The following is a 144179-nucleotide window of genomic DNA, read 5'->3' on the forward strand; positions in this document are numbered from 1 at the left end:
ATATAGTTGTATAACATAGTTAATATCTTCAACAAACCTTTTTTTTTTTTAAAACGTGCGCGTACGGTAAGCTTACCGTAAGCGCACGCTTCGCTTTATGTACGGTGAGCGTACGTAATATTTCTACTCTGTTTGCGCATGCTTACGCAATTTGCGTAGGCGTCCGTACTTCCTATGCGACGCATAAGCGCATGCTTTACACGCTCGCACGTGCGCGCGCACATTACGCGGAAGTGTACGAGCGTGCCTGTAATGCGCATACGGTTGGTCATGTGATCAAGAAAAAACACTTTTGATTGGTTTAAACTACTTTCAGTTCTAGAATCTTCCTACACCACACCCATTCCCCTCATTACTGCTTGTGATTTCTTAGGAGAAGGAGCTGAATTGTCTTTGGGATACAATGGCAGAGCAGCAGACCTCTTCTGAGAGTGAGCAGTGCAGCAGCATCATCAGGCAGAGAAGGAGGAAACAAAATAATTCTTTTGTTTGAGAGTATTTTACTTTTCCAGAGGGGCAGAAAAAGGTAAATGCTCCATTAGTCACCTGCTCACTTTGTGAGCGTGTCTTATCTAGAGGTAACCCAAGGAAGAAGTATTCCTTTGGTAATCACACTATGCTGAGACACATTAGGGATGTACATCCCAGGACTTTTGTTCGACATTCTGAAGCAAACCCTTCAGAAAGTCACCCGAGCACACCCGCAGAAGCTCAGCCGAGTACATCTTCGGCAGCTCAGCCGAGCCCTTCCTCTGCGGTGAGAGCATCACCCTCTTCTGCTCCTCTGGAAACGAACCCTCGATTTCAGAGGGTACAAATGAGGTGCACCAGATGTTATGGTCTAATTGTTCATGGGGAGAGCAGTGTTTCCCTAATAAACAATAAGATAGACCAGCACATCTGTGGTCCTTGTTAATATTCCCATTATTTCTTTCCTCTGTCCCTATATTAACACTATGGCTCTTTTAAGAGCCAACCTTACCTCACAACTTTTTAAAAATTTTTGTAATTAATTTTTGTAATTTTTTTTTTACCGCGCGCATTTTTTTATTTTTTTTTAAAAAGAACACATAGGGTCCTTGAGGGAGTACAACGGAAATGAGAAAAGCACTGTAAATCGAGAAAGCAATTGCATTCATCACTTAACAGCGGGCAAAAAAAAATAACAATCTGAAAGATTGTTTAAAAAAAGCCCAGAATCTCTTCTCACTAAAACATACCTTTATAGAAATGTAACATATTTTTTAAAAATATCATCTAAGAACAATAACTATTTCCACTAAATATCGTCTTAAAATTTTTGTTGCATAAGCATAATCACCAAAATAATACAATACAAATTGTTACCTTTCCTTTAGGCCAAAATCTTTTTTGATGAAATTTCCAATGGTAATCCAATAAAATTGCACAAATGATTTGCACAGATGTTGCAAATTCTATCTAAAATTTTGGTTTCAGAAAAATTAAATAGGAATTTGCTAAATCAAAAGGCAAACGTTGCTTAAAAACCAATTGAGAATCATTACTTAGTGTCCAGCCTTTTTCACATAAACTGTGTAATGACCAGAAGTTACAGTAGGTCCATCATGGAAAATTATTGCAACTGTAACAAAAGTTTTTCCTCAAATTGATAATTGCTGTCCTATAAACTTCTTTATTAAAGTGTCCAATTTTGAACCATCAGCTCTACAACGTTGCATCATTAAAATTACATACTGTCCATATTTCTATACAAATAACGTTGAAAACATGTCAGATTTACATTCACAGCATTCCATGCTATGATTGGCATCTTTAACTAATTTACTAAAATTCACTGATTTACTTTCTGGCAATGTTAAATAGATAAACCTTTCTAAATCAACATTAGAGCTGCATGTGTAGAAACAGTTTTCACAAGTATGTTTTCATTTATAAGAGAGACCGAACATATTCTCAATATCTATGCCTTCATCTTCCAGTACCATAAGGACATACATCAAGAATTCCTGTGCATCTTGTTGGACATTTTGAGTAAACTGTGTACGTCCTGAACATACATCGAAAAGATTTCTAATTTCAGTAGCACTTTCTATTTTAGTTTTATCGATACTCAGCTTCTCATAAAGGAGACTTAGCACTGAACAGAATCTTTTATCATGATTTACTATTATCTGCTCTTGCAAACGTTCAAGATAAAATACAACATTTAGCACTACATTAGCGTAGCAGTTGACACCAGAGCTATTTTCAAAATGACAACCAACAACCTCTTCAACATTATCCTTTTTCTTTTTGCTTGCAATCACATGAGTCTCTTTTTGTTGTCTCTTCTCTACATCCTCATTACAGATATTCTCAAATCTCCTTTTACGAGAAAAAAACACGTTTTTCCAACACTGGATACTGACCTAAATGAGGAGCAAAGCTTCTTCTTAATCTATTATACTCCTTTACACAATTTGCATCTGCACTAACTTTTGAGTCATCAAACTCTATCATGAATAAACCAGATAATGTTTTCACTCGTGACAAAGCAACATATGCCATACCTTCTTTGAACACAGTAGAACCAATGTTTACAAAAGCACTATCTACAATTAATCCTTGAGACTTGTGAATATTTACAGCATATGCTAGAGAAAATGGAAACTGCTTCCTACGTACAAGTCTTTTACAAGCAAAAAACGGACTGAACAACGACTAATCTCTTTAACCTCTGCAATCTGATCAAATTTTATTTTTAAAAATTCAATTCCATCTTTTTTCTGGTATTTCACAAATCCCACAACTTTATCCATAGCTCCATTCACTAAACATTTTTCAACATCCAAATTTCTCCTTAAAAATACTCGACAGTTCATGCAAAGATATAGATTTTTTTCTAATCCAGCTGTTTTCGAAATGTTCTTTTCTAGAGAATCCAATTTATTTTTCAGTTTGCCTGTTAATGTAATAGTAATTCCTTCATGCTGAATTTTATCAACTGCTTCCATTTTCTTAATCTCTTCCTTTTCCAATTTCAAAAGTTCCTCATTGAATATCGAGCATTCACGTAGTGTTGGCATTAAGCAGATTACAGTATTATTTTCTGCAATGTTCTGGTATATTTTCTCTGCAACTATTTCTTCCTTTGGAAATAAATTATGTAGCAACCGACTCTGTAATGCTTTTCTGCCAACTTCTGTGAGTAGTCCAATTCTGATATCTTTCAGAATACTTGCATAATCTTCATCGTTTGTTGCCTCATATTGGTAGTAAGTTCTTTGTACTCAAAGAACGACCAAATATTCGCATTACCAATACTTCCTAATGACTTCTTCGTGTCTTCATGTGTCACAGTATTAAACACTGGTTGTCCTTTAACTGGAGTAAGCTGTAGAAGATCCCCAAAAACTATAACATGTTTTCCTCCAAATAACACGTCATAGTCTCTCTTTAGAATTTGCTGCATTCTTAAATGCACAACGGCAAGCATTAAGTTTGCTACCATGCTTACCTCATCAATAATGAGAACTTGCATCTTCTTCAACACTCTTGAAACTTCGAAGCATGCTTCTCCTGTAAGCTTGTGATATTCTATTTTGTTCTCATGCTCCACTGGTAACATTAGCAAGCCATGTAAGGTAATTCCTTTTATATTATATGCTGCTAACCCAGTTGGAGCAGTAACAACACAAGACAAAGTTGAATCTTTTTGTTGCTGTAGGTAGCTTCTGATGACTTTAATTAAGAAACTTTTTCCAGTTCCAGCTTGTCCACTCACAAACATCCTGATTGGTTCAAATGATGTGCATGTGCACTCTTTATTTTCATGTAGTTATCCGTGCTCAATTTTTTTTCTGACTTCTTCATAAATTTGTTGTTGTTCTTCATTCAGTTGTTGTTCCAAATTTGGTAAGTCTATTAAATCTTCTTGAGCTTGATTCATAGCTGTTTCAACTTCATTCATGGCTATTGCAGCTTCATTTTCTACGATTGGTTGTCCTAGGGGATCTTGACTGAGCGTTTCAGAACTTTGGCTGTCTTGAGAACTGTCTCTAGCTACTTCGCTGCAATTGTTGCTTCCTGTTCAATTTCTTCATTTAACATTTGCACATAATTTATGAAAGTACTGCATTCAATCGTATCTTTACATGCATTGAATGAATCCTCATAGCTTTGAAATTCTCCAAGTAGCTCGTCCTCTGTACGCCATGGTTTAAACAGCTGTAAAAGTGCCAAGTAGTAAAATTCCTTTTTGTCAGTAGTGTCGCAACTCAGCATCCTATGATTAATCAAATTTCCTTTTGTTTGCTTCACCAAACATCCTTCCTCACCAATGACTTTATATTTTCCATTGTTGATGTCTTCTGTGGCTTTCCGTGAAAAAATGTAGTTTTGCAGCACTTCATAGAGACACATGTTCTCAAGATGACAACTTCTTTTTGGGTAATACGTGTCCAACATGTTTGTTTTCAAAATATCTGTACTTTCCGGGTCGTTCTCGGCCAAATATTCAATTTCTGCAACAGATTTCAGTACCCGATTTCGCATTGCTGCAAGGCCTAAACTTACCCAAATTATTCTTCTGGATTTCGAGTACAGACTTGCAGAAGATAACCTATTTGAGCATTCGTAGGATCCAATTTCTCGATAAGATAACATCTTTAAACTGAAACTGTATAGCTTCTTACTGACACTTTTCTCGTGAGAAATCTCTTCCCACATTTCCTTCAATTCTGTTTTCTCAGATCTAGTAATATACGATGTGACATACTGAGCAACAGCAATAGAATTGTCTGCCACATACTGAATATCCATGTTAGCATTCCACATGGATAAAATGACTGGGTTGTAGTCATTTATATATTTTGACTCTTCTTTTCTTCTTAGGTTGTACGTATTTTTTGGAGATTTTCTTGTAAAAGTATGTCGCACAGCTGACATAAAATGGTTTACTCTTCCTTCTGAAAGAACATGTCTGGGAAATCCAAATCGACATTTTGTGTAGAATTTATCTTTGCTCTTGTACTTCCGTCTACAGTATTTTCCACACCGATGACTTGGTCTTTTAACTTTTTCTCTTCTGTGCTTTTAGGTATAGCACATGTTGCATATTCTTCGATGAAAGATAAAACTGCTTCATCAGCATCTGTTCCAAAATTTGGGGCATGCTTGATCCCCAACAGCATATGAATATGAGGAGCACTTCTTGCTTGGTACTCTTTTCTCCAAAAGAAATCCACAACTTCTCCAAGAGGTGGATTTTTTTTATTGCAGATGAAGGACATCATAGCCTCAAATCTATGATTGAAATATCTGCAAACATTAACCGGATCCAATGAGCACAGTTCTCCTGCTGTCTTGTATTCGATGTTTTTAATGTTTGAATTTGCCTCTCGAAGAAAATCCAGAAGATCATCCCAAGCGTACTCTGCACAGCTTAGGGTAAGGAACCATGTAGGAGTTCCTAAATTCCGTAACATACATTTCAATTCTCCATGGCGTCGGTACCAATATTCATTTGTCCCACGCTGACAAGCCATCAGATTGATCAATTGTGATTCCAAATGATCATCTCACTGCTGCACTTTGTTCATAAAATCCTTAGCAGACACATTATGTAGATGTACTCCACTTTTTAAAATGTGATTTACTGCATAAGATAGTGCAGACAAGTCACTTTCAAATAACAGATGGAACAAATAAGGAATACTTTGACGAAATCTGGGATCTTCTGCATATAATCTTGTAGTCCGATACTCAGAAGCAGGAATCTGGACTGGACATTCATCGTATAGTCCACCTTCTCCTGTAGGAAACAGCTGGGGAAAACAACAAGCTTCCAAACTCTCCTCCCATACACTTACGGGAGTTCCTTTGGCTTTTTTCATCTGAAACAGATCAATGGTGTTTGCCATAACTTCTTTTGAATGAAGAGGATGTATGCTGAAATGTTCATAAATTTCTTCTTCTTTTGACTTGTCCACTTTTTCAATTTGCCCATTTGGTGTGTCTGTGTCTCGTAGTAAATCTTCTTCATCTTCATCTACATAAATTGATTCATACCATTTATTATTCCTTTTCAAATATAAATTTGCTCTTTGTACTTTCTGTACATCTACCAGCTCCTGCCAAATTTTCTTACTCTTTGTAGGTACACCATTAACCAGAATAACTAATGGTTCCGTTTCCAAAGTATCTGTATCAATAGTTTCCATATTTTTTTTCAAATCCAACGGCAAATAGACAACTCTTCCTTTTAAACCTCTCTGTAAATCTGAAGGAGGTAATTTACCAGTTTTGGGCTCCATACGTACTATGGTCTGGAACGGATGAACACATTGAATGAGTATAGACTCATACGTATTTAAATCAGAAAGTTCTGCAGGAATTTCAACCAATTCTAAATTATTATGTACAGCTCTAGCTGGCATTTTATTTTCTTCTAACTTGTTGTAACAGTATTTACAAATACAATGATCTTCACCCAAATCAAAACAATTTTCAAGAAATATATATGTTGCAAAATCCTTCCACTTATAATTATCTTCTTCTTCACTTTTTTTGTAGAGATCAACATTCCTTGTTTGGATTTTATAATGGCTTCTCCGGCAACAAATACAAGTAATATTTGGTCTTTCATTAGAGATGATAGCAAATTTTGTTATTTTTTTTTTTTTTTGAAAAACCTTTATTGACATTTCAATCAATTACACGTATGGGCCTACAACCCCCGGGGCCGGCCGCTAAACAGTCATAATCACAGAAAGCAATTTTATCACAGTCAGCACCTCGGGGAGCAGAATCTCCACGCTAGCCTACTCTCAGTCTCTGAAGAGCCCAAGTAGGAGAACAGGATAATAAAGGTTTACATTTTATAGTAGAGAAGGATGGAAGGATCAGGTGCCAAACAGTTTCCCAGCAGCGAAAAATGGCAGGCAGAATGATGAACGTAAACAATAAACAGCAGTCTATCTAAGCAATGGCGCTGAAACAGGAAGTTCAGGATGTGGAGGAATATCACGGCCATTTGCGCCTGCAACCCCCTGCCCTAAGACTCAGGAAACACCACGGAAATTATGGCACACAGGAAACAGCAGTGATTAACAACAAAGGAGTTCCAACATGCTGATCCCAGAAAAAGACAAAGAAGAATAAGAGAAAAAAAAGAGGCCATGGAAAAAAAGGGGTTAAAGACTAAAGAATCCCCTCCCCCAACCCCCCACCCTGCACCTCTGCAGATGAGTACGGCCCCACCCCCAGCAGTGTGCCTGTCGCCCCGGAACCAGACCCGAAATATAGAAGAAACAGAGAAAAAGGAAGTAGGAAAAAAAGCCCCCACCGGACGGGGGGGTAGAGGGAGTATTAATAAACTGGAGGAGGGCCTACAAAACATGCCCCCGGCTTCTCCCTCCCGCACCATATGTTTTCCCGCAAAGCATACAATGAACAACACAAAATCGACCCTGTCGAAGAGAAGTAAGGAGCATTACGCACTTAGTACACTAACAGTTATGCCGTGAGAGCACGCAACCCCCGAGCCCGCCCGCCTTTTAGATAACCACCTCTGAAGGATCAGCCTTATCCTTGGCCACTCTTTGCAAATCTACCCATGCATACCCATCGACCCAGTGCCATGTCCAATGTTACAAGGAAGAGGAGCGTCCAATAAAGATCAGGAAGCGACACACACAGGCAGGGTAGAAAGCTCTGAAAATCGACACAGTCAGGTCTATGGAGGGTCGTCTTTCCCAGTGCTGCCCCAGGATTTACACTGCACACCAGGTCCAGGAAGGCGGAATCAGCCCGAGCAGGCGCCCGTTGCTTGGATATTACCTGAGTCGCCAGAGGCCGCGCACGGGACAAGGCCACCACCCCACACTCAGGTCCAAAACCTCCGGGACAGACCAGACCCACAGCCAGCTGGTCGCGCGTTAGTATACCGTCCGGAGTGTCCAGTTGTGCACTATTCACAGGGGCGGCCACGACACTGTCCTCCCGCGTGCAGTGCAGGAAGTCCCAGCGTACCTGGGGACAGGCAGGCCGCATCTGTTCCGACGCTGATGTCACTCCTTCGAGCTTACTCCCCAACACCCAGGCGCCGTGAACCAAGGCGGAATGGAGGGCACCGAGAGCTTCGAGAAGATCACCGTACCCCAGTACAGCTCCCGGCGCTCGCTCCGCTACGCTCCTCAGAGTCGCACCCTCCCAATCCTGCTGCAACCCAGTGTACAGGATGGTGGACTCTGTCGTACCAAAATGGCCGCTGGGTAGGTCCATCCCAGATTGGGACCGGGACTCAGGCACAAGCGCCTCGGGTTCCATGGCACTGGAAACAGGGTTCCGGGGGCAGGCAAATAATGTGTCCGGTGTGTGGTCACGGGCCACAGTCATCCCCACCACGGACCAGCGCCCGCGAAAATCCGGGAGCAGCTCGCAAGAACCGGGGCGAGTTACGGGCGGCGTCTGGGCAGCTCACCGGCGAAGGCTGAGGCAGCTACCGGAGAGTCTTGGAGTTGCCATCTCGGGCATGCACTCGTTCCGCTACGCTTAGCTGTAGAAACAACCACGGCGAAACGGAGGCCGATATTCGCACCACTCCGGTAGTCCGACTCTACCCAGTCACCAAAGGCCGCTGTTGTTGAACTGCCGCCCGGCCATGGTGTCCACTCGAGGTCCCGGTTCCAGGGTTGCACAGGCCGCAAACTTCAGGCGGACATTTCTCCGGCGGTACTGCTGCCAGAAACTTCGGGGTCACACGATCGGGTGCCACTCTCGTTCACCAACACGGGCAGATAGCGCAGGCTAAGGATCTCATGCAGGATATCCGGGCGGGGTGCGGAGGTTCGCGGAGCCGGGAGCCTACGCTGCCGTCCCGGTCGCCATCTTGGCTCCTCGCAAATTTTGTTATTTGATCTTCAAATTTCTTATTTAAGGAGGGTTCTACATTCTCTTCCACATTTTCCTCAATAACTGTGTCATTCCCTGCACTTTCTTGTTCCGGACCAAAGTAACTTAACTGAATTTCATCAGTAACCTTCTCAACATCTGATACAGTTCCACGGAACAGAGCCCTATTCAACTCCTTTAACTTTAGTGCTGGACTTTTAGCAAAATACAATCTTCTCACAAATTTTCTAATTTCAGTATGATGAACTGCCAGCATCCTAAAATGGTGAAAAACACTTTGACAAACTTTCCTAGAAAGACAAGCCAGAGAATGTCCTTGCAAACCAGTATTCTCTCTCACTCTGCATGGATCTAGTCTTTGAAGCACCTTAATCTTCTGTTTAACAATTTTTTTACTATATTCTCTTAGAAAGTCACGTAATTTATCAATAGATTCCTGTCGTACAGTACAAATACTACTACAATTCCAAGTGTGCACTGGGGCTTTAGGACGTCTCCCCATAACCTCATCAGCTAACACTTCTTCCTCATTTCTTGGAACCATTTTCTCCTTTTCCATTATACAACCATATTTCACTTCATAAGCTCGTCCAGTGGTGTCAACTGCATGCAGCAAACTATTACTTTGAAGATAACTCTCTTCATTAAAAAATGGTTCAGTACTTGAACTATGCATCCATTCTCCTAAAAACACTGTACAAAAGTTATTTCTTTTCACTACTCTTTTCATTTTGCTTTGTGACTTCATTACATTGACTATTTTTTCTAATGTACACATCCTGTTCAAAATTAAAATGTATAGTTTTCTTTTTAATTCTAAAGCCTTAGCTACAATGGCTTCAATATCTTTTTTTCTCTTGTAAAATTTAGCTTTTTTCTTATATTTTTTCACATCCTTTAGCAAATTGGACATCACTCTTCTCTGAAACATTCTTCTACGGATCTCTTTAAATGCTGTTTTTCTTTTTAAGTCAATCTTTATTGCTTCTGCTTGTACATTAGCATTTAGTAAATTATCACTTTTGTCCTGTTGTTTTCTACTTGAAACAGTTTTTCCAATGGGGAAATTTTTTAAATTTTTCCTTTTTTTGAATATATTTTTAGAGAATTCCTTTGTCTGCTTATCAGAAGACTTTTTCTTTTTTCCAACATGAGCATCTTCAACTAACTTGGGTCCTCCAGTTGTCTTCAAATATACATGTTTTTTCTGTTCTTTTCGCTTTCTTGATTTTATAGGCATCTTATATTTCCTTCACTGCTCTGCAGCAATACCTGAAAGAAACTAAAAAAAAAATACCTTTTTGTAATTTAAATATATTACTATATTTTTTATGAGCTTTTCAAATCTTATAATACGATCTACCCCTTTCCTACAAGTGAAAAACACAATAAAACCAACACGAATTAAATCTCTAAGAACAATTCCTGTGTGCACACAGACTCTTGGTGTGATTCTAGGCAGAACACGATATTTGATTTGCAATTCAAAAGCACACTTACTAATGTTTTTTTTGCAACTGATAATTACTCTAACAGTCTGACACATTTTCCATATTGTTTAGAGAGGCAGAAAAGAGCACATGCCCAAACAGCTTTTTCAGACCATGTACATGTGTAACCTGGCTGACTGACTACACTCCAGCAAAGGTAATGAGCCTTGGTGATGTTCAATGCATTAGCGTTACTCACTCCTACCTAAAAACCCACACAGTGCTGATTAGTAAGCATGAGTGTACAGGAAAAACAGCTAGCTCTCTGCTAAGAATGTGGTTCTGGAGACTGTCTACAAGAGAGACTTGAATGGACCCTTACATAACTGCATAAAGACTGTAATCATGTATGTAATACTACATGTGTGGTAAGGGTTAATATGAGTTTTTAGCATGTAGCAACTACATGACCCATTGCACGAGTGGAAGAAAAATCTACCATGTTGATTTCAAATATGTTAGCATTTGCCTCTCATTTGAGATACTGTTTTGGGCTGAATGATAACCATCACATTTCCAGAAAACAAGCTTCCCCTTTCCTATGAATGAAATTCTAAACACCACTCACTTGTGAATACTAAGCATGATTCTATAGGATAAACAGCTGGGTGTGTGCTAAGAGTCTGCTTCTGCAGACTGTGTATTTTCAGTTACAAGAGACATATGCATGGATACATCCATAACAGCATAAACATTGTAGTAATGTATGTAAAAGTACATGTGTGGCAAGGGTTAATTGGAGTTTTGTATATGTAGGACCAACCTCACCCATTCCATGTTTAGTAGCAAAATCTACTATATCTATTTCAAATGTGTTATCGTTTGCCTCCCATTTGTGTGATACTGATTTATGCTGAATGGAAACCATCACAGTACCCAAAAAAAAGCTGAGCCTTTCCTACAAATGGCATTCTTACAGAACCAGGCCAACAGAAATAAAATCTCTGACAACATCCAAAACCTCCCCTTTCCTACCAATGCAATTCTAAAAGAACCAGAGTGACACGAAATACATCTCTGACAACAATTCCTGTGTGCTCACAGACTCATGGTGTGATTCTAGACAGAAAACGAAATGTGCTTGCCAATTTCAAAGAACACTTACTACTGTTTTTTTCTGAAAGTGATAAGTACTCTAACAGTCTGATACATTTTCATTACAGTTTTCAGAAACAGAAAACAGCACATGTGCAAACAGCTTTTTGAGACCATGAACATGTGTAACCTTGGTGACTGACTACACTCCAGCAAAAGAAATCAGCCTTAGTGATGTTGAATGTATTAGCGTTACTCACTGCTACCTGAAACACCACTCACTTGTGAATACTAAGCATGATTCTACAGGATAAACAGCTGGGTGTGTGCTAAGAGTCTGCTTCTGCAGACTGTGTATTTTCAGTTGCAAGAGACATATGCATGGATACATCCATAACAGCATACACATTGTAGTAATGTATGTAAAAGTACATGTGTGGCAAGGGTTAATTGGAGTTTTGTATATGTAGGACCAACCTCACCCATTCCATGTTTAGTAGCAAAATCTACTATGTCTATTTCAAATGTGTTATCATTTGCCTCCCATTTGTGTGATACTGATTAATGCTGAATGGACACCATCACAGTTCCCAAAAAAAAGCTGACCCTTTCCTAGAAATGGCATTCTTACAGAACCGAGCCAACAGAAATAAAATCTCTGACAACATCCAAAACCTCCCCTTTCCTACCAATGCAATTCTAAAAGAACCAGAGTGACACGAAATACATCTCTGACAACAATTCTGGTGTGCTCACAGACTCATGGTGTGATTCTAGGCAGAAAACGAAATTTACTTGCCAATTTCAAAGCACACTTACTACTGTTTTTTTCTGCAAGTGATAAGTACTCTAACAGTCTGATACATTTTCATTACAGTTTTCAGAAACAGAAAACAGCACATGTTTTGAGACCATGAACATGTGTAACCTTGGTGACTGACTACACTCCAGCAAAAGAAATCAGCCATAGTGATGTTGAATGTATTAGCGTTACTCACTGCTACCTGAAACACCACTCACTTGTGAATACTAAGCATGATTCTACAGGATAAACAGCTGGGTGTGTGCTAAGAGTCTGCTTCTGTGACTGTGTATTTTCAGTTGCAACAGACATATGCATGCATGCATCCATAACAGCATAAACATTGTAGTAATGTATGTAAAAGTACATGTGTGGCAATGTTTAATTGCAGTTTTGTATATGTATGACCAAGCTCAGCAATTGCATGATTAGAAGCAAAATCTGCTATATCAATTTCAAATGTGTTAGCATTTGCCTCCCATTTGTGTGTTACTGATTTATGCTAAATGAAAACCATCATATTTACAAAAAGAAAGCTGCCCCTTTCCTACAAGTGCCATTCTTACAGAACCGGACCAACACTATTAAAATCTCTGACAACAATTCCTGTGTGCACACAGACTCATGGTTTGATTCTAGGCACAAAACAGTATTCCTCAGTGATACCAGTACACCTTAACTTATAGTGAAAACACACTCCATAATATTTTACTAGTTCAAGACAGTTAAATATCTCCCAAACCACAAAATGTAAAACATAAATTTTAAAGAAGAATCACAATTCTAATATTTATATCAAAAATCACCACATACATCCTCTCTCAAACTCATATCTCACCTTTAAAATTAGTTATTTGTGAAAGAAATGTGGCACTCAAACAGCAGACTATCAGAGTCAGAATACCAGAGCTCTAAGCCTCTCTCCTCTCTCCAGAACCAGTAAATGGCAATGTTTCCCTCTCTTTTTTTCACACATATATATGTTAATTACAGATCTCAGTGCTTCCCACATTTTTTCAAATGAAATCACACGTTTCTATTGGTTGAAAACTTCAACCCTTTTCCAAATGAACCCTTCCCCCAACTTGACTTCTGCCTGCTACCATAGCAACAGCTCATGGAACACTGCTGTGAGCAGAGAGGTCAGAAGTTCAGCACACAATGTTTCAAATCCAAAGAGCAAGAGTGCTTCACCTGTCAAACCTAAAAGCAAATCCAAATTAATCTTCTGTGGGAACACAATTTTCTGAACCAATCCAAAACATGCTTCTAAAAATGTACACATACAGCCTAGTTTTAACTGTAAAATGATTTGAATCAGCCAATGAGTTATTTTTATTTAAAAAAAATATGTATGCCTCCATTTTACAACTGTCTTTCATTTCATATTGCCATTCTACTGAAAGACACCTCCTGAGTGCATCCAGATCTCCTTGAAAGATGTTCACAGTGTGGATTGTAGGTCACAGCTATGTCTTCTGGAGTGAAAAGTATGCAGAAAAAAGAGGTATGGTGAGAGACCTTGCTTTGCCAAATGTAGACATTAAATGGATTGGTCAGAGAGGGTTAAAGTGGCACCAATTAATGCCTTTGGTGAAAACCTTTCGACATCTCCCACAGCCTAACCTTATTATTGTGCACTGTGGTGGAAATGACCTAGGCACTTTAACTGGGGTAGGTCTGGAAATGCTTATTAAGGACACCTTTGTGCATTTGATGTCGCTGTTTCCTCAATCTGCCTTTGTATAGTCTAACATATGCCAAAGGCAAAAGTGGAACTGGTCCAACCAATTTTGTCCACAGATTGACAAAGCAAGAAAGCACATCAACAAATCTATTTCTGCTTTCCTCAGAGACTATGGTATGGGTTGTATATACCACAACAACTTGCGTTACAACATGCAAGGCATTTATAGAGGAGATGGTGTACATTTCACTGATGAAGGCAACAGTCTCCCTCTTGAACTTTAGACTCTGCATCGGTACTTACTTGTAAGTACCACAAAAAAACACTTCATAAACACATAAACACAACGGCTCTTTTTAGAGCCCCCTAGTATCCAAACACTTAAATTTGATTTTTACTTCTATTTTTTTTATCTTTTTTTTCTGACGTACGCGTACGGTAAGCTTACCGTACGCGCACCCCGCAATTTTTTTTAAAAAAATGTAAATGTATTTTTCATACTGTTGTGACCTTCTTGGACCCCCTGAAAAAAGCTAGGGGATCTGTAACTCTCTTCGTTGCCCCCTTTTCACATTCTCCGCCTTTGTTTATCAGTGTGAGACACACAAAATGGCGGCCGACACTTCCTGATTTCGACCGATTCGAACGTTTACAGTCATGTAACCACCAATCAGAATTAAGCTCGCGCACGGCACCGTGCGCGTACGGTAACCTTACCGTACGCGCTCGGAGCGTGCTTATAGATATATATATTGATTTAAATGCTATTTTCTCAACAAATACTGAACACATTTACACCAGACCTACAAAAGGCACATCCCTGACCTGAGGACTACCTCTCTGCCAAATTTCAAGTAATTCTGTTCAGCCGTTCGGGCTGTAGCTTGGACTAAAGTTCCTATGGAAAAATGCATGGGGAAAACACGTTTTGGGACCCCCCCCTTTTTCCCAGCCCCCGCTTGACAAATCCCCCCAAGACTTTCAGGATAGGAGCGGAGCGCCCCACATATTTTGAAAATTTCGCCAGGATTCGTCAATCGGCGCCAAAGTTATTCCAAATAGAATGTTGCGTATTTCCTATGGAAACACGGTCCTAACTAGAACTATCTACTGGCCACCGCCAGTAGATAATATATATATATATATATATATATCCTCGCTCAGTTTCCACTGTTCCAACGAAGCACTCTCGGGCGGGTGCGGTTTGCGGTAGTGGAAACCGCTATTAAATTGTCGCTCCAATTTCTCTTACTTTTCAAAGAAATTACCGCACTCACGGGGGACATTGAAGTCGTTCTTTATTGACGGCTTACAGCAAACAAAACAGACGCGTTTCGGCGATAGCCTTCTTCGGTGTCAATAACACAACGGAAGGAGCATGTTTAAAAACGTGATCGTGGAGCATGAAAATCAAGAAGGGACTAACTTTGCAATTCATAATGCGGGTGCCATTTTGTAACGGTGCATTTCATATATACATACATACAAAATCATTGGGTCTGCAATAATATAATCAATATGGCATGATATCCTTTAGACCAGCATTAAATAACAAGGTATATCGTTAGACAGGAAACGCCTCTGAGCATATAAAGCCGTGGATCGGCATACAAGTTGATTCTTCAGAAGCATTTCTTCAAGGCACCCCTAGGCACTTATTTACATCTGCAAATCACGCCGTGTATCGGCTTACGTCCCCTCTTGTTACCCCGATGTCAATCACATATTCAATTCAATCGATTTATGATCACATGATTACAATATTTTCAGAAATCAACAGGTTGCAGGAATTAATACATATTCAGTTTTAAAGTGTAGCCCAAAAGTTATCTGCATAAAGCTCTTGTCATCTATAGGCCTATGTGGACTGCCAATTCCTCCCCACTATTCAATCCTTTCGGGTACTTAGTCCCTAGGTCTATAATATACCGTGACTCTAATCTTCTTAATCTACGTATTCTGTTGCCTCCCCGAATGTTAACAGGAACCTGATCAAGGCCGAAGTACTGTAATTTATTCCTGTCACTTTGGTGGCATTCTGCAAAATGACGTGCTACAGGATATGCAGCATCTTTCTTATCAATCGCTCTCAGATGTTCTAGGATCCTGATTTTAAGTTGATGTATAGTACTGCCTATATAGCGCAGCCCACAGGGACACACCAGACAGTATACAGCAAAGGGAGTAGTACAGGTCAAGAATTTAGTTATATTCCGTGATCTTTCTATATCAGGTATATTGTATGACAGAACCCTTCTGCTATTTGAGCATGCCTTGCATCGGTTACAGGGAAAGAACCCCTTCATTTCTTTTAAAGTACTCCTTCTATCTGGGATTTTTTCTAGGTGGCTCTTTACCAGCATATCTCGTAGTGACCTTGCCTTCTTGAAGGTCACTAGAGGATAGGCTGGAATGTCCTCCCCAATGACACTATCGGTTTTTAAGATATGCCAGTTTTTTCTCAGCATACGTTTTAGATGGTTTGCCTCTGAGGAGTAGGGGGTAACCATCCGGAATTTCCCCTTACCAAAATCATCACCCTGTATGGGTTTCTCCATCAGAAGTTTATCTCTGGGGATCTTTCTTACCTTCTGTAAGGTTTTTTCAAGGGTCTGCGATTTATACCCTCTCACAGTAAATCTGGCTATGCACTCCGAGGCAGCCGCCTCGAAATCACTTTCCCTAGTGCTGTTCCTTTTTAGTCTCAGTAGTTCCCCATATGGGATACTTTGGATACGTTTTGGTGGATGATTACTGGTGGCAAACAGGGTTGAATTGCCTGCAGTGGTTTTACGGTATAGTGCAGTGTGTATTCTTCCTCCGTCAATAAACACTCGGAGGTCCAGATAGTCCGCTGCCACCGGACTCACTGTACCTGAGAAGTGCAAATTGAGATTATTGTTATTCAGAATATCGATGTAGTTGTGTGCTGATTCCATTGTTCCCTGCCAAACAATAAATAAGTCATCGATATACCTATACCATTTCACCACTTTACCACCATTTTGTCCGGTAGAGGTTCTGGGCACCTGCTCCTCCCACCAGCCCACAAATAAATTTGCATAGCTGGGTGCGAAGCAGGTGCCCATCGCCGTACCTGATCTTTGTCTGTAATGTTGATTTTCAAAAAGGAAAAAATTATTCTCCAGACAGAACTCCAGACACTCTATCAACATTTCGTTATGTTCCACATAGCGTAGTTGACGCTTTTCTAGGTAAGTTTTCGCAGCCCTGATGCCGTGTTCATGCTCTATGCATGTATACAGACTTGTTATGTCCAAAACCATTAACAGATAGGTTGAGTCCCACTCCATCGTATTTATTTTGTTCAAAAAGTCCTTAGTGTCTTTAATGTATGACTGAAGTTGTACTACATGAAAGGACAAGAAATGGTTAATGAACATAGATAAATGTTCTGTCAAACTGTTTAGAGAAGACACTATGGGTCTACCTGGCGGGTCCAAATTGTTCTTATGCAATTTCGGAATATGGTAAAAGGTGGGTATCATTGGGTTGTTACTCCGGAGAAACATACCTCAATGTTCAATCCCCAGATGCCATTTGACGCCATTGATGTTTTCTCAGACACCATGGTTAAGGATCTTCTAAAATTCAGATCGAACAAAAACTTGCATCAAACAGGGAAGAACATAACGGTCGCAGAACAGGCGGCATTACAAGATCTAATGAAAGATATGTCTACAATAATCAAACCTTCGGATAAAGGTGGGAACGTAGTTTTACAGACCAGGGAAAAGTACTGTAAAGAAGCACTACGACAACTCTCGGATGGAAAATATTATGAGAAAACAACCAATGAGGCATACACCGCGAGTATCAGGAGATACGATGAATTAATTCAAAAGTGGTATGCGAGATTGATGATGGGTACTGAAGAGCATATGTTTCTCCGGAGTAACAACCCAATGATACCCACCTTTTACCATATTCCGAAATTGCATAAGAACAATTTGGACCCGCCAGGTAGACCCATAGTGTCTTCTCTAAACAGTTTGACAGAACATTTATCTATGTTCATTAACCATTTCTTGTCCTTTCATGTAGTACAACTTCAGTCATACATTAAAGACACTAAGGACTTTTTGAACAAAATAAATACGATGGAGTGGGACTCAACCTATCTGTTAATGGTTTTGGACATAACAAGTCTGTATACATGCATAGAGCATGAACACGGCATCAGGGCTGCGAAAACTTACCTAGAAAAGCGTCAACTACGCTATGTGGAACATAACGAAATGTTGATAGAGTGTCTGGAGTTCTGTCTGGAGAATAATTTTTTCCTTTTTGAAAATCAACATTACAGACAAAGATCAGGTACGGCGATGGGCACCTGCTTCGCACCCAGCTATGCAAATTTATTTGTGGGCTGGTGGGAGGAGCAGGTGCCCAGAACCTCTACCGGACAAAATGGTGGTAAAGTGGTGAAATGGTATAGGTATATCGATGACTTATTTATTGTTTGGCAGGGAACAATGGAATCAGCACACAACTACATCGATATTCTGAATAACAATAATCTCAATTTGCACTTCTCAGGTACAGTGAGTCCGGTGGCAGCGGACTATCTGGACCTCCGAGTGTTTATTGACGGAGGAAGAATACACACTGCACTATACCGTAAAACCACTGCAGGCAATTCAACCCTGTTTGCCACCAGTAATCATCCACCAAAACGTATCCAAAGTATCCCATATGGGGAACTACTGAGACTAAAAAGGAACAGCACTAGGGAAAGTGATTTCGAGGCGGCTGCCTCGGAGTGCATAGCCAGATTTACTGTGAGAGGGTATAAATCTCAGACCCTTGAAAAAACCTTACAGAAGGTAAGAAAGATCCCCAGAGATAAACTTCTGATGGAGAAACCCATACAGGGTGATGATTTTGGTAAGGGGAAATTCCGGATGGTTACCCCCTACTCCTCAGAGGCAAACCATCTGAAACGTATGCTGAGAAAAAACTGGCATATCTTAAAAACCGATAGTGTCATTGGGGAGGACATTCCAGCCTATCCTCTAGTGACCTTCAAGAAGGCAAGGTCACTACGAGATATGCTGGTAAAGAGCCACCTAGAAAAAATCCCAGATAGAAGGAGTACTTTAAAAGAAATGAAGGGGTTCTTTCCCTGTAACCGATGCAAGGCATGCTCAAATAGCAGAAGGGTTCTGTCATACAATATACCTGATATAGAAAGATCACGGAATATAACTAAATTCTTGACCTGTACTACTCCCTTTGCTGTATACTGTCTGGTGTGTCCCTGTGGGCTGCGCTATATAGGCAGTACTATACATCAACTTAAAATCAGGATCCTAGAACATCTGAGAGCGATTGATAAGAAAGATGCTGCATATCCTGTAGCACGTCATTTTGCAGAATGCCACCAAAGTGACAGGAATAAATTACAGTACTTCGGCCTTGATCAGGTTCCTGTTAACATTCGGGGAGGCAACAGAATACGTAGATTAAGAAGATTAGAGTCACGGTATATTATAGACCTAGGGACTAAGTACCCGAAAGGATTGAATAGTGGGGAGGAATTGGCAGTCCACATAGGCCTATAGATGACAAGAGCTTTATGCAGATAACTTTTGGGCTACACTTTAAAACTGAATATGTATTAATTCCTGCAACCTGTTGATTTCTGAAAATATTGTAATCATGTGATCATAAATCGATTGAATTGAATATGTGATTGACATCGGGGTAACAAGAGGGGACGTAAGCCGATACACGGCGTGATTTGCAGATGTAAATAAGTGCCTAGGGGTGCCTTGAAGAAATGCTTCTGAAGAATCAACTTGTATGCCGATCCACGGCTTTATATGCTCAGAGGCGTTTCCTGTCTAACGATATACCTTGTTATTTAATGCTGGTCTAAAGGATATCATGCCATATTGATTATATTATTGCAGACCCAATGATTTTGTATGTATGTATATATGAAATGCACCGTTACAAAATGGCACCCGCATTATGAATTGCAAAGTTAGTCCCTTCTTGATTTTCATGCTCCACGATCACGTTTTTAAACATGCTCCTTCCGTTGTGTTATTGACACCGAAGAAGGCTATCGCCGAAACGCGTCTGTTTTGTTTGCTGTAAGCCGTCAATAAAGAACGACTTCAATGTCCCCCGTGAGTGCGGTAATTTCTTTGAAAAGTAAGAGAAATTGGAGCGACAATATATATATATATATATATATATGTATATATATATATATATATATATATATATATATATATATATATATCACCGCTACAAAGTAAAAAAGTACAGATCTCGTGGGGAATTCGTAACCCGATTTATTGGGTTAAGATGAACACAAAAAGATGCGTTTCGGCGACTGCCTTTTTCAATTTTACACGGCTTCCCGGGAAAATTATATTTAAATCAGTTACTTCACAATGATTGGTCATTTGGCTCCAAGTTGCAAAACATAAACATAAACAAGGGACTTAGCAGATGGGAACAAAGACAAATTTCGGCCATCTTTAAACATGCAATCGAAATTATAATGCAAGTTTGCTGTTAATTAAAACATTTCATCAACAACATAAATATGTACATATATACAAATCAACATAAACTTAATTCATTCAGAAACTTCATGAGAGTTATTTCGCCCTATATGGGCTATCGCTATTATACAGTCCCTATTTTATGTAGGTGTCAAAAACAGAGAGAACCATGCTGACGTTTTGCAGTCACAATAAAGCCCAAGATGGGCTATCTCTTATCTCATTTTACTCCAACAGTTATTGTAACCTCTTGAAGTGTAAAATCCTGTATTACGCATACTCTATCTGACTTCGCCTAGTGAACTTAAAATAAATAAAGTCACAAAGCAAAGAAAACCCACTAGTGGAGCACCCAAATATAGGGCAATTCAAAGACCAAACAAACATGATACAAGGAGGCTATTTACAAAAGGATTGGAAATGTTAGAGGAGGGATTAATATCATAGTTAGCCACATAATTGATGCATAAAAAAGTTGATGACAATTGCTATGCTCCATGATACACATTGATATACTAATGACCTGTCATTGGTGTTCTGTTGATTAAAGATGTACAGCCAATTCCTCACCGCTATTGAGGCCCTGAGGTATTTTAGTTTGTAAATCGATTATGTGTCCGGACTCCAATCTGCAGAGTTTGAGTAGCCTATCACCTCCTCGTATACTCATAGGTACATGATCAAGGCAAAAAAAGCGTAAAAGGTCCCTGTTACTGCTATGATGACTTTTAAAATGGTGGACCACTGGATAGTTAACATCACATGTGGTGATAGCTCGCAGATGTTCTAAGATCCTGATCTTAGTAGGATGTATGGTGCTCTCGATGTACCTGAGTCCACATGGACAGATTAAACAGTACACCGTATAGGAAGTATTGCAATTCATAAATTTTCCAATTTGCTTAGGGTTCTTGAGACCTGGAACCTCATACGCTAGGATCTTGTCACTGTTTTTACATGCCTTGCACTTTCTGCATGAGTAGAAGCCTTTTACTAGACCTAGACGTGAGTTTTTTCTTTGTGAAGGAATGGTGGCTCTGGACCAGATGATCTTGTAATGATCTGGCCTTTCTGAATGACAATTGCGGTGCTTTTGTCAGATCTTCTCCGATAACCGGATCGGATCTGAGAATATGCCAATTTTTCTTCAGTATTTGTTTAAGGTCATTGTGATTGGTCGAATAGTTGGTGATCATTCTGCAATACATATTAGAGGACAGAATGGATTGCTCTTTCTTCTGTTTAGTTGCAGAAGGACCACTTATTAATTTTATTCTGTCCTTGGTATCTACCTTGCATCTAGCGCTACGTCGACTGGCTTCTGAGTATCCCCGCGTAAGGAATCTACCTGTACTTTCAACTGCTGCTAAATGAAAATCGCACTCTCGGGTACAGTTCCTCTTAATTCGCAAGAGCTCACCATATGGAATACTTTGAATACGTTTATCCATATGGCAGCTGCCGGAATGCAAGACTGAATTGCCCGCTGTTGGTTTTCTATGAAGAGTCGTACACAATCTACCATTGGAGGCAAACACCCTCAGGTCTAGGAAGTTCACAGACATTTTACTGATTTCACCGCTAAACTTAAGGTTCAAATCGTTATTGTTCAGACTTCTGACAAAGTCATTGGCTGATTCCATAGTACCACTAAATATGATAAAAAGGTCATCTAGTAGTGGAGTGGTGTGGCTCACTGGTTAGAGGCAGCAGACCCAGAAGCAGAGGACGGCCCGGGACCAGGGTTCAATTCCCGACGCGGCAGGGTCGTGGACCAGGGCCAGCGGACTCGATAATTCTCGCCTTGGTGCCTACTCTAACCAGGGATCACACTCGGCAACTCTGGGCATTAGCTTGCCTCATCTCCACAACGGCCCCCCACATTCGCTGGGGATGCCTGGTTTCACCTTGGAGATACCCAGGAGGGACCATCTCACAGGGATAGCCAGGACGGGTTCCCCAGCAGTCTACAGCGCCAGGACGCCTCAGGGCAGCAGTGCGCTTTACAAGACACATACATTTACATTTACATTTACATCTATATAGCGGTTCTAGCTGATTAATTTGCTGGTCCACATCTCATTGGCATCCGACCAGGCCACCTGCTTCTCCCACCAGCCTACAAAGAGATTCGCATAACTGGGGGCGAAGCAGGTGCCCATAGCCGTGCCTTGTAATTGTCTGAACAGTTGCTCCTGAAAAAGGAAGATATTGTTGGTTAAACAGTATTCAACAAATTCCAAAATCATATAGTTATGATCTCTGTACTTTAATGAACGGCCTTTCAGAAAGTATTCAATCGCTTGAAGGCCCTTATCATGTTGGATACTGGTGTACAAACTTGAAATGTCTAAAGTAATCAAGACAAATTTGGATTCCCAGGCTATGCCCTCAATTCTTTTCAAAAAGTCTTTAGTGTCCTGGATGTAGGAGGTCAGTTCGATCACAAAATTAAACAAGTGGAAGTCAATGAATGTGGACATGTTTTCAGTTAAAGATCCCTTCGAGGACACAATTGGATGCCCTGGTGGATTTACACTGTCCTTATGCAGCTTAGGAAGATGATAAAAAGTCGGAATGACTGTTGGTGCCATCGTTCAGTTGTTTCAATGCTTCCTTAACATAATACTCGGAAGACACTAGGACGACATTCCCCCCTTTGTCTGAGGGTTTACAGACGATTGTGTGATCTCCTTGTAGACTCTGTATGGCTTTCCTTTGTTGCTATGTAAGATTGTGGACATCTTGATGATCTTCTTTATATCGGAATTGCATCAGGCCTTTGATTACTTGATCCGTGAACAGATCGATAGCATCATGAGGCATCTGAGGGATGAATTTGGAGACTGGTTTGAAGGGGCTCCTGGGGCTTTCTTGATTAATCAGCCCACTATCCATATCCTGTGCAATGGTCCGACTATTACTGTCAGCCTGTGTAGAAGTCAAACCCTCCATTTGTAATTCTTCCAGGATTGTCACTGTATCAAGATCATGACTGGTAAGTAAATCCATTCCTATATTAGGAGAGGAGAGGGTGCCATGCTGATACAATTTCTAGGTCCTTGTAACTTGAAGAGTTTTCATAATTTGATATTTCTAGCAAATTTGAAGAGAGTTTTGGGACACCCCTTTTTTTCTCAGCCCCAGCTCCACGAATCACCCCCAAACTTTCAGGAAATGAGATGACCTGGAAAGACTTTCTTTGCGGAGAATTTTGTGAAGATTCTTGAAACAACGCTAAAGGTATTAGCAAATCTAAAAATGCTTTTCCTATGGAAACTAGGTTCTAACGATAACTACCTACTGCCAGTAGGTAATACATATATATATATTCACTGAAAAAACCATAGGTTTCACACATGTTATAGTTAGCTGCAAATTTTACTGATAAAAAACCAATGAAATTCCCCCGTTATAGTTACTGTAAGCAACTATAACTCACACGACCGTAATCCTCTGCTGATGCTAATACTGTATTTAGACACTTATTTGCCCATGTCTTCTTCCATTAAATTTTAGCTATACATATATTACAATTTTTTTTTTTTCATAAAGACACATATGTCATCAGCAGAGGATTACGGTCGCGTGAGTTATAGTTGCCTGCACTAACTATAACGGGGGAATTTCATTGTTTTTTTATCAGTAAAATTTGCAGCTAACTATAACATGTGTGAAACCTATGGTTTTTTCAGTGAATTAGCAAGGTTTTTTAAATGCTAATTCCTAACTATAACGTGTGTGAAACCTATGGTTTTTTCAGTGAATTTGTACGTTTTTTTAAATGCTAAGTTACTTTACGCCATTCGTGGCGTGCGCGCCCACTTAACGCAGTTCGTTCCGTGCGCGCAAGGTGGGCACGCAGTGCGCTACGCGCACCGCGTGCCCACGTAACGCACCGTGCGCACATGGAGGACATATTATGCGCTTCCTTGTGATAGGTAATCTGTTAAATTTAATTTGAAAGTGATGACAATAATATGCCATGCACAGAGAGTGTGTTTTTTTTTTTTACATATTTTTTAGCGTAAGCCCACGGTACGCGTGCGGTAAGCGTAATCGGCGAAATTTTCAAAAAATTAAAATTTACCGTTTTTGGCCTTGGGGGATCTTTGAGGACTCAACTAACATGGCTATGTGCATGGGCGCTGTCTAAACAGCCCCTTTATATGTTTTTTCCCTTTGTTTACAGCCCCTCCCTCACAGTGTGAGAGAGAAAATGGCGGCCGCCGCTTCCTGGTTTCGACCGATTCGAATGTTTACTTAGATGTAACAGCCAATCAGAATCGCGCTCGCGCACGTCACCGTACGCATACGGTAAGCGTACCGTAAGCGCACCGTAAGCTGGCTCAGATATATATATTGATTTAAAGGCTATTTTCTCAGAATCTACTGAACAGATTTACACCAAACCAACAAAAGGCACTTCCTTGACCTGAGGACTACCTCTCTGCCAAATTTCAAGTAATTCTGTTCAGCCGTTCGGGCTGTAGCCTTGTCTAAAGGTCCTATGGAAAAATGCATGGGAAAAACGTGTTTTGGGACCCCCCTTTTATCTCAGGCCCCGCTTGACGAATCCCCCCGAGACTTTCAGGGTAGGAGCGGAGCGTAGCGCCCCACCAATTTTGAAAAATTTGCGAGGATTCGTCAACCGGCGCCAAAGTTATTCAAAATAGAATGTTGAGGATTTCCTATGGAAACGTGGTCCTAACTATAACTACCTACTGGCGACCGCCAGTAGGTAATATATATATATATATTCACTGAAAAAACCATAGGTTTCATACATGTTATAGTTAGCTGGACATTTCACTCGTAAAAAAACAATGAAATTCCCCTGTTATAGTTAGTTCAGCTAACTATAACTCGCGCGCCCGCAATCCACTGCTGATGACGTCACATATTACATCACTCATGACATGGTCAGTGACATCACTCATGACATCACTGATGACATCTCAAATGATATCACTGATGACATCACTGATGACATCATCCAGTGAATGTGTGTCTTTCTGAAAAATATATTTTTTTATATATGTATATCTAAAGGTTAATGGAAGAATAAATGGGTAAATAAGTGTCTAAATGGATGATTTGTTTTTGTAAAATTAATTGTATAACTGACTTATTAACAGTATCTTAGTGAATACAAGTATTAGTGAGTAATGTTAAAAAAATTAAATATCTGTATCAGCGTCTCGCTTTGTGTATTATTGGCTGCATGGGTTGGTGAGTAGCTACATGAGTGTGTATATGGGTTATTAGTTCGTTTTTAGAGTATCAGTATGAGTGTCTGTATGGTTCAGTGGGGGATGTTACTTAGCGTATGGATGCATGAATGAGTGACTCACTGTTTGTATGTATTTTGAAGACAGTATGTGAGCAGGACAGTATGGGTGGATGAGTGTGTGTATGGGTGAGTAAGAGAGTGAATGACTGTCTCAATAGTGTATTTATGAGTAAGTCCATATGCTTTGAACTAGTATATGTGAGTATTGATATATATAAGTGAGGATATATGAGAGTGAGAGATTGGAAGAGTTCCTGTATAAATAACTATGTGTTTCTATAAGTGATTGTTTAAAAGACTAAGTATGTGTAAGTTTCTGTAGAAGTAAGTGTAGTGGTGTGTGTAAAGCTGTATATGCAAGTAAATGGATGTTTGATTCTTTATTACCATGAGTGACTATGTGTGTGAGTAACTCTATGGATGAGTGGCGCTGTGTAACAGGATGTATAGGTGTATGAGTACATATGATGAGTGAGTACATGTATGAGTGACTATATAGGACTTTTGGTGAATGAGTGGATGTGTATGTAGATCTTGGAATTACTGAATTGGTGTGTTGTAAGTGGTATTGCTATGTCCATTCATTTGAAAATGTTAGTTTCTATTTTTGAGTGTGTGTATAAAAGGTTCTATTATGGTGAGAGGAGGTCTGCCATTCTATCACAAGGATGATGTCATCAATGATGTCATCAGTGATGTCATTTGAGATGTCATAAGTGATTTCATGAGTGATGTCACTGACCATGTCATGAGTGATGTAATATGTGACGTCATCGGCAGTGGATTGCGGGCACGTCAGTTATAGTTAGCTGAACTAACTATAACTGGGGAATTTCATTGTTTTTTTACGATCGAAATGTCCAGCTAACTATAACATGTATGAAACCTATGGTTTTTTCAGTGAATTTGCAAGGTTTTTTAAATGCTAATTCCTAACTATAACTTGTGTGAAACTTATGATTTTTTCTGTGAATTTCAAAGATTTTTTAAATGCTAATTTTTTAATTTTTAAATATATTTTTTAATATATTTCTTTTACAAAAAGTTACCTATGTATATATTTATAGATTAACTGTATCCCTTAATTTGGAATGGCTCAACGTTTTTTTGAAAATTTGGATAAAGTTAAACAGCATAGTTAATATCACATGTACACATAAGTAAGTTTTTCGTGTACGCATGCGTACCTTATCTACTTACGCATGCATAAGTCATAGTGCGCGCTCGGTGCATGCAGTAAGACCACGTTGACCACGTATGCATGCGTACGTCGTGTGTGCTTTGTACTACGTGCGCTGAGTTTGTGCATGCGCGCATAGTACATTCACTCCTCACGCAGCGGGACCCGCGGAGCGGGTTCCGCAAGAAGTAGGCTGGCAGCAGGCGATTCCAAACGGGCAGAAACAAAAGCAGCAAGGCGTCCCACTCGCTGTCTCAGCGAGAGCAGATGATAAGGGCTCGGTGGAAGGGTAGGAGGGGTCGGGGAGAGCGGCCCAGGTGTAGCTGATCAGGGCTGGTGGGTGCTCCTGGGAAATGCAGTCCCAAGGAGCTCACGCACTCGCTCGCAGCCCCGTGCAAGTACTTCCCTCGGTGTCCCCTTCAAGGCGCTGCGGTCAACACTCCTCACGCAGCGGGACCCGCGGAGCGGGTTCCGCAAGAAGTAGGCTGGCAGCAGGCGATTCCAAACGGGCAGAAACAAAAGCAGCAAGGCGTCCCACTCGCCGTCTCAGCGAGAGCAGATGATAAGGGCTCGGTGGAAGGGTAGGAGGGGTCGGGGAGAGCGGCCCAGGTGTAGCTGATCAGGGCTGGCGGGTGCTCCTGGGAAATGCAGTCCCAAGGAGCTCACGCACTCGCTCGCAGCCCCGTGCAAGTACTTCCCTCGGTGTCCCCTTCAAGGCGCTGCGGTCAACACTCCTCACGCAGCGGGACCCGCGGAGCGGGTTCCGCAAGAAGTAGGCTGGCAGCAGGCGATTCCAAACGGGCAGAAACAAAAGCAGCAAGGCGTCGTGCTTCTTACGCGCATGACGTACGCACGTAATGCATACGCGCATGCACGCGTAGTACGTTCGTGCATGCGCGCATGCTATGTATACGCACTACGTACGCGCATAATACATACGCGCATGCGCGCTTTGTATGCGCGCTACGTATGCGCGTAATACGTTTGCGCATGCGTACTTGCTCCGCCGTGCACGCACCGAGCGCGCACCTCATGTCATGTGATCAAGAAACAACACTTTTCATTGGATCAAAGTAGTTTAAGTTCCAGATTCTTCCAACACCACACCCACTCCCCTCATTATTACTTCTGATTCACTTGGAGAAGGAGCTAATCTGTTTTTGGGATACAATGGCAGAGCAGCAGCCATCTTCTGAGTCTGAACAGGATACTCTTGTGAGACAGAGTCAGAGGAAGCAGAAAGACTCCTTCATATGGCAGTTTTTCACTTTTCCAGAAGGCCAAAAGAAGGTGAATGCACCAAAAGTCACCTGCATTCTTTGTCAATGGACCTTATCACGTGGAAATGCTAATTAGAAATACTCTTTTAGTATTCACACAATGTTAAGGCACGTTGAAAAAGTGCATCCAGCGACTTTTGCTCGAGCTGTTAGTGAAAACCCACCAGCAGCTCAGCCGAGCACATCCGCAACAGCTCGGCCGAGCACACCATTGGCAGCTCAGCCGAGCACTTCTTTTGCGGTGGTGCCTTCTCCTACTTCTCCACCTCTGGATATACAGCCTTCTTTTGGGAGGCTGTATACACGGTGCATGGACTGTCATACTCTCATTTCTCTGGGTGAGAGTGAGACCAGAATTGATCTCATTGAGAGGAAATTAGAGGAGCACTCATGTACCAGGCTATAGTTTTTTTTCATTTTTCTCTTCCTCTGTCCCTACATTAACACAAGGGCTCTTTTTAGAGCCACCTAAAATCTAAACACAAAAACTTATTTTTTAAAATCTATATGTCGATTTTTTTTTAGGGTGCGCGCACCCTATGCTTTTTTTTTTTTTTAATTCGTTTTTTTCACCCTTTGTGATCCTTCAGGGACTCCCTGACAAACACTAACTACCATGCCCCTTTCCATGTTCTCTACCTTTGTTTTACATTTAAACACATTTTTACATGTTTTTTTTTAATTGCAAGTAAAATGGATTACATTTCCTAAATTTTCTTTCAAGATCTGAAAAAAAGAAAAAAAAGTATTAATATTCAACAATACATTTTCTTAAGAAGTACATATTTTTACATATTTAACAAACCATTTTTTTGCCCTTTTTCTGCTGTTTTCAGAATGTATTGAATTTTACTGAAAATAGTGATATCTATTGGTTTCATCATTTAACAGCGGGCAAATAAAAAACAATCTGAAAGATTGTTTAAAAAAAGCCCTGAATCTCTTCTCACTAAAACAGACCTTCATAGAAATGTCACAAATATATTAAAAATACCTTCTAAGAACGATAACTATTTGCAATAAGTAACGTCTGTAAGTCTTGCAGCTTAAGCACGTACACCAAAATAATATCTGTCAAACAAGTCCACAATTGTTACCTTTACCTTTCCTTGAGGCCAAATGGTAATTTTAAAATCCTTTGTAAGTGAAATATCCAATGTTAATCCTATAAAATTGAATTAATGGTTTCTGCAGATGCTGGAATTTTGGTTTTAGAAAAATTAAGTAACAATTTGGTAAATCATAAGGCAAACGTTGCTTGAATATCAATTGAGAATCATTACACAGTGTCCATCCTTTTTCACATCTAAGATAAACTGTGTAATGACCAGAAGTTATAGAAGGTCCCTCATGAAAAATAATTGCAACTGCAACAAAAGTTTTACCTGATATTCCTACAAACTTCTTTAGTAAAGTTTCCATTTTAGTTCCATCTGCTCTACAACGTTGCATCATTAAAATTACATACTGTCCATATTTATGTAAAAATAACGTTGATAACATGTCTGATTTACATTGAGAACATTCCATGTTGTGATTTCCATCTTTAACTAATTTACTAAAAGTCACTGTTTTACTCTCTGGTAATGTTAAATAGATTAACCTTTCAGAATCAACATTACTGCTGCATGTGTTCATACAGTTTTCACAACAATGTTCCCATTTATATGAGACACCTAATATATTTTCTATTTCTACCCCTTTATCTTCCAGTACCATAAGCATATACATCAAGAATTCCTGTGCATCTTGCTGGACATCTTGTGTAAACTGTGTACATCCAAAACATTCATCTAAAAGATTTCTAACGTCAGAAGCACTTTCTATTTTAGTTTTATCATTACTCAGCTTCTCATAAAGGAGACTCAGCAGAGAACAGAATCTTTTTCCATGATTTAGTATTATCTTCTCTTGCAAAATATGAAGATAAAATACAACATTCAGCACTACATTTGCGTAGCAGTTGACACCAGAGCTATTTGAAAAATGACAACCAACAACCTCTTCAACACTGTCCTTTTTCTTTTTGCTTGCAGTCACATTACTCTCTTTTTGTTTTCTGTTCTCTTCATCCTCATTACAGATATTCTCAAATCTCCTTTTCCTACAAACAACACATTTTTCACACACAGGATACTGACCTAAATGAGGAGCATAGCTTCTTCTTAATCTATTACACTCCTTTACACAGTTTGCACCAGCACTAACTTTTGAGTCATCAAAGTCTATCATGAATAAACCAGATATTTTTTTCACACGTGACAAAGCAACATATGCCATACCTTCTTTAAACACAGTAGATCCAATGTTTACAAATGCACTATCTACAGTTAATCCTTGAGGTTTGTGAAAAGTTACAGCATATGCTACAGAAAACGGAAAATGCTTCCTACGTACATATAAGTCTTTCACAAGCAAGAAACGAACTGAACAACGACAAATGTCTTTAACCTCTTCAATCTGATCAAATTTTATTTTTAAAAATTCAATTCCAACTTTTTTCTGGTAATTAACAAAACCCACAACTTTACCCATAGCTCCATTCACTAAACCTTTCTCTACATCCAAATTGCGTCTTAAAATTACTCGACAGTTCATACATACATAAAGATTCTTTTCTAAACCGGCTGTTTTTGAGATGTTTTTCTCTAGAGAATCCAATTTACTTGTCAATTTGTTTGTCAATATAATAGTTATTCCTTCATGCTGTATTTTATCCACAGCTTCCAGTTTGACAATCTCTTCATTTTCCAATTTCAAAAGTTCTTGATTGAATATAGAGCATTCATGTAGTGTTGGCATTAAGCAGATTACAGTATTTTTTCCAGCAATGTTCTTGTATATTTTCTCTGGAACTATTTGTTCTGTTGGAAACACATTACATAGCAATCAACTCTGTAAAGCTTTTCTGCCATGTTCTGTGAGTAGTCCAATTCTGATATCATTGAGAATACTTGCATAATCCTCATCATTGGCTTGCCGCATATTGGCAATGAGTTCTTTATACTCAAAGTATGTCCAAATATTCACATTACCTATACTTCCTAATGACTTTTTCGTGTCTTCATTAGGCCTGGGCGAAAATTTCGTTCCATTCGCGGAAATTGCGATAATTTGACATTTCCGCGTTCCGCGGAGAGCGCGAAAATGTCAAGATTTCCGCTTTCCGCAGCTTGGCGTTAATTTGTTTCTTGCTCGCGCTGTAAAATAATACATTTTCGCGCGCGCGATCACCTTACCTGAATCCCTGCATTTGCCACAAGTTTTCTTGATCCGGTCGCGTTCTCCATGAGATGTTGTATTGTTTTTAGCCATTTGTGCTGTCTCGCGACAGTTCGCGCCCGCAGTGACGGCATGCGTCACGCGATCACGTCTTTCTTCTCGCGATCATGCACCGCGAGACAACTCAAAACAAGATGGCCGCGCCCGCGAGCAACCACATGGGTAAGTTGGCGACCCGCAACCATGCAGAAAATCTCGCGAACATGCTGGAAAAAAACTTCCGCATCTTCGCGATATTTCCGCTTGTTTGCAATAATTTTAAACATTTTCGCGATAATTTGCGGAAGTGGATTTCGCAAATTCCGCCCACCCCTAGTCTTCATGTGTAAGGGTTTGGAATACTGGTTGTCCTTTAACTGGAGTAAGCTTCAGAAGATCTCCAAAAACTATAACATGTTTTCCTCCAAATAGCACGTCATAGTTTGTCTTTAGAATTTGCTGCATTCTTAAATGCACAAAGGCAAGCATTAAGTTTGATACCATGCTTACCTCATCAACTTCAAAACATGCTTCTCCTGTTAGCTTGTGGTATTGTATTTTGTTCTCATGCTCTACTGATAACATTAGCAAACGATGGAGGGTAATTCTTTTTATGTTAGATGCTGCTAACCTTGTTGCAGCAGTAACAACACAAGACAAAGTTGAATCAGTTTTTTTCTGTAGGTAGCTTCTAATTACTTTAATTAAGAAACTTTTTTCCAGTTCCAGCTTGTCCAATCACATACATTCTGATTGGTTCAAATGATGTGCATGAACACTCTTTATTTTCATGTAGTAATCCATGATCAATTTGTTTTGTGACTTCCTCATAAATTTGTTGTTGTTCATCATTCAGTTGTTGTTCCAAATTTGGTAAGTTTATTAAGTCTTCCTGAGCTTGATTCATAGCTGTTTCCACTTCAGTCATGGCTATTGCAGCTTCATTTTGTATGATTGGTTGTCCTAGAGGATCTTGACTGAGCGTCCCAGAACTTTGACTGTCTTGAGAACTGTCTCTAGCTACTTCAGCAGCAATTGTTGCTTCTTGTTCAATTTCTTAATTTAACATTTGTACATAAGTTGTGAAAGTACTGCATTCTATGGTGTCTTTGCATGCATTAAAGGAATCTTCATAGCTTTGAAAATGTCCAAGTAATTCATCCTCTGAACGCCATGGTTTAAACAACTTTAAACGTGCTAAGTAGTAAAATTCCTTCTTGTCAGTAATGTCGCAACTCAGCTTTCTGTGATTAATCAAACTTCCTTTTGTTTGTTTTACCAAACATCCTTCCTCACCAATGACTTTATATTTTTCTTTGTTGATGTCTTCTGTGGTATTGCGTTTAAAAATGTAGTTCTGCAGCACTTCATAGAGACACATGTTCTCAAGATGATGACTTCTCTTTGGGTAATATGTGTCCAACATGTTTGTTCTTAAAATGTCTGTACTTTCTGGTTCGTACTCTGCTAAATATTCAATTTCTCGAATAGATTTCAATACCCGATTTCGCATTCCTGCAAGGCCTAAACTTACCCAAATTATTCTTCTGGATTTGGAGTACATACTTGCAGATGATAACCTATCTGAGCATTCGTATGACCCAATTTCTCGATGCGATAACATCTTTAAACTGAAACTGTATAGAATTTTACTGACAGTCTTCTCGTGAGAAATCTCTTCCCACATTTCTTTCAATTCCGTTTTCTCAGATTTAGTGATGTAAGATGTGACATACCGAGCAACAGCAATAGAATGGTCAGCTACATACTGAATATCCATGTTAGCAGTCCACATGGATAAAATGACTGGGTTGTAGTCATTTATATATTTTGACTCTTCTTTTCTTCTTAGGTTGTAGATATTTTTAGGCGATTTTCTTGTTAGAGTATGTCGCACAGCTGACATAAAACTGTTTACTCTTCCTTTTGAAATAACAGGTCGTGGAAATCCAAATCGTCATTTTGTGTTGAATTTATCTTTTCTCTTGTACTTTCGTCGACAGTATTTTCCACACCGATGACTTTGAAAACGTAAAACTTGCTCTTTTAAGTTTTTTTCTTCTGTGCTTTTAGGTATAGCACATGTTGCATATCCTTCAATGAAAGATAAAACTGCATCATCAGAATCTGTTCCAAATTTTGGGGCATCCTTGATCCACAACTGCATATGAATATGAGGAACACCTGTTGCTTGGTACTCTTTTCTCCAAAAGAAATCCACAACTTCTCCAAGCTTCAAATCTATGATTGAAATATCTGCAAACATTAACCGGATCCAATGAGCAAATTCTCCTGCTGTCTTGTATTGGATGTATTCAATATTTGAATTTGCCTCTCGAAGAAAATCCAGTAAATCATCCCAAGCGCACTCAGCACAGCTTAGGGTAAGGAACCATGTGGGAGTTCCTAAATTCCATAAAATACATTTCAATTATCCATGGCGTCGGTACCAATATTCATTAGTCCCATGCTGACAAGCCATCAGATTGATCAATTGAGATTCCAAATGATCATCTCGCTGTTGCACTTTGTTCAGAAAATCCTTTGCAGACACATTATGTAGATGTACTCCAGTTTTTAAAATGTGATTTACTGCATAAGATAGTGCAGACAAGTCACTTTCAAATAAAAGATGGAACAAATAAGGAATACTTTGACAAAATATTGGATCTTCTGCATATAATCTTGTAGCCCGATACTCTGTACTGGACGTTCATCATATCGTCCACCTTTTCCTGTAGGAAACAGCTGGGGAAAACAACGAGCTTCCAAGCTCTCCTCCCATACACTCACGGGAGTTCCTTTTGCTTTTTTCCTCTGAAACAGATCAATAGTGTTTCCCATAACTTCTTTAGAATGAAGAGGATGTATGCTGAAATGTTCATAAATTTCTTCTTCTTTTGACTTATCCACTTTTTCAATTTGCCCTGTTGGTATTCTTGTGTCTGCTAGTAAAACTTCTTCATCTTCATCCATATAAATTGATTCATACCATTTATTATTTCTTTTCAAATATGAATGTGCTCTTTGTACTTTTCATCTTCTACCAGCTCCTGCCAAATTTTCTTATTCTTTGTAGGTACACCATTAACCAGAATAACTAATGGTTCAGTTTCCAAACTATCTGCATCACTTGTTTCAATATTTTTTTTTCAAATCTAATGGCAAATAGGCAACTCTTGCTTTTAAACCTCTTTGTAAATCTCAAGGACGCAATTTGCCTGTTTTGGGCTCCATACGAACCATAGTCTGAAACGGATGGACACATTGAATGAGTATAGACTCATACGTATTTAAATCACTAAGTTCTGCAGGAATATCAACCAATTCTAAATTATTATGTACAGCTCTAGCTGGCATATTTTTTTTTCTAACTTGTTATACCAGTATTTACAAATACGCTGATCTTCACCCAAATCAAAACAATTTTCCAGAAATAAATATGTAGCAAAATCCTTCCACTTAGAATTATTTTCTTTTTCACTTTTTTTATAGAGATCAACTTTACTTGTTTGAGTTTTATAATGGCTTCTCCGGCAACAAATACAAGTAATATTTGGTCTTTCATTAGAGATGATAGCAAATTTTGTCATTTGATCTTCAAAAATTTTACTAACCGCGAGTTCTACATTCTCTTCCACATTTTTTTCAATAACTGTGTCATTTCCTCCACTTTCTTGCTCTGGACCAAAGTAACAAAACTCAATATCCTCACAAACCTTCTTCACATCTGATAAAGATCCACGGAACAGAGCACTATTCAACTCATTTAACTTTAGTGCTGTACTTTTAGCAAAATACAATCTTCTCACAAATTTTCTCATTTCAGTATGATGAACTGCCAGCATCCTAAAATGGTGAAAAACACTTTGACAAACTTTCCTAGAAAGACAAGCCAGAGAATGTCCTTGCAAACCAGTATTCTCTCTCACTCTGCATGGATCTAGTCTTTGAAGCACCTTAATCTTCTGTTTAACACTTTTTTTACTATATTCTCTTAGAAAGTCACGTAATTTATCAACAGATTCCTGTCGTACAGTACAAATACTACTACAATTCCAAGTGTGCACTGGGGCTTTAGGACGTCTCCCCATAACCTCATCAGCTAACACTTCTTCCTCATTTCTTGGAACCATTTTCTCCTTTTCCATTACACAACCATCTTTAACTTCATATGCTCGACCACTGGTGTCAACTGCATGCAGCAAACTATTACTTTGAAAATAAAAATGGTTCAGTACTTGAACTATGCTTACATTCTCCTAAGAACACTTTACAAAAGTTTTTTTTTTTTACTTTTCTTTTTCTTTTGCTTTTTGACTTCATTACATTCACTAATTTATCTAATGTACGGATCCTGTTCAAAATTAAAATGAATAGTTTTCTTTTTAATTCCAAAGCCTTTGCAACAATTGATTCAATATGTTTCTTTTTCTTATAAAATGTGGCTTTCTTCCTATATTTTTCCACATCCTTTAGCAAATTGAACATAACTCTTCTCTGAAACATTTTTCTACAAATGTTTTTAAAATCTATTTTCTTTTTAAGTCATTCTTTCTTACTTCTGATTGTACATTAGCATTTAGTATATTCTGTCGATTGTCTTGTTGTTTTCTACTTGAAACAGTATTTGCAGTGGATATATTTTTTACATTTTTTCTTTGCTTGAGGATATTTTTTATAAAATCCTTAGTCTGCTTACCAGAAGACTTTTTCTTTTTTCCAACATGAGGTTCTTCAACTAATTTTGGTTGTCCAGTTGTCTTCAAATATAGATGTTGTTGCTGTTCTTTTCTCTTTCTTGATTTTATAGGCATCTTTAATTTATTTCCGTGTTGTTCAGCAATACCTGAAAGAAACTAAAAAAAACATACCTTTATGTAATTTAAATATATTACTATATTTTTTATGAGCTTTTCAAATCCTATCGTATGAGCTGTCCCTTTCCTACGACTGCAAGTCTTACACAATAAAAGCTACACAAATTAAATCTCTGACAACAATTCCTGTGTGCACACAGACTCATGGTTTGATTCTAGGCAGAAAATGATATTTGATTGGTAATTTCAAAGCACATTTACTACTGTGGTAGAGCAAGTGATAATTACTGTAACTGCCTGACACATTTTCCTTATAGTTGAGAGAGGTAGAAAAGAGCACATGTCCTAACAGTTACTTGAGACCATGAGCATGTGGAACCTGGGTGAGTGATTAGACTAGAGCAAAGGAAATGAGCCTTGGTGATGTTGAATGTGTTAGCGTTACACACTGCTATATGAAATACCACACAGTGCTGAATACTTAGCATGGGAGTGCAGGAGAAGCAACTACCTGTGTGCTAACAGCGTGCTTCTGGAGACTGTGTATTGTCAGGTGCAAGAGAGATCTGCATGGACACTTGCACAACTGCATAAAGATTGCAGAGATATATGTAAGAGCACATGTGTGGTAAGGGTTAATTGGAGTTTTGAACATGTATGATCTACCTCACCTATTGCAGGAGTGTAAGGAAAATCTACCATGTTGATTTCAAATGTGTTGGCATTTGCCTCTCATTTGTGAGATATTGATTTGTGGTGAATGCTAGCCATCACAGTTCAAGAAAACAAGCTTCCCCTTTCCTACGAATGCAAGTCTTACAGAACCAGACAAACACAAATTAAATCTCTGACAACAATTCCTTTGTGCACACAGACACATGGTGTGATTCTAGGCAGAAAACGATATTTGATTGGCAATTTCAAAGCACATTTACTACTGTGGTTTTGCAAGTGATAATAACTGTAACAGCCTGACACATTTTCCTTATAGTTTAGAGAAGCAGAAAAGAGCACATGTCCTACCAGCTACTTGAGACTATGAGCATGTGTAACCTGGGTGAGTGATTAGACTACAGCAAAGGAAATGAGCCTTAGTGATGTTGATTTCGTTAGCGTTACTCACTGCTATCTGAAATACCACACAGTGCTGAATAGTAAGCATGAGAGTGCAGGAGAAGCAGCTGGCTGTGTGCTAAGAGCGTACTTCTGGAGACTGTATATTGTCAGGTGCAAGAGAGATCTGCATGGACACTTGCACAACTGCATGAAGACTGCACAGATGTATGTAAGAGTACATGTGTGGTAAGTTTTAATTGGAGTTTGTAACATGTAGGAACTACCTCACCCATTGGAGGAGTGGAAGGAAAATCTACCATGTTGATTTCAAATGTGTTAGCATTTGCCTCTCATTTGTGAGATATTGAGTTGTGCTGAATGCTAGCCATCACACTTCAAGAAAACAAGCTGCCCCTTTCCTACGAATGCAAGTCTTACAGAACCAGACCAACACAAATTAAATCTCTGACAACAATTCCTTTGTGCACACAGACTCATGGTGTGATTCTAGGCAGAAAACGATATTCCTGGGTGATACCAGTACACCTTAACTTATGGTGAAGACATACTCCATAATATCTTACAAGTTCAAGGCAGTTAAATATCTTCCAAAACATAAAATGTAAAACACAACTTTAAAACAAGAATCACATTTCTATTATTTATATCAAAATGCAACACATACATCCACTTTCAAATTCATAACTCACCTTTAAAAGTAATTAGTTGAGAAAGAAATGTGGCACTCACACAGCAGATTATCAGAGCCAGAATCTCTGAGCTGTACACCTCTCAGCAGAACCAGTAAATGGCAATCTTTCCCTCTCTTTTTTCACACATATACATGTTAACTTCAAATCACAGTGCTTCCCACATTTTTTCAAATGGAAACACACATTTCTATTGGTTGCAAATGTTAACCCTTTCCAAATGATCCCTACCCCCAACATGACTTCTGCCTGCTACCATAGCAACAGGTCATGAAACACTGGTGTGAGCAGAGAGGTCAGAAGTTCAGCACCCTAATCCAAAGAGCAAGAGTGCTTGACTTTTCAAACCTAACAGCAAATCCAAAGTAATGTTCTGTGGGAAAACATTTTTCTGAACCAATACAAAACATGCTTTTAAAAATTTAAACATACAGCCTAGTTTTTAGTGTTGAATGGTCTGAAACAGCCAATGAGTTATTTTTATTAAAAAAAAAAGTATGTAAGCCTCCATTTTACAACTATCTTTCTTTTCATATTGCCATTCTACTGAAAGACACCTTCTGAGTGCATCCAGATCTCCTTGAAAGATGTTCACAGTGTGGATTGTAGGTCATAGCTATGTCTTCTGGAGTGAAAAGTCTGCAGAAAAAAGAGGTATTGTGAAAGTCCTTGCTTTGCCAAATGTAGACATTAAATGGTCAGAGAGGGTTAAAGTGGCACCAATTAATGCCTTTGGTGAAATCCTTTCTACATCTCCCACAGCCTGACCTTATAATTGTGCACTGTGGTGGAAATGCCCTAGGCACTTTAACTGGGGTAGGTCTGGAAATGTTTGTTAAGGACACCTTTGTGCAATTGATGTCACTTTTTCCACAAACTACCTTTGTATATTCTAATATATGCCAAAGGCAAAAGTGGAACTGGTCCAACCAATATTGTCCGCAGATTGAAAAAGCAAAGCACGTCAATTAGTCTGTTTCTGCTTTCCTCAGAGACTTTGATATGGGTTTTATGTACCACAACAACTTGCGTTACAACATGCAAGGCATTTATAGAGGAGACGGTGTACATTTCACAGATGAAGGCAACAGAGTCTTCCTCTTGAACTTTAGACTCTGCATCGGTACTTTCATGAAGGTACAAAAAAACACTTTTTGGGACCTAAGAAATCATTCATGGTCCCCCTGAGAAGGCCTAGGGGGTCAGGAACTCTCTACCCTGCCCCCTTTTTACATTTTCCACTTGTGTTTTTAACTCTCTTCTGCCTCTAAAACTCAAAATGGTGGCTGGGGGGTGCGCGCACCGTGCGCGCACCCTGCAATTTTTTGAAAAAAATAAAATGTTTTTTTCACCCTTCGGGATCCTTCAGGGACCCCCTGACAAAGGCTAGGGGGTCAGGAACTCTCTACCCTGCCCCCTTTTCACGTTCTCCACCTTTCTTTTTCCCTGTCACACACACAACACAAGAAATGGCGGTCGACACTTCCTGATTTCGACCGATTCGAATGTTGACTGACATGAATCCACCAATCAGAATTACGCTTGCGCACGGCACCGTGCGTGGCTATAGATTTGTATGTGCTTTTAACTGCATTTTTCTCAGGAACTACTGAACAGATTGACACCATATATGCAAAAGGCACATCCCTGACCTGAGGACTACCTCTTTGCCAAATTTCAAGTAATTCTGTTCAGCCGTTCGGGCTGTACCTTCGATTAAAGGTCCAATGGGAAAATGCATGGGGAAAACGCGTTTTGGGACCACCCTTTTTTCTCGGCCCCCGCTTGACGAATCACCCCAAGACTTTTAGGGTAGGAGCTGAGCGGAGCGCCCCATTAGGTTTGAAAATTTCGCTCGGATTAGTCTACCGGCGCCAAAGTTATTCAAAATAGAATTTTGAGATTTCCTATGGAAACTCGGTCCTAACTATAACTATCTACTGGCGACCGCCAGTAGATAATATATATATATATATATATAATATTTCTATGCGGAAACATTGAGACATAAAAGGATCTGTAGTCAGAAACAAGAGTTTGAGGGTCAGTTGCAGAAAATGAATGGGAGATTTTGCAGGCCAGGATAGTTTCCCAGGATATTAAATACAGCTTGATTGAAATCTAAACATATTACTAGAAACCAGCTACTCTATCCTATTTACATATCCATAAAGAAAAATACACCAATAAGATTTATCATATGTTTTAACTCCATATCCCCCAAAGTTTTTCACATCATGAGAAGACATCGGCAGGTAGTGGGAAGTTTTACAATGATTGGAAAAAATCTACCAACGACACCCCCAGTTATGTACCAAAACAGCAAGACAATAGGGGATAGCTTAACACATAGCTATTATACAAGGAGCCGTAAACCCGACACCTGGTTATCAACTACAAAGTTTTTTTTTTAAATGTAATCACTGTAAAGCCTGTAGAAGTTTGAGAAATGTTTCAGCATTTGAGTCCTCAGACAGACAAAAAAGGAAGGTGAATGGGAGTTTCAATTGCAATACAGATTACTGTGTTTATGTGCTGAGTTACCCCTGTCACTTAATGAACGTAGGGAGTGCAATTTCCACGTTTGTCGTTTTCCGCCTTTGCCAATCACAATCTACCAGGTTTATATTCAATTGGTAAAAAAACATATAGGCATTGTTCTAGGTTGTGATTGGCAAAGGCGGAAAACGTCAACATTATGGTCGATAGCTTTCGTTAGTCCTTTTCGGGCAACAAAATGTATGTTAAAGTGTACATATGATTTGAAAAACAACATAAGGAATTAATGCTGTTTTATTTTGCAACAACACCGATGAATTGTGTTTGTTAAATTTGGCATTTATCCATAATTATCCAAATGTGTATGACGCATTATGTTAAACTACGAGTCTGTTGTCCAGTTTTATCATTGTAGTTCACCATGTGACTTGATCACATTCACAGTTTAAAAAAAGCAATGAAAACTTTACCAAACTGCTAGTGAACAAGCCGGCAGGTCAGGCGAAACGCGTCTAGCATTTTCAGCTGGCATTAAACAATTTCTTGCACAGACACGGCGTCGATTGCTTTTCTTGAAGAAGTTTGGTGAATTATTGTGACCGCGTTTGGGAGGTCTTTACTTCGACGCGCCCTTTGTTCTGGAGGCAACGGGTGTTCCCATCCACTTGTGGTGTTTTGTATTATATATATATATATATATATATATATATATATATATATTATCTACTGGCGGTCGCCAGTAGATATTTATAGTTAGGACCGTGTTTCCATAGGAAATCTAAAAATTCTATTTTGAATAACTTTGGCACCGGTTGACGAATCCTCGCAAATTTTTCAAAATAGGTGGGGCGCTCCGCTCCGCTCCTACCCTGAAAGTCTCAGGGTGATTAGTCAAGCGGGGCCGAAAAAAAAGGGGGGTCCCAAAACGTGTTTTCCCCATGCATTTTTCCGTAGGACCTTTAGTCGAAGGTACAGCCCGAACGGCTGAACAGAATTACGTGAAATTTGGCAGAGAGGTAGCCATAAGATCAAGGAAGTGCCTTTTGAAGGTATCTTGTAAATCTGTTAAGTATTCCCTGAGAAAGTAGCATTTAAAACCATATCAATATCTATATGCGCGCATCATGCGCGCACGGTGTGCGCACCCGGCCTTGCGCGAGCGCAATTCTGATTGGTTGTTAGATGTCAGTAAACATTCGAATCGGTCGAAATCAGGAAGTGGCGGCCGCCATTTTGCCTCTCGCAGTCTGAGGCAGTGAAAAACAAAGGTGGAGAACGTGAAAAGGGGGCAGGGTGTGTGGAAATATGGATTTTTCTGATCAGTTATGTCCCCTATCTTAGACCCCAACGGTTCCATGTATATGTTACAAGTACATGTATGTTCCCTCCAGTTCCATTTATGAAGACGCAAACACATGTGCGTCCACCGTCAACATGTCCTCTTTCAGATCCGCCATGAATGGGCTGGATATTCGATTCCTAAGTACGAAAGGCCACCGACTTTATATGGCTCAGTTACTCCATTTTTGCAGTTCAGGCGAGTAGGCCCTGAATGCTGCCATCAAGCCTTTCCCTGCTTTCTACCTCTGACAGCTCCAGTCTGAGCTCGCATCTGTATCCATGAACTTTGTCCTACTCCCTGCGCGGCTAACGGTGCCTGACTCGGCCGGTCTGCCCGCCTGCCAAAAACTGTATTTCACCTTCAAGATTATCTGCTCCGCTCCTCATCCAATGCATTCCTGTCTAGTAGTTTAAGTAAACATCCTTCCAGCTACCGAGCTAAGGGCCCGGCTTCTCTGTCTTCATGCAAGGAATTCATAGCCCTGTTACTATGGAAGATTTCTGCCCCTCGCATCTCATGTAGACACTTAGACGCTTGTACACGCACTCACAGTCAGTATAGAATAGATTTTGTTTGAGAGATCTTTCCTTGTGGATAACATGGTTCTTTAAACATAGGATGTTAGATATGATTTGGGATTAGGTTGACTTGACCCCCCAGACTTTTTGTCTCCACATGTAGAGCTAAATGTCAAGTCCCCTTCACCCCCTACTTACACGTCATGCTCGAGTTGAGCACAAGTAAGGCAAAGTTCCAGTACAATTCCAGCAGATCACGCAACCCCCTCCAGGTATCCACCCACCTATGACAAATTACCTATTATCATCAAGTGGACGCCCACATGGACGCCCACCTTCACGCCTACTTACACGCCCACATGCTCTTATCTCATTCTCTCTTGCTCTTTTGCTTACGTACAATTGAGAAATGTATATATACTGTACTCTGTGAATAATGTTTTGAGAATATTGAGAATACTTTTCAGTCCCTTCCAGATCCTTTTTTGGTGATGGTAATCTTCTCCCTTTGACTCGAGTTATTGGAATAAAGCCCTTTTAGAACCTGATACCACAGACTCAGCCTCTTGCTTTATGCATGATCTTATTTATATTTTAAAAATTCTGAGAGCGTAATATTTTATTTACCACATAATGGCGCCCGAACAGTTTAATCTCTTTCCCCACACGCCGGAGATGAAGGTCCAGTTTTGCCCCCTTCCATAGCCGTGACGGACTTCAAGCGCGCACGTCGCGGGTCTTCCCGCCAACTCCCTCAGGCCAACGAAGGGGACAGACTGCGACCAGGCATCCATACGAGGCGGTGAGGAACGCAGATTGTCCTACCCAGAGCCCACCTGCGAGAGAGCTGTGTCCGAGGTATACAGAGGCCCACCAGATTCCGAAGTTCCGAAGTATCCAAGTCACGAGTCGAGTCCAGTCCAGTCCAGTTTGGTCTAGTCCAGTTCAGTTCCGAGGCCTTCCGTTCCGAGCTACCCGGTGAGTACCATTGCCGGGGAGGCGTTCTGACGTGCACATAGGTTGTGCCGGTCAAGACGGGTTTGGGTACACAAATCCGGTCTGCACTGTTTCAGCAGTGTATCTGTACTGTTTAGCAGTATATCTAGTATGTCTAGTATGCTAAGTGACTAGTTCTCTAATGGCCATCATTGTTGTTCGTTAAATGTTAAATGTTAAATGTTTTAAATACGTTCTACATATTGTGGTGTGAATGACTGTTCATTATTGTGTTTATTGTATTAAGTATGTTCAAGTAATAAGGTCTAAAAATGCCGCTCTTTTCAAAATTAAGACAGATCAAAACAAGAAAAGGGGTACTCAAAGAAGCTGTTCCCATTCCACCTAGGGACACTCCAGGGTACTTTATGTATCATAAGCATGGCCTAGATGCCGTATTATTTCTTGATTTATGGGTGGACTACACCAAGGATTTACCAGAAAGTCAGAGGTGGCCCGCAGCTGGGACCTGGGATGCAGATTGCATCATGAGAGTAGAAGAAGAGTTATGGAAAAAGACAGCCAGACAGTCACAGAAATATGCCATTGAATTATGGCGTAAAGAATTGCATAGACGCACAGAGAAAGCGCTCAGAAAAGAAGAGAAAAGTAGGGAGGATTCAGACAAAGCCCGAGAAAACGTATTAGTTGAGGAAGGTATCCGAGTAAAAGCAGAACAAGTAGACAGACAACGAAACACTCTTATGAAAGAGAAAATGTAGACCAGCTCGGAAGGATGCCATTGAGTTTTGGCGCAAGGAGTCACATAGGAGGACAGAGTAAGTGTTTCACGAAGCAGAGAGAAGTAGACTGGAGTCTGGAAAAGCCAAGGAAAAGATGTTACAGGAGAAAGTGGAGCTGGTAAAATGAGCGCAGGCTGGCAGAAAAAGAAATACTGACGTTGCTGGTATTTATCCCGTCCTTTCAGAGGACCTAGCAAGAGTGGCCCCAGTAGAAAGACCAGTTAGAGTGCCACCGCAAGTACCACGATACATATAATAATGATATAGTAGCCCAAAGGTTCTTGAGCCACCCACCAAATGAACAGCGCATAGCTGGTGTTTACATGGTCCAACATTTGACTACGTTGTCAATAGGAAATTGAGAGGGGTGTAGCTAGAGAAGGAGCAACACCGGTGATTTGATGACACCCCTAATGTACAAAGTGTTAACGAAAAAATAATTAGTGAAAAGTTTAGCTTGAAAAAAGAATTGTGGGTATTTCGAATTTGCAAATTGTTCAAGAATACAGGTTTGTGTTCTTGGTGGTCCAGTGAGCCAATGTGCTGGGTCAAGTCGGTAAGATTATGACCCCCTGAGTGCAAATTGTATGTAAAAATAATTTTTCAATTGGGCGAATTATTGCAGTTTTTATGGAATTGAGTAGTCTTTTTGTCTTTGACAGCTTCAGAGTGAGGAGAAGGTGGGGGCTGTGTAGAGCAGAATGTGATACAGAAATCGGAGACAGATTCTGACCTTGTAGCCAGTGTAGGTGGGGGCCGGTGAGAGGAGCAGAACAGAGGCACTGCTTAGAAAGCTTCTCTGACATCGCATCTGTGTAATGCCTGCAGCCGGAGAGCCTTGGGGGCCGGGAGTAGGAAAACAAAAAAAAAAAGATGGCTGGCAGCCCAGGCTCAAGCCGCGCTGAGGGGCTATTTTTAGCTTCTCTGATAAGACAGGGCAGCTGAGAAATGTAAGTCGAGAAAGATTCCCTTGTTCTATTCTGTGCAAAACCAGTGCCCCGAGAAATGTCTATGGAGAAGATTTGTTTTATTTTTTAGCAAATGTTATATTGCTTCTGGCCAGAAAGTAAAATGTTGCTCTTGCTTGGAATTTTAAGGGCTATGTGCCTATATAAAAACGATTTTCAAATTCAGACATTTTTGAATTGTGGCCACAAGCTGCCACCAGTTGCATTGGATAAATGATCCAGTGGTTACGGGTCTGTGAGGAAAGATGGGAGATGCATCTTCGACTAGGACATGAGGGTACATTGTGTACAAAGATGCATAGCTCATTTTTATAAAAGAAAATTTTTGATTATTGTTGCTGATCCTGTGTGTCAGACTTGACACGGTCATCATTGGGATGACCCACTGCCAGATGGGGTTGTATAGGGCAGGTAAATCAGTTATTGATTATAAGCCTGACAAATTAAGCAGGCCAGAATGTTCGCCTCTGAGCTGTCGGTACTGTAATTGCGCATCACTGCTCATTTATATATGTTAGTGTAATTGTCTATGCTTTCTGTGCTTGGTATACTGATGGCTTGGCATATGTATTTTATATATGTTTTGTTTTGTGTTGTATTGACCAGTCTGTTTAGCGTTTAATACAAAGTTCTCCTGTGCAAGTACAGAGATGGTCGTGACGACGGCGATCTTTGCACAGCGCTTGGCTGGAACTTGTTCACAATTACTAAATTTCACAGACGTGATATTACCTTTATCATGCTGTCAAAATAGCAGACAACACGTTATCAGTGTATGTCTAATTGGTGTTGGAGATGAATGAAATAAAAGAAAAAGTTATGCAAGACTAAAATATTTTTCACATGACTGCCTTTCTCTTATAGACAGGCAGCCTCGGTCATATGTTTCCAGATTGGACATTAAGGAACAATTATGATCTGTGCACTCGCATCTTAACTCTTGAAAGGCCTGTTTTAGATAAGGACTGCCACCCCAGAGTGACAAATGAGGCTCGGTATTTAGGGTAATGAGAAAATATCTGACAGGATTTCCTTTTTAAAGTTTGCTTTAGTAAGCTCATTCTTGTAAGTGGTGGCCCCAAAAGTTGACTTGTTTTTAAATTAGGCTATTTATTGTATAGGTGGAAATTATTGCAAAATGACTGATTTCTTTAGCAGATAAATTATTAATTATCAACATTAACAACTGTTCTTAAACTTGGTTTTCCGAATATTTAGGTAATTTAGCATTCCTATTAGGGCCTCCTAGCATTAATATTGACTTCAGGTTGGTGTAGGTTCATGTAATAGGGACATTTGCATATGAGATGTCATTTGGCCAGCTTATGAGCTAACACAATGAGGTTTGTACATTAATTTGAAGGATTTCTCGCCGTTTCAAATACGCTGTGTATCTCCTATAATTTTGCTTACACCCAGTAGCTACACACAGGGATTAATAGTGTTGACAAGACACAGGGTTTGATAGTGTTTGACAGCAGTGAAATCTGTTTCAGATTTCCTCCTGTCAAAAAGGGGGGGAAGGAGGAGAATATTGGCTTTCTGCTGGCCCCTGAGGAGGTTTGCTTCCCGCTAGCCCCTTAAGAAATTAAGCCCCTTAGAAATTAGCCCCCTTAGAAATTAAGCCGAGGAAATAGGTATGGTGCTTTCCCCTTTTTCTCATGTTTTATTGTGATCTTTCAGGGGAATTAGTTGTGGGCACCGGAACGTATTCAATTGATTTCTGGTTTTTCACAGCCCAAGACACAAAAAGACTAAAGTCCTCAAGAACACACTGTGGCATTTGAAGAATTAAAGAGAGCTTTATGTCAAGCACCAGTTTTAGCAAACCCCGATTACAACAAATCGTTTATGCTTTTTGTGACAGAGCGGGATGGAACAGCACTATCTGTCCTAACACAAGATCATGCAGGAAAACACGAGCCCTGTGCTTATTTTTCTAGTACATTAGACCCAGTAGCACAGGCTTTGCCTGCGTGCCTAAAATCAGTTGCAGCAACGGCCTTAGCCATAAGACAAAGTGACTCGATAGTGCTGGGCCACCCTCTGACAGTACAAGTACCACACGCAGTAGAGGTTCTCTTGAACCGGACACAAACACAACACCTGACTGTAGCTAGACTGACAGGCTATGAGCTAACGTTATTTCAACCACACATAGAGATCAGACGATGCAACATACTGAATCCCGCTACTCTATTGCCCTCCAGTACAGAAAGCCTTTCACCACACGACTGTGTTGAAGTAATACATACCGTGATTAAACCAAGACAAGACTTGACAGACGTTGCACTCCCAGACCCCGACCTAACACTATATGTTGACGGCTCATGCATGAGGACAGGGGCGGGAGAATTAGTGGCAGCATATGCAGTGACTACTGATACTGTAATAATAGAGACTAAAAGAATAGACATATTGTCAGCACAAGCAGCAGAGCTCATCACCCTGACACAAGCGTGCATAAGAGCTAAGCACCTGAGAGTAAACATTTACACCGATTCTCTGGCGAGAAAGAGGTTTCTTGACCTCTCATGGGGGCAAGATACAGCATGGCCCCCATATTCAAGCCCTTCTGGAAGCGATACATTTACTAACAGCCATAGCTATCCTAAAATGTAAAGCACATACTAGAGCCACAGATACCATTTCCCAAGGCAATGATCTGGCAGACCGAACAGCTAAACAGACAGCTCAGACCCCACTAGACATGACAAAATCACAGATACTATCACTGTCCAAAGCCATGACAGTTAGGGATCCTTCCAGGGATGTACAAGACATTCAGACACATGCTACTCTAGACGAATTAAAGAAATGGTCGGAACAAGGAGGGGTACTGACTTATCAGGGTTGGATGAATAAGGGCAAATCCACATGGTTTCTTCCTGATTCGATGGTACAAGTGATTATAAATACCGCACATAGTCCTGCACGCTTAGGAGAGAAAGCAATGATAGATAGCTTACAGAATATATGGTTCAACAAGCACCTGCGTGCAGCAGCGAAACAAAAGGTCAGAACATGTATGATCTGTTGCCAATTCAATCCAGGTAAAGGCATTCCGATGGAACAAGGTGGATTCCATCCACCTGACCACCCTTTTGAAGTGCTCCAAATGGATTATATCCAAATAAACAGATGTAGAGGTTACAAATATGTCCTGGTACTAATGAAGCAGGTGTCCCTTGTGTTGGGGTATACCTGGAAATTCCATTGTGTGCGACATCCTGAAGCAGCAGGCCTTGTAGAAAGACATAATCGGACATTAAAAATTTGCGCAGACAAAGGTGTAGATTGGATGGTAGCCCTGCCGGTTGCCCTCTTTTACATGCGAATGGTAGCTCATTCTAGAACAGGCTTATCTCCCTATGAAGTGGTCTTTGGTAGACCACCAAATATGTGGGGCACTCCAATGCCTAAAATATTACTGATGTTAATAGTAACATGCTGACAGATTACCTGGCTTCCTTGATGTCTGCACTACTCTCTTGTTGTTCGCAGGTTGCTGCCGCCTTCCCTGACAACACCCAGGTCAAAGAATACTCCATCGCTCCTGGATGGAAGGCGCCAAAGTCAGTGCTCTGGACCACGGGGACGGCCGTTAAAGTCAAAAGGCGGAAAGGATGGTTGCACCTTCACCACTCTTTTACAAAGGAAAGACTTTGAACACCATTTTCTAGAGGAGACTCCCCAGAAGTTTCCACAAAACTAAACTTTGATCTAAAAAGTCAGAACCCGTTTGATCAATTAAGTCCACTAGGTGGTGAAGCGGTTGAACATGTATTCTGGCTTGCATAAGATCTTGGACAATAACATTAAAAAAAAAAAAGAGCAAGATAAGAAGAAAATACTGTAAAATATTACGTGGTAGATGTATAGTGACTGTAATTGTTCTATCTCTTCTGTGCATCACGATAATATGTATCAGCTTAATACTACATGCTATTTTTCCTCCTATTGCCTCACTCTTATACTCCTCCACTAATGATACCATAAAGCACACATTTAGTGATCTGCCATCCCATGAGTTATCATATCGACTTGCCTTACGCAGCAATACCTTTATTCAGATGCTGCACCATTCACATCAGGTTAGCAATGCTACAGACTGCTGGGTCTGTGGCCGACTTCCCCCGTATCAGAAGGTAAAGGGAGTCTTGCCTCTTTTTTCTTTTCCGTTCTCCCATAATGGTTCTTGCGGAGCATGGTTTGCCTTAATGACATCCATCAACGGTGATGCCAAAGAATGTCAAGACAAGGAGTGTAGGGGCGAGTGGGTATGGGGTAACTTGAATAAAGTCATGAACAAAGCATGTTTCCCAGATGAAGAGGGACTTCCCCAAATGAAAGGTACAGATCTAGAAAATGAAGAGTATCTGCAAGGAAATGTGACCCTCGATTTCATAGTGTTGAACGTAAAGCCCCAACACATGTCAGGTCCGCCTTCAATTACAGTCCTGCCAGTAAAAGGGAACTTGTGTGTCAGAAAAGAAGGCTCAGTACATTTGGGGCACAGTGAGTGTGATACTATAATAGTATTCAAAGACAAAGGAAAGTCCTATTTCAGAGCATCACGACACACCTACTTTATTTGTGGCCAGACAGCCTATGTGCAACTGCCCTTAGACTGGGGTGGGACGTGCTACATATCATTTCTTTCATTCCTAATAACGCACCGTCTGTATACAAAGCAATAACAAGGCTCCACAAGATTACCCAAAGCATACATCAAGACCCAGGCACGTGGACATGGTCCGGTTGGCTCTGGGGATTAATATCGGCTTGGGGATGGAAAGTGTTGACCGTCTGTGGGTTGATACTATTAATAATATTCAGTTGCTGCCTGTGTCTACAATGTGGGCCAGCGATTTGTGGTCTGTGTGCCACATCGTGTATTCCACATTCAAGTTTTCATTCAAAATCCCGGAAGAAGAAAGAAGAGCAAATGATGTTACATGAACAGATCAATGGATTAATGAAGATTGATATCTCCTAAGGGCCAGTAGGGGACAAGGAGGGAATGTGGAAATATGGATTTTTCTGATCAGTTATGTCCCCTATCTTAGACCCCAACGGTTCCATGTATATGTTACAAGTACATGTATGTTCCCTCCAGTTCCATTTATGAAGACGCAAACACATGTGCGTCCACCGTCAACATGTCCTCTTTCAGATCCGCCATGAATGGGCTGGATATTCGATTCCTAAGTACGAAAGGCCACCGACTTTATATGGCTCAGTTACTCCATTTTTGCAGTTCAGGCGAGTAGGCCCTGAATGCTGCCATCAAGCCTTTCCCTGCTTTCTACCTCTGACAGCTCCAGTCTGAGCTCGCATCTGTATCCATGAACTTTGTCCTACTCCCTGCGCGGCTAACGGTGCCTGACTCGGCCGGTCTGCCCGCCTGCCAAAAACTGTATTTCACCTTCAAGATTATCTGCTCCGCTCCTCATCCAATGCATTCCTGTCTAGTAGTTTAAGTAAACATCCTTCCAGCTACCGAGCTAAGGGCCCGGCTTCTCTGTCTTCATGCAAGTAATTCATAGCCCTGTTACTATGGAAGATTTCTGCCCCTCGCATCTCATGTAGACACTTAGACGCTTGTACACGCACTCACAGTCAGTATAGAATAGATTTTGTTTGAGAGACCTTTCCTTGTGGATAACATGGTTCTTTAAACATAGGATGTTAGATATGATTTGGGATTAGGTTGACTTGACCCCCCAGACTTTTTGTCTCCACATGTAGAGCTAAATGTCAAGTCCCCTTCACTCCCTAGTTACACGTCATGCTCGAGTTGAGCACAAGTAAGGCAAAGTTCCAGTACAATTCCAGCAGATCACGCAACCCCCTCCAGGTATCCACCCACCTATTTCAAATTACCTATTATCATCAAGTGGACGCCCACATGGACGCCCACCTTCACGCCTACTTACACGCCCACATGCTCTTATCTCATTCTCTCTTGCTCTTTTGCTTACGTACAATTGAGAAATGTATATATACTGTACTCTGTGAATAATGTTTTGAGAATATTGAGAATACTTTTCAGTCCCTTCCAGATCCTTTTTTGGTGATGGTAATATTCTCCCTTTGACTCGAGTTATTGGAATAAAGCCCTTTTAGAACCTGATACCACAGACTCAGCCTCTTGCTTTATGCATGATCTTATTTATATTTTAAAAATTCTGAGAGCGTAATATTTTATTTACCACAGGTGGACAGTTCCTGACCCCCTAGCCTTTGTCAGGGGGTCACTGAAGGACCCCCAAGGGTGAAAAAAACATTTATTTTTTTGTCTAAAATGCGCTTGGTGCGCGCACGGAGCGCGCACGGTGCGCGCACGGCACGCACAGCCCTTCGTGGCCGCTCGGTGCGCGAAGCGCCCCGAGTGCCCATTGCGCGCGCACGCTGCGTGCAGCGCACCATGCGCTCACGGTGAAAAACCTGAAAATAAAAATATTAATAAATACATAACTTAGCATTTTAAAAAAATTACAAATTCACTCAAAAAACCATAGGTTTCACACATGTTATAGTTAGCTGGACATTTCCCTCGTAAAAAAACAATGAAATTCCCCCGTTATAGTTAGTGCAGGCAACTATAACTCACGCAACCGCAATCCTCTGCTGATGACGTCAGATATTACATCACTGATTACTTATGTGTCTTTCTGAAAAATAAATATTTGTAATATATGTATAGCTAAAGATTAATGGAAGAAGACATGGGTAAATAGGTGTCTAAATACAGTGATGCAATATCTGACATCATCATGTGTGAAACCTATGGTTTTTTAAGTGAATTTGCAAGGTTTTTTAAATGCTAATTCCTAACTATAACGTGTGTGAAACCTATGGTTTTTTAAGTGAATATATATATATATATATATATATATATATATATATATATATATATATATATATATATATATATATATATATATATATATATATATATATATATATATATATATATATATTTATAAATAAATATATATCGCAAAGCACTCTTTCACAGCCGCACCTTTTCGCTGGCAGTCGGACAATAAGAGCACGAACCACAAGATTCATAAAATACCGCTTGGTTTATTAAGTTCCTCTCACAAACAAAATGGCAGCTATTACGCGTTTTGTCCCTCCCTGGGGACTAGATCACATGACGGGCATCAACCATTGGCATTTCTTTTTAAAGGTTACACCCCCTACAAACTTGTCTTTCACACCTTCAATTCCCCAGTCAGTATCCATACCCTTCCAGCAAACACCCTGTCACTCCCCTTGCACTCCTCCTGTGACCTATTCAACACAATGTACTAATCCATTCACTGCGCCAAAACCCCAACACTTATAAATTCACTCAAGCGCTCTCCTTGCAGTACTCTAATCATTCAGTCAGTACCCCAGTACTAATACAGTGAGCCAGACCTTAGCACATGGACTTCTTCAAACGCCTATCCACTATGCATGCAGGCCTCTAACCACCTATATACTTGTCTTTAACACCTTCAATTCCCCAGTCAGTATCTATACACTTCGAGGAAACACCCTGCCACTCCCCTTGCACTCCTCTATTGATCCATTCAGCACCATGTACTAATCCATTTTCTGCGCCAAAACTCAAACACTTATAAATTCCCCCAGGCACTCTCCTTACAGTACCCTAATCATTTAGTCAGTACCCAGGTATTCATGCAGTGAGCCAGGCCTTAACACATGGACTGCTTCAAAGCCCTATCCACTATGCATGCAGTCCTCTAACCACATACACACTTGTCTTTCACACTTTCAATTCTCCAGTCAGTATCCATACACTTCCAGCAAACACCCTGTCACTCCCATTGCACTCCTCTAGTGACCCATTCAGCACCATGTACTAATCCATTTACTGCACCAAAACCAAAACACTTATAAATTCACCCAGGCACTCTCCTTGCAGTACGCTAATCATTCAGTCATTACCCAAGTACTCATGCAGTGAGCCAGGCCTTAACACATGGACTGCTTCAAACCCTTATCTACTATGCATGCAGTCCCTTAACTAACCAACACACTTATAGTTCTGCACTTATACATTCAGCAAAAAAACTATTTTTCAGTTTCAATATTTGAAAAAATATTTTTTTTTCATTTATATTAAAAATATGTAATGTAATTTAAAAAATAAAATATGTAAAAATAAACAGTTAAAAAACTGAAGAAAATCAGTATAAAAAATACATATAACTATTATTACATTTAAAAATTATCATTTAAAGAACCTTTGAAATTCTCTGAAAAAACCATAGGTTTCAAACATGTTATAGTTAGGAATTAGCATTTAAAAAACCCTTGAAATTCACAAACAAAAACATATGTTTCAGAGCTGTTATAGTTAGCTGGACATTTCTTTCGTACAAAACCATTGAAATTCCTCAGTTATAGTTAGTTCTGCTAACTATAACTCACGCGCCAGCAATCCACTGCTGATAATGTCACATATTACATCATTCATGACATAGTTAGTGACATCACTGATAACATCACTGATGACATCTCAAATGACATCACTGATGATATCACTGATGACATCATCCATGTGACAATCAGATACACCTCATCATACACTAGTATAACCTTTTATCACTCACTGTAAAATACAGATTACCATATTTGAATCCATTGACACACCAATACAACTTTCTAAAAACCCAATCAGTGATTCCTAGATCTATACACATATCTAATCACTTACCTATAGATTCACTCATGCATGCTGTCAATGATCAATGGAACACTATCAAATATACTTGTACACCTATATCGACATGAAACACCAGCACACATCCTATTCACTAATGCAGTCATCCTACTCACTTATGCAAACCCTGGATCATACTTACATTTACTCATCTACACACTTATACAAACACCACTTTATCACCACACCCATAAAGATATTCACTCACCCAAACAACTGTTAAAACATGTAGTCTTAACTTCATATGCCTACTGAATCTACTAGTCACACATCTTTGGGCAGTCACACACCTCCCACCAAACCACACACACATTCACTCTCCCATACAAATACTCAGTTAACTAATCAATAACTAATATAGACTTTCACATACCTAGTAACCAACTGGTGCAGCAGTTTACACAATAACTGACAACGTGATACAGATATTCACACAGTTTAGTCACTATCCAACATATTTAGTGAGACACCATAATTTGGCAAGTAAACAGTCAATCACACTGCTACTAAATCCTCCATCTAGATATTTATATTTATATTTCCACTCATTCTTTAATGCAGATTGCTATATAAATAATACATATTTAAATAACAAACCAAACCACATTCACTGGATGATGTCATCAGTGATGTCATCAGTGATGTCACTGACCATGTCATGAATGATGTAATATGTGACATCATCAGCAGTGGATTGCGGGCGCGCAAGTTATAGTTATCAGAACTAACTATAACAGAGGATTTTCAATGGTTTTTTACGAGAGAAATGTCCAGCTAACTATAACAGCCCTGAAACCTATGTTATTTTTGTGAATTTCTACGGTTTTTTAAATGCTAATTCCTAACTATAACATGTCTGAAACCTATGTTTTGTCAGTGAATATATAGATATATATATGTAGAAAGAATGACTTTATTGTGTAGTTAATTAAAAGCATTACAATTTTAGCATAAAATACATCAAATGTGACAAAATTCTTATTTACGCGCTGAATTGTGCAAAATTGCAAGTTTGTTCAATCTTCTTAAAATGAGGCGTTAAACATGTTGCATCTAAAAATCAAGTCAACGCATTTATGCCCGCAATGTGGGAGTGTCTGCTGACTTCATTCACAGGGATTGTAAGGAATCTGTGATCACTAGGCTGGTCAAGAAATTTCCCTTAACATTGTTAAAAGGATCCCTGCAGATAAAAAATTTCATTTCTAAGCACAAATCTATAAAAAATGGGAATATATATCTAAAATCAGTAGAAAAACTGACTATGTGCAAGTGAGTGCCTGATGATAGCTGTCTTTCATTTCAATTATATGTATACCTGCAATTTTACCTTTGAGGCTGCTACATGATTGAAGTTGATGTGCAAAAGTTCAGATTGACGTAAAAAACTTAAAGTAAATGGTATGGTCTTAAAAATTCGGAATGGAGTATATTTCCATCTAGTACAGTGGAGTTGGATCTGCGTGTGAGTTATGCTAAGTGACGGCTGTCCTCTTTTCCAATGTTTATGTGCTTGCCTTTTACATTGTATAGTAGCTGCAAGGCTAGAGCATACATTCAGCACAATGGGTTCCATATTTGTAACAGTTTGCTGACTTGATGCAAGAACTTGGCTACCTTGAATGAGAGCTCTAATGACTGGCTATTTAGTAATGCCATTACGACGGGTCACCATGATCGAATCCGGAATGAACGGAGAGCCGGAAGTAGAAAATTACATCTCCAGTTATTTACGGCTGGGGAAAATGCACAAGAAGTGAAAAACTGACTCTTCTGCATGTTCGCAGTAAGCACAGATTAGTCGACCATGTTCGTTTCCATGCTGGGACATGAACTTTTGAGCAAAAAGCTCCCAATCAAATCAAAAGCAGCGAGTGCTGTGTAGTTGGAGATATGTAATGACAAGATACAGCTGCGGTGCCCGGACTCTCTATGAGGATAATACCATCCATCAGTGTTTCTTATTTGCAAGCGCTGCCTTGTCCAATAGCCAGGGGTTGTGTTCGGCAGCTTAGTTTACATTATTTTTGAATGCCGGAAAACAGTAGTTTGTGCCCCATGTTTCATGCAACTTGAGAGTGGTTAACGCTTGCTCAAGCGTGGTAGGCCAGTCTTTCTTGCATTTTGGCTTGTTCTTCAGCTCCATCCAGTAGAGACCTAACAAGGATTCTTCATGGGCTGCTCTCATCTTCCAGCACAATTTAAGTATTGCTGCTAAGCTTTCCGGGAGCTAGTTGAGTAACGTACATTCCAGGCGAACTTGCGCCTGGGATGTAAAATGCAGAATCCATAAAATCTGTTCGAAGAGACAGGATTGTTGTAAATTCAAAATGTTTGCGTCTTTGCCTTTGACTAGTTCAGAGTGAGAGTTAGGAGAAACTTAGCAGCAATTTCTTTTAGAAGACAGGAGTAGGATGGGCACATTAATTTCAGTCTTAGTCTATTTAGTGCAAAATGTAATTTGTTTGCCTGGGCTCATCTTTTGGTTAGATGGTCTTTGAGTGTGAATTTGGAGTCTACCACCACTCTTCAGTATTTGTAAGGGCCAATCTGCTCTATTCTGTTCCCTGCGGTGAACTATTTATGGTTTCTGATGTGAGACCCGGTATTTGCAGAGAAATGGATGACCTTTGTTTTGTTGTAGTTTAGTGATAATCTGAGCACCTTTGTGTATTCCAACAACGTTGTGATCTAGCGCTGTAAGCCAATCGGGGTGTGGCTGCATAGAACAATGTCATCAGTGTATTGCAGACTTCTATCTTGGTGAATAGCTAGCTCTGGGGGGGGTCACTGTGGACTTCTGTCAGACATTTGTCCAGATCTGCTGTAAATATGTTAAATAAGTTGGGAGCTAGTACACACCCTTGTTTTAAGCCTCCAAGCGTTGGTATTGTCACTGTGGTTCTTTCTCTGTTTCCTAGCTTTACCTGTACCTAAGTGGTTGAGTACAATTTAACTATGTCTCTTAGTAAACTTGGGGGGGATGCCCCTTTTTTCCATCTTTTGCCATAGGAGTTTTCCAGGTACCATGTTGAATGCCGCTTTCAAGTCAACGAAACACGTTAATTTAGTGGACTTTTGCAGCACTTTTCCAGCAAGGATATTCACGGCCAAGAGGTTACACATTGTGCTTGTGCCTGGTCTGAAGCCTGTTTGTGAGATTGGGAGTATCTTGCTGAAGGTGACCCAATCTTTAAGATCGACAAGAAGATTTGAGGCATACACTTTGGCTTCTATTCAATGAGCTTGATTAATCTGTAGTGTGCCGGGTCTGATCTGCTGCCAGCTTTGAATATCGGGTGAAGTATACTACCCCTTCTTGATGCTGGTATACTGTTTGATTGAAACACATGATTAAACAGCGGCGTGAAGAAATCAGCCCAGAAACATTGGTCAGATTTTAATAGCGCGTTTAGCAAGCTATTTGGGCCTGGGTTCCACTAGATCTGAGTTTGTTTAGGATTTTCTCATATAATTATGCATATATGTATATGTAGATTCAGAGTATATAGGTGCTGCTCTCCACCTAAATGTGAGAACTAGCTTGAGTTCTCTGCTTTCTATTTTGCATACTTTATTCGGGCACTTCAAGCCTGAAAGGGTATTGTTTTGACTTATACCGGGTACTCCCTTTTATCTGGACAACGTTATACCTCTCTGAAGAGATCTAATAAGTGTAAAGGATTGCTTTTATGCATTCCAGGTTGGTTTAGATGGTATTTTATCAATCTAAATCTGCAATACTGTTGAAAAAGGCTTTGTCATTTTACATTTGAGGTGAGCAGATACAGAGTTCCGTTGGTGTTGCAGGGTGCTCTAAATAGGAGAATCTCTGCAGCTAAATTTGGAAGCTACCCAGAAGTTTCTGAATTTGAGATTTCACCAGTGATGTCATCAGTGATGTCACTAACCATGTCATGAGTGATGCAATAATTGTGTCAGGAATCTAGTGAACGTCATTTCTGTTATGAAGAATCAAGGTTGCAATCATAGGGTTATTGTGAAGCCCTCTAGTTGCAATTGCTGGGTAAACGTTTAAGCAGGAATTGACCTTTCAAGATGGCCGCCCTATTCGCCAGTTCCTCTTATGTGCTGGTACTGGATCTCACGTGATTCGAGATTTCATCCTCGGCACGCGCGCGTTCCACTGCGCACTTCAATTTGAACTTTGACGAGAGAAGAAGCTGTTTCCTGCGTCACGCTACAGTTTAGTCAAAACTGGTAGCGTTCTTCATAGTGTTTCCACATTTTCTCTCAGAAGTATTTGAACTAGTAATGCCTCATCACAGTTCGTAGTTTTTTGGGCAGATTTTGACAAGAACATTGTTGTGACTAGAGCTGCCCCTTCAGTCCAGAAGCAATCAGTTTATCTCTTCATTGATATCCAGAGAAGCTAATCGAGGATTTGCTGCTTCGGTAGGCTTACCGTTGAGCACGAGGTGAGCGAGTTATCTTCATCGCCCAGAGCCAAGTAAGCACAAGACAGTTTAAGACTGCATCGAGAACAGAGCAAGTTAAAATGCTTCTATCATACATGCTCAGCCTCCTCCCCTCCTTCCATGCGTGCTACCCTAGTCTGTCCCTCCACCTTCTTTCCTTCCTAGTTTCCTTTTTGCGCGTAAATCCCATTTTGAGCTGAGCATATGGATATCTGTTTGCATTCAAGAATTACCTCAGAGATTAGAAATTCCTTTGAGGAGCCAGAGAATAAAGGATACGTTTGCCAAGGAGTTTAGTCCATTTGCTGACTATTGCATTTCATACTTTTCCTTTGGATAGTCACAGTATAGTGAGAAGGTAGGAAGACAGGCCCGTAGAGATATTAGAGTAGAAGGTTAGGAAGGGAGTTTAACTGTTACTTTTCTCTCCCATGTGCATTAGTAAGTAGCTGCCCCTCAATTCCAGCTGCCACCTCCATAATATCAGAAGAGGAGCAATTACTCACGCCGAACCTGGTAGGATTAAAGAGAGTGAGAGAGAGAGAGGAAGAAGTCAGAAGTAGGTACAATGTTAGAATTGAAGAGTTGTCTCCCTCTGTGCATTAGGTGCTCCGGTATCATCTAAGAAGAGCGAAGCAGGAGTTCAGGTCCAGCACGAGTGTCTCTTCTCTGTCCACTCCCCTTTCCCCCGGCCTGGAGAAGCTGCTTAACGCAGTAAGCTCCGGGAGGTGGGAATTGGGAAAAAGCAACATTCTGCCTCTGCGAAGATTCCAGTGCACTCTTGACAGATTGAAGTGCCCACAAATTTTCTTTACCCAGGCAGAATGGCTGAGGGTTTTAGTTTAAAGGCTTTAGGAGAAATGTTAGAGGGAATTCAGGGAGAAATGGGGACCCTTAGTCAGGACAACAAGAATTTAAGACAGGACATACTAGCTTCCCGTCAAGAGACTATGTTACTCTCAAAAAGGGTTAGTGAAATCACAACAGGAGTTCCTTTGTCCCAATCCTTGCCTAGTAACATTCAACCTGACCAAGACCAACGAACAGTAGCACAGGTAGTGAATTCAGTTTCCCCACTCATTCCTTTGGCCCCCCCAGAAAGATTTAGTGGGGATCCTCAAAAAGGCCCAACTTTTCCTTACGCAGTGCTCCTTACATTTTATGTGTCGTTCTACTCTCTTTCCTGATGCTCAGTCACGAGTAGCATTTATTTTATCCTACCTGAGTGGGGATGCTGCAAATTGGGCCATTTTTTGTATGATTTTGAACTGTTTAAGGCTGAATTTCTGAGGCTCTTTGATAGACGCAGAATCTCCCAAGCGACGGAAAATGAATTGTTAGAGTTGCGCCAGGGATCCAAAGACCTTATAACATATTTGACTCATTTCAATAAACTTTTAGTAGAAACAAATTGGCCAGAGGAAAAAAGATCTGTCTCTTCTCTGTCCACTCCCCTTTCCACCGGCCTGGAGAAGCTGCTTAACGCAGTGAGCTCCGGGAGGTGGGCATTGGGAAAAAGCAACATTCTGCCTCTGCGAAGATTCCAGTGCACTCTTGACAAAGTGAGGTTATAAGCAGCGGATTGCGGAAGCGCAAGTTAATGGTAACTTGGGTAAGTCTACCAGCTGACTTTATCTGGTTTTGTATGAGTAAAGCCTGACCCTAACTAAATCGTCCCTGTAACCTTTCCGTTTGTGTGTGAATATGTAAATATATATTTATATGTATATTCACTGAAAAAACTTGATGTTTCAGGGACATTATAGTTAGTTGGACATTTCACGCGTACAAAACCAGTGAAGTTCTGCCGTAATCATTAGTTGAGCTAACTATAACTCGCGTCCCTGCAATGCACTGCTGATTGAGGGTGGGCGACAATTTCCATTCCGCTTGCGGAAATTGCGAAAATTCGACATTTTCGCGTTCCGCGTGGAACGCGAAAATGTCGCACTGTCGAAACTTCCGCGATCTGCTAGGGAACGGAAATTGTCGCCTAAGCAGGTGTGCTTTCTCCCCATATCTACCGTCAACAATTTGATGTAATCCTTGATGGAGCTCTGTGCACCCATGAGTTTGTGGAGTGCAATCCCTGCGTAGTTCCTGACACCAGGAGGTTCCTTCTGTCTCCTCATCCGCTGCTCTGATCGGTCTCTGGCCCTTTATAAACAAGAGGCATGGGAACTGCATGGAAGCCCTGCCCGTTTGGCACCGGCCCACACACCAGTGGTGTGCAACGTCTTCCCACCCTTTCCCCTAATATGATGGACTGCTCACTCGAGGGACCCCGGCGCCCGTCGGCGCTGTGGCAACGTTACAGACACATATGGTCGCTGTCGACAACTCTTATGGCCCTTTACGCAGCTGTGGTGTAGGGAAAGCACTCTACATTTACCCAATGAGGTAGCATAGCAATGATTAGCCAGTAGAAAGTACTCCAGTTTAGTAGAGGTATTGCACAAAATGGTGGCATCTTCTTGGATAAATATGCAGGCAGGGCAGGATTCATTTCTGGCACGATGCCCCTCTCACAAAAATTAAACCCCAAAAGGAAGCACTTGTATATGACCTTCAACTTGGGCACCCGAGTTGAAGATCTAATTCAGTAACGCATTAATCAGCACACAAAAATCTCCGCAATCACACAAAATTTCACGTGATCGTGGATATTTGTTGCCGTTTCACGATATTTTGCGAAAGGCACTTTTGCAAATTCCTCCCACCCTTAATGCTGATGACATCACATATTACATCACTCATGACATAGTCAGTGACATCAGGGGATTGCAGCAGTGCATGTGTTAGTGCCTGGGCCATTGCAGGAGTACATGGTATACTATGTACCCAGGGCATAGGTACCCCAGAGGCCTACCACGGGCAGCAGCATGTATGATGCCACCCCTAGGAAGCCCTCCAAAATTACACTACAGGTCTGCTACTGCAGCCTGGATAAGGTGGTGCATGCACCCCTTACTGAGTTATAGGTTCACTATATCTCATCTATCACTGCACATAGAAACCTATCAGTCACCTCTATGGCAGACCTTATCAATTCTGAAGGCAGGGTGCTTAGTTTTGTGTGAGAGGGTGGCCATGCATGAGCAGAGTCCCTCTGCAGCCTTTGGAATCTCTTTTCCGGGGTTTTCTGTGATGCAGCCTGACCATATACTCTTAAGTGCATTATAACTAAACAGCAATTGCTAACTTTGGACTGGCTGCACTGAAACATGTTGTGTTTGGTGTCAAACACCTTGGAATCATACCCCCACACCAGTAACTGGTTTGGGAGTATGACCCCACCCTTCTAGAAGGAGAGACATGACAGCACCGGTATACTGGATTCTGCAGCCACAGGCACGTGTCTGGCCTCCTGCTGCTGACTGAAACTCTGGTAGGGGAGGCCTGGACAATAGGTTTCCTGTCACAGGGAGGTGTTACCACCTCCCAGACAGGCTTTAGTGTATTGGGGTTGGGTGGGTACACTCTGAGAGTGCTTTAAAGTCCTGCACTGGGGGCACATTTGGTGTCCCTGTGCATAGTCCAGCTCAAACTGGTTGCAGGGGCTACCAGCCCCTGCTCTGGCGTAAAACTGCACAAAGAAAAAGGGTGTAGCCACCCCTCTTTCCTGACCCTCCCATAGGTGGGATCCCAGAGTATGTCCAACGCCTTCCTTGGGTATGAGAAAGGAACCCCTGGCTACAGGACTTTAGATTACTTTAGATTACACCGGTACAAAACTCTGATACAGAAATCCCAGAACTTCAACGATCTACACAACTAGATGACTGAAGAATCTCCCTTGGAGTAAAATAGTTACTCCGCTGCCTGGCAGACACCAAAGACACATCTGCCCGGTTTGCATGTCCGAAGCTCCTGCTGGACTTCGAAGTATTTGCGACACAGGAGGTGGATTTCCAAACTTCCCAGAGGCAGAACCGAGTCCCCAGCAAAGCTGAAACCGTAGCCCTTGTGGGTACCATGGAACCGGAACCCCTGTGCAACGTGCACATTTGCTAGTGCATCAGCTGCTCGATGTCCCTTGAGGCTGTGCATTGGGTTACTTGTAGCCCATACGGGGAGCAGTGAATCCACTGAAGTGAAGATTGCTGGCCTACCCACTCCGAGTGACCCGTGGCCCGCCATTTTGTGATTCCTCTCGATGTCCTTTCGCGATCCCTTGTCCTTCGACTTGTGGGTCCCTGAGAAGGGTAACTTTACTTTGATTGGGCTTGCCCGATTGCTCAAGATGTGCACTGACTCTCCATTGCTTGGGGAGTCCCCAGGACCTTGCTGGTTCGCACTGGAGCCTCTTTCTCTTTTCTGTGTGGGTTGCTGTTGCCAAGGCTTGTTGTGTCCAATATGGACACCGATGCTGCAGCACTCGACATCCTTTGTGGGACAGCTCAAGTTCAGCTCCTGGTCATTCTCGACACCTCGGGTCCTCGTGGCTGAAGACTCAAGATTCACCCCTTTCACCTCAAACATCCGACATCGGTGGGCATTCATCTATCGTGGCCCTGGTCACTGGCAAGTGACCCAGACCCTGTCCCCTCTGCTTTCAGGTTCTTCACATCTCCGATCCAGGCTTGGATCTCTTTGGACACTTCACATCTTCCTGGCAGCAGCACTTCTTTGCCAGCTTCCATTGAAAACAACGACGCGACCCGACACCATTTGACACCTAGGCACCCGGCTTCCCTGGGTGAGGTAACTCAAGTTCTCTGGTGCGCCCATGGATGTTGACCCTCGAAATATCTAAGTCCAAGAGGGTTTGGTCCTAGTCCATTTCTAAGTGTCCTTTAACTCTAAAAATCTAACAGTGACTTTCCCCATAGAAGCTAACGGGAGCTCGTGGCAGTGTTCTCACACTGCACACAGCCCCCGTGGGTCCCCTGTGTCACTACCTTGGGTGGTTTCTGGGGTCCCAGCGATACTACAGGCTTTTCTATATATACCTGGTGTGGTCTCCTTTCATTTAGCCACTCAAGAGAATATAGATTGCACGTAGCACAGTGCACAAATGCGTATCGTAGCGTAATTGGCAATTTTTACTCACTCTCGGACTGCAACGTCAAGTTGGCAACCGCAAGCGAGCAAAATTGCATCACGCCGAGACTTTTGCCTCGTTCGCGATCAGCAACATCAAGTTGGTGATCGCGAGCATGGAAAATATACCTCCCAGTGAAATTCTCAATGCGGGGAGGTCAGGTTTCTCATTGCGAGTGGTCGCGTATGCTCGCGACCGCTCGCGATGAGAAACTACCAGTCTGTGTTGAGAAAGCTGCTGCTCGAGTAAAAATCTACTCGAGCGGCAGAGAACGACAGCTCGCACTGTGCGAGATGCCGTTTTCAATTATTGCACTGTGCGGACAAGCATCTGGCACTGTGCAATCATCCCGAACAGCGCACTACGCAGTTTGATTAGCGCTTCGCGTATCTCGCATAGTGCGAACTGCACTTCCCGTAGCTACGTGTGCTACTACGCAAACTACGCCCAGGGCTAACTATAACTAGTGGACAGCATATACCAGGACAACTTCTCACATTGGTGTGCAGCATGTGGGATTCCAGCTTGCTATTGTTTTACCAGATAATCTCAAGTGAGTGACTAACTGGAACACCACTAAAGGTACCTAAGGTACATATAATACAAGCTTAAAATACAGTATGTTCTACTGAACTTAGAGTTGTGTGTCAAGAGCTTAGCAAACTCTTTATACAGTTTAGTGGGCCACACAAGAGTAGGTAGTGCATACACCACACCTCACTAGTAATGTCCTCAAGGCCAGAAACCAGTGGGTCCCTGCCAGAAGCCAGTGGGCGTCTTCCCTCCATGCATGATAACCTCCGATTCTTAGAATTGAGAGCATTATGCAGTACTAGGAGACTGAAGACAGTCAAAAGTGCAAACACCCAATGCCTCATAGAGGTACTTCTGTTGGATGATCTCAGAAAACCTACAGGGTCTGAAGGTGTAGTCAGAGTGGGTGGGGCAGCTGATGAGGAAGGGCCTAGGGGTTCAGATACCCCTGACCTGACCTCTGGAGCTGGCCAGGAGGATGACAATGATCTTGACCTAGAAAATGCAACTCCTCCTGAAGACGAGGAAGATGGCCATGATGGCCCTCTCTTTACTCCATCAGGAAGAATTGGGAGTGTGCCTAGGTTGTCCAGATCTCCTTCTCAGGAGTCTAACCATTCTGACGCCTCCATATGGACCTTTGTCTCCTATCATAGGAGGGAAACGCCTCAGGAGAGGAGAGAGAGACTGTTCCAGTATGATCAAGCTCAGCTTAAAATCAGGTGAGAGCAGAAAGCCCTACAAAGGGAGTCCCTACAGCTCCATAGAGCAAGACAAAAGATGTGACTAGAGTCCCATGGTGGCAGCAACATACCTATTGTTAGGGAGAGGTCTCATGACCATCGAAAACTAAACAAGAGTGTCACTCCCTACCACAGTGGGGATGACATCCACAAATGGATTACTGCACTGTAAAGAGCCTGTAAGGTACCGAGGGTCCCCCAGGAGCACTGGGCAGCAATCTTGTGGTGCTCCTTTGCAGACAAAGGTAGAGAAAAGCTCCTCACTATAAGAGAAGAGGATGCTGATGATTACCAAAGCTTGAAGAGAGCATTGATTGAGGGGTTTGGCCTAACTATTTAGGAATATAGGTTAAAGTTCAGTGATGCCCAAAAGGCACAGACTCAAGATTGGGTGGACTTTGTAGATTGTGCTACTAAGGCTCTGGAGGGCTGGTTGCTTTGCACCAAGGTGTGTTATTTCAAAGGATTGTACAACTTAATTATAAGGGAGCAGATCCATAATAATTGTCAAAATCAGCTCTTGCATCAGTACCTGGTAGACTCTGATCTGACCTCTCCCAAGAATTGGGAAAGAAGGCAGACAAATGGGTCAGAAGCAGGGTGAGGCTGAAGGTTCAGAACCAAGGTGGTGACTCAAAGAAGCAAGATTCTAAAAACTCTGACAAGGGTGGGGAGAAGGGTAAAGACCAGAAGTCTTCACAAGGTCCCCAAAATTCGTCTTCAGGGGGAGCCCCAATCTAGCAAAGGAAAAGTCCACAAGAAAGCAGAAAACTTACTGGACAAGTGATTGCACCAAGTCCAAAGACTCAACTCCAGCCACCATTCCCCCTAAGGCAACTGTTCCCCCTAGTGCAGCTACAATTGGTGGTGGTAATACTCAGAAAAAGGGAGTAGTAGGGTTAACCCTGGGTTCTGAGGTGGACTCTGGCCTAGTCAGAGTTCCAACTCAGGCTGTCCTGATCATTGATGGAGGCATGGATATGTGCCGCTCTTTGTGAGACCAAGTAATTTGGGCAAATACAGACAGCAGCCTTTGATTAATGGAAAGGAGGATTTGGCATTCAGGGACACATGAGCAAGTGTCACAATGGTGACAAAAGATCTTGTGGATCCAGGGCAGATTATACTTGGTGAAATATACCAAGTGACCAACGCTACCAATGTCAGGACATACCATTCCTTGGCAGTTGTTACTTTCTCCTGGGGAGGGGTAACTGGCCTCAAAAAGGCTGTGGTAAGTGCAGACCTCACTGTTGAATGCTTGTTTGGCAATAATCTAGACACTTCAGCTTGGGCTGAAGTGGAGCTCAGGTCACATGCAGAAATGCTAGGGATCCCTGCACATGTATTTGCTGTGACTTGGTCACAGGCCAAAATTTTTAAAACTGAACAGTCCTTGGATTCTGGAAAAATGGAGCAGGTGCCTCCCAAGAGGAGGAGCGGGGAACAACCTTTACAACGCAACTATTACAACGCACTACACTTACAACGCAATTTTTACAACGCAACATCCACTACAACGCATTCCATTACATCGCATGACACTACAACGCATTTTTAAAAACTACCTTTACAACGCATTCCATTACAACGCATACTACCTTTACAATGCATACCATTACAACGCATAATACTACATTGCATTTAAGGTAAGTATTGGATAGTATAGGGGTAAAAGCCCTACACTATCCAACACTTACTCTACTGTAGCACCCCTTGGAGTTAGAATAGTAATTTTTACCCCTACACTATCCAACACTTACCCTACTGTTGCACCCCCTGGAGTTAGAATAGTAATTTTTACCCCTATACTATCCAACACTTACCCTACTGTTGCACCCCCTGGAGTTAGAATAGTAATTTTTACCCCTACACTATCCAACACTTACCCTACTGTGGCACCCCCTGGAGTTAGAATAGTAATTTTTACCCCTATACTATCCAACACTTACCCTACTGTTGCAACACCTGGAGTTAGAATAGTAATTTTTACCCCTACACTATCCAACACTTACCCTACTGTTGCACCCTCTGGAGTTAGAATAGTAATTTTTACCCCTATACTATCCAACACTTACCCTACTGTTGCACCCCCTGGAGTTAGAATAGTAATTGTTACCCCTATACTATCCAACACTTACCTTAAATGCAATGTAATATTATGCGTTGTAATGGTATGTGTTGTAAAGGTAGTATGCGATGTAATGGAATGCGTTGTAAAGGTAGTTTTTAAAAATGCGTTGTACTGTCATGCGATGTAATGGAATGCGTTGTAGTGGATGTTGCGTTGTAAAAATTGCGTTGAGTGCATGCATTGTAAAAGTATGCGTTGTAACGTCATACATCCGGAGGAGCAGTAGGGTTAAGTCAGAGCCTTCTTCCTTGACTCAGAATACAGATCAGCCTGTAGATGGAGATGATCTTGGACCTGAAGAAGGAACTGTCCCAGTGGAGCCTGAACCTGACCAGGATGAGTTATTGGGGACAGGGGGGCCTTCCAGGGCAGATCTGAGCAAGGAGCAGCAAACCTGCCCCTCTCTTGAGCCCCTCAGAAAGCAAGCTGCTGATGAGGCTGCTGGGAATCCTAGTGGCACCCATAACATTTATTGGGATGATGGACTCCTATTATTCAGAGAGTAGAGACCCCAAGCCTGCTGCTTCCAGGAGTTTGGTAATACCTTTGAACTTTAGGGGATTCCTACTGACACTAGCCCATAATATATCCCTAGCATGACACGTGGGCCAAAACAAGACTTGGGACAAAAGTGTTCCTCACTTTCATTGGCCCAACATGTCTGAAGACACCAAGGAGTGTTGTCGCTCCTGTGTAAGCTGTCAAATAATTGGGAAGGCAGGTGGAACCACAAAGGGCCCCCTGATACCACTACATGTGGTAGGGGTTCCCTTTGAGAGGGTTGGGATTGATATTGTTGGTCCCATGGATCATCAGACAGCATCTGGGCACAGATTTATCATCTTGGTGGTGGACCATGCCACTAGGTACCCAGAAGCCTTTCCACTTAGGACCAGTACAGCACCTGTGGTAGCAAGGGCCCTCTTGGGTATATTCTCAAGAGTGGGTTTTCCTAACGAGGTAGTATCCGACAGGGGGGCAAACTTCATGTCCAGTTACTTAACTGCAATGTGGAAGGAGTGTGGAGTGAATTATACATTCACCACACCCTATCACCCACAATGCAATGGTTTGGTTGAAAGTTTCAACAAAACCTTAAAGGGCATGATCAAATGTCTCCCAGAAAAGCTTAGGCGCAGATGGGACATCCTTTTGCCCTGCCTTTTATTTGCCTACAGGGAGGTGCCTCAAAATGGGGTTGGTTACAGCCCTTTTGAACTTTTGTTTGGCCATCTTGTTAGGGGTCCTTTGTGTCTGGTTAAAGAGGGATAGGAGTTACCTCTCAAACCCCCTAAACAGGACATAGTGGACTATGTACTTGGTCTCTGCTCCAGAATGGCAGAGTCCATGGAAAAGGCAACTAAAAACCTGGAGGCTAGCCAAGAATTGCAAAAGGCCTGGCATGACCAAAAGGCTGTACTGACTGTTTACCAGCCAGGGCAGAAAGTGTAGGTGTTGGAGCCTTTGGCCCCAGTAGCCCTCCGGGACAAATGGAGTGGCCCCCATACAATTGTTATGCAGAAAGGGGAGGTTACCTACTTGGTAGACCTTGGAACCCCCAGGAGTCCCCATAGGGTACTTCATGTCAACAGACTAAAACCATATGCTGACAGGGCAGACATGGGCTTGCTCATGGCTACTGATGAGGGACAGGAGGAAGAGAGTGACCCACTTCCTGACCTGCTCTCTCAGAACCCTGATGGGGGATCAGTAGATGGTGTAGCCTTGGCTGTCAGTCTCATTGTCCGGCAGCAAACTGACTGTAGAAACGTTCTCAGCCAGTTCAGATATATGTTTTCTCTGACTCCAAGTCAGACTACCTGGTGCACTCATGAAGTGGACACTGGGGACAGTCTGCCTGTGAAGAATAAGATCCACAGGCAACCTGATCCTGTCAGGGACTGTATAAGGACAGAAGTCCAAAAGATGTTGGATTTGGGAGTCAGTGAACCCTCAGATAGCCCTTGGGCTAGTCCAGTAGGCCTTGTACCTAAACCTCACACTAAAAGATGGAAAGAGAGAGATGAGGTTGTGTGAGGGGTCTCAATGCAGTCACTAGGACTGATGCCCATCCAATCCCAAGGACAGATGAGGTAATAGATACTTTGCCTCAGCCAAGTTTCTAAGCACATTTGACTTGACAGCTGGCTACTGGCAGATCAGACTAGCTGATTATGCAAAGCCAAATACAGCATGTTCTACCTCTAGTGGGCACTATCAATTTTTTGGTTATGCCCTTTGGTTTGAAGAATGCACCTGCCACTTTCCAAAGGTTGGTGAATAATGTGCTTACAGGCCTGGAAGACTATAGTGCAGCATATCTAGATGATATTGCTGTCTTTAGCTCCACCTGAAAGGAATGTTTTGGAGGCCTTGCAGAAAGCAGTCCTAACTATCAAGGCTACTTAGTGCCAGATAGGGCAGAGTCAGGTTGTGTTCCTGGGTTACCTTGTAGGTGGAGGCCAGGTTCAACCATTGCAGAGCAAAATCCAGACCATAATGTACTGGATTGCTCCCACTACCTAGACTCAGGTGAGAGCCTTCTTAGGCCTGATCGGGTATTACAGAAGATTTGCAAAAGGTTATGGCTCCATTGTGACTCCATTGATTAACTTTACTTCCAACAAAATGCCCAAAAAGCTTCAGTGGACAGCTAGCTGTCAAAAGGCGTTTGATGACCTGAAGCAGCCCATGTGCACTACTCTCATTCTGCAAAGTCCTGATTACTCCCAAAAGTTCATTTTGCAAACAGATGCATCTGAGTTGGGGGTAGGGGCTGTACTGTCACAGTTGAATGATGAAGGTCAGCATCAGCCAGTATCTGTCGTAAGAAGATGGCTGAATCCCAGAGAGAAACATTGGTCAGCCATTGAGAGTGAGGCCTTTGCTATGGATTGGGCTCTGAAGAAGTTGAGGCCATACTTGTCTGGTACTCACTTCATTGTTCAGACAGACCATAAGGCCCTCTTATGGCTAAAACAGATGAAGGGTGAAAACCCCAAACTGTCAAGGTGGTCCAATTCCCTACAAGGGATGGACTATACAGTGGAACATAGACCTGGGAGTAACTGTTCTAATGCAGATGGACTCTCCAGATATTTCCGCTTAGAACATGAAGACTCAACTGGTCAAGGTTAGTTTAATGTCCCTGCGGGTGGGGGGGTTCTGTAGGAGAGTAGGATCTGCTTCACCTGGTTACCCCCACTTTTTGCTGCTGTAACACTGTTTCTCGACTTTAGTCTGGCTGGGTCCCTGCTATTCAGGACCCTAGGGCAGCTGCTTCCTTTCCAAATTGATTCCATGTACCATAGGTACATAGCAGATTGGATTCTGAGGTGCCCTTATAAGTCCCTAGTATATGGTATACTATTTACCCAGGGCATAGGTATCCCAGAGGCCTACCAGGGGCTGAAGCATGTATTATGTCACCCCTGCAAAGCCCTACAAAATGACACCACAGGTCTGCTACTGCAGCCTGGGTAAGGTGGTGCATGCACCCTTTGCAGAGATATAGGTTCACTATATCACCCCTATGGCTGGCCTTATCAATCCTGAAGGCAGGGTGCTTGGTGTTGCGTGAGAGGGTGCCCAGGAATGAGCTGAGCCCCTCTGCAGCCTTGGGAATCTCTTCTCTGGGGTTGTCTGTGATGCAGCCTGACCATATACTCTTAAGTGCATTATAACCCAACGGTAAATGCTAACTTTAGACTGGCTGCACAGAAACATGTTGTGTTTGGTGTCAAACACCTTGGAATCATACCCCCACACCAGTAACTGGTGTGTGAGTATGATCCCACCCTTCTAGAGCGAGACACATGACAGTACCGGTATACCCTGTACCAACTTAAAAGAGCCATGTCATCACAAAATGGATGCTGCAGCCACTGACACAAGTCTGGCATCCTGCTGCTGACCGAAACTCTGACAGAGGAGGCCTGGACAATAGGTTTCCTATCACAGGGAGGTGTTACCACCTCCCAGACAGGCTTTAGTGTATTGGGTGGGTGCTCACTGAGAGTGCTTTGAAATCCTGCACGGGGGGCACATTTGGTGTCCCTGTGGATAGTCCAGCTCAAACCGGTTGCAGGGTCTGCCAGCCCCTGCTCTGGCACAAAACTGGACAAAGGAAATAGGTGTAGCCACCTCTCTTTACCAACCCTCTCATAGGTGGGTCCCTGAGTTAGTCCAACCCCTTCCTTGGGTATAAAGAAGGAACCTCTGGAACCAGAACTTTAGATTTTCCTGGACGAAACTCTGAAACTGAATCCTGGACCTTTGACAATCTGTCCAACGCCAGATGACTGAAGAATCTCTCTTGGGGTAAAAGAGTTACTCCCTTGCTTGGCAGGCACCAAAGATGCATCTGTCCGGTCTATATCTCTGAAGCTCCCGCCGGACACCGAATACTTTGCAACCCCAGAGGTGGATTTCCAGACTTTCCAGAGGCCAAACCGAGTCCCCAGCAAAGCTGAGACCCGTAGCCCTTGTGGGTACCGTGGAACCGGAACCCCTAGACACCGTGCACATTTCCTAGTGCAATAGCTTCTCGACATCCCTTGAGGCTGTGTATTGGGTTACCTGTTGCCCAGCTGTCGTGCAATGATTCCACTGAAGATTGCTGGCCTGCCCACCCCGAGTCACCCATGGGCCACCATTTTGTGATTCCTCTTGAGGTCACTTTGCGATCCCTTCTCCGTCGACTTGTGGATCCCTGAGAAGGGAAACTTTACTTTGATTGGGCTTTCATGGTTGCTCTAGATGTGCCCCAACACTCTGTCCCCTCTGCTTACAGGTTCTTCACATCTCTGATCCAGGCTTGGATCTTTTCGGACACTTTGCATATTCCCAGCAGCAGCTCTTCTTCACCACCTTCCATTGAAAACGACGACGCGACCTGACACCATTTGACACTTATGCACCCGGATTCCCTGGGTGGGGTAACTCAAGTAGTCCAGTGCTCCTGTGGGTGTTGACCCTGGAACTGCCTAAGTCCAAAAGGGTTTGGTCCTAGTCCATCTCTAAGTGTCCCTAATCATTAAAAATCTAACCGCGGCTTTCCCCATAGAAGCTAAAGGGAGCTCGCAGCTGTGTTCACACACTGCAAACGGCCCACGTGGGTCCCCTGTGTCACTACCTTGTGTGGTTCCTTGGGGTCCCAGTGATTCTACTGGCTCGAGGCCTTGTGTCTAGTTAAGTTGTGGCTCTTATAACACTTTTTTAGTATATGGTTTGGCTCGCTCCTAGGGCCTAACGTGTAGTTGTGCTACTTTTCTGTAATATTTGAAGTGTAACTTATGAGCTTTTGCCTCTAGCCTCATAAAGAGACTAGAGGGGTGTGTTTAGTAATAAATACATATATTTTATATATATACCTGGGGGCCGATTCACAGAACTAACTTAAGACAAAATCCTAAACTTACTACTTTAGGTATTCACAGAAGTTGGGATTTTGTCTTAAGTTTGTCTTAAGACAAACTTAAGACAGACTTAAGACAGACTTAAGACAAAATCCTAACTTAAGTCTGTCTTAAGTTTGTCTTAAGACAAACTTAAGACAAAATCCTAACTTCTGTGAATACCAAAAGTAGTAAGTTTACGATTTTGTCTTAAGTTAGTTCTGTCAATCGGGCCCAGGGTCTTTTCCAAACCAGCAGTTTTAGATATTTTTTTTTCTAAACAATCTAGTTTTGATCTCATCTTACCCGTTAAAATAATAGTGATTCCTTCATGTAGTATTTTATCGATGACTTCCATTTTGACAATTTCTTCATTTTCCAATTTTAATAATTCTTCGTTGAATATTGAACACTCACGCAGTGTCGGCATTAAGCAAATCACTGACTTATTTTTAGCAATTTCCACGAAGACTTTTGCAGCAACTGCATTTTCATTTGGGAAGACATTGCAAAGTAATCGACTCTCCATAGCTTCTTTCCCTTTTTTTGAAAGAATTCCAATTCTTATATCTTGAAGAATACTTCTATATTCAGGATCATTTGCCTGTCACATATTTGTTGTCAGTTCTTTGTATTCAAAATTAGTCCAAATGTTCACATTACCAACACTGCCAAGAGACTTTCTAGTATCTTCATGGGCAAGTGTTATAAATACCGGTTGTCCTTTTACCGGTGTCAGTTGCAGTAGATCTCCAAAACCTATGACGTGTTTTCCTTCAAATAACACGTCATACTCTGTTTTAAGAATTTGCTGCATTCTTAAATGCACAAAAGCAAGAATCAAGTTTGAAACCATGCTCACCTCATCAATAAGTTTAATTTTCTTCAGCACTCTTGAAACTTCACAACAAGCTTCTACAGATAGCTTGTGGTATTCCAATTTGTTCTCATGCTCTACTGGCAGCATTAGTAAATGAGGTAAAGTAATTCCTTTAATGTTATGTGCTGCCAACCCAGTTGGAGCAGTGACAACACAAGACACATGCGACTCAGTTGTTTTTTACAGATAACTTGTAATTACTTTAATTAAGAAACTCTTTCATGTTCCAGCTTGACCACTCACATACATTCGGATAGGTTGAAATGATGTACATGAGCACACTCTATTTTCATGAAGTAATCTATGGTCAATCTGCTCTTTCACTTGCTGATATATTTGTTTCTGTTCAACATTTAGTTGCTCTTCCAAATTTCCTAACTGTATTGCATCTTCTTGTGCTTCATACATTGCTGTTTCCACCTCATTCATGGCAATCGCTGCTTCATTTTCAACAATTGGTTGTCCTATTGGATCTTGACTCAGTGCAGCAGAACTTTGACTGTCTTGAGAACTGTCTCTAGCAATCTCAGCTGCAATTGTAGCTTCTTGATCAATTTATTCATTCAATATTTTCACATAATTTGTGAAAGCACTGCATTGTATACTATCTTTACAAGCATTAAATGAATCTTCATAGCTGGGAAAATCTCCAAGTAATTCCAGTTCAGAACGCCATGGTTTGAACATTTGCAAAAGGGCTAAATAGTAAAATTCCCTTTTGTCAGCAGTGTCGCAACTCAGTTTTCTGTGATTAATTAAGTTTCCTATCCTTTGTTTCACCAGACATCCTTCAGAACCAATCACTCCATATTTTCCATCATTGATGTTCTCTGTAATATTGCGTTTAAAAGTGTAGTTTTGCAACACTTCATAGAGACACATGTTCTCAAGATGATGACTTCTCTTTGGATAGTATGTGTCCAACATATTGGTTTTCAAAATATCTGTACTTTCAGGGTCATTTTCTGCTAAATATTCAATTTCTTCAACAGATTTCAGTACCCGATTTCGCATTCCTGCAAGACCTAGACTCACCCAAATGATTCTTCTACTTTGGAAAATAGACTTGCAGATGATAACCGATCTGAACATTCATATGCTCCAATTTCACGATGCGATAACATTTTAAAACTGAAACTGTAAAATTTCTTACTTAGAGTCTTCTCGTGAGAAATCTCTTCCCACATTTCTTTCAATTCAGTCTTTTCTGATTTAGTAATGTAAGACGTTACATATCGAGCAACAGCAATAGAAGTGTCTGCAACATACTGAATATCTATGTTAGCATTCCACATGGATAAAATAACTGGGTTGTAGTCATTTATGTATTTTGATTATTCGCTTCTTCTTAAGTTGTAGGTTTTTTTCGGAGATGGTATGTCGTACAGCTGACATGAAACTGTTCACTCTTCCTTTCGCTAATACAGGACGTGGAAGTCCAAAACGACATTTGGTATAGAACTTATCCTTTGACTTGTACTTTCGTCGACAGTATTTTCCACACCTATGGCTTTGAAATCGTTAGACTTGTTCTTTTAAGTTTTTGTCTTCTCTGCTATTTGGTACAGCACATGTAGCATAATCTTCAATGAAAGACAAAACACTTTCATCTGAATCTGTTCCAAAATCGGGGGCATCCTTGACCCATAGCAACATATGTATGTGAGGAGCACCTCTTGCTTGATACTCCTTTCTCCAAAAGAAATCCACAACTTCTCCAAGAGGAGGATTCTTTTTATTGCAAGACATCATAGCTTCAAATCTATGATTGAAATATCTGCATACATTGACAGGATCCAAAGAGCACAATTCTCCAGGTGTCTTATATTCAATATTATTTATATTGGAACTTGCCTCACGAAGGAATTCAAGTAAATCATCCCAAGCGTACTTAGCACAGCTTAGGGTAAGAAACCACGTAGGAGTTCCCAAGTTCCGTAGCATACATTTCAGTTCTCCATGTCGACGGTACCAATATTCATTAGTCTCACGCTGACATGCCATCAGATTAATCAACTGAGATTCTAAATGATCATCTCTCTGGTACACTTTATCCATAAAATCCTTTACAGTTAAATTTTGCAGATGCATTCCAGTTTTTAAAATGTGATTTACTTCATATGAAAGTCCAGTCAAGTCACTTTCAAACAGAAGATGAAACATATAAGGGATACATTGTCGAAATCGTGGATCTTCTGCATATAATCTTGTTGTCTGATATTCAGATACAGGAATCTTCACGGGACGTTCATCATATCGTCCACCTTTTCCTGTTGGAAACAACTGCAGGAAACAACAAGCTTCCAAGCTCTCTTCCCATACACTCATGGGACTTCCTGTTGCTTTTTTCATTTGAAACAACTCAATTGTATTCCCCATCACCTCTTTGGAATGAAGTGGATGTATACTGTAATGTTCATAGATCGCTTCACATCTGGACATGTCCACTTTTTCAATTTGTCCACTTAATGTTTCACTATCTTCTGCTAAATCTATTTCTTCTTCTCCAACAAACACATTTCTATAGTACTCATTATTTTTTAGCAGATACAATGATGCCTTTTGCACTTTTCTAACATCCACTAACTCTTGCCAGATTATCTTATTCTTAGTAGGAACACCATTAACTAGAATGACTAGTGGCTCATTTTCTGCATGATCTACACCAATAGTTTCAACATTTTTCCTTAAATCTAATGGTAAATACACAACTCTTCCTTTCAATCCTCTTTGCAACTCTGATGGAGGCAATTTACTTGTTTTGGGCTCCATACGAACAATAGCCTGAAATGGGTAAACACATTGTATCAGAATAGACTCATACATATTTAAATCTATCAGCTCTGGAGGAATAGCAACCAAATCTAGATTATTGTGAACAGCTCTAGCAGGCATTATATTCTCATCTAATTTATTATAACAATATTTGCAAATACGCTGCTCACATCCCAAATCAAAACAATCCTCAACCAACAAATAAGTTGCAAATTCCATCCACTTATCATTATTTTCTATTTCACTTTTTAAATACAGATTGACACCGCTAGTCTGATTTTTATAGTGACTTCGCTGACAACAAATACAAGAAACATTTGGTCTTTCACCTGAAATTACCTTAAACTTTGTGATTTCATCCTCAAATTTTTCTGTAATTACAGGTTCTACATTGTCTTCAACATTTTGTTCTACTAATGTGTCAGTTTCTTCACTCTCTTGCTGTGGCCCAAAGTAACAAAACTCAATATCCTCACAGACCTGCTTCACATCTGAAACTGACCCACGCAAAAGAGCACTGTTCAACTCACTTAACTTTAGTGCTGGAATTTTTGCATAGTAAAACCTTCTCACTAACTTCCGCATTTGAGTATGATGTACTGCCAGCATTCTGAAATGGTGAAAAACACTTTCACAAACTTTCCTAGAAAGACAAGCCAGAGAATGACCTTGCAAACCAGTATGTTTTCTCACTCTGCAAGGGTCTAGTCCTTGCAACAGCTTAATCTTTTGTTTTACACTTTTTTTAGTATAGACTCGTAAAAAACTCCATTATTTTTAAATAGATTCCTGTCGTACACTGCAAACACTACTGCCATCCCAAGTGTACACAGGGTTTTTAGCACGTCTCCCTAAAACTTCATCAGCTATCACTTATTCTGCATTTCTTTCAACCATTTTCTCTTTCTCCATTGGACAACCATCATAACCTCTACCACTGGTGTCAACTGCATACAATAATTTTTCCCTTAGTGAATAACTCTCTTCATTAAAAAAAAGGCTCTGAACTAGAACTGTGTTTCCATTCTCCCAAAAAAAAACACCATTTTTTTTTTATTAATAACTCTTTTCCTCCTACTTTTGGCCTTCATTACATGGATTGGTTTATCTAGTGATCGAATTCTGTTTAACACTAAAATAAACAGTTTCCTTTTTACTTCAAAAGCCTTTTCCACAATGCTTTCAATATGCTTCTTCTTTTTATAAAATAAAGCTCTCTTTTTATATTTCTTCACATCTTTCAGCAAATTATGCACTACTCTCTTGTAAAATATTTTTTTGCGTAATTTCTTATACTGATTTTGTCTTCTTTTACCATACATTATCTCCTTTGACTGAACATTTGTTTTTTTACTTTTCCTCTTATTTTGATTTTTTTTCTTACTTAAAAAGTTATTTGAATTTGCAGCATTCTCTACATTCTGTTTGCTCCTACAAACATTTTTAATAAATTGCTTCGTGATCTTACCAGAAGATTTTTTCCTTTTAGCCACATTATCTTTTTCATTCAATACTTGTGGTTCATGTTTCTTCAAATAATCCTCCTGTCTCTGTTCTTTTCTTTTTCTTTTTTTTTCTAGCATACTTTCTCGATTTTAACGTTGAAAAAGAGTATCTGCAAAAAAGAGTCACATATAAATGTATATTAATAACTTTCAAATTTACAATATTCCATTACTGTTCAAACACATTTTATATAAAAACAGACTAAAAAACTATAGCCCTGAACCACAAGTGTGACGATGATTAAAACACTACATACATAATGCATACAACTTTGAAGCAGTTCATGCCCTAAAGCCTACCTCACTAAAAGACTACATGCTAACTAACTGAATGATTACAGTACTAAAAAGAGACACACTGGGTGCGTAACAGGGTGTTTGCTAGAAGTGTATGAATACTAACTGGGGAATTGAAGCTGCGAAAGACAACTGTGTAGCTGATTAGAGAACTGAATGCATAGTGGATAGGCATTTAAAGCAGTCCATGTGGTAAGGCCTGGCTAACTGCATGAGTACTTGGGTACTGACTGAATGATTAGACTACAGCAAGGAAACTGCCTGGATGAATTTATGAATGGTAGACTTTTTGCACAGGGAATTAATTAGTACTTGGTACTAAAAAGTTCACTAAAAGACTGCAAAGGGAGTGACAAGATGTTTGCTGGACTATATGGATATTGACTAGGGAATTGAAAGTATAAAAGACAAATCTCTAGGTGGTTAAAAGACTGCATGCATAGTGCATAGGGGTTTGAAGCAGTCCATGCTCAGTGCATGAATACTTAGACAGTAACTGAATCATTAGAGTACTGGAAAGAGAGTGTCTTGGTGAATTTATAAATGTTTGGGTTTTGGCACAGTGAATGAATTACTACATGGTGCTGAATAGGTCACTAGAGGACTAGAAAGAGAGTGATAGGGTGTTTCCTGGAAGTGTATGGATACTGTCTAGAGAATTGAAGGTGTGTAGGTGGTTAGAGAACTACATGCATACTGCATATACATTTCAAGCAGTCTAGTTGGTAATGAATGGTTCACAACATAAGTACTTAGAAACTGACTAAATCATCAGACTACTTCTAGGACAGTGCCTGGGTAAACATTTTAAATTTTCAGTTCTGGGGCAGTAAAGACAATACTACATGGTACTATACTTTAGTGTCAATGTCTGACTCATTTAATCAACACATAAGCAACGACTGCCTTCTAATGCTACTAAAACTTGACAACATGACAGGTTTTAAAACAGTTATCTGTCAGCAAATACAAGATGTTACCAAACGCTTCTCTCACAGTCGTTCCCAAATGCACACAGACTCACAGTGTGATTCTAGACAAGCAACACTATCCCTAGGAGTTTACCAAAACTCATTCACTTCACTGGAAGTGATAAGGGAACTGCACACAATCTACATATTTCACAACTGCTCTTTAGTGTCAATGCCTGACTCATTTAATCAACACATAAGCAAAGACTGGCTTCTCATGCTACTAAAACTTGACAACATGACAGGTTTCAAAACTGTTTTCTGTCAGCAAAGGCACGATGTTACCAAACGCTTCTCTGACAGTGGTTCCCAAATGCACACAGACTCAAAGTGTGATTCTAGACAAGCACCACTATCCCTAGGAGTTTACCAAAACTCATTCACTACAGTGGAAGAGGTAAGGGAACTGCACACAATCTATATATTTCACGACTCCACTTTAGGATCAATGCCTGACTCATTTAATCAACACATAAGCAAAGAGTAGCTTCTAATGCTACTATAACTTGACAACATGACAGGTTTCAAAACAGTTTTCTGTCAGCAAATGCACGATGTTACCAAACGCTTCTCTGACAGTGGTTCCCAAATGCACACAGACTCACAGCGTGATTCTAGACAAGACCCACTATCCCTAGGAGTTTACCAACACTCATTCACGACAGTGGAAGAGGTAAGGGAACTGCACACAATCTACATATTTCACGACTCCACTTTAGTATCAATGCCTGACTCATGTAATCAACACATAAGCAAAGAGTGGCTTCTAATGCTACTAAAACTTGACAACATGACAGGTTTTAAAACAGTTTTCTGTCAGCAAATACAAGATGTTACCAAACGCTTCGCTCACAGTGGTTCCCAAATGCACACAGACTCACAGTGTGATTCTAGACAAGCAACACTATCCCTATGAGTTTACCAAAACTCATTAACTACACTGGAAGTGATAAGGGAACTACACACAATCTACATATTTCACGACTGCTCTTTAGTGTCAATGCCTGACTCATTTAATCAACACATAAGCAAAGACTGGCTTCTAATGCTACTAAAACTTGACAACATGACGGGTTTCAAAACAGTTTTCTGTCAGCAAATGCACGATGTTACCAAACGCTTCTCTCACAGTGGTTCCCAAATGCACACAGACTCACAGTGTGATTCTAGACAAGCAACACTATCCCTAGGAGTTTACCAAAACTCATTCACTACACTGGAAGTGATAAGCGAACTGCACACAATCTACATATTTCACGACTGCTCTTTAGTGTCAATGCCTGACACATTTAATCAACACATAAGCAAAGACTGGCTTCTAATGCTACTAAAACTTGACAACATGACAAGTTTTAAAACAGTTTTCTGTCAGCAAATACACGATGTTACCAAACGCTTCTCTGACAGTGGTTCCCAAATGCACACAGACTCACAGTGTGATTCTAGACAAGCAGCACTATCCCTAGGAGTTTACCAAAACTCATTCACTATACTGGAACTGGTAAAGGAACTGCACACAATCTACATATTTCACGACTACACTTTAATGTCAATGCCTGACTCATCTAATCAACACATAAGCAAAGACTGCCTTCTAATGCTACTAAAACTTGACAACATGACAGGTTTTAAAACAGTTATCTGTCAGCAAATACAAGATGTTACCAAACGCTTCGCTCACAGTGGTTCCCAAATGCACACAGACTCACGGTGTGATTCTAGACAAGCAACACTATCCCTATGAGTTTACCAAAACTCATTCACTACACTGGAAGTGATAAGGGAACTGCACACAATCTACATATTTCACGACTGCTCTTTAGTGTCAATGCCTGACTCATTTAATCAACACATAAGCAAAGACTGGCTTCTAATGCTACTAAAACTTGACAACATGACGGGTTTCAAAACAGTTTTCTGTCAGCAAATGCATGATGTTACCAAACGCTTCTCTCACAGTGGTTCCCAAATGCACACAGACTCACAGTGTGATTCTAGACAAGCAACACTATCCCCAGGAGTTTACCAAAACTCATTCACTACACTGGAAGTGATAAGCGAACTGCACACAATCTACATATTTCACGACTGCTCTTTAGTGTCAATGCCTGACTCATTTAATCAACACATAAGCAAAGACTGGCTTCTCATGCTACTAAAACTTGACAACATGACAGGTTTCAAAACTGTTTTCTGTCAGCAAAGGCACGATGTTACCAAACGCTTCTCTGACAGTGGTTCCCAAATGCACACAGACTCAAAGTGTGATTCTAGACAAGCACCACTATCCCTAGGAGTTTACCAAAACTCATTCACTACAGTGGAAGAGGTAAGGGAACTGCACACAATCTATATATTTCACGACTCCACTTTAGGATCAATGCCTGACTCATTTAATCAACACATAAGCAAAGAGTAGCTTCTAATGCTACTATAACTTGACAACATGACAGGTTTCAAAACAGTTTTCTGTCAGCAAATGCACGATGTTACCAAACGCTTCTCTGACAGTGGTTCCCAAATGCACACAGACTCACAGCGTGATTCTAGACAAGACCCACTATCCCTAGGAGTTTACCAACACTCATTCACGACAGTGGAAGAGGTAAGGGAACTGCACACAATCTACATATTTCACGACTCCACTTTAGTATCAATGCCTGACTCATGTAATCAACACATAAGCAAAGAGTGGCTTCTAATGCTACTAAAACTTGACAACATGACAGGTTTTAAAACAGTTTTCTGTCAGCAAATACAAGATGTTACCAAACGCTTCGCTCACAGTGGTTCCCAAATGCACACAGACTCACAGTGTGATTCTAGACAAGCAACACTATCCCTATGAGTTTACCAAAACTCATTAACTACACTGGAAGAGATAAGGGAACTACACACAATCTACATATTTCACGACTGCTCTTTAGTGTCAATGCCTGACTCATTTAATCAACACATAAGCAAAGACTGGCTTCTAATGCTACTAAAACTTGACAACATGACGGGTTTCAAAACAGTTTTCTGTCAGCAAATGCACGATGTTACCAAACGCTTCTCTCACAGTGGTTCCCAAATGCACACAGACTCACAGTGTGATTCTAGACAAGCAACACTATCCCTAGGAGTTTACCAAAACTCATTCACTACACTGGAAGTGATAAGCGAACTGCACACAATCTACATATTTCACGACTGCTCTTTAGTGTCAATGCCTGACACATTTAATCAACACATAAGCAAAGACTGGCTTCTAATGCTACTAAAACTTGACAACATGACAAGTTTTAAAACAGTTTTCTGTCAGCAAATACACGATGTTACCAAACGCTTCTCTGACAGTGGTTCCCAAATGCACACAGACTCACAGTGTGATTCTAGACAAGCAGCACTATCCCTAGGAGTTTACCAAAACTCATTCACTATACTGGAACTGGTAAAGGAACTGCACACAATCTACATATTTCACGACTACACTTTAATGTCAATGCCTGACTCATCTAATCAACACATAAGCAAAGACTGCCTTCTAATGCTACTAAAACTTGACAACATGACAGGTTTTAAAACAGTTATCTGTCAGCAAATACAAGATGTTACCAAACGCTTCGCTCACAGTGGTTCCCAAATGCACACAGACTCACGGTGTGATTCTAGAAAAGCAACACTATCCCTATGAGTTTACCAAAACTCATTCACTACACTGGAAGTGATAAGGGAACTGCACACAATCTACATATTTCACGACTGCTCTTTAGTGTCAATGCCTGACTCATTTAATCAACACATAAGCAAAGACTGGCTTCTAATGCTACTAAAACTTGACAACATGACGGGTTTCAAAACAGTTTTCTGTCAGCAAATGCATGATGTTACCAAACGCTTCTCTCACAGTGGTTCCCAAATGCACACAGACTCACAGTGTGATTCTAGACAAGCAACACTATCCCCAGGAGTTTACCAAAACTCATTCACTACACTGGAAGTGATAAGCGAACTGCACACAATCTACATATTTCACGACTGCTCTTTAGTGTCAATGCCTGACTCATTTAATCAACACATAAGCAAAGACTGGCTTCTAATGCTACTAGAACTTGACAACATGACAAGTTTTAAAACAGTTTTCTGTCAGCAAATACACGATGTTACCAAACGCTTCTTTCACAGTGGTTCCCAAATGCACAAAGACTCACAGTGTTATTCTAGACAAGCACCGCTATCCCTAGGAGTTTACCAAAACTCATTCACTACAGGGGAAGAGGTAAGGGAACTGCACACAATCTACATATTTCATGACTGCACTTTAATGTCAATGCCTGACTAATTTAATAAACACATAAGCAAACACTGGATTCTAATGGTACTAAAACTTGACAACATGACAGGTTTCAAAACAGTTTTCTGTCAGCAAATGCACGATGTTACCAAACGCTTCTCTGACAGTGGTTCCCAAATGCACACAGACTCACAGTGTGATTCTGGACAAGCACCACTATCCCTAGGAGTTTACCAAAACTCATTCGCCTACAGTGGAAGAGGTAAGGGAACTGCACACAATCTACATATTTCACGACTCCACTTTAGGATCAATGCCTGACTCATTTAATCAACACATAAGCAAAGAGTGGCTTCTAATGCTACTAAAACTTGACAACATGACAGGTTTTAAAACAGTTTTCAATCAGCAAATGCACGATGTTACCAAACGCTTCTCTGACAGTGGTTCCCAAATGCACACAGACTCACAGTGTGATTCTAGACAAGCACCACTATCCCTAGGAGTTTACCAAAACTCATTCAATACACTGGAACTGGTAAAGGAACTGCACACAATCTACATATTTCACGACTACACTTTAGTGTCAATGCCTGACTCAACTAATCAACACATAAGCAAAGACTGCCTTCTAATGCTACTAAAACTTGACAACATGATGGGTTTCAAAACAGTTTTCTGTCAGCAAATGCACGATGTTACTAAACGCTTCTCTCACAGTGGTTCCCAAATGCACACAGACTCACAGTGTGATTCTAGACAAGCAACACTATACCTAGGAGTTTACCAAAACTCATTCACTACACTGGAAGTGATAAGCGAACTGCACACAATCTACATATTTCACGACTGCTCTTTAGTGTCAATGCCTGACTCAACTAATCAACACATAAGCAAAGACTGCCTTCTAATGCTACTAAAACTTGACAACATGATGGGTTTCAAAACAGTTTTCTGTCAGCAAATGCATGATGTTACCAAACGCTTCTCTCACAGTGGTTCCCAAATGCACACAGACTCACAGTGTGATTCTAGACAAGCAACACTATCCCCAGGAGTTTACCAAAACTCATTCACTACACTGGAAGTGATAAGCGAACTGCACACAATCTACATATTTCACGACTGCTCTTTAGTGTCAATGCCTGACTCATTTAATCAACACATAAGCAAAGACTGGCTTCTAATGCTACTAGAACTTGACAACATGACAAGTTTTAAAACAGTTTTCTGTCAGCAAATACACGATGTTACCAAACGCTTCTTTCACAGTGGTTCCCAAATGCACAAAGACTCACAGTGTTATTCTAGACAAGCACCGCTATCCCTAGGAGTTTACCAAAACTCATTCACTACAGGGGAAGAGGTAAGGGAACTGCACACAATCTACATATTTCATGACTGCACTTTAATGTCAATGCCTGACTAATTTAATAAACACATAAGCAAACACTGGATTCTAATGGTACTAAAACTTGACAACATGACAGGTTTCAAAACAGTTTTCTGTCAGCAAATGCACGATGTTACCAAACGCTTCTCTGACAGTGGTTCCCAAATGCACACAGACTCACAGTGTGATTCTAGACAAGCACCACTATCCCTAGGAGTTTACCAAAACTCATTCACTACAGTGGAAGAGGTAAGGGAACTGCACACAATCTACATATTTCACGACTCCACTTTAGGATCAATGCCTGACTCATTTAATCAACACATAAGCAAAGAGTGGCTTCTAATGCTACTAAAACTTGACAACATGACAGGTTTTAAAACAGTTTTCAATCAGCAAATGCACGATGTTACCAAACGCTTCTCTGACAGTGGTTCCCAAATGCACACAGACTCACAGTGTGATTCTAGACAAGCACCACTATCCCTAGGAGTTTACCAAAACTCATTCACTACACTGGAACTGGTAAAGGAACTGCACACAATCTACATATTTCACGAGTACACTTTAGTGTCAATGCCTGACTCAACTAATCAACACATAAGCAAAGACTGCCTTCTAATGCTACTAAAACTTGACAACATGATGGGTTTCAAAACAGTTTTCTGTCAGCAAATGCACGATGTTACCAAACGCTTCTCTCACAGTGGTTCCCAAATGCACACAGACTCACAGTGTGATTCTAGACAAGCAACACTATCCCTAGGAGTTTACCAAAACTCATTCACTACACTGGAAGTGATAAGCGAACTGCACACAATCTACATATTTCACGACTGCTCTTTAGTGTCAATGCCTGACTCATTTAATCAACACATAAGCAAAGACTGGCTTCTAATGCTACTAAAACTTGACAACATGACAAGTTTTAAAACAGTTTTCTGTCAGCAAATACACAATGTTACCAAACGCTTCTTTCACAGTGGTTCCCAAATGCACAAAGACTCACAGTGTTATTCTAGACAAGCACCAGTATTCCTAGGAGTTTACCAAAACTCATTCACTACACTGGAAGTGGTAAGGGAACTGCACACAATCTACATATTTCACGACTGCACTTTAGTGTCAATGCCTGACTCATTTAATCAACACATAAGCAAATACTGGCTTCTAATGCTACTAAAACTTGACAACATGACATGTTTTAAAACAGTTATCTGCCAGCAAATGCACGATGTTACCAAACACTTCTCTCACAGTGGTTCCCAAATGTACACAGACTCTCAGTGTGAATCTAGACAAGCACCAGTATTCCTAGGAGTTTACCAAAACTCATTCACTACACTGGAAGTGATAAGGGAACTGCACACAATCTACATATTTCACGACTGCTCTTTAGTGTCAATGCCTGACTCATTTTATCAACACATAAGCAAAGACTGGCTTGTAATGTTACTAAAACTTGACAACATGACAGGTTTCAAAACAGTTTTCTGTCAGCAAATGCACGATGTTACCAAACGCTTCACTGACAGTGGTTCCCAAATGCACACAGACTCACAGTGTGATTCTAGACAAGCACCACTATCCCTAGGAGTTTACCAAACCTCATTTACTACAGTGGAAGAGGTAAGGGAACTGCACACAATCTACATATTTCACGACTGCACTTTAGTGTCAATGCCTGACTCATTTAATCAACACATAAGCAAAGACTGGCTTCTAATGCTACTAAAACTTGACAACATGACAAGTTTTAAAACAGTTTTCTGTCAGCAAATACACAATGTTACCAAACGCTTCTTACACAGTGGTTCCCAAATGCACAAAGACTCACAGTGTGATTCTAGACAAGCACCAGTATCCCTAGGAGTTTACCAAAATTCATTCACTACACTGGAAGTGGTAAGGGAACTGCACACTATCTACATATTTCACGACTACACTTTACTGTCAATACCTAACTCATTTAATGAAAGCATAAGCCATAACAGTCTTCTAATGCTACTAAAACTTGACAACATGACAGGTTTCAAAACAGTTATCTGTCAGCAAATGCACAATGTTTCCAATTGTTCTCCACAGTGGTTCCCAAATGCACACAGGCTCTCTGTGTGATTCTAGACAAACAACACTATCCCTTGCACTATACCAAAACACATTTCTTCATCTACAAGGAGTACTACATTTTACTGCAGAAACATAACTCATTTCACAAATTCATAAAGAATAAGTGGTTTCTAAATCTACCAAAATATAAGAACTGCATAGTTATCTGTCTTCAAACACATGAAAAAACACAAATCCTTATCACAAAATGGTTTCCACATGCACACACACTGTCAATAAGATTGTAGAGAAAAACAATACTCCCTACACTTTAGCAGAAAAAATACATTAGTCTGATTAAAATAAAAATAGTCTACATACATCCCTCACAATTATATAACTCACCTTTCAAGATGTTTTGTAGATTAAGAAGTGTATCAGTCACACACCAGATATCAGTCACACACCAGAATTTCCTATACAGAATATCTGCACTGTGCACCTGTCAGAAGAACCAAAGGATGGCAAAGTTTCCCTCTCATTTTCCACACATATACATGTAAACATCAGATCACATTCCTTCCCACATAAATTCAAAAGAAAACACACATTTCTATTGGTTAAACATTTCAACCCTTTCCAAATAACATAAACTTCAACCCTTCCCCCAATCTGCCTTCTGCCCGTTACCATAGAAACAGGTCATGGAACACTGTACAGAGCACACAGGTCACAAGTTCAGCACACACAATGTTGCTAATCAAAACAGCAAGTGTGCTTGAGTTCTCAACATATCAGCTTATCATATATAATGTTCATTTCACGCACTTTTTGTTAACCAATAAGAATCATGCATTTAAAAAACAGAAACATGCACCCTACCTTTCAGTGTAGAAGGTTGTTAAACAACCAATGATTTCTTGTCTTTTTTCAAAATTGCATCTTAGCCACCATTTTAGAAACATCTTACTTTCCAAACTGCCATTTCATTTACAGAGACCATCTGAGTGCATCCAGACCTCCTTACAAGATGCTTACAGTGTGGATTGTGGGACACAGCTACATTTTCTGGAGCCAAAGGTATGCAGAAAACAAAGGCATTCACAAAGACTTAGGTTTGCCAAATGTAGACATTAAATGGATTGGACAGAGAGGGTTAAAGTGGCACCAATTGATGACATTGGTGAAATCCTTAATGCAAATCCAACACCCTGACCTCATAATAGTGCACTGAGGTGGCAATGACCTAGGCACTTTGACTGGGGTAGGTCTGGAAATGCTTATGAAGGACACCTTTGCACAACTGATTTTACTTTTCCCTAAAACTGCCTTTGTGTATTCTAACATATGCCAAAGGCAGAAATGGAACTGGTCCGATCATTTTTGTCCACAGATTGAGAAAGCTAGGAAACATGTGAATAAATCTGTTTCTGCTTTTCTACATAATGGGGTCCATTTACAATAACAATCTGCGCTTTCATATGCAAGATATGTATAGGAGAGATGGAGCACACTTTACTGATGAAGGAAACAGAGTCTTCCTCAACAACTTTAGACTCTGTATAGGTACTTACTTATAAGTACCAAAAACTCTCAATGAACACAACGGCTCTTTTTAGAGCCACTCAAGAACAAAACACTTAAGCTTAATCTTTATGTCCCAACAATTATCATTTTTTTTTTCCTTGGATCTGCGAACCCACCGCAAGAGAATCCGTGCATCCAACGCCGCTTTTTTTTTTTAAAGGGGGGCCACAGGGGGTCCTTCTGGGACCCCTAAGCAGATCTAGAGGGTCAGTGTATTTCCACTCTGCCCCCTTTATATCTTTTACACACTTATTCCCCTTCCATCTTCAGCCTCGCTTCCACCGATCTCAGATATACAACTGAGGCAGTGGTGGATCTATGATCCGCCCTGATCTCGTGCCTGAGATCTGATTGGTTGCCAACACTTCATACCAGGAAGTGTTGGCAGGCATCTTGCGACTCGGTTGAACTGAGTCATAAAAAAATAGATGTAAAAAAATGAAAAGGGGGCAGGGTAGAAACACCCTGATACCCTAGGGCTCCCGAGCTTTATTTAATTTTGGCCCTGGATGGGCCAGGACCCAGGGGTATTTGAAAATAATGATGTGGTGGCCCACCTGAACCCCAAGGGACACCCACCTCCCCAGGGCTAATATATATAATAAGGCATCGGGGCTCTTGCCCCCCAAACAGCCCCAGGGACCGCCACCTACCGGGCACACTGACTTTAACACACATTTAAAGGAATGCCCCGGGGACTGCCACTTCCCCTGGGTATTTTACATTAGAAATGCAAGGGGGCCTGCTTTACTGCCTCCGTAGCTCTTCAGCTCTGGGAACCACATTCTCCCAAAGGCAGAAAAATACATCAATGAAGTGTGTCTGTTGTGGACTCCGGGCCCAGAGGAACACCAACTCCCCGGGACTTAGTTAGGGCTAGGGCTCCCTAGTGGAGTCCTAGATGACCCCGGGGACCCCCACCCCCTAGGGCCGGCTCCAGCTATGTCCGGGGGTACCCAACCCAGGACATTACAGTTTGCTATGGCTTCTTCCGCCAAGCCATAGCAAACTTGCTCTGCTTTTAGCAAGCAAAACGCAACAATGCTCTCTCTCGCTGAAAGCAGAGCAGTGTCTGTTTCCCTGCCCGCTGTGAAGCAAGCAGGGAAACAGACATCGCTTTGGGATCCAGGGAGCTGCTTGTCATCTCCCTGCTGACCCCAACATGGAAAACGTGGAAAATGTGGGAGCCCTGGGGTTGAACCAGGGCACCCACATAACAGGCTGGGCCCTGTAGCCAAAATCGGTCCAGGAGGAGGGCTGTGCAGCTCCATCCTGTGTTTCTTTAAAAAATATATAAATAAAAAATGGGTCATGCCCCGGGGATGGGTCCTGGGGCTGAAATAGTCCTGGGAGGGGGACTACACAGCCCACCTCCCTCTCTATCAATATTTTTTTTTTTTAAGAAAAATCCGGGGGTGATGTCCATTGGGCCAAAATATGCCATGGGCCCCCGCTCCTAAGAAATCAGAAGAAAAAAATCAAAAAAGCTGACAGTTCACCGGAGGCTCCACCTCCTTCCTCGATTACTCTGCAAACGCACCTTCTGGCATGCTCCTGGTTCCAGGATGAAGTCATCTTGACTGATCAGGATCCGTAGGAGCCAACAGGACATTTTGTTACCTACATTAAGCACCACTCTGCAAACGTGGCCTCTCACTGCTGGTGAGGGATGAGATTCCCATGCCTTCTGAGGGCCTCAGGACTAATGTAGACTTCTTCCACCAAAGAGTAGTGTGCCAGGATCCACTTTGCAGAGTGGTAAATAAAGGGTGTGTGGCCTCTGTTTTAGTTTTTTGTCCGGATCGCATATCTTTCGCGACTCCTGCCAAAAATAAAAATGTATTGGTTTTCTTTGGCCATGGGGAAACCCTGGAACAGGCCTAGGGGGTCAGGGTGTTTCTATCTTGCCACCTTTTTTTTCCTTGTGACTCAGATCAACTGAGTTACAAGATAGCTGACAACACTTCCTTGTTTGAATTGTTGGCAGCCAATCAGATCTCAGGCACGAGAACAGGAGGGTTTGTGGATCCACCGCAGCAATAATTGTTCATCTGAGAAATCTCAAAATTTCTCAGGAACTACTGAGCGGATTTACCCATTTAACGAAAAGAGTGTTTTCTGGACCAAAAGCTACCTTTTTGCCAAAATTGGTCTAATTCCGTTCAGCAGTTTTGGCTGCAGCAGTGTCAAATATTTCCTTTGGAAATTAACACAGAGAAAAAGGCTTTAAGAACCCCCCTTTTTCTCTGCCCCTGCTTGACGGATCACCTCCAAATTTCCAGGACAGCAGCTGCCGTGACTGACCCATTAGTGATGACAATTCCCCAAAGATTCAACAAACAACGCAAAAGTTATTGGCAAATCAAAAAATGTTCTTCCTATGGAAACCGGGTCCTAACTATAACTATATATAAAACATAACATGAGGATTTGTAAAGCGCATGTTCACCCCTAGGTATCTTGGCACTGAATAACAGATGTTTCTTGTTACTCAAGGGTACTCATTTTATCAACCTCAGATGGATGAAACGCTGAGAGGACCCTCCAGGATTTGAACCAGTGACAATGAGGTTTAACACAGGGCCTCGCAGAGGACGCATTAGTCCCCTGAGCCACCATACCCGGTTTTATATAAAGGATCCCTGATATGATGAAAAACCGGTGTGAGAGCACAGGTGTAGGACCCGTCAATAATGTTCATGCGGGTACTGAGGTAATGGCATAAAACTTCAGTAAGATTCGCACTCCACATTTCTGATTTTCAGAAAGCTTATTTCTGCAACAAGTTTCACCCTCACTTGGGTTTCGTCGCGGCCATTTACACAGCAACAGAATTAATGCTCAATCATCTTTAAACACAACAGGTTATGCAAAGTAACAGACAAAAATGAATTAATTGCTATAACATTGTATTCGTCAGCTTTGCCCACGTTTTTTTGATAATTCTCAAAGACATATTCATTGACAAATAGAAAAAATATATATTTTCAGTGTAGCAACAAAGCATATATGCAACATCCTTATTATGACTGAATGCATATTATAGATCATACATAGGCATATTAAAGAGCCTCACGTTAAAGAAAAGTGGCTTAGACGTAAAATAAATGATATTCTTGAAACACAGCTATTGCTGGACCCTACCCAAGGTAAAACAAAATAGCTCAAATGAATGACCAATCCATCCATCTGCATCCTGTTTCTCTACCATTAAGTAATCAATATCTCAGAAATTCCTGGGAAACTTGTAAGTGCATCAGTTTGGGGCAATGAGGAAATATATTAAGTATAGACACTATACCCGCACCATGTGTCAAAAATAAAACAAACTATCTCATGGTTTCTCAAAATTATTTTCCACATAAGTACACCCACCAGTATTCTACTCTGGGAGCTAGAATGTATCAACATAACCCCAATAAATGATACATAAAAGACTCACAAACATTGTGATAATGCAACGGAGAGATATAAAAGCGCCATAAATCAGGTTTGCAAACTTAAGGCTACACACAGCATGAAATGAAATACAGACAGCAGCATTTAAGACATTGGTTTTTAAAGTGAAAACATGCTCTTTCCATAGATAAAATGGTTATACTACTGTTTTTGAGTGCGTACTCTGCGAGGTAATTTGAACAGCATCTTCAAAAACCACATGGTCATTTAAAATACAGAGATACTTGCCCGTGATCAAGGTTAGTGTAGAGCAGAAATGTGTTGGGACAGTTTTCTACCTGGTGTATCTCTTTTGGAAACAAAGCACTTGAAATCACTTTCAGTATGAGTCAGTGTCTCTTTCCAGCAGAGAAGGAGTGTGTTTGTATGTGAATAAGGCAGGGGACCCTGCTGAAACGTGTTATAGCCCTATATTTAATCAACTAAATCTTACCTGAAGAACTGGAACTGTGGTGTCGGTGTTTGGTAAAGGATTACGTGAGCCAGAGATGGTTGCAGATATAGATTTATATATATATATATATATATATATATATATTCACTGAAAAAACCATAGGTTTCAGGGGACGTTATAGTTAGTTGCACATTTCACTTGTACAAAACCATAGAAATTCAGCCGCTATAGTTAGTAGAGCTAACTATAACTCATGCCCCCGCAATGCACTGCTGATGATGTTACATAGTACATCACTCATGACATGGTCAGTGACATCACTGATGACATCACTCATGACATCTCAAATGACATCACTGATGACAACACTTATGATCCAGTGAATGTGTATTTTCGTAAAGTTTAAATATATTTTATATATGTTAATGTCAAGGTGTATTGAAGAATGAGTTGATGTATAAGTGTCTGTGTGGAGGATTTAATAAGTGTTTGACTGACTGTATAAGTTGATTAAATGTCTCTTACTGAATGCATGGGTTAGTGACTAAACTGTGTGAATGTCTGTTTCAGTCGCTCAGTTGTTGTATAAGCTGCTGCATGGGTTGATGATTAAGTACATGACTGTCTATATGGCTTACTTATTGGTAGAATAAGCATTCATACGGGTGGCTCAGTGTTTGTGTGTGTAGGTGGGTGGGCATGTGTGAGTGGTTAATTTACTAGGTGTATGGGTTCAATACTGCATGTTTTGATGAGTGTGTGTGTGTATCACGGTGTTAGAGAGTGAATGTATATGTCACTGGTATATGTGTGAGTAACTACATATGTGAAAGGCAGTATATGTGAGTGTTGGAGTATATAAATGACTCTATGTGATAGTAAGTAATTGTGAGAGTGGCTGTATAAATGAGTGTGTGCGTGTGTCAGTGATTGTTTAAAAGAGTCAGTATATGTTACTATTTGTGTGAATAGGTTAGATACTGAATGTATATCTGTATAGGTAAGTAAACAGCAGTGTTATAGATTCTTTACATGACTAGCTACATGTGTCAATAACTCTATGGATGAGTGACGGTGTATGAGTGTTTGTATAGGTATATGAGTACATATAATAGTGCTATATTGATGAGTGACTGCATGTATGAGTTACTGTATGGGTGAATGAATGAATGTGTATAACTAGGAAGTAGTCAGTGGGTATATAGTAACTGCTCTTGATTTGTCTATGGTTTAGAAAATGATAGTCAGTATTTTAGAGTGGGTGAATCAAAGGTTATATTAGGGTGCGAAGAGGTGCTTAAAATTATCACGTGAATGATGTCATCGGTGATGTCAACATTGATGTCATTTGAGATGTCATCAGTGATGTCACTGACTATGCCTTGAGTGATGAAATATGTGACATCATCAGCAGTGCAGTGCGGGGTCGCGAGTTATAGTTTGCTCTACTAACTATAACGGCCGAATTTCTATGGTTTTGTACGACTGAAATGTGCAACTAATTATAACGTCCCTGAAACCTATGGTTTTTCCATTGAATTTTAAAGGTTTTTTAAATGCTAATTTGTAACTATAAAGTCCCTTAAACCTATGTTTTTTTTCAGTGAATTTCAAAGGTTTTTTAAATGCTAATTTCTAATTATAATGTTAATTAAACCTATGTTTTGTTCAGTGATTTTAAATTATCATTCCATTTTCAACCTGTTGAAAACAGACGATATCGCCAGTTTTCCAGCAATAGCTTCTGCAAAAAAAATTGCAACAACTAACGCAAATAATATGCAGAGTAGGCGTTCCTGTACAAAAATAACACGAAAACACCACTTCCTGATATTTTCAACGAGCAACCAAATCTGTGGGGCGATCCAAAAACAGGCGTTAAGCTGCATTAGCAGTAGGAATGTACCATCTGCCTTTTACTGGTGTAAAGTAGGACGACTATCCAGCAGCTTATACAACAACTGACAGACTGATACACACATTCACACAGTTTAGCCCAGCCCAGAATCACATCTGAAGACCAACACATGTCATAGAGCTACTGATCATGTACCTTGACACCCAAGAAGGCCATAAAACCCACTGCCACCACCCTCAGGACCTCCCCCGGTCCACCACCCTAATACCACCGAGGCAGCGCACAACAGGACAGCAGACCTTCCAAAAATGGCATGGCCCCTCAGCCACACAATAGCTGAATGTTGCGAGATGTGGCAACCACACATGTGTGAAGGACGCATGTCACCCACCAATAATAATGCATACAATACCAAGTTTAGCGGTGATGTGCTGGACAGACCTCACTGTGCAGAGCACAAACCTCTCCATGTGTACATATACTGCTGGTGCTTGTAGTGTTGTGGACAGTGGACGCAACCATGATACCTCAGGTAGTGGTGAAGATCTCGGTCATGTACCTGTATCGTCGTCCCCTGTAAGCAGAAGCGCAGTGGGTGGTCCAACATATGCCACTCCAGCGTAGAAGTGTGAATAAATAGACCGGGACACTGGGCGTGGTTCACTTGTGTGAAAACCAACACGTCTGCCAGAGCAGCGGCCCTCACCCTGCCAGGTTGCTGCCGCCATATCCGTCGGCCTCCTCAACACACACCCCCTGCGAACACAGCAGCACAGCACCGCAGACTTATGTCTGTACAGACTACTGCCTTCAAACTACACTGTAGACAGCAGGGCTCACAATTCATATGGAGTGGCGATTGCAGATTACGCAGTCCAGTAGGCAAGACACATTCCTCCCAGTGCAGCCCGCACGGACCACGCATCATCGAAGGCTGTGTACACGCTGAGTGCCAGAGGTACCACTAACTCAGTGCACCACAACTCAATGCCACATGGCCTTGTTAAGGCAGAATTCATTAGACAAAAGAGATTGCTACCAGTGCGGCCTGCCTGGACCACGCATCATCACAGGGTGCACACACGCTGAGTGCTTCAGGTGCCACTAACTCACTGCACCACAAGTCATCGCCACGTAGCCTTACTAAGGCAGAATTCATTAGACAAAAGACATTGCTACCAGTGCGGCCCACCCAGACCACGCATCGTCATAGGGTCCACACAAGCTGAGTGCTTCAGGTGCCACTATCTCACTGCACAACAAGTCATCACTACATAGCCTTTTTAAGGCAGAATTTATTAGACAAAAGACATTGCTAACAGTGCAACCCGTCCGGAGCATGCATTACCGCAGGGTGCGCACACGCTGAATGCTTCTGATGCCACTAACTCAGTGCACCACAATTCACCACTAGGCCTGGGCGGTAAATTCTGTTCCGTTCGCGGAATTTGCGGAATTTGGGAAATTGCCCAAAAATCTGCGTTCCGCGACTTCGCGAAATTCTTTGCTTGTTCGCGTTCTCAATATGCGTGTTCGCGAGATATTTCACCCCGAGCACGCAAACAGCGATCGCGAACAGGAAAAAAGTATCGCGAACAAGCAATTCCGCGTGTTCGCGGAATTTTTGCGTGTTCGCGGAGATTTTTTACCGTTTCGCGGAGATTTGCGTAACGCGATTACGCAAATTCCGCCCACCCCTATTCACCACCATGTGGCCTTATTGAGGCAGAATTCATTAGACAAGACATTGCTACCAGTGCAGCCCGTCCGGACCACGCATCATCGCAGGGTGCGCACACGCTGAGTGCTTCAGGTGCCACTAACTCAGTGCACTACAAGTCACCGCCACGTGGTCTTACTGAGGCAGAATTCATTAGACAAAAGACATTGCTACCAGTGTGGCCCGCCCGGACCACGCATCATCGCAGGGTGCGCACATGCTGGTTGCTTCAGTTGCCACTAACTCAGTGCACAACTTATCATCGCGGGCTGCACACATGCTGAATTGCCAATAACTGTGCAGCTCTACTGAATGCCATTGGCTGTGGACCCTTGCTGACCGCTGCCTGGGGCCTACACTGCAGTCAGCATGGCTCACAATTAAAATTGAGTGTTTATTCATTAATTACAGAGTCCAGTAGGCAACTAACTGCAACGTCTTCAAAACCTAAATATTATCCTTTTAGTATCATTGCTTCAAGAACTTTTTTGATTTCAATTATGGCTTTAGTACAATCACGAAATTCATCTTGCAAATCCAAAGGAACACTGAATGGCAGGTCACACTGCGGCCAGCAGAGCTCACTGTTCAAATTCAGTCTTGATTCATGAATTTCAGAGTCCAGTAGGCAGCTAACTATAACGTCCCCAAAACCTACACATTTCGACAATGTATTCCATACATATTTCATTTTTTGTTACCTACACTGCGGCCAGCAGAGCTCACAATTTACATTGAGACATGATTTATTAATTGCAGACAGAATTGTACTCTATATCCTCGGATTTTGGCAAGAGGAAGTGACAAAAAGCATTCCTTGATGTCTGCTGACTACTGCCTTCCATCTACATTGCGGATAGCAGGGCTCACAATTCACATCGAGTCGCAATTGCAGATGACGCAGTCCTGTAGGCAAGAGACATTGCTCCCAGTACGGCCCACCCGGACCACGCATCATCGCTGGCTGTGCACACGCTGAATGCTTCTAATGCCCCTATCTAAGTGTAGCACAACTAATGGACCCTTTATGATACAATATTTTGTGTATAATTTCACATCTGGTGCCCCTACCTCAGTGTACCACAAGCCATGGACCCTTTACAATAGAATCTTTTGTGTATTATTTCACATCTGGTGCCCCCACCTTAGTGCAGCACAAATCATTGACCCTTTATGATTGAATCTCTGTGTCTGATCCAAATGATTACTGGTCTACTTGTTGCCAGCACCAACCATTCCCGGAGTGCTGGCTTACACCACACGCACCCAGCACAGACGTCGCTGGACATGTGACCCTGGTAATAAACAGGAGTTGAGCGCACATGCCCATACCCATTTCCACTATCTATCTGTGTTCGTGTGTTCATTATGTATGCAACATGCTGCTCATGGGCCCTACCACATTACATTGTGCTCTGGACAGTGTGTGCAACCAACTTACCTTTGACAGTGGGACAAAACTTTGGTTATATAACTTTGTCTCAGTCGTTGTACAAGTACGTACATAGAGACAGGATGATTAGAGTACTGCCAGGAGAGTGTATAGTGAATTTATAAGTGCGTGGAGATTGGCAGAGTTATTGTATAAGTACATATGTTGGCTCAGTCTAACTCCGACAATGAGCTTGTCTCTAATTGGCTGCCCTCCATGCCCCAAAAACTGAATTTTGGACTTTGCATAGCCCAGTATGGATGAATGTAGGGTCAGTGATTCCCCGTACCTTCCATGTTGGACATGTTGTGTGACTTGGCTCACAGAGTGACACATTGACGCTTGCAACAAGAACACCCGCATGCCAGTGTTGCCAGATTTTGTAAGCATTCTGCACCCTAAACACAACCAAAAAGTAGCCCAAAGTAGCCCAATATTGCTACTTTAAGGAAGGAGTGGCAGGGGCATCGTCAAACAGACGGTGAATGCATTGGAATTGATGGTGCAGCAGGCTGCCAAGTAAATATTTGCCTAATAAAGCGCTTTCACATACTAGTTTGCTGGGCTGCTGTCTATATATTTATAATTTGCCAACTAGCACAAACCAACATTTTACCGCACAATCGGGAAAAATATAGCCCAACTGTGCATGATCTAGCCCAATCTGCCAACAGTGCTGCATCAGTTGATTCCTCATACAGCTCACGAGGGAGCCACGCCCATAGCTCCGGAGTCATTCTTTACAGCCTCGCGCAGGACTGGTGTACACCAGGCCAGCCCATTCTGCTGACGCTTACAGGGAAGGACAACAATGCTACATGGCACAGATTTTCATTGGAGTGATCTGCTGGTCACAGGTCTAGTTGTCATTTTGCCACAGCCACTCCCTCACAGCTGGTATATACCCACACCACACCCATCTAGCACAGGCGTCACAGGACAAGTGACCCTACCAATAAAAAAGACCGGGTACACGTGTTCTATGCCATTTTCGAGTTGCTCTCACCGCATGCGCTGTCATGTCCCATCCCGGTGGTCCGGACACCTCATGTAGGCCTGAGCCACCGAACAAAGAGGCCTACCACCATGTGCGTTTCCACACTGGTCACTGAGTTAGTGGCACTGCAAGGACCGAGCGGGTGTGCAACCTGCGATGATGATAGGTTAACTTGTATGTCCTCTGCCATGGCAAAATCAAGACGCAGCACCAAATGTGAGACCTGTCAGCCTTCGGAGCGGGGCTGCATGATGTGGAGGGTGCCCTGTCCACGAAAAGGTGAGCAGTGAGGCCTGGGTGCGCAGCGGTGGGCAAATACGTCTGGCCGGCGGGAGTGGATACACAAAGGCGGTACAGTGATTTAGGCGTACACAGTCGTATATACTCTCCCATTACTAATTCTGTTCTATGTTTCAGGTGTGGGAGCTTGAGGGTTCCACTAGTTAATCTCTTCCTTTCTGTCACTCACACTCTTTCTCTCTCTCTCACTCTCTATCTCTTCCTTTCTCTCTCTCACTCTCTATCTCTCTTTCACTGTCTCTTCCTCTCTCTCATTCTTTGTTTCTCTCTCTTCCTCTCTCTCACTCTTTCTCTCTCTCTCGTCCTCTCTGACACTGTTTCTCTCTTTCTTTCTTCCCTGTATCTCACTATTTCTCTCTTTCTCTTTCTCTCTCTCACTCTTTTTCTCTGTCTCCCTCTCTCTCTCACTCTTTCTCTCCTTCTCTCTCTCTCCCTCTCCTTTGCTGGACGCATGACACACCATCTTATCTTTCTTTTTGACTTGCAGGCTGTGATTTTCAAATTGTGCACTTGTATGTACTCATCCATTTCTGATTCCATACTATGTTTCAGATGACTAAGGTTGAGGTTGCTGCCCTATATCCTGGCATGTGGTTGGAGACACACCGGTGGCAGAAAGGTGAGCTGTGAGGATTTTTTCCAGAGTGTCAACACTCCCTCTCCCTCTCTATCTCTTCCTTTCTGTTACTCACACTCTTTCTCTCTCTCTAACTTTCTATCTATTCCTTTCTCTCCCTCACACACTTTCTCTGTCTCTTCCTCTCTCTCTCATTCTTTATTTCTCTCTCTTCATCTCTCTCACACTCTTTCTCTCTCTCATACTCTATTACACTGTTTCTCTCTTTCTCTGTCTTCCTCTCTCTCACTCTTTCTCTCTCTCTTCCTCACTCCCACTTCTCTCTCTTCCTCTCTCACTCTTTCACTCTCTCTATTCCTCTCTCTCACTCTTTCTCTCTGTCTTCCTCCCACTCTTTCTTTCTTTTTCTCTCTGTCGTCCTCTCACTACTTCTTTTTCTCTCTCTCTCTCTCTCCTTTGATGGATGCACGCTGCACAATCATATCTTGCTTTTCATCTAACAGGCTGTGATTCACAAATGGACATCCCCCCAACACCACCACAGCTGAATGTGTGTAGAAACTGCGATGATGTGTGGCCATCCTGACAACACCTCAGAAAGTTGCTTCAATGTGTGGTGCACCCTCTTACACACCCGCCGGTGGCAGAAGGTGAGCAGAGAGGCTTTTTTCTGCAGCACCGGGCAGTCACCTTTGGGCAGTGGGAGTGGATAGTGTGCAGCAGCCTGAGCGCACAGACACCTCTGAGCAGTGGGAGTGGATGGGCTGCAGCAGCCTGAGTGCGCATTGCCAAAATAGAGAATTAGGCGTATGCAGTTGTATGTACGCTGCAATTAGTAATTCTATACTATCTTTCAGATGACTAAACTTGAGGGTGCACTTTGTCCCGTCACGTAGTTGGAGACACACCGGTGGCACAAAGGTGAGCTGCGAAGATTTTCTCCAGTGTCAACTCTCCCTCTCCATCTCTTCCATTCTCTCTCTCACACATTCTCTCTTTCTCTGTCTCTTCCTCCCTCTCAATCGTTCTCTCTTTTCCTCTCTCTCACACTGTTTCTCTCTCTCTTTTCCTTGTATCTTACTCTTCCACTCTTTCTCTCTCACTCTTTCTCTCTTTCTCTGTCTTCCTCTCTCTTTCACTCTTTCTCTGTCTTCCTCTCTCTCTCTCTCCTCTCTCTCACTCTGTCTGTCACTCTTCCTCTCACTCTTTCTCTCTCTCTCTTCCTCTCTCTCACACTGTTTCTCTCTTTCTCTCTTTCTTGTATCTCACTCTTTCTCTCTTTCCCTCTCTCACTCTTTCTCTCTTTCTTTGTCTTCTTCTCTCTCTCACTCTTTCTTTGTTTCTCTCTCTCTCTCTCCCTCTCCCCCACTCTTTCTCTCTTTCTCTTTCTCATTTGCTTGCTGGACGCATGACGCACTATCTTATCTTGCTTTTTGTCTTGCAGGCTGTGATTCACAAATGGTCCAGCGATGACACGACATGGCTGTACATAGTTCTATTTGTTGTTGTTTTGTTTTTAATAAAATGTTTATATGTAAATCCATTCATGACTAAAATTCTTATTTGTCCAACCTAACGTGACTGTCACTTTTGTTTGTGGGGGGTGAGGGTGATGGGGAGATGGCGGACAAGGAGATCCTGCTGGGGGATGTCGGAGCAGTGTTGGGTATCCGAACTTCATGATTATTGCCTCCATTCCATCTGATCTCAGAGACGTACGAGCCGGTGGGCTGGCTCCTAGATGAAGAGCTGCAAGCCAACTGGCAGGCTCATAGCGGGGGAACTGTGGCCCGTCAGTTAACAGAGGGAGAGTTGCGGGCCAGCTCGCAGAGCAACACCTGTGGGACGACTGGTATAGGGAAAGGTGCTGCCCGTCGGCTTCCAAAGGGATAGCTGAGGAACAAAGATATGGGGAGAAGAAGCATGAACGGGGTATCTTGCAGAGAGAGACCTGCGATATATTTCCATTCTTGGCTTCACAGATACAACTGCGGGCCCGAGAACTCGCAACCGAAGAGCTGTGAGCTGACAAGTGGTTCGCAGAGGGAGACTTGTGTGCCCAAGAATGTTGTTGCAGGTATGCTGTTAATGGGGCAAAAGGGTGCGCTTCCTGCTGATGTAGGGAGACGCAGCGTAAGAGAGGTATCTCGCACAGACAGAGCTCCGGTATATTAAATTGCCCCCGGGACCTTTCTTTTATATTTTCACTTGATGTGAGGCACAAGATGTCCGCTAACACTTCCTGGTTTGAAGTGTTAGCAGCCAATCAGAGGCAAGCTCATGCTCTGGAGTTCGGCATCTTCCAGATAAATATATATTTTTTTCCTTTAATATCTCAAAAACTACTGAACGGATTTATACCATTTCCACAAAAGTGCGCTTTCTGGACCAAGACCTTTCTCCCTGCCAAATGTGGCGTAATTCTGTTCAGCAGTTTGACTTGTAGGCTTGTCTAAAGTTCCCTATGGAAGATGCATTGAGAAAACACTTTTTGGAACCCCCCTTTTTTCTCAGCCCCATTTACCAATCACCCTGTAATATGTCTTCGCAGCAGGATGGTTCTGTTCGTGGGTGCAAATATCTCGCAATAAACTTGCTTTCAATCAACAACCAACCTTGTACATCCTCAATACACCCCTAAACTTTCAAGATACAAGCTGATCAAAAATGAGAAACTTTCCAGAAAATGTAGTAAAGATTTGTCAAATTACGCCAAAGTTATAAGCACATGGGGGGATCCAGGAGGGGGGCCACGCAACCCCCCTCCCAACACGTATACGTCCTCAATACACCACTAAACTTTCAAGATATGAGATGATCAAAAAAGAAAAACTTTCTGGAAAATTTAGTAAAGATTCGTCAAACAACGCCAAAGTTATGAGCACATGGAGGGCTCCAGGAGAGGGGCCAGGCAACCCCCCTCCCAGAATGAGTGAAGCCATGGATCTGCGGGGACCCCAGCGGGCCCTCGCAGCCCCAGTGAGCTCCTGCTATTATTTTTTAAGAAATGCCCCGGGACATTATAATCAAACACGGGAACCCGTGACCCCAGCGCGAATTCGGCCGATATACATATTTTTTTAATGCTTTCTTTGGCACTGTGGGTCCTTCTTGGACCCCCTGAGCAGCCCTAGTGGGATAGGGTGTTTCTACCCTGCCCCTTCTCTTGCTTTATACCTTGGTTTCTCTGTTTTCTGTGACTCGCTTCTACCGACTCACAAGATGGCTGCCAACACTTCCTGGTTTGGAGTGTTGATAGCCAATCACAATGAAGCTCGTGCATGGGACTTAGGCTCCAACCAGATATCAAAACTTTCATTTTTCTAATTTCTCAGCAACTACTGAACGGATTTACACCATTTAAAAAAAAGGTCTCTTTCTGATTCCAAGCACTACCTTTTTGCAAATTTTTATGGTAATTCCGTTCAGTAGTTTTGGCTCTAGCAATGCACAAAGTTTCCTATGGGAAATTGATTTTTCGACTCTTATTCTTTGAATTTTTTTAAAACTACTGAATCGATTTACATCATTTAAAAAAAAATGTCGCTCTCTGAACCATGCTCTACCTTCTTCCAAATTTGGGGGAATTCCGTTCAGCAGTTCGGGCTGTAGCTCGTCGCCAAATTTCCTATGGAAATTAACATGGGGAAAATGTGTCCCGCTTGATGAATCACCCCCAAACTTTTAGGATAGGAGCTAACCTGGATAGACTTTTGTTTTGGAGAATTTCGGAAAGAGTAGTCAAACAACGCCAAATTTATTAGCAAATCAAAAAATGCTTTTCCTAGGAAACTAGGATGGAACTATAACTACATAATGTCGGCCACCAGTAGGTAAGATACATATATATGTTTATATATATATATATTTATATATATATATATAGATTCACTGAAAAAAACATAGGTTTCAGGCACGTTATAGTTAGAAATTAGCATTTAAAAAACCTTAGAAATTCACTGAAAAAAACATAGGTTTCAGGGGCGTTATAGTTAGCTGGACTTTTCACTCGTACAAAACCATTGAAATTCCCCCTTTATAGTTAGTTCAGCTAACTTTAACTCACGCGCCCGCAATGCACTGCTGATGACATCACATATTACATCACTCATGACATGGTCAGTGACATCACTCATGACGTCACTGATAACATCTCAAATGACATCACTGATGACATCATCCAGTGGATGTGTGTTTTTCTGAAAATTACATATGTTTTATATACGTATATCTCAAGGTCGATGGAAGAATACATGGGTATATAAGTGTCTAAATGGATGATTTGTTTTTGAAAAATTGATTGTATAACTGACTGATTAAGTGTATCTTAGTGAATACATTGCTTAGGGAGTAACGTTTAAATATGTAAATATCTGTATCAGTCACTCACTTTGTTTATAAGTGGCTGCATGGGTTGGTGAGTAGCTACATGAGTGTCTATATAGGTTATTAGTTGGTTTTCTGAGTATCAGTATGAGTGTCTGAGTGTCTGTATGGTTTGGTGGGGGGTATTACGCAGTGCATAGGTGCATGAATGAGTGACTCACTGTTTGTATGTGTTGAAGACAGCATGTGTGCAGGACTGTATGGGTGTGTCAGTGAGTGAATGACTGTCTAAATAGTGTCTTTATGAGTAACTACATATGTTTTAAACTAGTATATGTGACTATTGGTGTATATAAGTGAGTATATGTGAGAGTGAGAGATTGAAAGAGTTCCTGTATGAATAAGTATGTGTTTCTATAAGTGATTGTTTAAAAGACTAAGTATGTGTAAGTTTCTGTAGAAGTAAGTGTGGTCGTGTGTGTGTATAACTGTATATGCAAGTAAATGGATGTTTGATTCTTTATTAGCACGAGTGACTATGTGTGTGAGTAACTCTATGGATGAGTGGTGTTGTGTAACAGGATGTATAGGTGTATGAGTACATATGATGAGTGAGTACATGTATGAGTGACTGTATTGGACTGTTGGTGAATGAGTGGATGTGTATGTGGATCTTAGAATTACTGAATAGAGCCTTCGTGCGGGACACTGAATCTGAATGCTGGTATCTGGGCTTGAGGCCGCTGTTGGGTGTCCACTATTCACCACCGCCGTCCACCGTCAGGACCTTGCTGCAGTGCCCCTGTTCCTCCCCGCCGCCGCAGGCAGAACATCAAGCGGCCGCTGAGCGGGAGGAACGCGATCAGGACTGCATTGACCACAATTCCCTGCTGGGTCCCGCCCACACACACAGCCACTCCCGTGGCTGGAGGCGCTAAAACCAGCTGGGCTCCCATTAAGGAGCGACAGCCTTCGTGCGGGACACTGAATCTGAATGCTGGTATCTGGGCTTGAGGCTGCTGTTGGGTATCCACTATTCACCACCGCCGTCCACCGTCAGGACCTTGCTGCAGTGCCCCTGTTCCTCCCCGCCGCCGCAGGCATAACATCAAGTGGCCGCTGAGCGGGAGGAACGCGATCAGGACTGCATTGACCACAATTCCCTGCTGGGTCCCACCCACACACACAGCCACTCCCGCGCCCGGAGGCGCTAAAACCAGCTGGGCTTCCTCCGCATCGCGGGAGCGCCCGGGGCTAAGCCCGGGCAAAGGGTGGCCGTCTAAGGCCGTCAAAGGACGACGAGGGACGGGACGGGCCACTCCCCTGACATCTACTACACGGTAAGACTGTCCTCCAGATTCATTGCGACCATCGTTTGGATCTGCCAAGGAGTGTACAGGAACTACCTTTCTCTATATCTCTTTGTGCCTGGAAATCTTTACTACAATCCCTGTTGATTAGTACCTTAGCATGTCTACACAAATGGGAAAATTACGCACCATAACTGTTAATACATCACATGGAACTGCTACCGGGACAATTGATCAATTTTTTAAGAGGGTAATAAATGTACTTGAAAAAGAAATAGCTGATACAGAGAAGCGTCTTTCATTAGATTTACTAACTGGGAAACGCTCTTCTCTGGGGTTACTAGCCCAAGCCGTTTCCCCAGGGAGGACACACTTGGACTTAGTACAGGGTTCCACTCCCCTAGTAGCAGTAAGGGTGGAAGACAATGATGATATACCATCCACCGCTAACGCTAATGCTGTGTATTCTACAAATTCCTCCTCACATTGTTCAACCACATCAACCACATCTGGATTATCAAATTCCCCCAAATTATTCTCAGCTTCCCCATTGATTATAGACCAGTATCATAGCGAAATAAAAAAAAGGAAAAGAAGGGGATCTCCATCTCTGAAAACCCAAATGAAAATACAAAAAATCTTTCCTTCTGTTTCCCACTCTACAAGATCCTCTAAATCGGTAGAACCCTCTCTCTCATTGGAGACAAACAATCCGCCCGCTACTTCTAATCTCCCAGGACCTTTAAATACTTTACATCTAGAAACAGAGTTCATTATCAAACTAGAGGTTTTGATGAAATCCCTCCTACTCCCTTTGTTAGAGAGAACACGAATGATAAGTGTACATTTAGAAACCTTGGGTAGTCAAATAGAAGGGAATACAGTCGCACTGACAGAATTGCAAACCGCTCATGCCAAAAACATTGGTAATAACCATATAATCCCTCCTATTTTGTCAATACCACAACCTTCGATAAGCACCGTGCCTGTAACAACAGTTAGCACACAAGGGAAAAAAGCTCTGTTCAAAACAAACAAACCAACAACTAGCAAAGAGAAATTTTCCTCCCTAGCCAACAGTCAGGGAAACAGGGAGACCGTCCAGTCCAGTAATAAAAGGGAAGGGGATAAGAATGGACCCACTAAAAATCTCCCAGTAGAAAAAATTACCCAACCAGTAAATGAAGCAGTTGGGAACGAAAAGGGAAAGTTACCACCCATACAGTCATCTAGAGAAATAAAAAGAATAGTGGACTTACCACCACAATCGGCCCCATATATGATCATTATGGCGGGGGTACCCGAGCTTGTAAAAGGGGTCAGAGAGGATCATCATGCCTTAAAAAATAAAACTATCCATTGGCTTGAGCAGAATAGACCATTACCTGCCCATGTCAGTGGAGAAATTCTGACCGTGAGACGAGCAATTTGGGTGGGATCATGACCCAAAGATAGAACCGGGGATGTGATAATTATTAACTTTAAAGATCATAGAGCAGTAAGGTGCATTGGAGACTGGTACGAAACAAGAGGGGGGGACACTATCTCCACCCACTACGTTAGTTATTTTTATCCAAGAGACCCAACCTCATATCCAAAATCTATACCACTAAAAAACCCTTATCTGGATTGGAAGGAAGTGGGTCCCCGACTCCTGCACCAAAATGTGGATAATTACCGCCCTTACCCTCAGCCACATAGGGGGTTCCATAGCAACAACAATAATTTTCCCTCACATTATGAGTGTAATGTGCCCACTTATAATCGTTATTCAATGCTCTTTGGACTAGATGAAGTTGATTGACTTAGTGGAGAGTCGCGCTAAGGCCGTCTCCTTCAGAGACTTGCATAGCACAGGACTCTGTAATTCCGGAAGGGGATGCCATTGATAAGGCATTAGAAGACAGAGAGCAAGATGTATTGGATGATATACCATCTGCAAACGAGGAAGATATTCCCCCTTTGCAGGAACACATAGACGACTCAGTACATAGGTTACCCAATGATGATGACCTCCCCATATTGGAAAACACATTAAACGATATACCTAGTCTATTAAGAGAGAAAGGTCAACCGACCGTAAAGAGCTCCTCTCAAGAGGAAGTAGACGCGATTGAAAAAATTGAGGCAACCCAGAAAAGTTTAAAAATACAATTTTTATTCTGGAACATTGCGGGGCTTAAGAGAAAAATCACAAATGGGAGTATTGTAAACTTTGTACAGGAATACCATGTGATTTGTCTACAGGAGACATGGGCAACAACTGAGTTCCATTTAACAGGGTATAAAACCTTTTTTTCTTCAGCAAAAGCTGTCTCGCATGGTAGACCCAAAGGTGGGTTGGTGATCTACATGGCGAACACTCTATTGGGCCTAGAGATTATACCCCTTGCACTAGAATCAAATTATCAGGTACTAAAACTGACATTTGAGGAGAAAAAGATCATTCTTGTCGTAAACTTATACGATAATTTGATAGAAACTGATAGATTGCATATATTAGGGGCTCTTCGTAAGAAACTTGTAACCTGGTCTAAACTGAAAAAAACTCAGGATCCCCCAAGAATCATATGGGGGGGTGATTTCAACCATCACTCCTGTATTAGAAGTAACACTAACCTCTGCGGGGTGGTGGATGAAACAGACAGCCAAATAACTCATTTCAGCCACTCAGAGGTGGGAAACTTCTTAAACAAAACCATGTCTGAACTAGGCCTCGTAATATTAAACACGCCAAAATCTTTTAATGGTCAATTGGAACCAACTTATCTGGGAAGGGGCTGTGAGTCGACAATCGACTACGTATTGGCGACAGCCACACTAGGGAACAAGGTTGGAAATTTTAGCATTCTTATAAATACCCTAAGTGACCATGCTGCCCTGGCCATAGTTGTATCTCTGGATCAAGGTCAGCTCCCGCCTTCGCATATAAATACTATCCTTGCCCAACATGAAATATATCTTAAAAAAATAAACGGTTATACCCTAGGGTGGGGTAAGATAGACCCCATAGATTTAACAAAAAGGGTGGTCCGTATGACATATGAGGCAATAGTAAAATGCCTAGATACCAACACGGGGGAGCAGGAGGTTCTGGACAATTTTGGGAAAATTTTAGATAAGGTAAAAGAGCTGCTAACCAAAAAGTGCAAAGGAAATGGGGGGGGGGGGAAGAGGGTGGTTTGACTACAATTGTTCCGTGGCACATAAAAAGCGAGCCCTGTCAAAAGTCCCTAGAGATCAGGATGAGATCAGGAAACTAAGAAGAACCTATACTTCAGTATGTAAGGGCAGGAAACAAGAATTGAAACAAGCATTATGGGATCAACTCCATGAGAGTTCCCTGACTAGAAACAGTGATGCCTTCTGGAAACTGGTTAAGGCTCCATTCCTGCAAGATAATAGCAATCACCCATCGGTAGATGTGGCAATTGATGGCCCGACGTGGGTAAACCACTTCTCAAAAATCTTTGCCAAACCTCCAGAAATTGAACCTATAGAAGATAATGTCAGGAGTACCCAGCTCAATTCCTTCCCTATTTTAATAGATGTTACACTAACTGAAATCATCAATGCAGTTAAATCAAGCAAAAGTGGGAAAGCCCCTGGCCCGGATGGTGTGCCAGTGGACTTTTTTAAATCTAATCTAGAACTGTGGGCTCCCATCCTAAAAAGGGTATTTGATGCAGTAATGAAGTGCGGTCTAATTAAATCCTGGACACAATCAACCATGGTCCTTATTTTCAAGAAGGGAGATAGGGAGGATGTTTCTTGCTATCGTCCAATCTCACTCCTGGACTCTCTGGGGAAGGTACTGGGCAGAGTGGTTCTCCAGCGACTCCAGGAGTGGGTGGACGATGACAAGGTCCTCTCTGATATCCAATTTGGCTTCAGGGAGGGATTTGGGACAATTGAGCAGGCACTAAATTTGTCCCTAATTATGGGGAAATATGTTTCTGCAATGCGGGGCAGATTATATATGGTCTATGTTGACCTGTCCGCGGCTTTTGACTGCGTCTCTCATTCGAAATTATGGATAATACTTACTAAAATGGGTGTAGACCCGGTCCTAGTAACTTTCCTTCGCGAATCATATATGAATGCCTCTGCCAGGGTACGTTTTGGAGTCCGGGGGGAACTTTCGAATTCATTTGCAGAAGATCGTGGTGTCAGGCAGGGTTGTGTCCTGGCCCCCTTTCTCTTCTCGTTATATACAAATGGTCTTGAGATGGAGATGTTACAGGGGGCTCAGGACCTCCCTCGAGTTGGAGAACGCTTGATACCAGCGCTCTTATATGCGGATGACGCCGTGATACTAGCACGTACCCCAAGAGAATTACAAAAGGCAACGGAACGGTATGCAAGTTTCATGGGCAAATTAGATCTTCGGATAAACATAAAAAAAACATTTGTTATGGTGGTGGGGCAGGGCAGGGCAAAAAAAGGGGGAAGAATATCTATTTAGATAAGGAAAGGCTAGAACTAACGGACCAATGCCCATATCTCGGCGTAATGATTGACGCGAAACTAAATTAGAAGCCAGCCATAGAGGCCCGTAAACACCACCTTTTGAGGGCAAATGCTGCCCTAATAAAATTCTCACAAAAACTGGGCAAGAGGCCTCCTCCGTATTTACAAAGCGAAATGCCTTTCGACAGCACTTTACGGAGCAGGCTTGTGGGGACACAAAAATACTAATTCCCTACAGGTGGCAGAAAACAAGTTTTTGAGATTCCTCTTGGCGGTTCCAAAAAGAGTCTCCACTTTTTCATGTCATACCGAATTGGGGACTCCCCATATTGAGGACCTTGCAAAAATTGAACCACTCCTACTGTGGCACCACGTTTGGACTTCAAGTAAAAATACCTTCACAAAGAAGTTACTGGCAGATTGTATGTCATTAGACCACGTGGGGAAGATCGAGTGGCTGATGTACATAAAACACTTTTTATCTGACCTAGGATTGGGTAAATATTATCTGACACCAGAACTTATTTCTGAAATACCAAAGAAGGAACTAAAAATAAGGGCACTGTCGTATGTCGAAGAGTCACGTATGTGCGCAGAGGTCCGGAAACCATCGGTTCGCCACTCCATGGTAGTGATGACAACTATGGATATCGAACCATATTTGACGTATGTCCAGTCGCAGTTTGAGCGGTTCCTTTTGACCAGATTTAGGCTTAACATCTTCCACAGGATAGTAGCCTTCCCTTCAAAAATCACTTGGGAAAAACATTTGCCGGTGTGCCCATGTGAAGAAACAGCAGAACAATCTACAATGCATAGTATTTTGTTCTGCAAATATTATAGCTCACACCGCAAACTCTGGTTAGTCCCTGTGTTGAGACGGTTAGGCTTCAGAAGGTGTCGGCCAGCCATGTTACGGTTGAAATTCCTGGACTCTGAATTTGTCTGTAAAAGTGTTAGCACTTTTCTTAAATGTATTTTTTATCATAGGAAAAACCTTGAGCATGCATAGCCGGTGTATTGAGACCAAATGGTATAACATATTTTTAAATTCTATTAATAACAGCTTTCCTCTTGAAAATTTTAATCAAATCTATTTTATGGATTATTTTTATTAATTGTATGCTATTGCTGAAAATTCTTTTATGGTTTTCTTGTTCTTTTCCAAAACCGAATAAAGAAGATTTATTATTATAATAGGTTGTTGTAACTGGTATTGGTATGTCCATTGTTTTGAAAATGTTAGTTTCTATTTTTGAATGTGTGTATCAAAGGTTATTTTAGGGGGAGAGGAGGTCTGCCACTCTATCACAAGGATGATGTCATCAGTGATGTCATTTGAGATGTCATCAGTGATGTCATGAGTGATGTCAATGACCATGTCATGAGTGATGTAACATGAGACGTCATCAGCAGTACATTGCGGGCGCGCGAGTTATAGTTAGCTGAACTAACTATAATGGGGGAATTTCAATGGTTTTGTATGAGTGAAAAGTCCAGCTAGCTATAACACCCCTGAAACCTATGATTTTTTCAGTGAATTCCTAAGGTTTTTTAAATGCTAATTCCTAATTGTAATGTGCCTGAAACCTATGGTTTTTTCAGTGAATTTCAAAGGTTTTTTAAATGCTAATTTCTAACTATGCCTACAGAGATAGGACATGTGAAGAAAGAAGAAAAAACGCACAGAAAGAAAAAAAAGAAATGCAGAAAGAAGCAACAGAAGTCCTCAAAGACGAAGAAAAATGCAGGAAGAAGGATAACGTGCAGAAAGAACAAAAAGAAGAGCAGAAAGAAGCCATATTGTAAAATCATCCTGTACCCTCAACTTTTTCAGACGGATACTGGTGGTAACTGAATCTGACTAACCAGTCCTAGAGCCAGTGCTATATTAAAAGACACTCAGAAGACAGTGAAAACACCTACATACACTAGGGAACACTATGCATTGGGGTTCCCCCTGTGATTAACATGACCTCCTCTGTAAGCCCCTAGTATATAATAGGGCAGGGGATTAAAACTGCCTCTCAAAACACGCCACAGGGCGTGTTTTCACATGTCACCTCAGGCCCCGTCCCCTCCCTTCCCCACTGTGTAAACACTCCCTTTGGCCGTTTTTAGTTGGGAGATTAAGTCCCCTTGAATCCTGAGGGTCCCTAGGGTCCAACTAGACCACAAGGTACCTCCAGTAAGCACCACAGAGCTGCGTTGCAGAGAGGTGTAAACAGTGGCATGGCCTGGACCACCTCTCTGCATCGCAGCTCAGTGGCGCTTACTAGAGGCACCTGGTGGGCACCAGGGGACCTCAGGATTGAAGGGAAATTATTTCCCCAACTTAAAACGCGCCATAGGGCGTGTTTGCACACGTCACCTCAGGCCCCGCCCCCTCCCTTCCCCACTGTGTAAACACGCCCTGTGGCCGTTTTTTAAGTTGGGAGATTAAGTCCCCTTGAATCCTGAGGGTCCCTAGGGGCAAAATAGTCCACTAGGTACGTCCAGTAAGTGCCATTGCAGAGAGGTGTAAAAAGGGGCACGGCCTGCACCACCTCTCTGCAATGCAGAGCAGGGTGCTTACTGGAAGCACCTGGTGGGCTAGTTGGCCCCCAGGGTCCCTCAGGATTGAAAGAGAATTATTTCAACAACTTAAAACAAGCCACAGGGCATGTTTGCACACGTCACGTCAGGCCCCGTCCCCTCCCTTCACCACTGTGTAAACGCGCCCTGCGGCCGTTCTAAGTTGAGAGATTAAGTCCCCTTGAATCCTAAGGGTCCCTAGGGTTGAACTAGCCCACTAGGTACCTCCAGTAAGCGCCACAGAGCTGCGTTGCATAGATGTGTAAAAAGGGGCGTGGCCTCAGAAAACCTGTCTGCAACACAGCTCCCTGGTGCATACTGGAGATACCTGTTGTGCTAGTTGTCCCTCAGGGACCCTCAGTATTGAAGGGGAATTAATTCCCCAACTTACAACTGGCCAGGTGGCGCGTTCGCAGAGTGCTGCAAGGTGGGGACATGGCCTCCGGCGCGATGCCGGTCTTTTATTTATTTTATTTTTTTAAGAAGGAGGGCTGTGTGGCCCCCATCTTTTTCTAATTTATTGGCCCTGGGGACCCCATCCCCCAGGGCCTGCACCCTCATCTTTTTTGTTGAAAAAAATAAATGTGGCCCTCCCAAGGCCTTAATCGGCCCCGGGTACCCCAGCCCCCGGGTCATGGCCTTTTTTTTTTTTATTCTTTAGGAGGGGGGCTGCGTTGCCCCCCTTCTCAGGCCACTTATAACCCCGGGGACCCCATTCCCCAGGGCCGGCCTTTGTTTTTTATTATTTTTTAAAAATATATATTTATAGAAACACCTAGGACATGCTGGACAAACCGTATGTACCTATCACCATGATGATTTGTGATATTCATTAAAAGGCAGCTATGCATACAATGAATCCACGTGGAATGTATTTACACTGCTAGTGAAGCTCTGACATGTCTGATGCCCTACCGTGCCTAAACCCGGCGCCCCCGCCGGTGGGTATTCTCCAAGTTGACACCCTTGTCGTTTATTTATACAAACATGGGTAGCTATTGACGGGCACATTTAATACACGCACACACCAAGCCATTCAAAGGGGATTCGACAAAAATTCGACCATACTATGCAAGAAACCCCCCTCACGGTTAATAAAACACACATCCACCGCTTGATGTGTTATACTTTTTATTTTACTCTCTGGAAAGGAGACGAACCTCACTTGAGAGTCACAGCGTGCTCCTGGCTGAGCCCAATTCTGTGTTACACCCACCAGTGCCCGCCGAGTGCCACACACCTCTGTGTTGTATTCCACCAGCTAGTGCATATGCTATGACACTCTCTAGCCCATGTGCACTGTAACACCTCCCCGTGAATATGTCATGCCACACTTGCCTTCGCACGGGTTATATTGCCCCATCTAACGTGCCTTCCTCGATGCCTATGTTATAACGCACAGCGCTATGCCATACATATTACAATCTGGGATCCATATCTTTGTCACAGTGCATATGCAACGTTACACTCCCCAGCACATATTTTATATTACAACTTTAGAGACTAGTTAGGTTACACAACACGGCCCTGTGCATATTACACTCCAAGGCGCATATCGCATACCACGCGCTAGTGCCTGTGCTATCTCGCGCTCTCCAATGAATCTGTCATTGCGCACAATGTATTGCATATTATATTACTCGCCCCGGTTCATCTTATATCACACTTTTTGGTGCATAGTTTATACCATATACTATTTCTAGTTTTCATTTTCAATCGTGCTCTCAGGACTATGTTCTATATAACACTGCGTCCACCTACCCTTATCATGGGCATTACATTTTGCGATGGGGGTGGAAGGTCAGGGGGTGTTTCTGCCAAGTGAGCCCGGAGTCACAGTCACAAACGTCCTCTTCTTCCTGAATAAAAGTGAGATTATGCTGCATACTTGTTCATGTTTTAAGTAGTTCGCACAGACACACATTTTAAAAACAATAAAGTTCCTAATACCCACCTTCTCTGAACAGTTAGCTTGCTGCCCCATCCCCCTCCTCCTTATCCTCTGTTGTGTGAATCCATGGACTAGCCACCTCCCTCGTGCCATGCATGGTCTGATGTGCTGCCACTGCCCTCCAGTTAGCATGATGTACCAGTCCACTCCTCCTGCCCTCCATTGCCAAATTCTATGGCCCATAATTGACCTCCTGCTTAGCCTCTGTGCTTAGCTTGCTGCCCCTATTCTCCTTCCCCCTGCCCTCCGATGTCTTTGTGCATGCCCCTGCTCCATCCTTTTTGCCCACCATGTTCCATGGACCTGCCACTCCTATCTACTCTGAGTGTTCTGTTGAGCTGCCACTCCCCTCCCACCTGCCTAGCATTGTCAGATGACTGTAACCTGTCCCTGCCACCTCCACCCTACCTGTCCACATGCCATGCCCCTATCCCCTTCCTCCTGTCCTCCATGGTCCATTTCACTGCCACACCCTTCTGCCCTCCCTGTTCTGTTGTGCTGCAACTGCTCCTACTGCCTGCCCCGCGCGGTCTGTTGTGAGGCCCCTTCCCCTGAACTCTCTTGTCTGTGCCCAGGTCCTGACCCACCCTTCTATCCTCCATGGTCCTTTGTGCATGCCCCTGCACTCTCCTTCTTGCCCATCATAGCCATTGTGCTGCCTCTAACCCTCCCGCTTGCCATGCATGGTCTTCTGTGCTGCCATGGCCCATCCCACCTTCCCTGTGTGGTCAGCTAGCTGCCCCTGACCCCCTCCCACCTTCCCTTCATGATCTGTGTCTATGCAATCATAGTCTTACTGTTTCTCTCCCTGGTGTGTCTTGTTTCTAGTGCCCATCCTGCCTGATATCCATGGTCATCTTGCTGCTCCTGCCCTGCCCCCTTGCCCCCAGCCCTCTGTTTCCATGTGCAGACCCCTATTCCCTCCCTCCTGGCTTGTCTGTTCCATGGTAATGTCTCTGATCCGTCCCTCCTGCCCTTTATGGTCTGTTATGCTGCAGCTTTCTCTCCTGTCTGTCAATTATGGTCAACTAGCTACCATTGCCTCTTCCCCCTCTGTTCTCTGTTGTCCATGTGCATGGTCCTGTCCCCTCCCTATAGCTTTCTATGGATTGTTGTGCTGCACTCCCGTCCCGCATGCCCTGTGTGGTGTATTGTGCTACTGCAAACCCTGATGCCTGCCTTGTAGGGTCATTTTGGTGCACCTCTCCATGTCCCTCCTGTCCTCTGTTATCTGAGTCCATGTCCCTACCCCAATTCCTCCTGCCTACCTTGATTCAATGTACCATACTTGCGAACATTTTGAACTTGGTAATTGGGAGATTTAGAAAAAAAACTGGGGATTGATTTTCCCCTTTGAGTTACATTGAAAAAGAGGATATTGTAGACAGGAGACAGATCAAATAAAGCACATTTGAGCTTAAAATCATTTGACGTTTCCTGGCTGAAACTGGTCTGTTGGCACGTATGGTTGTACTACCACTGCCTCTTCCATCTGCCCACTATGGTCTATTATATTGCCACAGCCTCTCTTGCCAGTCCTGTATTGTGGGTTTGTTGCCCCTGCCCCCCTTTCCACTGCCCTCCATAGTCTGTTGTGCTGCCACAGCCCTTCCTGCCTGCCCAGTGTGGTCAACTTGTTGCCTCTGCACTCTCCTACCTGCCTTTAATTTTCAGAGTCTGTGCCCCTGGCCTCTGCCTCTCAACAGTATCCCAATGAACAACTAGATTGCTAACATTCTATATTATTACAAAAGTGTGGAACGCCTGACGTCATCTTGATGTAATCAAAACTGTAATACCTAGAGCATTTCCTTTAGAAATTACATATATGAGAGGGTCTTATTTGCATCAAAATTATTGTTAGTGCTCTAAAAAACTAAAATGATGACATAGTTTCTGAGTTTTCAAATAGCAACAAAGAACTTTTAAATTATTTATAATCTTTATAGTTTTTTATCGTGTTGACCACTTGATTAAATGTTGCACCTAGGGGAGAGGATGTGGTGTTACTTCCAGAGCTGCAGACTTTGCAACTGGGGAACGAGGTTGGAGTTTCTGCTTCAGCTCAACATTCTGTGATTCTGGTCAAATCACGTAATCTCCCCATGTCTACAACCAAAATGAATTTGATCTTGCGTGATATAACCAATGCTCATGTAAAGCACTTCAATACCTGACAAGTCTGCACTATATAAAGCTGCAAATACACAAAAAATACGTGTTATGCACACTTCTGTCATTGGGCTACATGTGGGCTACATCTGGGTGATATTAGTGCTGCATTTGGGCTCTTTTGTCTCTGGTGGCCATTTTGGGAGATTTATTTGTTATGAAGTTTCCTAATTTCCTCATTTACTGCAGTCTCCTCATTAGGAAATGCTTTCAGTTGTTTACTTTGAATCCATCAAGAAGGTATTCAGATATGTCACACATTTGCCATAAATTCTGAATGTTAGCACTGTAGTTTCTCATTAGATCACTGTAGTAAAGCTACAAAGTCTGCTGCTGGTATTAAAAGTGCATGTTTCAGTCTGCATTTGAGAATTTTTTAATGAAATAGAAGAGGATTTGAGAAGTCACTCAAAATGTGCCCTAATTTTTCTTTCTTCAGCACTAATCATAATTTCTATGGCAAAATGAACCCCCTCATTGTGTTCCTTTTTAAATTAAATGTTTTAAGTGTTACGAGTTTATTCCAATCAAGATGGCTTCAGGTGTGCCATACTTTTGTCATAAGTAAGACAGTAAGCGATCTAGTTGTTCTTAAGAACACTCTGGGAAATTCTGTCATTGGGCTATACTTGGGCTCCAGCTGGGTGATATTTGGGCTACATTTGGGCTCTTTTGTCTCTGGTGGCCATCTTGGGAGATTTATTTGTTATGAAGTTTCCTAATTTCCTCATTTACTGCAGTCTCTTCAGTGGGGAATACTTTCAGTTTTTTACTTTGGTTCCATCAAGAAGGCATTCAGATGTGTCACACATTTGCCATAAATTCTGATTGTTAGCACTCTAGTTGCTCATTAGATCACTGTAGTAAAGCTACTGCTCACCAGGGAAGTCTGCTGCTGGTATTCAAAGTGCATGTTTCAGTCTGCATGTCAGAATTTTTTTAAGAAATAGAAGAGGATATGAGAAGTCAAAATGTGCCCTAATTTTACTTTCTGCAGCACTAATCATAATTTCTATAGCAAAATGAACCCCCTAAATGTGTTCCTTTGTAAATTAAATGTTTTAAGTGTTACCACTTTATTCCAATCAAGATGGCTTCAGGTGTGCCATACTTTTGTCATAAGTAAGACAGTAAGCGCTCTAGTTGTTCTTAAGAACACTCTGGAACATTCTGTCATTGGGCTATACTAGGGCTACATCTGGGTGATATTTGGGCTACATTTGGGCTCTTTTGTCTCTGGTGGCCATCTTGGAAGATTTATATGTTATGAAGTTTCCTAATTTCCTCATTTACTGCAGTCTCCTCAGTAGAAAATACTTTCAGTTTTTTTACTTTGGTTCCATCAAGAAGGCATTCAGATGTGTCACACATTTGCCATAAATTCTGAATGTTAGCAATCTAGTTGCTCATTAGATCACTGTAGTAAAGCTACTGCTCACCAGGGAAGTCTGCTGCTGGTATTCAAAGTGCATGTTTCAGTCTGCATGTCAGAATTTTTTTATGAAATAGAAGATAATTTAAGAAGTCAAAATATGCCCTCATTTTTCTTTCTGCAGCACTAATCATAATTTCTATGGCAAAATTAACCCCCTCATTTTGTTCCTTTGTAAATTAAATGTTTTAAGTGTTACCACTTTATTCCAATCAAGATGGCTTCAGGTGTGCCATACTTTTGTCATAAGTAAGACTGTTAGCGCTCTAGTTGTTCTTTAGAACACTCTGGGAAGCTGCAGTAGAACACAAAGGAATCAACTGACAGTCTCTGCCCTTGTTGGATGTATATGTTTTACTGAGAATGTCAGACTTCATTCTCACATGACTGAGAAAGATAATGTGAATTTACAGAAAATATGCTCTCAGTTTAGCTTATAGATCACCTTCCAATCCTCTGTGGGAAAAGCATGAGAAAATAGTTTTCTCTCAAACATGATTCATGATATCACAGCAGAAGGCTTTTTCACATGGTAAAATCACCTTAGAACACACAACAATTCCTAAAATGAGTATGGTACCATCAACAAATGATTTATAATGTAACTAAAGTCTTAAAACCTTCTATTAACTGTAATGCTTTTTAATGAGGTGCTATCATGTATATTGGTCCCAAGATGGCTGCCAACACTTATTGGATGAAGTACTGACAGCCAATCAGATCTCACGATGAGATGTGTGGTTAGGCTCCTCCCAGATATATCTTTCTTTTTAACTCTAATTTTCTCAGGAACTACTGAACGGATTTACACCATTTAAGCAAAAGGCACGAGTCTGAACTGAGGACTACCTTTTTGCCACATTTGGTGTAATTCCGTTCAGCAGTTCGGGCTGTAGCTGCGTCAACAGGTCGCATTTTGGGACCCCCCTTTTTTCTCAGCCCCCGCTTGATGAATGACCATGAAATTTACAGGATAGGAGTGGACCGGAACGGGCCAAAAGTTTGGAAAATTTTGCGAAGATTTGTCAATCGGTGCCAACATTATTCCAAATAGAATGTTGCGGATTTCCTATGGAAAATAGGTCCTAACTATAACTACCTACTTGCGACTGCCAGTAGGTAATATATATATAGACATATATATATATATCTATTGTAAATTACTCCTTAGTAAGCAAGGAATGACGACGTCATGTGGGGTGCTTCAAAAATTCTTTATTCAGCCTCAGTCGAACGCGTTTCGGAGCTCCTTGCTCCTCACTCCCGACAAATAATTTTAGAAAAACTGTCATTTTTAAAAGTGAAAGGTACGTGTCACGTGAAACTACACACCCCTAAACAGAGAGAACAGACCTGTAGTTCTTCTTTGTACCCCGTATTTGAATACAAAATCATGCCTTTTTAACATGTCTATTTTGAGGAAATGCCTTAAAAAAGGTTTGTTATCACATTCAACTTTGTCAAACTTTATGCAATTCATATCATAAATACTGTACGTATTTTCACAACTTGGGATTTGTTGCTTTCCAATTTGATGCCTTTTGATTCAGCCCAGGTGGGTATTGGATATATGTCTTTTTAAAAGGTACTTTGTGTATTCCATTGCAATTATTAACGTTTTGTTCACACATTCAATCTATTAAAACTGTATGCAATTCCTGTTATATACACTGTACATATGCAATTTTGCTGATTTACCAAATGTTGCCTTTTAATTCAGCCCAAGTGGGCATTCAGGCATTCAAGATTATGTCCCAATGGGCTATCTCTCCTATAATATATAGGGGGACTGTTTACATTTCTTTATGGCTCCCAACATCTCATTTCTTAGGTCTGTTCCTAAATAACCCACTACTACCATGTCTATGTGAACTTCAAAATTGTGTCTTTTCAGTTTTCTGCAGCAGTTTTACAAAACATATACATTATTCTGATACCTGCAAGTGAGTGTACAGATTTTCTTCTACGTTTATACCTTCCGGGTATTTAGAATTCAATTCTATGATAAAGCGGGACTCAAGTTTTCTTAATTTCTCTCCCTGTTTCCACTGCGTTTATCAACTGCAACCGCATCTATCACATAATATGTGAGACCTTTGCTGTTTTTATTGTGAAATGTCTCAAAATGACACGCAACTGGATACGTTTGTCCCCATTTTTGATTGCCTGTACATGGTGCAGAACTCTCTTATGGACTTAGCTCAGGCCACATGGGCACTGGAGCACATAGATAGCAAAATCTGTTTTGCAGGTAAATGTGCCTCTAATGTTTTTTATTTCTTTAGATAGACCTGATCTGTATTGAATGGTGTTTATTCCATACTGGCATGCTTTACATTTAGGGCATTTCAGGGCCGGCTGCTGCAATGTCCCAGGTTGCCTGTCCCTGGGACATTGCTGTTTGCTATTACAGGGCGGGAGCATGTGCTCACGCCCTGTCATACCAAACTCTGCTTTGGTTTTTAGATGCAAGAGCAGGACACCTGCTCTTGCTTCCAAAAACTAAAGCATATTGCATTTGGCAAAGGGGAGCTGACACTTCTAAAAAGTACAGGATGAGGACGTATGCTGATGACGCTCAGGGCTCCTTTCTCCGTCTAGATATGTAGCACCTGTGAATTCTCTTTCATGGCTGATGCCGTTCAACCCTTCCCGGCCATCCCCTCTCCCCCACCTATTCGATGCAGAATACTACTCCCCCCATAAAAACCTGCTTGATCAACAGTAGATCTACTCCCTGCCATTCAAATGACATCTGGATTTCCCTGGAAGCCCATTCCTGGGACTTAATGTTCCTGACCGAAACCTGGACCACGGGCCATTCTAATCCTGTCCTCATCCAAGCCATTCCAACTGGCTATCGGGGTCAACAGGGCCGATAACAAACCTGGAGGAGGAGTCGCAGTGGTCTTTCGGCTCAAGTTGGGAAATCTGAGGCCCTTAGAAGCCATGTACTTTTGCATTATGTTGGCCCCGAATGAAGTGAGGCCCGGAATTCTAAACTACAGACCCCACAATTCCACTCCCATTCACCTGCTTGAACTTTATAATCCGCTAAACCATATTTCAATCACCTCCCTTTGCTCTGGTACCTTCTCCTCAGGCCCTCCTGGTGCCTATTCTTAAAAAAAACAGATGCCAGCCTACTGTTTATAAAAGTTATAGACCTATCTCCCTTCTATCAGCACCAGCTAAAATTCTTGAAAAATTTGTTCCGGATCAACGCTCCAGCCATTTGGAATCCCGTAACATCTTCCAGTCCGGCTTCAGATCCGGCTAAAGTACTGAGACCGCCCTTCTCGAAGTCTCTGAAACCATCCATAAACGCATGGATTCAGGCAAAGCAGCTATGCTTGTGCTCCTTGACCTGTCCATGCCGTTCGATACAGTCTCCCATCCTATCCTTCTAAACCACCTGGGTATTCAAGGCACACCCCTGTCTTGGATCCGGTCCTATCTGGGCAGCCGGACCCAACAAGTTTCCCTCCCTCCTTTTGTCTTCAATGAAAAACCCTTTGCTATGTGGGTCCCCAAGGCTCTGACTTGAGTCCTCTCCTTTTCAATGTCTACCTCTACCCGCCAGCAGCTATGGTTGAATCTTGTGGGGTGAGGGTGATCTCCTACGCCAATGACATCCAACCAGTGTTTGCCTTTGACGAACACTCTGAGGCGGCATTCTCTAATTTTACACAATGCCTGAGCAACATCTCATTGCGGATGTCACTGAATACTCCCCCGTCACTCTGGTGGCCACCCGAGATGAAACCTCCTCCCAAGCCTGTGGACTTGGCCAGGAACCTGGGCTTCCGGTTTGATGATGACTTGTCCTGCAAAACCCAAATTAGACAGGTGTCCTCCTCCTGAGTGATCTGTAAAATTCCTTTTCCACATTCAATCACCCCACATCTGAGGGAGCTCCACTGGCTTCCTGTGATTAAACGTATTGAATTCAAGTCTCTCACCTTGGCCGTCAGGGCTTTTCAAGGACATGGCCCTGCCTACCAGAGAGTGCCACTCAAGCACTCAAGCATTATCAACAGAGCCGGACCCTCAGATCCAACCATCTCTGTCTCCTTGCTATCCCTCGCTTTTGCAGGTCTATAATGGGTGGCAGAGCCTTTGCGGTGATTACCTCCAAAATTTGGAACACCCTGCCACTTACCCTTCATTCCTTTGAGTCAGAACCCATCTTTCAACATGTTTCAAATACCTGATTGTTCACCTGCCTCTAGTCCCCCACTCTGTACCTTCCATATGCTGTCTGTTTCAGCACCGGGACACCCCAATTGGGGGTAGCTGTGCACTTTATAAACTCCTAAAATAAATAAATTCATGATAGAGGCAGAGAAAGTCTTCACATGAGTTGACTTAGTCCAGGTTAAGCAGAACCAAAAGTAGAAAAAATACCTACTCCATTTGATGTTGATCCCCTGAGGATTGCAAAGTGCAAAGGCCACATGGTGACTACAAATCTTCCCAGACAGGCAATCATACAGGACTTTCCACATTTTGATCACCTACCTCTGCGATCGTCTGTGCATGCTCCAGAAATGAGGCCATCCCACCTGACAGTGCAGATCAAATATTGGAACCTGTACCATTGATGCATGAACAGAGTGCATCTCAACCACTTCATGCCACTTGTTTTGACCTACTACTGTGAGCACCTCAATGACTCACTGAAAAAATATAATGTAATTGTTGCTTATACTTTTTATTTATTTAAGGGAAGATATAGTGTTGTGATACTATGTATTTAAAGACACTTGCAGTTATGGGCAGACTAAATAAAGGAAGTACATAACTTGATTGGAGGTGTAAAGGTGTGTTTAATAATGGTCATGGTGTAATATTATTGTATGCTGAGGAATAAATATAATCCAATGCTCTGTGTGGTGTGTTTGTTTGCATGCACCCGAGCTGGGGAGGACACCACAGTAACCACTGAGATGCATCCAGGTGAGGAGCCCAGTACAAAGAGCATCACACAGATGCAACCATCTTGGAGCCAGGGACTCTGGAGCCCACCACATATTAAATATGTAACTCATCAATAAACCAAGGGTATCATTATAATTGCCATGATACGCACACATCAAAATTGAGAATTTAATTTAAAAGGAAAAAAGTTGTCATCAATCATATCATAGGCCTGTCACTGTCAGGAATAAAGGAAGCCTCATAAATGGAAACATATTTACAGTTCATACACACATTCTTGGGTCAGTCTGTTTCTACATAAGGTAAAGTGCCTACACTGCAAAATAGGTAGTGGGCTGAGGATGATTTCCTTGTGATTTTCTTCAAAACACAAATAATATGAAGAGTAAAAATGTGCACCAAATAGTAGTATACAAATGAAGGAGCAGTCATTATGAGCTTGAAATACTCAAACGTGACATTGCTGCAAGTCAACCTACCATGGCTAAATCTCTTGATACACAAATATATGAGGGGCTATGGTACACAGGGGACATCTTCAACAGAGGACCCCCCCTCTTCGTATATAGATCAATAAGCCATAATAGAAAGAAAGTAAGGGAACCTGTAACGCTGCTTCTCAAAATAATTCCTTCACTTGCAACGAAAAAGCTATTATCTAAGTGACAATCATTATAAAATAGTCAATTATAGAAATTAAGATAGAAAAAAAGCTTTTGTTTACTATCAATATCTTGCAATAATCTAATAAAAGTTTTCATTCAGTCCATCAGCATCAGCATGTTGGGAAAAGATCCATTGTTGCTCTTTACGTATCAATTATTTATTTGGGAGCTGTAATGTACTCAAGTCCTGGCATTTGAAAGTGCTGATTGACTTTCCCAAAAAAGGGTGTCAAGGTTAGTGGTCAGTTTTCTTTGACAATCGTGTTTCGTTGGTTTAAGGCGTCTAGGAACTTTACAATTGCCAACTGGGACAAAAGTGCATTTGCCCTCCCCTAAACATGTTTCGATTGACCCATCTACTATCAGCATATATAATTTAAATCTAAGCCCCCAGAAATGTGCACTACATGTGCCCCGGGCCAGGTAAATTAAATGCTAATAATGGGCCTAGATCACTGATTGAGCCACACACTTAAGTGGCGCTTTAAAACTCATCTTAGAGATTGTGTATTACATTTTTACTGCCATGGTGACTTGACATTGAATACCCTTTGCCAAGCCTTAAACGCCCCTTAAATTATATATAAGTCACCCTTAAGGTAGGTCTGAGGTAGCCCATAGGCCAGGGTGTAATGTAAGTAAAAGGCAGGACATATACTTGTAAGTATTATATGTCCTGGTAGCCAAAAATTCCAAATTGATGTATCACTACTGCAATGCCTACCCCTCTCGGATATTATTATTGGACATTCCTTGTTTTATCTAATTAGTGTATTCCCAATAGGAAGGGGGTCTAGCTAACATTTAAGTAATGTTTATCATTACAATTTAAAAAAAAACACTTTTAGAATGATGATCTTTTTCTCCCCTTAGCTCTATGTGCCTGCTGCTTGTCACTAATACATGTCTAGGGTGGGTGACAGCTGGGCCTTGTGCATTTGCTCTATCTACCCACAAACAAAGAGAGCTAGGTGTTACTGGTGGCCCATCTACATTCTGATGGGCCATCCTGGGAAGGGGAAGGATGCGAGAGAGGGGCTAGGGACAGCCTCACGCTTACACCTGAATAGGCTATGTCCTTTCCCAATGCAATTTACTCCTTAATCCCCTGTAGTGAGACTGGAGCCAGGGCAGGAAAGGCAGACAACTGTGCACTTTAAAGCCCTTCTGTGTTGTCTCCCCCACTTTGAAGGCACAATTGGGTTTTAGTGCTGGACCTCTGACACCATCAACTCAGTACACTTTTGAACATGGGGATACTCTTCTAGGAAGAAGGACAGTTGTGCTGCTGAAGGACTGCCACTCTGCTGGACTGCTGCTCTGGAACAACTGTTATCCTGCTGTACTGAACTGCCTGATGCCTCCTGCCCTTCTTGCCTGGGTGAGAAGAACTGGATGTAAACCACTTGAACCCAGAGTTATTTCAAGGGCTTGCTGACTTTCCTTCTCTTAGAAAGACTCAGGGACATCAATTACTTCCACCTCACCCTGCAATAGCACCTGGATGCTTGGAATTGAATATAAAGTGCTGCTCCAGTAGAAATCTATGCATCAATGCCATAGTGCACATCAGAACAAGCATATCTCTAACAACAGTGATGCATCGCTGCTGCTGTAGACTCAAGGACATCGCATCGCCGACTGCTCAGCGTATTGCCTCCATTCCCGATTCATCTTTGATTTTGCATTGATCAGAGCAGATGTATTGCCTTCCTCCTGTGGTTCAACAACACCACATCACCTATTTACTTAGCGCATCTTGGCTCTGTCAATGATGCAACTACACAAGTTAACAGGGGACCAAGGCTGGTCCCTGTATCCAACCCGCACTCCATCGAGGTCGTCCTGAACTTTTGGTTTTGACTTGGTCAAGCGCAAACAGATTGTCTCGGTGGTGCTTTATGCTTTTAGGCAACATTTCAATGTATTCTTTAAGAATGTCTAACTCTGGTAATATTTATTGGATTTTTGTCATTTTGGTCTTCTGTTGTTAATGAAATTAAGCTCTATTGTTCTAACCAGTTGTGGTATGTTTTTGTGTGGTGTATTCACTGTTTACTCTTGTGTTGTAGATATACTTTACACATTGCCTTTACGTTAAGAATGACTGCTCTGTTCCAAGCTACCAGAGGGTAAGCACAGGTTAACTGAGGGTGTGTATCTGGTTTACCAAGACTAGCATTGTTGTTCTAGCAGTTAGAATCAGTGTGATCCCAATTAAAACTATTTCTAAATGTCATGCTTGGTCTGCGGGGCCATAGTACAAATGTTTCAGGTCAAACAGGTATAGTGCCCCGTGACTGGTGGTAAATCTCATACTTGAAATGAGAAATGTATGCAACTTTGGTCACTTTTGTATCAAGCTATCACACAGGTCTTTAATGCACAATGTAGTCACCCACTTCAGACTGTCCCAATGTTTACAGGTTGGCAAAATTCATAATGTAGTAGGGAGGTCTTATCAATGACCATGTGATGCTCCTTTGTTCGAAGGCCTTTTTCAAAGTATTCTCTATGAAGACTTGGAACAGAAACTTTCAGAGCTCATTGACCATGTGAAATATAGGAGAAACTGTAATAAATGTGATCATTTTAGGATGTCAAGTGTGAATATGTACTGTGGCAAATACGGAGCATGTTATCTATATAATATCACCACCTGACTGCACCTGCTATGTATGGATTGTTTTCAGAGTGGAGCACTTCTTCAAATAGATCAACATAAATATTGGCCAAGATTGAAGCAGCAATGGCTCCAATTGATGTGCTGGAGCACAATTAATATAGCTGTTCTTTAAATTTCAGGGTGTTTTAGGTGAAAATTACTTTCGTGTATGTTTCAGTTTTAGTCAAGGGATGCTTTGAAAGGAGCCATCCCAATTGAGAAACAATGGTATGTAAGGCTTGATTGTCTTGAGGCAATAATAACTCTTCAGCTGGAACTTATTCCACATTTCTTAAAGAATGTACCATTTTGGGGATAGTAAATAAATCCTGAGTCATTTTTGGACTGAGTAATGCTGCAGTTTCACAGTGTATTATTGTAGACAATAATTGAGCACTATTTTTAATGTATGCACTTTATCATATTAGCACTCTGGGCATAGCGTGTTTTGCATACCCTTCAAATGATTTTGGGAGCAAATATATTTTATATAATGTTTCTGTTCAAATACTTCTCTTGGTGAAGACTCCACAGGACTAAGTAGCATGATTTCAACATTACTATGTAACCTATACATAATGTAAGTGTTCTTTAGTGTACATGTTCTGCCAATTTTTATTTCATTTATATTTCAACTACTCACTTTCCTTTCCCTATTAATGCCAATAGTGTGCGGTTGAAATCCATCTATCAGTGTCTGCAATAACAACTCTGCCTTTCGGTCTAGAGCAGCATTTGTACTTTTGTGGGTTTTTCATACAAGATGAAGGGTTGCCAAGGTTAGGACTTTGCTGATGGCTTCAAATGTGATCTTGCCGAATCTGATGAGTTAGTAAAAAGGGATGATAAGGTGAACAACTGTTTTGCATCAACTCTATTTGTAAATGTATGAGTAGCATTGAGTCACATGCATGTTCCTCTATTTAACTCATGTTTTCTGCATAACACAAATAGGCCCTTGTGTATCAAAACACAGACTGTGTAAAGTCATTAAATATTCTAGGAAAATAGGGCTAGATGTACGTAGCCTTTTTGAGGTCGCACATGGCCTATTTCACAGAATCGGACCATTTGTGAATGCAAAAAAGTATTTCCAAATTTAAAAATCCCAAACTGTGATGCAGTAACTTGTTACCTAATTGCCATTTGGGTTTACAAATCAGTATTTGGAAGGTGCATGTTTGGGGTGTACCTATCAAATACCAATTTGCATTGATGTGCACAAATGTGTGCACTTTATAGCCAACTCAAAGTTGGTGGAACCCTATTTACCAATGGATTTGGAGTCCCTAAGAGACTCCTTCCCCTTTAAGAATGGTTGAAAAGATATTTTTAAGAGTAGACAGAGGTCCAATCTGCATCCCATTTTCCTTTAAGTAAAACAGCCTTCTTTAAAAGAAGATTGCTTTATTTAAAAGCAATAACATACCCTGTTGACACCAGCAGGCCCCCATCCCTTTGATGAAAGCAAATCGTAGTGTGTCACAAATTGTGACATGCCGCATTGATATTCATGATGTAGTTCTATTTTCAAACCACTATGAATCGCTATTGAAACTCAAAAGATTCACTTACATTAGGAATAGCGAATTTCCTAATTTCAATTTGCAAACAATCTCAATTAGAAAATCAAATTTCCTAACTTTTGTACATCTAGCTTACAGATCCTTTCTAGGCTGCAACTTCAGATGTCTGAGAAATGTGGCTGCCTGCGATGCTATATGAGCAAAGGACTAATTAAAGCACATGTATACCCAAGACTGCTCCCAGATTTCCCCTGACTCTCATGGTTGCTTGGTTGTTTATCCTACATTCTCTCTTTCTTGGTATATTTAATAAAATGTGTTGAGCACATTTAGGTGTAGCTTGCACAAAGGTTTGAGGATTATGCAGCCTCCTCTATTCTTGTTTATTCACATCTCCTTATGTTCTTCATTGTTCCAGAAATTAATCTAGCACGGCAAGGCATAGCCAATCAGAGTTCTCAGTATTCACTAAAACTTTGGACTATTGCTTCCATTGCCATTGATGGAAACACTGAAACGATTTTTGACGAGGGTACCTGCTCCCACACTGAGAAGCAGAAGGCTCCCTGGTGGAAGCTGGATCTAAGAAACTCCTACAAAATATCTGCAATCAAAGTATTTAACAGAAAAGACTGTTGCCCAGAACGCTTGATGTTTGCTCATATTCGTGCTGGAGACTCTCCCGATGGTGACAACCCTATGTAAGTCATTGCTGTTGTTCTATGCACTGTAGCACTTTTAGTAAGCAATGCAGTTATGAACCCCTATTCTGCTCCCAGTGTTGATAAAGTATCAAAGTTATGAAGCAATGCCTGTAGCCTTCTTTTCTCAGTCGATAATAAGTCATGAGGCCACCGAAACAGCAAGGACCAAAACAGTGTGAAGACTGTGGTATAGATTCCAAGTTACTCCACTTGGCCCTCTCAATAAATATGGGGGGAATCCACACTCCAAATCCTACCCAGAAGCCAAACAAATTGAGAGGTATATTTGCTGCAGATTGTAGGTTTGCAAGATAACTCTGTGGCGGAGGTAGTAAGCTAGAACAACCAAGGTTAGGAAAGAAAATGCTCCTTCAAACTGACCTTTAGCTGAACTGAAGAGTGCCTTAGTGAAGATGCATTTATACTCCTGCAAAGTAATCTACACCACACTACCATAAACTAACTTGTAGAGTTTGAGGTTTGCAGAAAATTGCCTGAATTTATGAAAAAGTGTGAGGTTAGCGGTTCATTATACGAGGTGGTTGTGTGTAATAAAGTTGCAATTCTATATCAGGTTCAGTCAGGTGCGATAATAAAACCTTAGCTCAGTTCTGGGTAGCTGTGGCTCAGAGCAGTCAGACTTATGGAAAGCATTTAGATGTACTAGAACAATTGAAAAAGTAGAAAACGCAACACTGTAATAGCAATTTCTAGCAAGTATTAGCAAAGTCAATAGGTCTGAAATCATCCACCAACGTTTTGCAAATTCTAGTTTTTTCCTTGATTTTGGGGATTATCACAGATAAATGGATTATATGTGGCTGAAACCCTCTATAGGTAACTACATCATACACATAATTTTAGTAAAATCAAATGGTCTTGGCTAACACAGACCTAAAAAAGCCAACTGTGCAGTCATTGGCAGCCAGTCTCATTACTTTTTAAAAAGAAAAAAAGAAAGAAAGAAAGAAAGAAAGAAAGAAAGAAAGAAAGAAAGAAAGAAAGAAACAAACAAACAAACAAACAAACAAACAAACAAACAAACAAACTAACAAACAAACAAACAAACAAACAAAGGAATAAACATAGCATAATGGCAAGAAATACTGCAAGTAAGAAAGCAAGAAGTAAAGAATGTAAGCAAGAAAGAAAGTAAAAAGCAAATAAATAGGAAAGAAGGACAGAAAGTAACAATAAGAAAGAAGAAAAGAAAGAAAAAGAAAGAAAGAAAAAAGAAAGAAAGATGGCAAGAAAGCAGGACGGAAAGAAAAAAAAGGAAACTTCACAACATTTACACTGATAATAGTGCCTGGTATAATCAGCAAATCACACAGCAAAAGAAGGCGCTCTTTATTTCTGCTTCTTTCTGCTGCTCGAGTAAAGGTTCTACTCTAGCGGCATATTTCTCAATGTGATTAGAGGGATTCTCAATGCGAGCGGTTGCAACCATCCACAACCGTCCACGTTGAGTGATCTAGCACTGTTGGCAAGCATGAGTGGTGAAAAAACTCTGCTACATGGTGCTGAGTTTTTGGGAACTCTGTGAGTTCTGCGTAGTGTGAAAAACTCTGCAAACTTCAAGAATGAAGTGGATTTAACCACCCATTGATTTAATGAGTCCAGAACAAATGTGTCCCAAAGAATTGTCTGCTTACAAATTGTCATGTATAATATTGCAGATTTTGGTTTGTGTACTGTCTGCCCAGTGAAAAGAGAGTACCTTAATGCAGAACAGTTTCAAATGAACGCAGTCTGTTACGCTGTAGAACAAAACAGTTCAAAAGGAATTTGCAATAGCATTGGCAGCAGCCTGGAACTGTTAAAGCTGGAATGGACCCTATGCTGTCATCCTGTAGAGAGAATCATGCTATCACACTCAATGTTGTAAACAAAGGCAACACTAAAATAATAAGAATGTAAAAAAATACACTGACACTGAAGAGAACTATCTTGTGTGCAGATGTGCTGGTTGTGAAAAATGATAAATGCAGGCACTCAAAGTGAAGTTAGCCAGTGGCTGAAGTAGGCTAACCCATTGTCCCATGCTTTATGCTGTAGACGGTGAAAGCAAAATATGATTGACACAAGAGCAGACCAATAATTTTAGTAAAATCAAAATCAGGAATCAATGTAGTGGTCCTGATGGATGCTGAAGAGGCTCAAACATGCTTAGCTGTTGTCTGGGATATTCCTGTGGCCACCCATCGGTCCATGAACATGGTGGGTTGACTTTGGCCTCAGGGCTATATGACTATAGAAGTCCAGGTGGAGTCTAGCCACAAACTAGTTGTTGCAGGTCCCTGGTTGCAGCAAAACCAGTGGTTCTCTTTAACTGGCATTAACTTCCATGCTCCTAGACCAACCTGCACTCTGACAACGCTCCTGGATCCAGGAAACTTGGGTGAAATTTGTGAGGGTTGGGACTTGGTCTCCCTGGCTGCACTTCGGCAGTCAGTGTTGCTCTTGGCCACCACACCAAAGCAAGACTCTTCATCTTTTATGGCTCTGTGGCTGTAAAAAGGAGGCAGCCAAATGACTAAGACTGGGCAAAAAATCTGCTTCGCTCCACACCCTACAGTGGAGCAGTTTTTTTTCTTCTTTGCGCGCTCAAAATGTGTTTTTGCGCGTGCGGCAGCAAGTTACCGGGATCCCAATGTTCGCCGTTGAGATTTCCCATCCGTTCGCGAGCACCATGAGAATTGGTAGCCGGCTGCACGGTCCCGCAAGAGTCTGCGATCGCGAACACGTAATTTAGGCGCGCCATAGGGTTTCCGGCAGAAGTTTTGTGAAGCTTGAGATGCCGAACATGCAGAATTTGCAATCTGGAGAAGAATATCTCTCGAGCAGCATCAAAACCTTCTCAAAATGATGATTTGGATTAAAAAAAATTCCTCGGACTGACATTTGGTTGTACTTTTTGTGCAATGAGTCCTTTTTCTTTTTTTAAGAGGAAGGAAGTGCCCCTGAGTGTCCAACATCCTGTTCCTGTCCAGCTGGCTCCTCCCATTGCTTTGTTCATCTCCTATGCACTTTTCATTTGGATTTGGAGCTGGAAGGATCACTCTTTGTGGCTGCTGCATCATATATCATTGGATTTGAGGACATTTGGATCTGAGATTTCACAAGTAAGTTGGAAAATTGGTGTTGTTTGTTTGATTTGAGCATTGCCCCTACATTTTTTTGGTACTTGTCATCATTTTTTAAAAATATATTGTGGTTGGCGGCAGAAGCCTAGTTGTTTCTTTGTAAGTAATTGGTCATCTTTTATAAATGAAACATGCTGCACAGTTCACTTCATTCTCTCCAAATCTTGAAATTAATTAATTTGCAATATTTATTTAATTCACTAGCCCAGTAGTCTGCCAATACAAAAGCCTTTCAGCCAGTAGGCCCAGACCTACTCATTGGTGCATCAAATAACTTTTTTTGTGGTGTCTGTTGAATTTAATCATCATCTAGGGTCTGGATTGCATTGAATTGAATAGTAAAATGTATTTTTTGTAGGTATTGTGTGTTTGTTGTGTAACTTGAAAACTTTTTTTAGTCCTGTGGTTTCTCGTTTTTGCATTGTTGCATTAAAGCTGTTTGGCTTAGCTCCTTTTTCTGGCCGTATGGGGCCTGCTTGAGTTCATTGTTTTCCAGGCCTCCTGCTTGTTTTTGTGGCCTGGCCATGTGACCGGCTAGCATTTTGAGAAGGCAGTCAGTGTGCTTTTTCCAATAACCTGCATTGTCTGTCTCCCCTTTTTTGTTGTGGTTGTGCATTAGGTCTGCTAGCCTTCTTTGTGGTGCCCATGCCTTGTTGTTGATTTGCATGCAATTGTTTCCTCTTTACCGAGCAAAATTTGCATCACAGTTCACTACATTTACTAATACGTTTGCAATATTATTTATTTGAATTGATTCACTATGTGACCTAGTCTGACAATGGGTTTTCTAACCAATAGACCCAGAGCTACTCATGGGTGTATGAAGTAAATGTTTCTGTGGTGTCTTTTGAATTTAAACATCGTTAAGGGCATGGATGGCATTGGATTGAATTGCATATTTTTGGGGGGGTATTTCCCTTTTTGGTATGTGTTAATTAAATGTCTTTGCTCTATGTGTGTGGTGTGGTTGTTGTGTAACTTGCAAACCTTTTTTAGCCCTGTGGTTTTTTGTTTTTGCATTGTTGCATTAAAGCTGTCTTGTTTAGTATGCCTCCTTTGTCTGGCCATTTGGGGCCTGCTTGAGTTCATTGTTTTACAGACCTCCTGCTTTTTGTGACTGAGAGTGACCATGTGGCTGGTGGCCATTTTGTGGGGGTAGTACTAGTTGGTGTCCTGCTTTTTCCATAGAGCTGCATGTCTTTCCTTTCTTCCTCTTGGCTTACTGCTTCCACCCCCATAGCCAGCTGCAGCTCCATGAATGCTGCATCCTACGTGATGAACAATGCCAAACACCTTCCATTACATTTGTATTTTTTTTGTTCTTCTTTCCTATCGTTCCTGACTGTACACAGTGCAATATGAAAGCACTTGCTGTCAAATTCTCACAAATGGCTACACTGTTGTTATGCTTTTTAAACAACTAAACTGATTTAATAAAATGTAATGATATTAATATTAACAATAACAAGTGTGACAACACACTAAGTTAAATATATTATTATATGTGTTTGTTTGTGTAGTAGGAATTGAACGACAACAACAAATGCCAAATTTCACTAATGTTCTTCTGGTTTTTTGCTTTAAGGTTCACAAAAGACTGAGGAGGATGTGTCATCATCTGCTGCTGTACTGCCAGACAAAAGTCCTGCTGCGTATGATGGCACGTGACGTGTAACCACAGACAGACATCTCTTCAACTTGTGCCACTGTGTGCTACTGACATCTGAAGAAGAAGGCCCCAAGGAAAGGTACCAGTGGGAAGAAGGAACTGCCACTTACCAAGACTGGTGTGCCGCCCAAGATGTTTTTGGGAAACATAAAACTGCGCCTGCAGCAGCGGTGTCCTGGGACCAAGCTGGGAGCAGCACCCCCACATCAGTGGACCCATCCCTTAAACCTAGGCCCAAGCCCATGTCTGTCGCAGAGGCAGCCATTCCAATCACGACAACAAGCAGTGATGTTGAAACTGACTTATCATTATCGCAAAGTAGTACCCAATCAAAGCAGGAAACTCAATTAAGTGGACAACAACAGCCACAACCACCGCCCACAATAGTAGTGGTTCCTCCCGAAGTGGGGGCAGTTCACGAGATAGAGCTTCCTGCAAAGGAAGAAGGACCAGCCACTCTTTCAGAAGATCCATTGTCTTTCAAATCCCCAGCAAGGAAAAGGAGGGTTAGTCCATTGAGTTCTTCTGCAAGCCCCCTTTATGATGATCTAAATGCCAATTGGATGCCACCATCTCAGTCTGAGAGTGAGACACGCCATGAGAGAAGTCTAGGGAAATAGAAGGTTCCAGAAAGCCTTAGAATAATGGAGGTAAATGTAGAGGAGGAGGACGATGATGTGCCAGTCATCATGGACATAAGTCCATGAGTGGAGACCGACATTATTACTGCATCACAAATTGCTGTGAGGGATGTGGCACGGATATCACAAACACAGATAATACCAACACCACCTGCAGCTTCCATATTTGTATTTGCAAAGGCCCGGCAGCGACCTATATCCAGCACAACCACCTCAGTAGAAGTAGGTACTACCTCTGCAGAGAGTCAAACTTCACCATGCCCACTTTCCAGTTCATCTGGCATTGCAAGTGGCACCTGCAGCAGCACCAGAAAGTTCACCTTCCCAGTATGGGACTTCTTTTTGGTTAGCAGTAAGGAGGAGAACGTTGCTATATGTTCTATTTGTGGACAAGGTGTTAGTCGTGGTAAGCTTCATACAAACTATGATACCGGAGGCTGCTCAACCCATCTGAAAAAATACCACTTTATCCAGTAGGAGGCAAAAGTAGCCCTGTCCTCAGCAGTGCAGTGGTACCGTCCATATCCTCATCAGCCTCAGCCGCATCTCAGTTGCACAAGAGTAAGAGTCAGGCTGAGACACTAAGACAAGAGAGTACCACAACCAACAAATGTGTGGCGTTGAGCCTAACGACATCTGGTGCCAAGAAGTCAATTGCATCAGTGGCACCAGAAAAGAAAAAAATCCAGCCTACCATTCTTAGCATGTTTAGGTCAGTAGGGCAGTACTAACACAACCACCCAAAGGCACGTTTGTAGAAGCTGTCTAAAATGTTACCGATGGACCTCCTCCCATTTTCTTTTGTGGAAGGGGTGGGTTTTCTTGAATTTGTGACAGCCATCTGCCCAAAATGGAATCTTCCCAGCTGGTCCTATTTTGCCAGAGTTGATGTCCCAGCACTACATCACGGCGTGCTGGAAGTGCTTCGACAAGCATTGCAGCAGAGTGCTGTTCACACTATCCACCTGGCAACAGACATGTGGACCACTTGCCAAACCACTGATTAAATGTGCATCACTGCACACTCTTTTGTGGGGATTAGAGAAAAGATATCTGGAGGTGTTGACACTGCTGAGATGTTTAATACCACTCGGAAACATGCAACTGTAGGCATGTTCGCCATGGAGAAATCTCATACTGCTGCAAACATTTTGGAAGAGTTTAACGGCAAGGTCTTTGAATGGCTGCACCCAAGAGGGCTTAACATTGGTTTTGTTGCCTCGGACAATGGCAGTAAAATAGTTAGGACCATGTCCAATGGTGGCTATATGAGGGTCCTGTGTTTGGCGCACTGCATTAACATTATTGTTAACGACTTTCTGAAAAAAGAAGGCTGAGTTAGCAACTTACTGACCACCTGCAGAAGAATCTGCTAACATTTCATTCATTCTTTTAAACCCAGACGCAGCTGAGGATTATTCAACATGAGCATAGAGTGTCAGTTAAAACACTCATCCAGGAGATCTCAACACATTGGAACTCAATGTATTACATACTTGAACGTCTGTTTGAGCAGTACAGACCAATCAATGAATATGTCATGCAAAGAGCGGATGCTACTGTGAAAGGCATGACCATTGAGATGGACCAATGGGGCCTAGTTAAATGCCTGACAGAATTGCCACTTCCTTTTGAGCTCTTCACATGTGAAGTCAGCAAGGAGGACTGTACTATGCGCCAAGCTATCCCATTGTTGCACATGCTACAGGAACAGCTGGAGGGGGTGTCTGCAATGTACCCAGGTGCGGAGGAAAAAACAAGAAGCATATGAGTTGGTGGAAAGCTTAACCCTTTGCTTATCTGAAAATACGAGGGTGCAAAGAGAATTTGTGTCATCCAACCATTACATTTCTACCACAATTCTGGATCCACGGTACAAAGCAGTACTGAATCCTAACGCATTAATTTTTTTCAGAAGTGGATGTTGCCAAGTACAAAACTTGCATAGCTACGGAAGCCAGTCAATTAGAAAAAGAACGGCCGGCAATTAGAGGCCCGCTACTCCAGGCCACAACAAGAACTGCAGGGCAGCCAGCGTCAAGTTCAACATCTTAGCCTGAGTGCAGTGCGGTTGACTCTCAGCGGCCACAACCACTAACAACACCAAGAACAACATCAACAACCACAAGAACAGGAGCATCAGCCCCAGCAAAATCGGCACATGAACGGTTTCTACAGCAAGGGCTTGTTAGGTCCAGTGCTGAAGCTAAGGCAAAAGAGACCAAGCAAAGCGGAGTACCTCTGAGCATTGAGCAGACGGTCCAGGCCTATCTGGATGACCCAAGAGGTCTACATTGATCAAAACCCATTGCTGTATTGCTATGGTAAAGGTGCCACTGGACAGTTATCAGCATGCTGGTGATAAACTATCTGGCTTGCCCTGTCGCAAGTGTCTCTTCTGAGCATGTTTTCAGTGCTGCTGGTGCCGTTGTTACAATGAAAAGGACCAGTCTCTCACCCCAGAACCTGGAGAGGTTAACCATGATCAAAATTAATTGGCACTTTATACCACTGAATTACACCATACCTGAAGTAGCACAGCAGAAAGATGATGACGGCGACTTAGGTCATAGAAGTAGTGTGTTAGATGACCTACTTCTGGGTGAACCACCAGATTATGAGGACAAGCTCTACTTCCCTGACAACTAATCTTTCAACTTGTTACTGTCTACCTTATTTACTTTTCTTATTTGTGTGTGTCTCTGTCTTTCTTGTTCGAATCACAACAAATCCATCACCACCGTCTTACTCTTTTTATTGCTGTATTGGAGTTGCAACTGTGTGCATTTATTAAAGAAGTAATTCCACTCATCCAAGTTCTGCTTCATCCTGACTCGCCCTGAATCCATTTCCCTCAAGCCAGACATTGGATGGAGAAAAGTACAAGAAATGTGTTCCTGCCTCGTTGAGTCCCTCCAAAGAACATGACTATAGCTATCCTCCTTTCTGAGCTGAGAGGGACTGCCCCTGAAGAACAAAAGGTAATGATGAATGACATGCATTGGATGCTGACTCTGAGTGATTGTTGTTTGCATTGTTGTTGTTGCGCATGAAGTGTACAGGTGTTATTTAATCTACACACAAAAAAGTGACTCAAATCAATGGTTCCATTCTTGTTGTTTAATAACTAAATTGTACTTCTACTGCAGGCTGATCCATTGCATTTTTTAATATGGAATCTATTCTGGACTCACTAAGTACACTACAGAGTTGGACACCATGATGATGATGACCATGCTATAGTCATCGCAGTCAGTCAGAAGGATGGGAGAGGATTGATGGAATAACACGGGGCGTTTCATGAAGTGGCCTAAAAGGTAAACAAGTCAACAACAACCACAGCATACCTACACATTTGTGTAGTGGTGGGGCGAGTGTAGTGCTATGACTGACAGCGTTGCATTGATTTAGTTACTTAATTTGGAAAATGCTATGTTCTGTTACTTTATTACGTTATTGCCATTTATTATGCGCACAGCTAATCAAAGAGTGTCCCGGCGCGAAGCAGCTAGGGGTGGTGGTCAACGGATTGTTATAGGAAGAGAAAGGTTTTAAACTGTTTCCTGAAAAGCCTCGGGTCCTGGATAGCACGAAGGTCCAAAGGAAGAGAATTCCAGGCCACCGCTGCCTTATATGCAAAACAGCTGCCACCCATTTGCATAAGGTAAAAACGAGGATTGACTGCCAGAAGCTGCGTGGCTGAGCATAGCTGTCTCATTGGAAAATAGAACTTGAAGCAATTCCTAAGGTATACAGGGCCAAGTTCGTACAGGGCTGAATGGGCCAGGGTGAGGGGTGAGGGCTTTAAATTGAACTCCTTCTAACACCGGAAGCCAGTGAAGATCATGCAGGTAATGCTTTATTCTAGATCTCACAGGAATGTTAAGAAGAGACTTTGCTGCAGCATTCTGCACCACCTGCAATCTCTATAAGATTTGAAAACGAGTAGTCAGGAGTTATCTACAATCCTGAAGAAGGTGGTTCAAACAAGTGGTTACCCACCGAAAAGCGTTGATGCTTTGTCTGAATAGCAACTAGATCACCTGTATATCATCGTATGAATAAGAAAGCTCAAAGGAAAATTATGATTGATAATCCAAGTGTGTCTTTTGGTTGTATTCTTTCAAATTAACTGTGTTTGTTGTTTCTCTCCCGTCTTTGTCCTTTTCGTGTAGATGACGTGGAATTGTATACAATATATTTTTAACTTTGTGGTAAGCTAAACAAAAAATGACCCACAAAAATTGTAAATTGTTTTTTTATTTGCTGATTTTTAATATTGATTGCATTATTGATTTTTATGAAATAAATACAATTTTTTTATATTAGAACCTTTTTTATTGGGGTACATTTATGTTCTGATGATGTTCATTTGAGTATATGGTGTGTATGCAATTATATGTGCTTTTGAGCAAACCATAGAGGAATTTTATTTTTTGACTTGTAATATAATTGATTCCTACAGATATTTTGTTATATTCTTTGCTAGCTATAAAAGGAAGCCTGGTACAACAGAACATAAAATGTTTGCAATTTGGGTCTCTTAGTCTCTCTGAGGGAAGACAGGCAAAGCAATTGCAAAAATATAATAATTAATAATATACTGCGGGCCTGTACTGTTTACTAGTCAAGTTAATACTACGTATCATTAACCATCATGTCATCATCATGCATGCATTTCCTTTTTCATTGAGATTATCTCAGAGAAACACAGAATAAACAGTATGGGCATTTCAATAAGAGTTTATTGAACAGTTGGTATTCTCATGTAAAATTTATGACCTGCAGCAACCATTAGACAGTAGAAGAGATATATGATTAGCAGTACCATGAATTTAAAAGGATAGTACAGTTCTATCATTGTGCAATAAGCATGAATAAATACATGTATATAAAATGCATGATAAAAGTGCCTGTACTCCTACAATGCCTATCTAATTGTACCTAAGTGTGGTGAGCATGTGAGTAGGTGTGAAGCCAAGAATCCCTCTAGGATTTAGTCGAACCCCATTACCTGAAGTGTGAGAATGTAGGTGCCCTTCTTGGTCTCGAGGTAGACACCCCGCAAGGGATGTTCAGACCACTGTCAGCTGGAGCGTCGGCATGCAGGAGCCTCAGCGTGTCTGGTCAGTGTGTCGGCTTGGAAGTCTCGGTTCCCTCCAATTACTGTTAGCAAGAGGTTCTGTATGTATACAGAAAAGTATATAGAGTCCCTTTGTCCCTTGTTCTTGTAGCAGCAAAGGAAACCATGTGAAGAAAAGAGTAACCCCCACAAAATATTTACATCATTTGTAAAGTTTAAGTATAAATATCATTTAATCCCGTAACAAAATAAACTAATGTAAAAATCCCACAACATCTGACTCACCCCACTCCCTCAACCCAACCAATGTCCAAAAAGATAAAGAAAGAGTCCAACCAATGTCTGGTGAATTCAGTTGTCCATAATAAATAATAAATATAAACCCCAACTTTTCCCCAATGCCCAATTTCCACCCACCCAAAAAATCAGAAAGAGGGCCATCCAAATGTATCTCTATTGGCGTGCTTGTTACCCTCCAGGACCTTTATCTGGTCTTCTAAGCGCCCAATCCGGAGGAGCATGCAGCACTTGAAAGCTTTGCAAGTGCATCCAGAGGGGTCAGCAGTGTTGAATGATGAAGCTTGGTGGGCGGCAGCCAGACCGCGGCGCTGTTCCACTGTAGGGGGCCTGGCTGGGGCCGCCTCCTCCTCCACCTCCACCAGAACCACCAGCCACCGATATTCCTTGCAGATGGCCTCCAGCTTCTGGCACAGGGCCATGGCTGCCAATTCCTTCCTGTCCGGTTTTGATTTTATGGTTGGGAAGGAGTAGCTATATCAAGAAAGAAAAAAGACTAATGTAACCAAAACTCTTAGCAAAACAGTAACACAAAATTAATTCTACACATAGTGACACAGTAGCACTAGCAAGCACAGTACATAACATTTGTGGTACACTCCCACTTCCTTGGCCTCTAACGTTTGTGGGTGTTTCAGGTATTACTACTACGAGGCACTACGGAGTAGACTTGTCTTCTTCTTCTCTTTCTTATTTAGCTGAATTAACCTTGCTGTAGCCGGCATGCCAGCTCAGTCAGCTTGCACCCTGGACAAACATACTTATGTTGTAGACTCACATTATTTCTATTTACTACTGTCTGCTGGTGGGGAAGCTGACAACACAATCATGTTATTTTTCTATTATGGGTGATCATACTCTGTTACATGAGGGCAACTGCTCAATTTGACTTTTACCCTGACTGACTATTACAACAAGGCAGATGATATCTGATCCAAATGATCATTGATTTTATATGGGGCAACATGAGGTACTTTTGCTTGATTGTGTAACCATGCAACCGATATGCCACCCTTACAGGCTGACTGACACAGTCGAAAATAAATGACATAAGTAGGGAGTGGGCCTCAGAGTCGATGGGAGGCGCTTGATAACATACATACACAATATATATGCTGTGCTTGCAGATCGTGAGTTAAGGGAGTATTCTGAAAATACAACCTTGATTCAAAAACCTTGTATAAAAATAGTCCTGTTGTTTCTTTTCCCAGCAATTTTTCCATTTATCAATCATTGCCCTTCTAGTCTCATATTTTTTCAATTCTAATCTTCTATTCTCCTTGGCTTTGCTACTCTGGCGCAAGTTATTTTTCTTTTACATTTTCTCCCAAGACTTTTCATCTAGTGACAGTCTCCACCTATTCTATGGTGATTGAATACCATCCAGACATCCATCCATTCAAAGTAAATATGTCTATCATTCTTCCAAATCTCTCAAGAATCCTTATTTTCACCTTCCTTGCTTGCCTTTGAGGTTGACCCATGAAACACCCCGGAGGATTCTTCCTATCACCCATACAGTTTCACTCACCCAGGCAGGCATCTTTTTTTTCACCTTCCACCCATCCTTCAGCCACCTATGCATCCCACGCATCCTTGTCTTCCAGTCACATATTACATCTCCCCTGTCCTTCCTCCTTCCATCCTTCTTTCTCTTTTCCTTCAACCCATCCATCAATGTCGTCTGACTCTTGGTCTTCTCCATAAAACATTCCCAGCAGAGTTGAATTCAGATAGAAGAGGCCATCAGTTACTCACCTCCCGTCGCTAATGCTATTGCACTAATGCTAAGTAACAACTTAGTCTCTCTCAACATACAATGCACACCCTTGCAAAGAGTGAATAACTATTGTCAATAAGTAAGGAATATAAGTATAACTTACCACCACCCGCCAATGCTGCTGGCTCAACCACCCCTGTGGCAGCTGCCACATCCGCTGCTCCCTCCTGGCTCTTGTTGCCTGCCCCACCGCTAGCCTGGTTGTCGGTACACCTAGATAAAACATTACACATTTTGAGATGCAATATATGCCTCCCCTACTTATTCTTTTTTACTAGCAAGATTGAAATATAGTTAAAATACATACATACACCACATACATCGCTAGTACCAATCGGGTACTAGAGTAGAGTAGACAGTAGTAGTATGTCCTATTCTGTCAAAAATAGAAAAAACATCTGGTCGGGCATTTTGTTGGCGGGAATTGTTGAAAAGCCTCTTACGAAAACTGGAAGAGGACAACCCAAAGGACTGAACTCAGTGGCTAGATCTATTGGTGAGTTTTAAAACATTTTAAAAATAAAAAGTGGCCAACTGGGCAAGCTTAGCGACAGACAAACTGATAGTAGTAGTACAGAGAGTCAGAGCAGAGGCAGTTAGACGCAGGGATAACAAGAATTTAGAAACAGATAGATAGAAGGAGATTTGGTAAACAAATAGAATTAGGAAACGGAAATAATAGTTCAGAAAAAATAAGGTGTAGTAAAAGTAAGGGAAATACAATTAATATTAACAACAGTAGGACTTACTGGGGCCAGCAGCAGAGCCCTTAGTAGAGGAGCGGTCCTGGCCCTTGGAGGAATATTCTCCAGCTCCCGTCAACTCCGACCCCGTATTCTTGCCCCTGGGTGCTGATCATGTACGATATATTAGAAAGGGACAAACATTGATGATTGGTGTGAAAAAAATAAAATATTTTTTAAAACGCTACCAAAAACATTTTTGGAAACAACAATTGCAATAAAATTGACCTATCTAATCTGATCTACTATTAGTATTGCGGGAATATTTATTAACTAATCCATTGCTCCATTCTGATTCCAGATTCCTAAACCTAAGTACCACCTGACCTAGATCACCTATTCCAGACAGGCCAATTGTTCACTAAGTCTGCATTTCCATTTATTTTAGTCCTCACAAATGCATAGATGGAGGACGCATGCATACATTTGCGAAAACACAAAATTGTTCGTTGGTTGCTGCTGATGTTCTGCCAATGATGACTTAGTTGCTATATTACTCACTCACTAACAAACTACAAAAGGTTCTACTAAGCACTCAGCAGCGCGTGACGTGATGGAGGATGCGTAATACAAAACGCAAAAAAATTACCAACTAATACTAATTAACTTAACTAACTATTATTCCACCAATATCTTAGTGAAAGGAGGACAAAGGAAAGGACTAGAGTCTCTCAAGCATTACCTAACTTAAGTTCTCTAAACTTTCTTACACAATCAGCCAAAGCGAGGGCAAAGTTGAAAACAAGTAAGATTAGTAGTGCCGAGCACCTATCTAGTGTGTAGAAGAATAACAATCATAGAAGATTTTTAAACGTAACTTACCTACAATGTAAGCAGCAGCATTCTTGCTATCTGGGAAAAAATAATATTCACAATAACAGTAACACAGAACAGAGCACACAATACTAATATAATTAGTTACTCACCAAGCCCCAAGACCTCAACACCTAGCAGGACCAGCAGGTCCTGCTCCCGGTCCAAGTTGTCTGACCGCCGGTGGGTCAGCTGGTTATGGGTGTGCCAGACCCCAGAGCAGCTAAACACTACCTAGCGCACCCTCGCCCACAGGCAGTGGCGCTCCTGGGTAGTGTAAACAGAGCCGGGCCTGCTGCCTGCTGCCAAGGTCAAGGGGAGGTGGCCCTCAGTAAAAAGGGCCAGGGGTGCACCCCTTCCGGGCACCCTCTGCCGCAAGGAAGGCAGCTCTTCTTCACAGCAGGTGCCTTCTTCTTGCCTTTCTATTGCTAGTGGAGGAGGTAATAGTACCGTTAGCCATGTTTCTGGGTGTGCGGGGTCAGAAAAGAAAACATATGAGTAAAATATAAATTCAGGAGAAAAGTAAAAAAGCAAATAATATTAAAAAAATAGAAAAAAAGTTACAAAAACGAAGTCAAAGTAGAAATAAAACACCAAATATACACTTACAGAGCAAGAGGAATAGGTAATAAGCAAAAAAGATCAAAAAAATTGTGTAAAAAATAAAGGATTGAAAATATTAGAGCCGGAGGAGAAACAGGCCCCAGAACCATGCAAAGAGTAGGAAAACAAGATGACCACACCCATTGGCGACCGCGTGGTGAAGTTTGTGCAATATTTTCCCCCAAACACACAATCCGCATTGCGAAGGTCCAAAACATCTCGGGAGCATGCATGCGCAACAAGCAACTCTGCATGCTCATGTAACTCCGCGTAGCGTTGCAGAATTTTTTTGCAGCTTCGCATAGCCTCACATAGAGGGTCTACGCAAACTCCGCCCTGGATTACAAATGACCCTTGGAGTCATCTTCTTGGTCTGTGGTCTGGGGATTGCATTTCGACTTGCAAGATACCTACAAACACAGTACTTTCTTTGATAGTCCAAGGTACAGAGCAGATATAGTCCAGTCTTTGGTGCAGCTTCTTTAGGCTGGATCCTGGAAACAGCAGGCAATGCTTATTCGGTCCTCTCTCCAGCTCTGATGTGATTTTATGGCTGGGTGCCACTGTTATGCCCACTACTACCCTGGGGGGATGTGACAACACACTAGTCAATCAGACTACTATTCCTTCTGTCAGGAGAATGTCATACATCTTCCCTCAGCAGGCCCTTTGCTTTTTTTCTTCATGAGAGTTATACACACCTCCCCAAGGAGGGCAGAAGGCTGTATCAAAAACAGCAGCTTGTGTGCAACTGTAAACTGTCCTTGGAAACTTTGGCCAACAAAGTGGTAACTGTTTTGCGGTGCTGTTTGTGCAAAAGATACATTAAATTCCATTGAGAAACAAGTCATGTTTAATGCAACAGTTCTTTGATACCTCAAAGTATCATTTTAAGTAGCCTAATTTAAAGGTTAGCACTTGGCAGTAAGGAACAGTAAAAATAGGAAGACTCTAATGGTGAGGGGAACATTACTTTCTTTCTTTGCAAAAAGAAAATCAGACTTTGTGATTTTGTTTTTTAAATGAAAAAAAAATTCTGTTTGCTATGGGGCTGTGTCCTTAGGATAGCAAAATGCAATGACAGGCACTGCAATGACAGTGGTTCCTGTCAATGTCTTTATAAATAACTGCCTTCTTGGAGGTCATTTATGACAACAAAGTGGGCTGCCTATCTACCATTTGGACAGAGTACTTTACTCTCTCCTAATTTAAATCAGGGCCTATGTTCCACGGATCATCTGTCATATAGTTCAACATTGGTTTCAAGATGTGATCCATTTTGGCACTTTTTTCCTGAAATTTGATAACTAAACACTCTATAGACAAAATACTCAACACTCACTAATGACATTGGATCATGGATTGGAGAGCTTTCTGCTTCCAGAGGCTGGCACTCACAGTTGATACATACCCCCTTTGTGATGCCTTTCGTGTCCTATAGACACTTTCCCAAACATAAAGCGCTGAGTCTGATTTTAAAGGGTAGCCCAAAATAGCATTGATTGCTGTTAGCTCATCCTTCCAATTTAGTCAACCCAGAGACGTTTCACCATATATACCTCAGATAACTCCATAACCAATCCAACATTGAGGAATAACATGAGGATACATGGAATGAAATGTTTTGGTCACATAGGCTCAACTATGCAGTAAATCCTATTTCTAGACATATTTCTGTGTAATGTGCCCAAGACTTTGCAATGAATTTCCACACAAGAGAATGCTCTCATCCCAAGTTGTATTTAAAGCAATACTGAATACAGCTTGGTGATCACAACAACAGGCCCATAATAGAAGGAGTATCATTTCTCTATTGTGCCATCTATCTTATGGGTGCATCATGCATTGTTCAATTTACTTATAAAGCAGCCTTTCTTCCACCTCCAAATTCCAATATACAAGTGTTAAAGCATTTTACTGTGGCTCCACAAAACTGCTATTCTCTTTAATACCCCATTCATGCGATTTATCATACAGACCACACTTCACTTTCTGTGTCAAGTCTGCGTTGACATGGATGTGTGTTTATGTTGAAGAATATGTGGTTAATCACCCTATGATGGCCCTAA

Source organism: Triturus cristatus, chromosome 5_1, assembly GCF_964204655.1.
Source record: "Triturus cristatus chromosome 5_1, aTriCri1.1, whole genome shotgun sequence".
In the NCBI taxonomy this organism is placed as follows: domain Eukaryota; kingdom Metazoa; phylum Chordata; class Amphibia; order Caudata; family Salamandridae; genus Triturus; species Triturus cristatus.